Source organism: Leptidea sinapis, chromosome 34 (genome assembly GCF_905404315.1).
Source record: "Leptidea sinapis chromosome 34, ilLepSina1.1, whole genome shotgun sequence".
Lineage (NCBI taxonomy): Eukaryota > Metazoa > Arthropoda > Insecta > Lepidoptera > Pieridae > Leptidea > Leptidea sinapis.
In genome coordinates, this window is record NC_066298.1 from 10946410 (window position 1) to 11090588 (window position 144179).

Sequence of the window (144179 nt, forward strand, 5' to 3'; positions counted from 1 at the left end):
TATAAAAAGGTAAAGTTTATCTACTGAACTGATTTTGTAAATTCTGTTACCAATACAAAGCCACATTTTTGAGTGTCATAGGCCAAAGAGAATTTAATCACATATTGCCGGGACGGTGACGGGAGTGCCATAGAGAATGATGAAATAAATGTCGCTTGGGTGAAACGCGTAGCTTAACTTGATACGAACACAGTTATCTAATGACGTAATAGCAGAGCAAGTCATACCCCCTTATTCATAATAGTCTGCTAACTTAAAGCATTGCTAATTCTCACTATGTCTTTTTCTATTGACCTAAGTCAGAATGAGAAAAAACACTCCTAAGCGGCTGTTTTAAGTTAGCGGAGCATTATGAATTAGAGGGATAGACTATAATGTTAGATTAAGGATTGGTCTCCGCTGAGGTCCAACTAGATACCGCAGGCGTAGTCGCAAAGTGCGGCAACTAATACTACCCCCAAGTGGTGGGCGTACTTGAGCCAGTCTCAAACAATATGTGAGGTTGACGTGCCACATGGTCTGTTAAACAATTATAATTGAAAATAAATGATGGGTTGCGTAGTTAAACTTTGTAAAAATAATACAAAATCAGTATGTATTTTGTATTTTAGTAATTTCAATGTAAAATAACACAAAGCATAGATATAGAAGTTACAAAATTTGAAAGATGCCACGCAGACAAGCATCTTTACAAAATATAGCCAATACACACTACTATATAAAGTTGCCGTACTAAAAAAGCTATTGTTCTTAGGTATAGCTGTATTTAATTGGAGCGCAGCGGAGACCAATCCTTAATCCAAGGCTTTAATATTACATTAACCCGATTATTAAGAGTGTTTTTCGTGGTAATCGTATTTGCAAAATAAGTCGGAGAAAAAACGATCAAAATAAAATGTTTCTTACGAAAGCTACCTTCGATGAGAGACATTATATTATGATGTTTTCTATCTTAATATATATATTTATTTTGTGCATCTGTTGTAACTGAACTCCTCCTAAACGGCTGGACCGATTTTAATGAAACTTTCTGAGTGTCTGCAGGTGGATTCGAGAATGGTTTAGAATTCAGATTCACAATTGAACTACCTCCTAAACGGCTTTACCGATTTTGATGATTTTTTGTGTTGAGTGAATTTGAGATTGGTTTAGATTCTCAATTCCGGCCATATAATATAATTGTCCTGCTCATCTGTACGTTAGCGAACTCCTCCTAACAGCTGGACCGATTTTTCAAATTTAAGACGTGTGTACATGACAACGTCTGTCAGGTCCACTAGTATATTTATATATATATGTGGCGCTATAATGGCGATATTAAATGAACACACTGGTAGAGTTGTCTAATTTTAATCGTAAAAAAATAATTATAAAATTTAAAGTAAATAACTGAAATTTTGTAATTATTAAACAAACTTTATTACATATTTAGGAAACAAAATTTTAATCATCCTTACGTGTTCGCATTAGTCGGCACGAAGTATCAGTGCCTATGGTTATGTGCTACGCTAGCGCGCGGCTACTAGATTTTTTACAGGTTGTTCCGAAATGATAGGAAAATTGATTTATTTAGGTGAATTATGTATTGTATTCTAGAATATTTTTTTATGAATACGGTTTAGTAGTTCTACCCGTGTTTTTTTTAATGTCGCCCTTTTAGCGCCACGCTGCATATATGTAAGTTGCAGCAAACACTAAATTATAAGGTTACGTTGGTGAATGCGGTAGGGCAACACCTAGTTTTATATACTTTGCCCGTCAAAAGACATTTTTTGGTTTCTGATAATAAAGCTTCTGGTATTTGTGTATTATATAATTATTAAGTGATTTTATTACAGAGTTCTAGCTGTGGTTCTAGTGTGGAACGGAACAACGAACGATGTTCCTTGATGATCGATAACGATAATTGTTGAAGAAGCAATAAAAATACAGAATGAATGATATTTATACATGCATGGCCATACGTTATTGAACATTATAAAAAAGCACTTCTGTATAGCCTATTACTTCATTTCTGCATTTTGATTATATAACGCCTGACAGGATTCCGAAGCAATTTCGCACATCGCATACATTGCCCGTGTAGTAGAATCGTACTCTGAAAAAAATACATTTTTTATTAATTAATGATAGTCATATTTTTGTGTAGCAAATCATAATGCAAATTTTCTTTGATTAATACATAAAATACTTTCTTATAGGATTAAACAAGTGTTCTGAAGAAGCTGTTTCACCTGATTTCTGCCGCCGAATTCCACCTTCGCACGACACGCCACAACTTAGGATTTCATCCCCATCATCTGGATGTGTGGCGGTGCTCCACAGTGCGTTTTTCAATGAGCTTTCTTCCACGTACTACAGAGCTGTGGAATGAGCTTCCTTGTGCGGTGTTTCCGGGACGATACGACATGGCTACCTTCAAAAAAAGCGCGTATACTTTCCTTAAAAGCCGGCAACGCTTGTGTGATTCACAGACCGAAACACAGTAATGCTAATACATTACTGCTTCACGACAGAAATAGGCGTTAGTTCTGTTCGGTTAATTAGAACTGACAGATGGTCTAGTACCTACATACTTGTGCGAATTGTACTCACCCGTGTCATATGTCCTTTTTCCAAAAATAGATCCGTTAAACAACGGTTTCTTGTATGTCGCTACAGCAAGACTGAACAACATAGCGAAGATGCCGAATACAAGTGAGAGACGCATATTTCTGAAATAAAGCTTAATTTATAATCGAATTCAAATAATGAGAGGTAATAATAATTATTATTTTATGTCTTGAATTACCACCAGCTAAACGTCTGGCTCGTCTCGTCCCTCGTTGTCATAAAATCATTTTTCGCAATATAAACAATTCGGTCAATCACATTTCATTACATAATATGACAATGATTGTACCTAACTATGAGCGGGCGTGGCAATGACGTATGTATAGAACATACATAATAGTATTTTATTAATATTTAAGGTAAAGATTTGAGAGGTGTATTAAATTAAATTTTTAGTTATTTGATACTTTTCAGTTTTTGGAGTCGGTTTTTTAAACGTAGTTTTGTTTTTATTTTTTACGTTTTAGTGTCACTTAATAATAATATATAATCAACTTAAATGAAAACTCCAAAAAAAGGCGTACACAGAAAATAATTATGTCATCTAGGTAGACGAAAATTTTCATATTAAAGTTCATAAAATGAAAACTACTGGGCCAAACTATGTAAAATTTTTATGGGACCAAATGGAATCTTTCGCATCAAAAATTACGTAAATCGGATCATAAATCTTAGAGAAATCGGTGTACATACATAAAAAAAATACCGATCGAATTGATAACCTCCTCCTTTTGGAAGTCGTTTAAAAACAACTTTGCTGGGTCAGCACCTATGTAAATAGAAAATGCTGCATAACTACTGCTAACTAAAAAAATATGATAAAGCTTAAATAATTTATCACTGCGGAGCTTTTTTTGTACAGGTTGCTTGCTAGGTCGGTACCGTGGAGCCCCTTATCTAGCGTTAGGTAAGCATAAAATGTGCAAGAAATATATATTTCGGTTAGAAGGGCGCCATAGCTAGTTAAATTACTGGGATAATGAAACTCAACATCACATGCTAAGGTGACGAGCGCAATTGCGATGTCGCTCAAAACTTTAGGCTCAATCAAGAAGGGCGGGACCGCATTGTAATGGTCAGGAAAATTTCCACAACTTTTTCTCGTAAGAAAACTGTAGCCGGTCAAATGAAGATTGGATTGAATGAATTGAATTGCTATGGGCAAATACATCGAAATTAATAAAATCTGTAAATCACAATAATTAAAGTTAAATTTAATTTATTTTTGTTATTTTTTATTTAATTTAATTTATGATGATACTGGTCAGCAATATGGATGATGCCTCAAGTTACATCAATGGGTAAAAAACGGTTTATCTCTATTTCCGACGAAAGAAGTCCTATGGAAAAAAGTTTAATAGCAAAGTTGTAGGTAATAAAAAGATCTATAACGTTTGTTTTTATACTTTTTCACATAACCTCAAAATTTATGTGAAAAATTTCAAAAGCCAAGTAATTGATTTTCAATTTTATTTTTTTGTTCATTAATGTAACACGGAATCTTACGTTTTTAAAGTGATTAAGTATAAATTTTGATAAAATGCTCTAAATTGCACCTGTAAAATAATTCAGATTCGAGATATTTCGTTTCTTTGCATTTTCTAAGAGCATGTACCATGATAGTTGTATATTTTTTACACCATTACAAAGTAAAGTTTTCAACGAACAAAAAGCCCGCCAACTTTTATGAAAAATCTGATATGTTGACGTGAGAATGTTCGATTGAAAATTAGGGTTCTTTTTCGATAGTTAAGTAAAAAAAAGGTGAAAAAAAAAATATTTCAAATCAAAAAAGTTAAGGTATTTGGGATATGAAAAGGCAACTTCTTACCAAATTTCGTGGCAATTTTTTTCTGAGTCTCTGAGACTCTCAGTTTCGCCTCGTGTCGTAAACTTTTCCTTCAATGATATAGTATTGAGTTTAGTTTAGTGTTAATTCCGCCAATATTTGTCTTCAAACAATTCGACACGTGTCTCGCCTCTACACGAGGCATCATCAGGTCATCAGATATAGACTCGCCAAATTTGTGTCTCGTGCCAGAATTTGGCGTGTCAATATCGCGTAATTAACACTAAAGAATACTCAAAACATTTGGATAGTTATCTATTTTCGCAAAGTATATAAATGTTTAATAATTGTTTTTTTTTCAAAGATAACGCAAATATCCTTTCCTGGTATATTATTTTATCGAGGGAGTTACAATTATAAAAAAAAAATACTTTAGGGTACTTACATAATATTATACTGTCGTTGCAGCGCAACTTTGAAGTTGTTGTCTTAAGAGACGAAGATGAATGATGTTCTGATCTTAAAGGAGCGACTATTTATACAAGACTTTTAATGATATTATTTTATAATAGATTGCTTTCCAGTGCTGCTAATAACTCTATTACTCACTACAAGAAATATTAAATTGCGTAGAAATTGCAATTATAACAAGATTATTGCCTTTTACGAACAATATTCTTTTGTTCGTTAAAGGCCTATTTACACTGTGCTAGTTTCTTGCCTGTTACATTTATTATTATTATTTGGAGAGGGTGGGTATTCGTGTAGTCCTAATGAGTTCTAGTAACGCGTCCAAAGTCGAACAATAATGTTTTCGCCACTCATACTTCTAGCTCGTCGTAAACCCTGCCTCATTTAATCTTGACGCGGGTATTACAACAGCACCTGGAAGCAGGATGTAGTCGCCAAGGATGGTGTTACGCTTATGCATTAGTGGGCCGCAATCGCAGAGGAGATGAAGAGGCGTTTCATTGGCTTCAAGACATAATGTACAAGTTCTTCCGTATTTGATTCCGACCACGCTAAGCTGCCTGTTTAGGCGAGTGCGAAGTCCATGAAGCACCCTGGTGAGTTTGATCTTTGATTTTCATTGATCTTTTCTGCTCAGTGATAGGGGTTCAGTCGCGTTTCTATTGTTGAATGCCTTTATCTGTGCTTTGGAATGGTTAAAACCTGTTGAGTTGATCCAGGGTTTAAATGCTTTTTGTTGACATTGGTTCCTCAGGGTGTGAATGACGCTTTTAGGCAGTCGATAAATAGGTTCCGGACCATATTATAATTACCACACTCGCACAGATTACCGGCGTGAAGTAGCGGCCTAGCGCCGCTATGTTTCGTATAGGTTAGTGTCGAGGACCGGAGGCCATTGCTAAAATGCTACTTTTTCGTTGTATAGTGTCTTGTTTACTAATGTTTTTAAGTTTTCATAATATTCTTTTTTACTGTCACACTTTGTTCTATGATAATCTGCTAATGCTCTGTCACGCAGTATCATCATTAATTTAATGGAGTCTGTGATCGAAGGATGGGATTTTTTTTATTTGAGTTATTCTAATTGGTGCATATAGATTAAAAAGTGCAAGGATTTGTGAATTAAAATTATTTACCATATCATTGACATTATTTAGTGTTAACATGTAATCCCAGTTTATAGCCTGTAAGTCAGTGTTAAAGCTGACTATGTATTTAATAGGTCTATGTATAATAGTATAGGGTTCAATCTTATGTTTTTTAATATTAAACTCTTATCCAACCAAACAATGATCATACAAGGAAGCAACATGTCCAATAAATATATTTTTGGCTGTAAGATCGGAACTAATAATGTCGATCAATGTTTGTGTAGACTCTGTGAAGTGAGTTGGTGATGTAATCAATTGATTTAAGCCTAGGCACCATAGAAAAGTTTTTAGCTTCCATGACTTTGAATCGTCAGGACAAAGAAGATTTATATTAAAATCACCTGTCAAAATTAAATAGTCATGACTGGGTATTGCATTAATTACATCTGTAAGAGCATCAAAAAATGTGTCTATGTCCTGCCATGGGGGCCGGTAAGCTGTGCCAATTACTAGCTTCTTGCCATTTATAGATAGCTTGAGCCACATATGCTCAACAGATCTATGAAGTGGATCAGTGGACGGTGACAGGGTGTTTGCAACTATGCCATTACGAATATAAAATCCAACTCCTCCACCACGTGAACGTGTATATCTGGAAGACGTGGCTTGTGGCACAGTTTGTATCCCATGATATTTGGGGGTCGGGATTCTTCCCCTGATCTTAACCATGTCTCATTCACAGCTAGTATATCCAGGTCAAGCATATTAACTTTTGCAACAAGGTTATCATGATTTGTGCCAAGTACTATCTAGTATATTAGAAATGACATCAAAAAGAATTCTAAAGATATCAATTTTGAGAAAATAAATGCCTTCATATAGCTTAGATACGATTTTTATTGATAAATACTGAGAATTGAAAAATATCAATATTTTCTCGCTCGGCTACCTCTTCAACGGCACCCATATTCAGTGCGCTAAATGAAACAATTGTCGGGGATACAGTGCTCTGTGAACGGCTGGATCACTTGGCGTTACGTAAAGACGTCGCTTCATTGTGTGGTGGAAGTGTTCCGAAGAGCTGTTTCATCTTTTTTTTTATGGAATAGGAGGACAAACGAGCGTACGGGTACCTGTTGTTAAGTGAGCACCGCCGCCCACACTCTCTTGCAACACCAGAGGAATCACAGGAGCGTTGCCGGCCTTTAAGGTAGGTGTACGCGCTTTTTTTGAAGGTACCCATGTCGTATCGTCCCGGAAACACCGCACAAGGAAGTTCATTCCATAGCTTTGTAGTACGTGGAAGAAAGCTCCTTGTAAACCGCACTGTGGAGGACCGCCACACATCCAGATGGTGAGGATGATATCCTAACTTGTGGCGTGTCGTGCGAAGGTGGAATTCGGCGGCAGGAATTAGGTTAAACAGCTCTTCGGAACACTTCCCATAATAAATGCGGTAGAGCACACAATGAAGCGACGTCTTTACGTAACGCCAAGTGATCCAGCCGTTCACAGAGCACTGTGTCCCCGACAATTGTTTCATTTAGCGCACTGAATATGGGTGCCGTTGAAGACGTAGCCGAGCGAGAAAATATTGATATTTTTCAATTCTCAGTATTTATCAATAAAAATCGTATCTAAGCTATATGAAGGCATTTATTTTCTCAAAATTGATATCTTTAGAATTCTTTTTGATGTAATTTCTAATATACTACATTGTACTTGGCACAAATCATGATAACCTTGTTGCAAAAGTTAATATGCTTGACCTGGATATACTAGCTGTGAATGAGACATGGTTAAGATCAGGGGAAGAATCCCGAGCCCCAAAAATCATGGGATACAAACTGTGCCACAAGCCACGTCTTCCAGATATACACGTTCACGTGGTGGAGGAGTTGGATTTTATATTCGTAATGGCATAGCTGCAAACACCCTGTCACCGTCCACTGATCCACTTCATAGATCTGTTGAGCATATGTGGCTCAAGCTATCTATAAATGGCAAGAAGCTAGTAATTGGCACAGCTTACCGGCCCCCATGGCAGGACATAGACACATTTTTTGATGCTCTTACAGATGTAATTAATGCAATACCCAGTCATGACTATTTAATTTTGACAGGTGATTTTAATATAAATCTTCTTTGTCCTGACGATTCAAAGTCATGGAAGCTAAAAACTTTTCTATGGTGCCTAGGCTTAAATCAATTGATTACATCACCAACTCACTTCACAGAGTCTACACAAACATTGATCGACATTATTAGTTCCGATCTTACAGCCAAAAATATATTTATTGGACATGTTGCTTCCTTGTATGATCATTGTTTGGTTGGATAAGAGTTTAATATTAAAAAACATAAGATTGAACCCTATACTATTATACATAGACCTATTAAATACATAGTCAGCTTTAACACTGGCTTACAGGCTATAAACTGGGATTACATGTTAACACTAAATAATGTCAATGATATGGTAAATAATTTTAATTCACAAATCCTTGCACTTTTTAATCTACATGCACCAATTAGAATAACTCAAATAAAAAAAATCCCATCCTTCGATCACAGACTCCATTAAATTAATGATGATACTGCGTGACAGAGCATTAGCAGATTATCATAGAACAAAGTGTGACAGTAAAAAAGAATATTATGAAAACTTAAAAACATTAGCAAACAAGACACTATACAACGAAAAAGTAGCAATTTTTAAATATAATATTAATAGTAAAATCAAACAATCTAAACATTTATGGAAGAATATAAAAAAAGTAATTTTACCTAAAACTGGAAATGAACTCCCTTCGCACTTTAATGACCCTAATAAGATTAATAAACATTTCTTGAAAACACCTTCTGTTCCGAACACACAGCTTTCTTACATTACTTTTTTTGAATATCATAAATTTAATTATGCTATTTTTCACCTTCAGTCTATATCCATGAACAATTTAAAGAGAACTTTAAAATCATTGAAATCCAAAGCTGTAGGATGTGATGGCATCAGTTTAGATATGATTTTATTGTCTTTACCAAATTCTTTAGATGCAATTAAATGTATTGTAAATACTTCCATAACAACTGATGTTTATCCCGATAGCTGGAAGCAGGCTTTAGTGAGGCCTCTGCCTAAAGTTCCTAACCCTGCAGAGGTGAAGGATCTCAGACCTATAGGTGCTAGAGAAAGTGGTGTGTGAGCAGATTACAGACGACCTGGAGTAAATTATATGTTACCAGACACAATCAGGTTTTAGGAAATGTCGGAGCACAATGACTGCCTTGCTTGATGTCACTGACAATATACTTAGTTTGCAAGACAGTGGTCATTGTACTCTTCTTGTTCTATTTGATTTTTCTAGGGGTTTTGAAACAATAAATATAGATATTTAAATGCTATCAAAATTAAATAACAATGGATTTGACTTTGGTGCATTAAAATGGTTCAATAACTACCTTCGTGAGCGACACCAATTTGTACAGCTCTCCCACAACAATTGTTCTACCTTGACATCTGAGATTTTACCGTTTGCAAATGGAGTACCACAAGGTTCTATTTTGGGCCCCATATTATTTATTTTACACACAGCAGACATCAAAAACCACATTAGGCATTGCTAGTACAAATTTATATATCTTGTAAGCCAAATGAAATAGATAACGCGGGCCAGTTGCTTAACGATGACCTTAATAGTATTATGTTGTGGGCCCAGAAAAACAGCTTTTGTCTTAATCCGGTAAAATCAAAATACATAATTTGTGGCACCAAAAAACAACTTACTCGCTTAAAGTCTTCACCTAACATAATCTTGATGGGTGAACCCATTGAACGTACAGCGCATTAGGTATATTCCTGTAATGCTAGACGTAAGGGTTGTAAATAAATAAATAAATGAAAATACATACGTAGCACGTAGTCTTGGTCTTCTTCTCGACTGTAAACAGGGATTCCATGAACACATCACTAACCTAGTCAGTAACTCCTTTTACAGGTTGAAAGTATTATACAGGATGAGACCTAATCTGTCGAAGGAAATGCGTATCCGCCTCGTTGAAAGTCTAGTTCTCTCAAAGCTGAATTATGCAGATGTCGTCTTTGGCCTGCGTTTAGTTTCCGTAACAAAAAATCTGATACAGATTGTCCAGAATGCGTGCGCCCGTTATTGTTTCAATATACCACATAGAGACCACGTAACCCCATTCTTGAATGAGCATTCAATGTTAAAAATGAGAAACCGGCGAAAACTACAATTGGCTTGCCTTCTATTTGGTGTGTTAAAATTCGAGAAGCCAAAATACCTTTATGACAAACTATCAAGAACGGCTAATCTTAGGTCCTGTGGGTCACGGCAATGTTCTGTTCAGATGATCATTGAGAAAGATCGATCGGCGTCATTTGGGGGTAGCTTTCGTTATTCGGCATCCAAATGTTGGAATAACATCCCGCCGCCCATTAGAAATTTAAAAAGTCTGCCTTTATTTAAAACGAAATTACGACAATTTCTACTACAAGAGCATAGAGCGCAAGAAAGCTTGGCTCAAGAAATGAGTGTAGGTATTATAGGTTAGGTTCAGGTTTGGTCTTAATATATTTATTAATATGTGAACGATTAGCATACGAACTAGGTAGTTATTTGTAATCATAGTAGTTTTTTTATATTTAGTAAGTATTTTCTGTCTGGTGCTGGGTAGTCCTATTCCATTTTACCTTGTTTAAAAATGTAATAATATTCTTAAGCCACGTATGATGAAACATTGTTTATGATACGTGTTGCCGTGCTCCCCACTACGAGTGGAGAGCAAGACGAAACATCTAGTTTATAAACAAAAGTCAACAGGTGTGGACGTGTTTTGCGCGAGTTTATAAACATGGAGGTAGTGTGATCCAACAAACAAATTTCAAAGCTCATAGAGCTTTATCACCCACGTAGTATTTTTTGGAACGCCTCAAATAAACTATAAAGATAAATTAAAAAAAAATGATGCTTGAACCGACATTTCTGCAGAATTGCATATAACGCAAAAATGAATGCTCTTGTGAATTATTATGTAAGCAGCAGAGAGCATCACTACCTCCTCGGGCGACATCCTGTGAACAACTGACAAGTGTGGACGGCCAAGTTTCAGAAACATGTGTTTATTGTACACTTGTTTAAAGCCACGTATTCACTAGTAAACATTTGTTGATAAACTGTTTATGACAAGCGTAAAGCCCTGTATTCATGGTAAACATTTGTTTAGAAACAGTTGATCAACATTGTTGGTGTGCGGCGAGAATGTTGCTAGCAACTATGTTTAAATCAATGCAGGTTGTCCACATGCCAGTATGGGTTAAAATGTTGCCCGAGAATTAGGATATTTAGGGCTTGAGAAATTTCTTCGAATGCATCGTTCTTTTTGTTTCTATCTTTGTATTCTTTTATAGAAGAATCCCATAATAATGGTCTTGATTGAAATAATTCTATTAGTTGCATTATTTTATCATTGCTCCACACTACTGCCATGTTTATAAACTGTTGCAAACACGTTCACACACGTCAACAATTGTCGCTGAACTGATGTTTACGCTTATCGGGCGAGAGCTTGTCAACATGACGATATCAACTCTGCAACACGCAGTGTTGCCAGCAACATGCTGACAGCAATTCTGCAACGCGTTGATTCAACTTTGTTGCTAAACAAATGTTTACCATGAATACGGGGCTTTAAACAAGTTTGCAATAAACACATGTTTCTGAAACTTGGCCGTCCAAACTTGTCAGTTGTTCACAGGATGTCGCCCGAGGAGGTAGTGATGCTCTCTGCTGCTTACATAATAATTCACAAGAGCATTAATCGAAAAAAAAAAGAAGAAAAGGTGGTGGATTCGAAACTATTTGTTGAATAGAAGTTATGTATTTAATGACGTCCGCGGATTTGATGGATCATTTCAGAACTTCACCAGACTGTCACCAACTGACTTTTGTTTATAAACTAGATGTTTCGTCTTGCTCTCCACAAGTAGTGGGGAGCACGGCAACACGTAACATAAACTTATCTGAACTGTTTATAAACTGTTTACAGAGATGATGAAACATTAAGAAACATTGTTTATGAACAGTTTATAAACAGTGTTTATTAACAAATGTTTACTAATGAATACGTGGCTTTATAAACAGTTTATCAACAAATGTTTACTAGTGAATATGTGGCTTAATAATTGTAATATGTTGTAGTAATGTTTTAAATTCAAAGATTTTCCTGTTACTTGTGTTTAGTTTAATGTTCGTATTAAATTTGTATGTTTATAGCGTATAAGTGTTGGGACAGTTACGAAGTCACAATGGCTCAAGCGGAAGATCGGCGCTGAGCATGCATAATATGTGTGCCAGCATATGCCGAGCTTGAGGTTATTTGCGGCTAACGTTCCTAGTCCTTTAATAAGTATGGTGTGTTTTATTGTTTAATTTAAAATTTAATTTAATTTAAGAATTTTTTTATTTTTGTGTTTTTTTAGCTGCAAATAAAATATTTTATTATTATTATTATTACTACCGCTTAGGAAACAAATGGCGCTCTGAGAGAAAAGAAGCGGCGCAAGAAACTCTCCCAGCATTCTTTTATTTGCGCTCTTTTCAATAAAAATAAACAATATTGTACTGTAATTTCTATCGCTAAAAAACAATCATAATCTAGTCCCAGGCTGTCTGATCACTTAGATATTCAGCTGTGTAGTAGTAGGATTTACGACAGGTATGGTATAACTTGTGAAATATGCAGAATCAAATATTAATACGTTTTGTCTCATACTAATAATAAACATCTATCTTTTAAAATGTACAACATCAGAATAAAAAGTTAGCCAACGCAATTAATACGTACGTACCTACTACACTTGAAGCAACGCACGGAACAGAAAAAACTAGTGGGCGTTACCCTGTCGCCACTATTGTGTACAAGTGTACCTACTCGAGGCTCAAGTGAGACCAGTCATTTGATGTCAAGTGAAGCATAATTATCTATAATATATAATTATAAAATAAATTCAAATACGCCTTATTGTACCATTTTGGACTGTAGAAATCATAGCCACAATAAAAATATGTCCAACGAAGGGATTTCCTATCATCGGTAATCATAATTTTCCGATTTAAATACAATAAATATTTTGTATGTGTTGTACAAAACATACAATTAAAAATGAACCATAATGTTACGACGCATGGTTCATTTACCTTTACGTTTAATCGACTTAACTTATGTTAGAATAATTAATGTAAACAATAAAAACATCTTGCTACTCAACTAGTGCATGTATGTACATATCGATATAATTTTATCGAAAGAAATTTTATCTTTATAAATTGTATCCAAGAATTGCTCTTTTCCATGCTTCATTCGATAAAGGTGTAAGTAAGAAAAATGTTATAATATGGCTGTGGTAATTGTGTACAAGAGAGACTACGATTAATTCTAATTAATAGTTTTAATTGTCTCTTAGGTAAAGACGAAAGTGATGGTATTTGAGAAGGATGAAAGGTTGACTGAGTGTACTATCACGATTGAAGATGAAAGGGTAGAACAAGTTACAGAATTCGTATATTTGGGTAGCATGTTTACAAGAAGCGGAAGATATGAAGGTGATATTGAAAGGAGAGTGACTGCGGGAAACTGTGTGAATGGAGCACTGCATGCCTTTATAAACGCTCAGACTGTGCCAATAGAAGCGATAATGGCTGTACATAATGGAATGCTTGTCACCACGTTAATGTATGGAAGTGAGAGTTGGGTATGGCAGAAGAAGCATAAAAGCAGAATTAAAGCAGTTGAGATGCGATCACTGCGTAGTATGTGTGGGACTGCCTGATAGAATTCCGAATGCGGTAATATGAGCGCGCTGTGGTTTGAAAGAGGATGTTGTGACAAGGACTGAAAAAGGAATGCTTAAATGGTTTGGACACGTGGAGCGAATGAGTGAAGAAAGAATGACGCATCAAATATATAAGGCAAGTATGTGTGGGCAAGTCGGTCGCGGGAGACCTCGTAGAACATTCGTCTATCAAATGGGGGACGTTTTGAGAAAAGGAGAGGTCCGAAGCACCCGCAACAGGCGAGCATGTATGAAAAGAGTAATGAATGTAGAGGAAGCGCGTGAGGTTTGTAAGGATAGAAGCAAATGGCATTCTATTGTCTCTGCCTACCCCGACGGGAACAAGGCGTGAGTATGTGTGTGTGTGTAAAGACAATTATTATTTAGCAAATATGTGTATGATTCCAGTTAAACTAAATAAGCGTTAATTTTTTAATATAGACAAGCAATTTTTTTATTATTAAATTTTAATATTTGACATTATATATTGAGTTTCCACCGATAAGGTAGAGTAGAGGAAATACGTCATAGGATTGTAAAAAATCGATCGAAAACCATGAATTCTGGGAATGTTTGCCATCATTGTAGGGTATGTACATCATAATATAAAATATCATAAGAGTAACAAGATTATAAATACTGCATCAGTGCGTATGCTTCTCTTTTAACTAATCATTCGTTACTTCTTGATTTGGAAATTTTCTTTCCGCACGCGCATGGAAGCTGTACGGTTTACAAAATGTCATGTCTTACTGGCTCCTGGGTTTAAACAGAATAACGATGAATACTTATAAAAAAAAGTCTCTTTTATGCGTGTATTGCTTCCCAGGTAAATATAATATGAATGTTGTAACTTTCCAAGACGATTCGTGTGTTCGCTGTGTAGATTTTATTTTAACTTGAGCTAAATATTGTCTTTCCTTTCAAATAAAACTTATATACTTTATCAACCCTGATTTCATCATTTCTAGTTTTCACTATCGATATGTTTACTCATTATCGTACAACACAAGGTATTTTGACAGAAGTCAAATCTATGGTTACAGAGTTCCTATTACTTAAAGTTTTTATATGATATTTTTCGTAATTTAAGAAAAAGTTCTGAGGCTGTCATAATCACTTTAAGAATATGAGATTAGCGTAATTGTATAAGTTCGAAATTGATGTAAATAAATTTGTAGTTATGTCATTTCGTGATTGTGAATTCAGGCCTATCATAAAGCCGGAATTAAGTAATTATGTGTATTACATGTTTAATAGATAAATGTGTGAGTTTGGCGACATCGGTGTCCATAGTAAAATGACATGATGCCACTTCTACTAGTTTTTTCTGTTCTGTGCAACGCACCAATAAAATTTTAAACGCAGGTATTAAGACGAGCACAATTAGTTTCTTGCCACTTCTCCTTATAAAGCTCAACATTTTACGAGGAGGAAAAATCTACCGAATAATCAAAGAATGTTCACCTACATATTATGCAATACTTACTAAAAGCCTTTACTTACAATTGATCATTTTGTTTAAATTTTCACCGTCGTTGTTATGAACACAGACACTAAATTAAAGTCTGGAAAAGAACTTCATCTCTAACCCCTAAGAAATTTAAGAAGAGTAGTTCGGCCAGAAATATTTTTTCAGGCATATTAGCTACTTTAACTGGCACTTTAGTACAGAACATAAAATTCGTGAGAAACGGCGAGGCAAACTATCTAACTGCTTGGTTCCATGAAGATAATGCCCCGCCTCACATAATGGTCCTTCGATAATGATACTTAAGAATTTCTCCATAGTCTATCTATTTTCAAAACTAAAAGATAGAGATTCGAAGGTGATGAAGCTGTGGTAAGCACAGGAATGATAACAATTCACTTCAATTGTGTAGTATGCAAAATTTATAAAATAGATATTTCAAGTAAGTTATGCTAAGAGACTGTAAAAGTTAAATAAGTGCTAAAAACAAACAATCTCTACATTTACCAATTTTTATTATTTAGGTACGTCGGATATAATATTATTATCATGTATATAGTTAGCGTACTTACTAGTGATATCACACCACATTTATTGAAGTTCCATCATACATTAATAAGTTTTAATCCCAAGAGGTTCGGGTCTATCATACACTCAATATGTGGTCAGTATCCAATAATCCTATAATTGAGTGGACTGTCGCCATATTCGAATTTGTCAGTATAAAATGGCGGGAGATTTCCTATTCGACGTCAGTTCTAAAGACGCCTTCGGTGATACCACTTGCAATAGCTACCACATTTTTAAGGTAGACTAAGACCAAATTAATATTAGTTCGCTGCTGAGTAAAAAAATATTATATATATCTAGTTTTATCTACATTTTAAGTTATAGTAAGTATTTTGTTCCATTATTTTGTGTATATTTTTGTATAATGGAATGTTGCATTTGTTTTAGATGAATTCTTTTATGAGATATCTCATCCTCGCCGCCGTCGTGGTCATAATTTGTTTTGTGAACAACAGTGAAGCCAATTATAAGAATGCTCCAATGAATGGGATCATGTTCGGAAAGAGGGGACAGTCAGGTAAATGGTGCTATTCTGTATACCAACTTAAGAAATCAATCGATAAAAATTTTTGCACACATAGTACCTACTTGTATTATTAAAAAGTAATTATCGACGGATACTTAACGATAATACCATAAATATCTTTACGCCGTAAATGCAAAAGAAATTTAAAAGAAATAGATGTTTCTTGACAAACTGGACTGGACAATGACAAAGTAAGATTCAAATATTATATAATTTTATATTTCAGATTATGACAACCGAGGAAAAGCATTTGCTGCGCTCTGTGAAATTTCTACAGAAGCTTGTCAGGCATGGTTCCCTTCTTCAGAAAATAAATAAGTGACTTCTTGTGACGTTCCAAATGTTAGAAATTAGATGCTTTATTATATAAACTCTTAGTATTTGATATGCTATTAAATCTCTAGTCATATTTTAGTTTCTTAGTTATCTGTTTTATGCATTTTCCAATTATTACGTTATATTATGTAACCATACTAATCACAATAAATTATAATATATAAAAATGCTTTCATTTATTAATTCTTGGATCTTTGGCAGAAATAATTAAGTACCTACTTAAGTAAGTAATTATTTTATTACAAAAAACAATTTATTAGGAAATTATTATCAATCTGTACTGAGTTGGTTAGCCGTGATAGATTAACACTGATACAACCAAACGAATGAAAGAGATGATTTCACATTTACAACAAAAGTATCTTGTAAATTTTCAATATTTATGGATTTTTCCTATATTGTTAAACATGATACACTAGGTAAAGAACCTACCTATTTATTCTGTTAGAATTATAGTATTGTTTAATAGTATTGTGCTGATTTCACTTATCAATCAAGTTATAAAACTTCCCTTGTGGGAAAATCTCGGTAACTTCAATAGAAGTATAATTGCTACGAATACTCGTTTTTGTAAAACAATTGCAAATCAATGTAGGGTAATTACATCACAATATTTTCTCACACAATTCAATTTCTCCCCGTTTTGTGATTCGTTGGTTTCATTGACTCGTTGTCGTCGCACGTCGCACCCCTCGTATCTTGTTGATATTGATATTACAATCATTTGACATCTGTCAAGTAAGCGCTATCAAGTTATCAAGTGTTTTTTTTATTTTTATTACTAATTCGTACTAGTCAAATGACGTATCGAAATATACAAATAATTTGATCAGTAAAATTGATAGATTTTTAATTTACCCCGAAATAAAATGGACGGTGAGAGTGTAGAACGAGTTGTGAAATAAAATTTGAGATTGTTGCTCAAACACACAAGAAAACCGATAAAATGACCACTAAGGAGCTCTATACTAAGGTAAAAATGTGATTCCTATTTTAAATTACTTTTTATTTTTTTTTTATTTAAAATTTGTATGACAGTACGGTAAAGTTGTAAACCCTCCTATATAAGTTTTTATTGCGTATAATGGTGTTCATTATTTCATGATAATTAATTATCACTCTCACTATCTATGTCAGCAGTATGAAATCATCCTGTTCACACATCATAATTATGGTTGATGCATATGCATTAAATTTATATTACCCACATTTTAACACAAGTTCACAAGCAATTTATTTTATACATTTCAAGTCTGAGTAAAACAAGAAACTTTGTCAAATAAAATAATATGGATTATCTTGTTTTGAATTAAGAGCAATTTTTTTTAAATATTTTGATGAAAAACATTGCAATGTGAACATTGCAACCTCTATGTTCAAAAATTTAATTGTCTACAGATTTTTAAATATAAATATATTTTTTATACTTACATTTTCATTCTAACAAGAATCTTGTTTGGTTGTAACAGACATTTAATTTTGTCAATAATCCAGGTTCTAACGGAAAATAATAATTATTTCTTGACTGGTTTTATTCACGATTTTTTTATTATTTTTAATATATACTTCAAATATAAATTTTACACTAGAATTGACATTCTAAAGTCACAGTCATCATAAACTTGACAAGTTTGTGAAATACGGTGGTCATATGCTAAAGTCGTATCTTGTTTCATAATTAAATTGTTATTTCAATTAGTTCCCAAAATATAAAGGGTCATACTTACAAAGACCACAATAATAGTCAAATCAACACATTTCAATACATTAGATACAATCATTCTTCAGGTACCCTCAAAATAAAATAATAAGAGGTAAATATTTGCTGACATTACCTACAGTTAAACATTTAGTTATGATTTCTTATGGTTCAATCAATGTTGTGCTGGGCTGGATAATGTATTGGTTGCATATAATGGGTCTATTTTGAATAAAATCAGTATGAGTGCACTTAAACTCTGTCTGAGTTTTAAATAGAGAAACAATTACAAAATGTTAATATCTACCTTTCATTGACAGTCCTAAGTTGAATATAGTGTTGATGCAGTTGAGTTTAAGTACAATAAATTGTTGTTGGATGACTTATTGTTGGTCATTTTGAATGAAAGCATTAAAAAAGAAATGCTGTCTGCATCTAGTGTTGTTCCAAGTCATTGCTGTATTAGATGGAGAAGCAGCCATAATGGAGGTCAAGGTTTGCAAGAAGAAAATTACTGTAACTAGTTATTTGATCTTATCATTGAACAAAATTCCATGTAGATTGCTTTGCCCAAATGGCAAGAAAATATTCTCTTGAGCTGGTACTTGTTGCCTATGCATGTATTTTATTTATATTTGGACATGGCTATCATAAATTAATAGGTTATTTATGGAAAAAACACCCAGAAATATTTTTGGATTAATTTAAAATTATTAATTTATTAAATTATACTACAAAGTATCTGTGATTATAATAAAAATTATAAATGATTCTTATAAGATTTAATTAACTATTCCACTCTCTACAACTTTCTATTTGAACCTACATTAAATTGTTGAAATAGTTAACATTAGTGTCCAAGTATTGTATATATTATGTATTAATTGTATAATACCAATGTAATTCAAATGAGAATTGGACTCGTTCATTAGTCCTTTTAGATGTGACAAATTGGCTATCATTTAAACTGGTATAACAAGATATATTACTCTCATAGAGAGAGCACTCTTTTTTATTGGAAGTTCCCATGTCATAAATTTAAATTTTAATCTGCTGCTTTTTAATTTAGCTGTTAACAGAAGATAATTACAAAGACAAAGCATTTTGTTGATTTTATGTCAATAAAATATTTTTGACTATTTACATGTATTGGTTAATATTAATGGTATTAAGTTGTCTTTGTGGAGATAAATGTCTTAGTGAATTCAGTGACCTGTACGGGTGCCACGTCTATCAAGCCATAGGCATTTACAAATGCTTGTGAATTAATTTGTCCATTAAGGTGTTCTGTATAGAGTATTTTATAATATTTATAATATAGGTAATAAAGTTATTAAATTATTACTATTTGAAATAAGTAATTACACATTGTTTATTATTTATAAACCTGCCTCATATATAGCTATGACAGGTATTAAAGTTTTCTAAGTATGTAAAAGATTTCTAAGTAAGCTAAGTGTCACGAATTGAGCAAACTGTCCTATGTTTAGTTTATTAACAGATATGAATTTACTTATTTACAATAATTAATATATGTAGTTTTGATATTTGAAGATTTTGATGAAACTATAATAATATAGCTTACACATCAGAATAACTCATAGGCTATAATTTATAAAGATATTGTGTAAATTATCCAAAATATAATGATAATTGTCAAGTAGGAAAAAATCTGCCATCTGCGTGCTACCCTGGCGTGCGCCAAAATGCACTACATCATTTGGACAAATATTTGAATGTTATCACGATGATGATAAACAACCGAGTGCGCGATATTATCGTGCGGTCAGGCGGCGGGTGAACTACTGAATATATTAAATTCAAATATTGCAATTTTAACAAGAGGTCGGCACAACATACAAGTTACATATTGTCTTAAAGCGTCGACGTTATATAACGACCGCGACGGGGGCAGCAGCTAGTACAATATTTTTGAAGTTATACTTCTTTAGGCACGTTATACAGGCAAAGGGTTCAAGCCCATACTGCCGTATTCGTTATTTAATAATTAATTGTCAAAGCCATCTTTGCAAGCTTTTTTAACAATATTGCTCTTTCTACAAACGTAGAATAGCACGAGCAAAAAATAATTTTAAGGATTTTTGCTATGTATAACTTATAATAAATAAGTATAACTTCTTGCTTGCATACATACATAAAGTACACACACACTTTTTTATATTCAAAAACTATTTTTGTTGCTCTATAGCATTGATATATTTTTCGTTTAATAAAATACGATTACGCAATATTTATAGAAAGAAGGTCATACTAATGTCTGCATTCAATGTTATTGAATTTGAATAATTCCGTGAACTATGCTAGAGGACAGCGTTCATCTATTAACCTTGTGAGCTGTCAAATAGTAAATACTTTCCTGTCCTATTAATAAACGAGCTGACCCAACTGACACTTTTCTGTCAATAGTAAAAAAATACTTACAGTATTTGGGAATAATGTAGCCTAGAAACACCGGAAATGTGTAAGTATGTTGCCATCGCGGACATTATATAGACCTTTATGAGATACACAATTCCATCATACATTCAAATTCCAATATTTTTATTCAAAATAGGATGTGACATCACTTATTGAAAGTCCAAAACTACCACCCATTCCAAAACGATTGCCTCAGACCTGAGAAGAATGGGCTCAACAAACTCAGCAGGATTTTTTCCATAGAAAAAATATGTTTAGAAAGTAATAATTTACAATTATTAAACTTATTATTTAATAGCCTGAGGGTGGTCGCTCCATTCCCAATGATACTACATGATACCACAGATCATTAAGAAAGTCAATTATATTATATTAACTCATAATATTACATTATTATATAAATCACACAAAGGTTTTTTAACAATTCTTTTAAACTTCGTCATACATTTGTTTTGATAATTTTCTGGGATATTATTGTACAAGCATACAGCCAAGTAGTAGGTATAATAATGTTGTTAACATTATGGTTATAACAGTTTCTAAAAAACTCAGGTGCCTATATGTACATACATAATACTATCAAAAATATTTTGAGAAGCATCAGTTAAAATGTTTATTCCTTTACATTTTGCTCTCAATTAAGGTTTAGGGCTTAGGTTATTAATAGCGCGAATAGCCATCTTCTGCAGAAAATCTAGTAAGTAGTAGGTACATAAAACGGCGTAAGGAACACCTTATTATGTAACAATAATATACGTAACGTATTATTATTATAACAATAATATACGTAGTTTCTAAATTGAATAATTCATAATTCATTTAAATGTTGAAATTATTCAAACTCTTAAAAACACTTAAAAACTTTAACTTCCTAGCTATGCCGGAGAACTATGAACAGAAACTTGTCGATCTTGTTTAGCTGGTTTGAGTTTAATTAATAAATTCCAACCCTGAATGGTAACCCTATTATCGTCCGATCATTTGTTTTTAAACTTACTTTAGAGATATGGTAATTATTTTACTATTTATTTAACCGACTTAGAAAGAGGAGGAGGTTTGTCATTACGAATTTCAAATGCATTGTTGGGAAACATTAATGTGATAAGGGTTTAAAGATTACTAAAACCGTATCAGTGTGAATGCGAAGTAAATTTTTTCCGAAGTTAAAACTTTTTGTCAGTATCTTACCTTTGTCACTACAGGCATGTCATGGCAGGGTGAAGTAATTTGAAACTTAGAGTAACTTTACAGTGCGCTTATTAATAAGATGGTATATGTATTGTAAGTAATTTTATGTTATAAGTTCTGTGTTCGCTGTAATTGTTACATGTATGACAACAATACAAAAATCTGTAAAAATACCAATGTAAAAGTGTGTCTAGTGCTACCACACTACCTAATAAATAAATCTATCATCATTATTATCATCAGTTGGAAGACGTCCACTGTTAGACAAAGGCCTCCCCCAAAGATCTCCACCACGGTCGGTCACCAGATAGTCGGTCCAATTTTTGGAGGGCCTACCAACACTGCGTCCTCCGGTACGTGGTCGCCATTCGAGGACTTTACTGTCCCAACTCGATGGCCTCAATACAGCTTCCCAAGGAGTACGTCTACCTCGGACAAACAATCCAGTTAGGTAGGTCCAATTTCGAGAAAGAGGTCACTCGTCGAATCCAATTCGGATGGGGCAGCGTTCGGGAAGCTACGTAAAATGTTCTCGTCCCAAATAAATCTATACTAAGTATGAAATATAGAGCCGTTTCTTCCTTTGTTTGTACCGGGGAACCCACTGAACCGATCGGAATAATACTTATACCATTAGATACGGCGTATTTCTAAGTACTTATATATTCGCAATACAAATAATTCAGTCAATGACATTTCATTACATATAACAATTCATACTATGAAACATACCTTTCTTAAAGGCCAGGACCGCTCCTGTGGCTCCTCTGGTGTTGCAAGAGAATGTGGGTGGCGGTGATCACTTAACTTTTCTATATAAAAGAATGAGCGGGCGCGGGGTACTATATGCGTTCACCGGATTTTCACTCAGCACTTGTGAAACATAAACGACTTTCGAGGAAACAATTGTAGCCACTTTTGATCTGAATTACTTAAAATTATTTTCAAATAAGATCAATAAAATCATTATCTATCTCTCTCTGTTTTGATATTTTTCTTTTTACAAGTATTCAAATTCTTTAAAAAAGAAATTAATTATCTCAGCTATGAATCCGCCCTTAAAGACTCGAAATGGTCTTACCGAAAGCGCCTAGAGATCAAGGCAGAAAATTGAAAACTACGAAGTACAGGTCCGGCCACATATGAAGTATTGCCGTCATCTCTGGTCTGGCGCACCCCAGTATGTAGATCAGCTCGAACCAATTGACCGCGTGCAGCTGCTCGAATCGTCGGGGACCAATGCTCTGTGAACATTGGTATTGCGTAGAGACTTAGGGACTTCGTTTCATTATGGATTTTCCGCTTTTATCACGGTGATCCTAAGATCTGTTTGACCTGATTCCTCTAGTGTTCATTAGAATGTGGGCGGCGGTGATCACCTAACACCAGGTGACCAGTACGCTCGTGAGTCCTCCTCTTCCATAAAAAAAAAGGTACTCAAAGTATCAACAATATGTCTAATTAGGTTCATCATAGACATAGAATAATCTTGATTACATCAAAAGCGATTGCACCGTCACGAGAACTACAGCTTGTCTTATGTTCTTGAGAGCGATTTAAATACTTTGCTGGGTTAAAGTTTAGAATCGTGCTATCTTTGTACAGGGTTAGAGGGGTGCATTTTCATCCCCCTGGAGATTAAGGGGGATTGTTCCACCCCTCTAACTCCCTCTTGCTGGAGATGAGTAGTTTTCGAGATAATTGAGATCGAGTTTCCCGGGAAATGCGGTTAATTTTATAGAAATAAATGGGATTTGGTCTTGGCATGTGTGCGAGTTGTATCTTAACCTAACCTAAAATATTGTGGGTGGCTTGGGTGGCCTAGATTTTTAACGTTCTCAGATTTTTACGTCTAAATACACGAAATAATGATACACCTTGTTATTTTGTAAAGTAATCAATAAATACATAAATAAAAATGCAGAATCCAAAGTATCAATGTTTTGTGTGATTGCCATATATATAAATTGATACACTTATGATAGCGTGATATATAACTAAAACTAATATAGAATAGTACAACGATAAACCAGGTTTATGTTACTATCACGACTTAGGCAAAAGGCATGTTTAAAGATAAAAAATATACAAAAATTTAAATCATACATAAAAAGTAAAATTATCTACTAAATTATATAACATAAATTGATCAAAAAGTGACACACATTTTAAAATAAGTACATATATATATACGTAATGATAAATAAAATAATACTCTCGTCGAGAGCACTCGCACGGAACGCGAGAGGTCATGGATTCGAGTCCCGCATCGTTCATAAAATTTTGTTTTCAAATTTTATTTGTGTATTAATCCTAAAAATTACGTAATGATAAATCTCTGCAGCGAACTGGCGCAGAGTGATTAAAACTAGAGTCAAAAACTACAAAGACTATTAGCAAACACTTGTATACAGTCATTGATATTTGATAACCATTATATGATTTAAACAGTCCGATGTAAGGTATTTCCTTCCCATTCAGTTTCGCTATGCCCGGATCCTGCAGGATCGAATCAGAAATGAGGAGATCCGTAGGAAAGCTAAAGTAACCGACGTAGCCCAAATGATTGCGAAACTAGTGGCAGTTGTCAGGGCACATAGTTCGACGGACGGCCGTTCGAGCAGCAAAGTCCTCGAATGGCGACGTTTGATGTTGAAATATTCGATAATAATTAAAATCAGAGAACATAATTAAGTATAATGATATTATTAATATGATTTTAATGATACATAGATTGCATATTAACAAACAATGTTACGAGTATGGACAAATTTAATTAGATTGGTACCTAAATGTTTAATTCAATCAATTTCAATTCAATTTACATACACTATACAAAACTTTCCTACGTCACCCATCTACAATTCGAAATTATAATTTATAGCGATAAAAGGTACACTGAGATGTATTGCAGTATAATCTGAGCAGTGACGCTTGGCTACGTAACGCTCATTCGCATAAAAGTTGCTTCGAGTCGACTAAAAAAGACTCGCTAGGTGAACATAGAGTAATTCGTATTATTTTATTTTATTTATTTATCAGGAAGCCAACGTGCATACAACTATCTTTATCTACGGACACATTTAAAAAATCTTGTACAATGTCGTACACTCCACCTATAACTAACTCGATATGCTTAATAGGTTAATATACATTCTTTGTTTAACTAAAAATTTTTACTTATAACAAAAATATGGCCACAAGCAAAAGGCTGATAAAAAAACAATTAGGTTCTTAATAAAAAAGAAAAATATAAGAAAAAAAACTATAACTACGAATAATCTTGCAGTACTATCATAATTTTTTTACTTCTTTTTTGGAATGTGGGGCAGAGTACCGAAAAATATCTATGCCAGCTCTTTTAACCAAATTGTTGTAGGTGACAACTATTCTACACAAGGGTTTGCCTTGATTCGATCTAGCTAATCTAGGCCTGAACGTTAGTTTGTTCATAATATGTGACCTAGCATTACGATTTGGTACCGCCGAACCCAACTGGTATCCCAACTCAACAGATTTGGGCAATCGACCCCTCCATCTATAATATTAACCTCACCTTGATAAAGAAAACATCACCCGGACACACCTTTTATATTTAAATATTCAAAACAGCATCAAGCACACTCAGCAAACTCAGAAACTCGTGCGTTCTGGTCGTTCGCCAAGGCTGTCCAAGGAAACTTCTGCCAGCCAGCCATTCCGCCACTTCACAGGGATGATGACTCGCTGGCCCATGACGCGAAAGAGAAAGCCTATCTCCTGGGCTCCCTCTTCACGTCCAACTCGATCTGGATGACCAAGGTGCACCACCACCGCATATTCCGCGGTGCGAGTCATACATGCCGGAGGTAAAAATCCGGCATGGCGCCGTGCTTAAGGCGCTTCTCACCTTGGACATTCACAATTCGAACGGGACCGATGGCATTCCCCCGATAGTGCTGTGGAAATGTGCTTCGGAACAGGCGCCAGTCCTTACCCGTTTTTTCCGGCTCTCCTACTCATCAGGCGTAGTCCCGAAATAGATCCCTAAGAAAGGTGTACGCTCAGATCCGTCCAACTACCGCCCCATTGCCATTACCTCCATTTTCTCCAAAGTAATGGAGTCGATCATCAACCGCCAGCTCTTGGGATACCTAGAGGGGCACCAGCTGATCAGCGACTGCCAGTACGGTTTCCGTCAGGGTCGCTCAGCTGGTGATCTTCTTGCGTACCTCACCCATAAATCAGCAATATTCATTGCTATGCAGACGACAGCACAGGGTATGCTTCTTACACCGGCCGTGCCAACATGTCCCGGGATAGCGTCGACGAGAACCGAAACAAACTTGTGTCTGAAATCAAAACTATGCTTTTCAAAGTCTCGGAATGGGGACGACAAAATTTAGTCCAATTCAACCCCAAGAGGACAAAAGTTTGTGCGTTCACCACTTAAAAGTCTCCCTTTGTCGTATCCCCTCGATTCGAGAGCACTCCTCTAACTGCCACAGCCTGTATTGGCATACTTGGCGTCGATATATCGAGCGACGTTCAGTTCCGTGGTCACTTGGAAGAGAAGGCCAAACTGACCTCAAAAAAGCTTGGTGTACTCAGTAAGGCGAGACAGTACTTCACTAAAAGCCACCGCCTGCAACTTTATAAGGCGCAAATTCGGCCTCACATGGAGTACTGTTCTCACCTCTGGGCGGGTGCTCCCCAGTACCAGCTTCTTCCATTTGACCGCATACAACGAAGAGCGGCTCGAATCATCGACGATCAAGTCATCTCCGATCGGCTTGATTCTCTAGCATTGCGTAGAGATGTGGGTTCTCTTTGCGTCTTCTACCGCATTTATCACGGGGAGTGCTCAGAGGAGCTGTTCGGGTTGATTCCAGCGGCCGAACATTAAGTGCAAAGTACCATCCGCATCACGTAGACGTCTGGCATTCCACAACTGCGCGTTTTGTTTGAAATTTCCTCGCACAGCTACTTTGTGGAAGCAACTACCGGCAGCGGTCTTCCCGAACAGATACGACTTAGGGACCTTCAAGAAAAAAGCATACTCCCACCTTAAAGGCCGGCAACGCATTTCTTGACACACTTGTTGTTGCGGATGTCCATGGGCGGTTGCCTCACCTCTCCCCATCCCGTGAGCCTCAAAAAAAAAAAAAAAGCAGCAGCAGCATTTTATTTCCGTACTAAAAATAATTAAGTCTTGAAAAACTAAGAATATAAAGCTATAAACTATAAAATGTCTCTAAATTTTGGCGTGCCGGATGGCAAAAGCCACCTCAAACCGATTTCCACTCTTGTCTGTTTTGGGCAACTCTTCTCCAGTTAGGTTATATCGTCTTCCCACCTTGTGTGCTGTATACCTCTTCTTTTGCCACCTCCTGGGTGGTACCCAAGAGTTGGCAAACGCTATTTCTTAAAAAAGAGTTACAGAATGTTATATGTACAACAAGCAATGACGTCGTATAAAACCAATGCTGAAATATGGAACATGCTAAAAATTACAGCTTATTATTAAGCTTCGACTGCTTTATCTATACATTGATGATGATGATGATGATGATACTTCTCCAGTTATTTAAAATATTCTTTGTCTATAAGCAGCAATGTAAAACATTTATTCAGTTCAGGTTTGATTCGAATAGTGACAGTTGACACACATGAATGACTAAAGAGAAAAGTGTGCTTTTATGTCTTTAAGCACACTTTTGCCGTTACGCTATCAGACTGCGAATTATATTGTATTGTTTATGTGTTGAGAACGTCATTGATAACAAGCATCAATTAATGTTCGGTCAATGTTGTTGGCCGACCCGAACGACGGTCATCTCTGGTGGATGTTCTTCCATGTTTGAAATCAGCGCACCAATCTGCAACTGAAGGACAAATTTGCACCTAAGTATTCTGTAAATCCTGATTAACTTGTTTCGCACTGACATAAATAGATTTTAATTTTTCAATCACAGATACTTCAAACTCGCTGTATCCTCACCATAGGTATGTGACGTGTTCTTCCACAAACTTCACACACGACGCCGAGACAGAGAGACAGTGAAGTCTTTGTTATAGAATTCAGAACCCTTAAAATTCTATTAGTACATATTACTAGCTAGCTGCACCCAGAAACTTTGTCGATGAATCTCCCAGAATAACTCCTATACGACAAAATATAATAAAAAATAAGCTTATACTTCGACAATGGAACTCTTAACAAAGTATTTGCCAATATTCTTGAGTACGTATTTTACTCATATTTTGTAATTTGATTTGCGATTTGGCGGCACATTGAATATTGTGTTTCACGACTTTTTATGATTTTCGGTGTCATTTAAGTCAAAGCAAAGTTGTGTTTATTACCTAGGCCCATCGGCCACGCTCCATGCAATTGTCATTTATTCCCGAAAATGAAAACCTGAAATAAATACCTTTAAGGACGAGTGGGCAATGTGCTTTTATCAGTGGTTCGTTCGGATGCACCGATGTATTGTCGTGAATGGACCCTATTTGAAAATATAAATAAAACTAATAAATTGATAGATAAATCAGTTATTGAATTTCTAAGAACAATACAATTATTAGTAAGTCAGCCGTGTACTCAGTACTTACCTGAGCAATGACTTACATTAGTCAACCCTACTCACCATCCATGCGTCGAAACGCCATCGGCTTCTGCGCGTGCCATGTACTATATACTTTAATCGACTTCAAAAAGAAGGAGGTTCTGAATTATCTTCCGGTTTATTATATATTATTATTATCTGACACTAAAAAGTGTAAAATAAAAAAAAACTACGTTTAATAGTAAAAAAATACTATTATTTGTATGTTTTTCATATTGATAGGTTTGAAGTCGGTGCCAAGCCAAATGTAAGAGTAGGTACCTACATTCACCACGCGTGGCTAGACACTAGACAGCCTTAATAATTACAGTAAGTAAGCTGTTTATAATATTAAGTTTTATTTTGTTTAGGGCTTGGCACCGACTTAATACCTACCAATTGGTAGCACATATTAATATTAGTACAAATCAAATATCAAAAGGTATCACAGATAGTATTTTATTCATATTAAAGGTAAAGGTTTGCATAAGAGGTGTATTAAATTAATTTTTTAGTTATTTGATACTTTTCCGTTTTTGAAGTCGGTTATTACACGTACTTTTTTTGTTACATTACATAACATACTACAAATCAATATTTTAAGCAATTTACCCTTTTTTTTGTGTTTGAGATCTTGCTTCTTGTTCAAGGTTAACCAATTTACAATGTTCACTTTGGATGACCAGCAATAACGTTAAATTAAATGCTAATAAAACCAAATGTGATAATTTTACACTTCCAAATGTACCTAGAATCTTATTTATCAGTGTCGGTCGATTCGAACATGAAATACTAACATAGACATGTAGCGACTTCACTATTTTTCTTAGAATTACTCAATTGGCTGGCAACTGCAGTCAATAAGATAGCTCGATTTTTTATATAAATGTACATAAAAAGTTTCATAGATAAAATCGGGAAATAGATTTTCAAATCAATCTCAGATCGCTAATTCCGGATTGCGATTGAATATAGGTGCTAATACCTAAACCGTAACTTCAAAAGTTAAGTTTTGAAAAAATAGCATTAATAAATATCTTTTCTTCTATATATTTTTAGTAGTATTGTTGTAATTATTTTGACTACGTATGATATATTGTAAATACAAGTGCTGAACCGGCAAGCATTGTTTTGCCAAATATATAGATTAAAAACCCCGCGCCCGCTCACTGTATGAATGTCAATTGATGACAGAAATGTCATTGACTGAATTATCTGTATTGCGAGTAGGTATATAGGTATTTAGTTAGTCAAAAAAAAAGGTTCCAGATGAGTCAATATGATGAATCACCAACATGTCATGTACTGAAACATACGGTTGATCCATTCAATTTAAATGAACGATTTATAGTGACGATTCAAAAGCGCTTAGTTAAAGCCTAATTGAATAAAGTTTATTTGACTTTGAACATGCAAAATTTTCTATGAAAATATAAAATCCATTGCAAGCCGTAAACAAAATTAAACTTCTACACACCTACCTAACGTGCCACATACAAATAATAGTATTTTATTAATATTAAACGTATAAGGTTTGCATATAAGAGGTTTTTTTTTAATTAAATAACTTTATGATGTTATTTTATACTTTTTAGTGTCTGTTGTAGGAGTAACACTGCAGTAGGTTTTTTCTCTATAACTATAATTTTTCGTTGCTTTTTATTGTCATAATACAAATTATTTATATTAAATATTTATTTTTTTAAGTAGTGGTAAAGTATGGCTATAAAAAATAAAGATAATATACACGGAAAGGGAAAAGTGAATCGACTCCCACAAAATGCAGTTCGAAACTCTATTTCACGTTCTTGTGATATAGTGAAATATCGTGAAGAATTATTGTTAGCTATGAATGACAGGTAGAAGAACCACTTATCGGGACACGGGGTAATTAATAATCAACCTAAATGAAAACTCCTAAAAAAGCCTTAGACAAAATAAAATGATATCATCTACTAAAATAATAACATCATCCTCGTAAACATGGAATCTTCATAAGAAATATTTATAAAATGAAAGCTACTGGGCCAAACTATATGAAATTTTTATGGGAACAAATGGCTATGGACTATTCCGCATCAAATTGAAAAAGAATCACGTAAATCGGTTCATAAATCTCAGCGTAATCGGTGTACATACATAAATAAATACTCGTATAATAATATTTTTTGCATCCTTCCCTTGGGGCAAGGTTTGTTTCCCTTCGGATGATCCTAGTGCCTGCGCCGTTGCAGTAGCCGATGTGATACTGCAGGGCATGGATATTTTTATACCAAGCTCTGTAGTACCGATCGGTGGCAGATCACAGCTCTGGTTCGATGCGTCAGTTAAAGCAGCATATGACTGCAAAAAACAGGCGTATCGAAATTTCTCCAATCGTGCTTAGAACGTGTGCCCCTGAGGTGACGCCGGTGCTAACGCGTTTCTTCCGACACTCTTATTCCAAAAGCGTAGTCCCTGATTCATGGAAGTCACCCCTTGTCCATCCGATCCAAAAAAAAAGGAGACAGTTCGGATCCGGCAAACTACAGGTATATTGCTATTACCTCCCTGCTCTCCAAAATCATGGAGAGCATAATTAGCCGCCAGCTTTTCGTATACCTAGAGGGTCACCAGTTGATCAACGACCGACAATACGGCTTTCGCCGTGGTCGGTCGGCAGGTGATCTTCTGGTATACCTAACACATAGATGGGTGGCGCGGCTATTGAAAGCAAGGGGGAAGGCCTGGCAGTTAGCCTAGATATAGCGAAGGCCTTTGATCGTGTATGGCACAAGGCGCTCCTCTCAGAAATTCCATCATTTGGGCTTCCCGAGAGCTTATGCAAGTGGACCTCCAGCTTCCTCACTGGGCGCAGCATACAAGTCGTTGTTGACGTTTTTTGCTCGAATCCCAAGCCGGTGAACGCTGGAGTTCGCCAAGGCTGTGTGCTATCTCCCACGCTGTTTCTTCTGCATATCAATGAGATGTTGGACACCTCCAACATACATTGCTATGCAGATGACAGCACTGGTGATGCCGTATACACGGGCTATGCAGGTCTCTCTCGGGAAAACGTCGACCAGTGCCGGGAGAAACTTGTGTCTTCTATCGAATCCTGTCTCGAGAAGGTCGCGGAATGGGGTTAATTGAACCTTGTCCAATTCAATCCCCAGAAGACTCAAGTTTGCGCGTTTACCACAAAAAAAAACCCTATTTGCCGTATCACCGCTCTTCGACAACAGTTCCCTTAAAGCCTCACCTAGTATCGGAATACTGGGTCTCGAAATCTCGAGCGATTGCCAATTCCGTGGCCATCTGGAGGGCAAAGCCAAATTGGTTCCGAAGAAGCTGGGCGTTATCAATAGAGCACGGCAATACTTTAAGCCGGCCCACATTCTAGCGCTCTACAAAGCGCAGGTCCGGCCACACATGGAGTATTGCCGTCATCTCTGGTCTGACGTACCCCAGTATCAGCTCGATCCATTTGACCGCGTGCAACGCAGAGCAGCTCGAATTGTCGGGGACCCAGTGATCTGTGAACGGCTGGATCACTTGGCATTGCGTAGAGACGTCGCCTCATTGTGTGTATTCTACCGCATTTATCACGGGGAGTGTTCCGAAGAGCTATTTAACCTGATTCCTGCCGCCGAATTCCACCTTCGCATGACACGCCACAAGTTAGGATATCATCCCCACCATTTGGATGTGTGGCGGTCCTCCACAGTGCGGTTTTCAAGGAACTTTCTTCCACGTGCTACAAAGCTGTGGAAGTGAAACTTATTTAGAATCGTTGTGATTTGAAACTCGATGAAACGAAAAAGCGAGACGATAGAGACACAAACGGACGCGAGTATACCTTAATAATCATATTCTGACGTCATGCGCTCGACGTATAACTACATAGATACCAGGGGAACATAAATATGGTTGCGGTAATAGCAAGGATAGCATAGGTCTTTCATAGCGGTTGATATTATATGTCATCCCAGGCAAAATGTACCAGGACACCATATGCAGTTTAGAGATTTAACGTAAATTTTGCATTGGATATAGCGATTCCGTTGATTGAGTTTTTACCGAAAATTAAATTTGAAAATGTGCAGCAGTCGCGTTGTGTTAACAACGAGGTCATAAACAGTTATTGACGCAGTATGCCAAAGATATATGGACCATATTAAGACCAAAGTATTTAATTCATACTTTAGTTACCATAAGCCTCTTATACCATTTATCGAATATTATATTGCGGGCTATATATAATATATATGATTTCATCGATTATCAAGAAAACTGTAAAACACTATGGTTAAGGAGTCATAATGTTAAGGTCTACAATATAAAACATTAAAGCTTTTTTTACAAGCGAGAGTAAAACAATTTTGCTATAAGTGGCTAAACCTGTGATTCAATTTGTAATAACATTAAAAATGCTAAATAGGTACTTTATTAGATCAAAATTTAACAAAATTCCTATTACCTCCTCTAACGAATAATTTAATATATTGGCAACGATTGGCCATCGTGTACCTACTAAGTTTTTGAAAATGTAATCATTCGATATTAGCATCGGTATTCAAACTTGTTATGTAAACAGTTTTATACTATAAAGTCATTTTTAACAAGTGATATAAAACATCACTACCATTTGTGGATATTTTATTGTATTTACCAGTGGGAGGCTCCTTTGCACAGGATACCGGCTAGATTATGGGTACCACAACGGCGCCTATTTCTGCCGTGAAGCAGTAATGTGTAAGCATTACTGTGTTTCGGTCTGAAGGGCGCCGTAGCTAGTGAAATTACTGGGCAAATGAGACTTAACATCTTGTCTCAAGGTGACGAGCGCAGTTGTAGTGCCGCTCAGAATTTTTGGGGGTTTCAAGAATCCTGAGCGGCACTGCATTGTAATGGGCAGGGCGTATCAATTACCATCAGCTGAACGTCCTGCTCGTCTTGTCCCTTATTTTCATAAAAAAAAAAAATTAGAACCATGTTCTTATAATAAAAATATATATCTTTATTGCGTGAAAAAATATCAGTCGAAGACACAGTAAAACAAAGTAATCACGAAGTCGATGCTAAGATTTATTTTAATCCAATTATTAGTAAGAAGCTCATACAGTAATTTTTTCACCTTTAATTGGAGCGTACATTGTCCGGTGGAGAACCCAATTTGTGAATTTAGTCTGAACGGTAGCTTAAATGAACATACGTTCGTACTTTATGTTTATGTCTGAACATAATCTCCACTCAAATATGACACGTCTCTTGACCTTTTGTATTTCAAACTTTAAATATATAAAGAAGTAGGACTCGATGTCGAGATAAAGCGAAAGCCTTCCATCGTGAACGGCACAAGGCGCTCCTCTCAAGTCTTCTATTTGGCCGTCCTGAGAGTTCATAAAAGTGAACCACCAGTTATCTCACTGGACGCAGCATACAGGTCTTTTTTGACGGATATATGCATATATCTGCATATCAGTCATTTGCTATGCGTGTAGGAGATTCCGTAGCCAATGCAGATCTTTGTCGGGAAATCGTCGAACAGTGTCCGAAAAAATTTGGGTCCTGGTTCTTTGAAGCCCCTGTTGAGGTCGCGGAATGGGGTAAAACGAACCTTGCTCAATTAAACCCTCAGAAGACTCAAGTTTGCGCATTAACCACTAAAAAAAAAAACAATTTGTCGCATCTCTGCTTTCCACTCCCCTTATGCTTCGCCTAGTATCGGTATACTTTGCCTCGAAATCTCGAGCTGCCATTTCCATTTCCGCGGTCACCTGGAATATTGCTCTCATTTCTGGTCTGGTGCAACCCATTTTAAGATTGCACAATTTGATTGTGCCATAGATCTGCTCGAAATGTCGGAGATCAAGTTCTGTGTACGGCTAGATAGAAAACTTGGCGTTGCGTAAAGTTGCGCTTCAGTGTGTCTTCTACCGCATTTATCAGGGTGAGAATACTGAAGAGCTGTGTGTCCTGATTTCTGCTGCCGCATTCATCTTCGCACTACACGCCCTAAACTTGAATATCATCCTCACCATCTGAATGTCTGGCGTTCCTCTACTGTGCGGTTTTCTAGGTTCTTTCTTCACGTACAACGAAACTGTGCATAATCGTGCGCTGTTTTCAGGACGATGCGACATGGATACCTTCATGAAAAGTGCTTACACTTTTCGGAAAGACCGGCAATGCTTCTGTATATACTCAGGTGTTGCGAGAAAATGTAGGCGGCGGTGATTACTTAACATCAAATTACCCATTCTCTCGTTTGTCCTTCTCTTCCATAAAAAAGCAATTTGTGTGCAAACTGTGCGGAAGAAACAGTCGGAGGAGCTACTACCATGGAATGGAGAGGAATTAAGAGTACTGTTGCTATGAACTAATGCTAATCCGGTCCCACGAGACCGACATCATGTCACGACATCAGATCCGTTTAAGAAGAGGATGTTAGTGGATAAAATCCCACAATATCATCATAATTTGATGCCTTTGTTTAAACTTTTCCTCTTTGGTTTATAAAAAAAGAAAGACTGAATTGATAGGTTTCGTCAGTCAATCTTAGCTGTAAAATTTCAGTAGCTAAAGTCGGTCACACAATTTACTGTCACTTCGGTAAAGTAAATCATACACTCAGGAAACTCGGGCTTGACTGAATTATTTTTATTGCGAATATATAGGTTTTTCTAAGTCAAAAAAATTATATGGGTTCCGCATAAGTTATCACCAACATATCTTATACTAGAACCTTCTCTGAAACACGCTGCGACTTATGCTATATATACTATTTTCATAGTATTATGTCCTATGGTATATTATTATGGGGCAGTGCGGCCGATATTAATACTATATTTGTGCTGCAGAAGAGGGCTATTCGCGCGATTTATAACCTAGGTCCTAAAGAATCATTAAGAGAAAAATTTAAAGAAATAAACATTTTGACTGTTGCTTCTCAATACATATTTGATAATGTTTTGTATGTTCATAAGCACATTGAGGAATTTTCTAGAAACTGTGACATTCATAATGTTAACACGAGGAACAAACATAAACTTGTTATGCCTACTACTCGGTTGGGTCGAGTTAGTAAGTCTTTTGTTGGGCGATGTATATGCTTCTACAATATGATCCCAGAAAATGTACAAAACAAACGTGTTACGAAATTTAAAAGAATTGTTAAAAAACGTTTGTGTGGGAAAGGTTATTATAGCATAAACGATTTTCTTAATGACACCACGGACTGGGAATAAAGCGAACACCCTCAGGCTCTTTAATTATAAATGTTTATTGTACGATATTACATTGTAATCCATATTTTATATTAAAAAAAAAGCCCGCTGAGTTTCTTGCGCCCATTCTTCTCAGGTCTGAGGCAGTCTTTTTTGAATGGGTGGTAGATTTTGACGTTCAATAAGTGATTTTAAATCCTATTTTGAATAAAAATATTTGAATTTGAATTTGAATATAGGTATTATTTAAATCGGTTCAATAGTTTTCGCAGTATAACTGAACAGAAAAGCCGGCCCTCCATTTACGAGTATACATTATTCAAACGCACAGTAGTTCCAAATTCCTAACAAAGCAAATCTTCCATAATGCGCCTCAAAATGTAAGCCATGTTCCAAAGTATTATAATATAAATTTCTTTATAAGGCTATTGCGATTGGTTCCAGGGTGCCCAAGTATGGGTGGAGCATCCAGTGAAGGTTTGGGAGAGCGCGACAGTCACCAGCGACTTCAGATCCGGAGTGCTCATCGTGCAGCTCGACACATCGAAGGAGATACGTCAAATTAAGGTAATTTATTGGTTTCACTCAGTCCCGAGACACTAGATGGCGCTAGATAGAATAATAGTTCTAGTAAAACTAAGATAACTTTCTAATCCTTAATTGATGACTACTGTTACAATAATGTATATTATTACTAACATGCAAGCAACTAATTTTGGTAAAAGATAGCCTTGTTTGGGTTCAGGTAACCGTCTTTGGGTAAAAGCCTCCTTTCAGCTTGTACCAAGTTGCGCGATCGCTAGTGTATGAAGCCTTTGTGGCTTATTTAGTCAGTCCATTTAAAACCAATTGTTATTTTTGTCCCTCTCGCTTCTGGGATTAAATATATTATATGTAATTTTAATTTATACCAAAATTTATGAGCGATGCGGAACCCGAACCCACGCCTACGGGTTCCGTCCGAGCGCTCTTACCCACTGAGGCAACCGTTCGAGTGACGCATGGGTACTAAATTTTTGTATATTATCTTGTTCAACTCTCAGGTTGTGGCGCCATCTACAGGATCTACTTTACAGCTGACAGCCTGCTCAAGCCCAATAATTGCATATTAGGAATTTGACTTGAGATGTCAATTTGTTATTTTAAAGTGATTTAAATTTTTAAACAAAATTTATGAACTTATTATATTGTTTATAAATTTAATTTATGTAATTAATCCCAGAGGTGAGGGTTATCATTAAAAAAAAAACAAGTTGTTTATTATTATTTTATTGTATATCTAAAATATATCGTTGTCTGGCACCTAAATACATGCTATGCCTAATAGTGTTGATAATTTAGAATTTAGATGAAGTTACTTCAAATAATTTTTAAGTATAATAATAATCAACAGATACAAGATGCAAGCAGTTTGCCGCCATTACGAAATCCCTCGCTCCTAATTGGCCAGAACGATCTTACGTCACTCTCTTACCTCCATGAACCAGCGGTGCTACATAACCTCAAAGTTAGGTAATGTATTTAATACTTTATTTACAGCGACCTTGTCGACAGTTACAACTACAAGAGACTTATATTATTAAAACTTTCGTGAGACATGATTAACATATATAGTAATACGGCTTTATTCACGATTTTAATAGAGACAAGGAATGGGCTCTGCCACCTACTTGGAAACCCGTGTTGTTAAACGCATCACGCAAAAAGACCGCAAGTGCCGATGATCACGTAGTGGATATTGTGTTAGTACATTTTGTGGACCCGTGGACACCAATAGTGACGTAGTGTCAGTGATACGCCCCCGCCCTGTCCAGCCCCGCACTACGAGCCCAAGTCCGCAGTAAGAGACGGGACGTTATCGCCAACCCACTACACTCACCCTTATGAATACCCTCCGAATGGTCCGAAACTAGTCGGTACCGACATTGATAAATCGTGAGTGGAGCCGTATTACTAAATAAGTACAAGAGACTTAATTAAGTCCGCAGAGAAAAAAATTCTTAAACAATTGAATTGAATTATTTAAGAATATTATTATAGTATTTATATTATTTTTAATTCAATTCAATGAATATTTAAATCCTTTGCGACAGTTAATTCTAAATTTTATGCGTTATTAGATTTTTATGTAAGTTATTGACAGGCCTACTATTTATTTGCTTACTAAGCATATTTTGCGAACCTTAATTAACAATTCTTTGGGAGAGGCTGGTCTCTTGAGTCAGGTGTCATATCCGGTTGATAACCGATTTGCGGGATAGATTTCCAAAAGTCAATGGAACCTAGTTGCTAAAAGTTATATATTTCCGGATATACACGTTTAAACCAGGGACCTTTTAGCAGACATGGGCCATAAAGTATAAAAAATATATAATTTTATATTATAATATAAAAATATATAAATATATCTTTATATATTTATTCCCAAAACAGATTAACTTCTTTTTCTGTTGCTTGGCTTACACATAGAACTACTGAAAAAGAGACCACTTGCTGTATTCTATGATGGACCAATTCTCTCTCTTTTTTTTTAATTGTCATCACATGTACGCTTATGATGCCAAGGCTTGCTTTATAGTGCCACCGATACTGATCTTTTATAACTACATTCATTGTTTTTAAATTTGGCTGTTCTAATTCAGAAAGTGGTAGTAGTATTTTATATATTGAATTATGAAAGTTTATATATATCTTGGTGTTTGTTACCAAACTCCTCCGAAACGGATAAACCAATCTTTTTGAAAATTGATGTGTATCCGATTTACAGTAGGTCTGAGAATCGGCCAACTTTTATTTTATTATGATTCACCATTAAAAATACATACTTAACTTTAATTTTTCACCCGTCTACGATCAACACCTATTTTTGTATCGCGACTTTTATATTATTCTGTCCACAGATCCGCAATAAGATTGCAAGATGGCAGTCGAATATAATAATTATTGTAGTACGATAAATTTTATGTGCGATACATTTGGTAGGTCTGGGAATCGGTCGTCATCTATTTTTTATACCCCAAAAACTTTAATTATTAAGTTTTTTTAATACTTTATATGGTAATACTACGTTTGCTGGGTCAGCTAGTATATATCCGGGTCCACTAGTAATATATATGTATATATTACTAGTGGTCCGACAGACGTTGTCATGTACACACGTCTTAAATTTGAAAAATTGGTCCAGCCGTAAGGAGGAGTTCACTAACATACACATGAGCAGGAGAATTATATTATATGGACGGAATTGAGAATCTTAACTAATCACAAATTCACTGGAACACGCAAAAAATCATCAAAATCAGTCCAGCCGTTCAGAATGTAGTTCGATTGTGAATCTAAACCATTCTCAAATCCCCTTGAACTCACACAAAAAATTTCATCAAAATCGGTCCAGCCGTCTAGGAGGAGTTCAGTGACATAGACACGCACACAAGAAATATATGTATACAGATAGGTTTAATATTTTCAGTGTTACACGCGTAGTGTGATAGTGTGAGATCAGCCTAACACCTGCCACACCATAATTATAATGTTTTCAGATTCTGCGATCGCAATGCCATCTACACGTATTGCGGTATTGTGCTGGTCGCCATCAACCCTTACTCCGAGCTTCCTATTTATGGTAAACTTTATATACATTAATTATAACTTACTGTAACTACTGTACCAGTGGGAGGCTCCTTTGCACAGGATGCCGGCTAGATTATGGGTACCACAACGTCGCCTATTTCTGCCGTGAAACAGTAATGTGTAAGCATGACTGTGTTTCGGTTTGAGTAGCACATAGCTGTAGCTAGTGAAATTACTGGGCAAATGAGACTTAACATCTTATGTCTCAAGGTGTCGAGCGCAATTGTGGTCCCGCTCAGAATTTTTGGGTTATTCAAGAATCCTGAGCGGCACTGCATTGTAATGGGCAGGGCGTATCAGTTACCATCAGCTGAACGTCCTGCTCGTCTCGTTCCTTTTTTTCAAAAAAAAAAACTAATCAACAGTTTTGTTGAAATAAAACAATTTGTTTTAATAAAATACTTACTCAATAGCACTTAAATATATTGCTTAAAATAGCATGAGGAACAGATTTTTTTTAGGATTATTGTTTTATTACGCCAAGATGAATAACTTCTTGCGAGCGTACATAAATACAAACACACTTTTTTTTTACAGAAGTAGGTACTTTACTTTATTTATCCACTCGTTTTTTTCAGGCGATGACACAATTATGGCGTACCGTGGCCAGTCTATGGGAGACCTCGATCCCCATATATTCGCTGTGTCAGAGGAGGCCTACACTAAGCTGGAGAGGGAAAGACGGGATCAAAGTATCATAGGTGATTATTTTAAAGTTTGTCATGTTTGTATGTCAATATATTATGTTATAGTTATTCATTTAGGTCAGAAAATGACAGGTATTACTGAAAAAGATATACATTTTACCATTGAGATACTTATACCACTTGGATAAGCTGAGATTTAATGTGAAGGATTGGCAACAAACTCGATAGTTTTATATAATACAATATTGTCGAGGATCCAGTGCTCTGTGAACGGCTAGAACACTTGGCGTTGTGTAGAGACGTCGCTTCATTGTGTGTCTACTACCGAATTTTTCACAGGGAGTGTTCCGAAAATCTGTTTAACCTGATTCCAGCCGCCGAATTCTACCTTCGCACGACACGCCACAAATTAGAATATCATCCCCACCATCTGTATGAGTGGCGTTCCTTCACAGTGCGGTTTTCAAGGAAAGGTTGCTGAAGTTCTTTCATCACTTCGTTTGAGATATTATTAAAAGTATGTCTGTTCCTTTTCAGTGAGCGGAGAATCAGGCGCGGGCAAAACTGTGTCGGCTAAATATGCCATGAGGTATTTTGCCGCTGTGGGTGGCAATGCCAGTGAAACGCAGGTGGAGAGGAAAGTGCTTGCGTCTAGCCCTATAATGGAGGTATGTTGTAGGCATACTGCCCTCGCGAACTATCTCATCAATCTTGATTACTGTGAAAAAAGGAAGGTAAAGGTATACACAGGCTATTTTCTGCAATTTGACATCTACTGTTTTGTTGTTGCGTGAAACTTCTTGAGTTCAAGTGTTCATTGCGAGTTGGTCAAATTTACACGCAACTTTTAAATATCTGATGTATGGTTTCTTTACGATGCTTTCCGTCAGTGTAAAATTGTGAATTGGGAAAATTTTAAATATATTGCTGTCACGGGTGGAAATTCAGTGTCACTCCGGGATCCCGGCAAAGAACTAACCTTACTGCCTCCGACGCTGTAATGTGAAAAAAGGAATAAAAATTAATTATATTTATTCATAATTCCCTTTCTTTATAGTGTTGTTTCATCATAATGGCGTTCGCCTCCTTAAGCTGGCGTCGTCTATCTCTATCTTGAGCCACATGCATCCAATGATATATAATATCATTTTTCTAGCGCATTTGCGATTTTCATTCTGGGCTATTCCATCCCCAAATTTGCCGTTGAAGTTCCTTCTTGATTTTTCATCATTTCCCTATATTTATTTATTTAAAGACCATTGCACACCTGTGCTGCGAAATACGAGTAGCGAAACCGCTGAACGAATGCCGCTGCGACAAGTGTAGTTTGATAACGTTTGACAAATAGTCAAGATCGCCGGAATACGTTGGATGAGGACAGCGCAGGACCGATCGTCGTGGCGATCTTTGGGGACGCCTTTGTCCAGCTGTGAACGTCTTCCGCCTGAAACGGAAGTGTGGTTTGAGAAGCGGAACTGCGTCCAAACATCACGCGAATCAGTCGGGTGATTTGAATTACATTCTGGGTGATTTAATATTTTCTTTATGGAAGAGAAGGACAAACGAGCGTACGGACTACCTGATGTTAAGTGATCACCTTCACCCACATTATCTTGAAACACCAGAGGTAGTTGTACGTGCTTGTTTGGATGGTACCTACGTCGTATCGTCCCGGAAATACCGCTAAAAGAACTTTCCACAGCTTTGTTGTACGTGGTAGAAAGTTCTTGAAAACTGCACTGTGGAGGACCGCCACACATCCAGATGGTGGGGATGATTCCTAATTGGTGGTGTGTCGTGCGAAGGTGGAATTCGGCGGTAGTAACAGCTCTTCGGAATACTCCCCGTAATAAATAGACTATAGGTCTGTTTCTGACCACTTAAATTAATTTTTAATGAAATCGACGTTCAATTTATGAATTATTATTTCCATTATTTTTGTCAACTTTCACAAACTGGTGAGCAAAGAACGCGGCACCGCAACAAAATGGCGGCCAGAGCGCGAAAGTGTAGATGGCCACAGACGAGAAGGGAAAGAGATAGAATTAAAGTCAGTCAATTAAAGTAATCTATGCGTTAGAACAGACAGTTACGGTAGTGTTTCGCTTCTCATGTGTCATATTGACAAGGCATGGCGAAATAACAGCAGTTTCGCTGACATGCTTTCGCAGCGGAGGTGTGCTTTGGGCGTAAGATTTGAGCTATATTGCAATTCTAAATTCTAAAAAATATTTTACAGGCTATCGGAAACGCCAAAACAACACGTAACGACAACTCGTCTCGCTTCGGCAAGTTCATCGAGATCCACTTCGATAACGAGTACCGGATATCCGGTGCCAGTATGAGAACATACCTGCTGGAGAAGTCTCGAGTGGTCTACCAGAGCAGTGGAGAGAGGAACTACCATATATTCTATCAGCTTTGCGCAGCTGCTGAAGATATGCCGGATTTGAAACTTGGTGAGTGATATTGCAGATTAACATTTGCATCGTGGCCGAAAGTGAAATTGTCATATCGTTATATATCGTTACGTAACGCGTTACTTCCGTCAGAAACAAAATCAATTGACACAATTTAAACCGTTATAATTTAATGGTTTTAAATTGAACAACAATGTTTCCAATTGTTAAGTAATCTCCAACTGTATTTGTAATAAATAAAAGATGAGTTAATTACGACAGTCGAAGCTTATAACGGTGTAATTAGTGGCAAGCTCCATATATCCGCTTTGTATTACTATGCGTGATTTATCTATATATTGCATAGAACGTCATTAAGATTGCATTTGTGAAGTTGAATCATAAATTTCAACCTATGCTTTCCAGTCAGGTTGGCCGAGTGGTCTAAGGCGCCAGATTTAAGCTCTGGTTCCCGAGAGGGAGCGTGGGTTCGAACCCCACACCTGACAAAGGTTTTTTTACATTATGTTTTTATTTTACGAATAAGTACAGAAAAATATGTATATTTGATTTTTTTCTTTTAGATTATTATGCTGATAATCATATGTTTTTTTGTGAAAACAAGTTTCACTTGCATCGTGGTTTCATAAAACCACACAATTGCTTTTTTATTATTATTTGTTATAAGGGCTATAGTAATACACACTGAGTCCAAATTTAAAATGTCTTGACTAGTGCGGCTTATGACAGACAGACGGGCGGACAGTCGAGCCATAGTAATAGAGTTTCCGTTATTAACTCTTCGGGTAGGAACCGTAAAATTTATTTAACATGCATTTTCCCCGATTCTTCTCGACACCAGGAGAATCGATAAATGGACTCGGTTATTTTTAATTCTCTTGAATATCGTTGATGAGTTTTAGCGAATAAAATCCCCAAGAGTACCGTAAATTCACTTCCTGTATACTGTACTCTCTACAAGTTTCAACGCTTTTTATAACATTTTATATTTCACATCATCTATATTTAGTTTGAAGTCGTTACAGTATTATCTCGTCAATTGGAGGCATTATCATAGAATGGAGTATTTTATATAAACCAAAAGGAATGGACCAAGCATAGAACCCAGCAGTACACCTACTGTAACTTCAGCCCCTGGAAATAGTTTTTCATTTACACTCATTACTTGCAAAATGTCGCTTATATAAAAAGTAAGACGGACCAGAGAGATGACCTTGTTTCCATAGTGATACAATTGGTTGATTTATATTTCGTGATGGAGATAATCAAATGCCTTATAAAAATGCAAAGAAACTAGCTTAAATTCTCACAACATGTTTCAAAGTTATTTAACAGTACATACAATACTAATAATTATATAAATAAAAATTCTACATTTGGCAAATTTAACAATTAATTTAATTGCCTTATAATTTTAATTTATTTAACTGTTAAACGAAAAAAGTGACGTATCGTTCATACATTGAACATTAATCTTAGTAAGATATAAAGTTTAAAATTATAATTGTTGCTAAATATGTGTTACCTTAGTTTCTAAATATAAAACGTTATCCAATCTCCAACTTATAGTGTTATCCCACAAATATTTTAAATAAAACTTGCACTAAAACTGCTTAAGTCCGAACACCTTTTTTTATAACTTAGCGTAGTGTTGTATGGATTAACAAGTGCCACATTTAATAAAAGAAGTGACTATAATCAAACGAGTTTCACTATTATAACTTCGCGGGACTATCATTTGCGATGTTCAATAATTAACTAACTATCAAGTGTCGTGGATTTGTGCGCAAATACATATAAAGTGAATCTGTATAAGTGGAGGGTACTTTCAAACTGGATAAACTAATAATCGTGTTTATGACGTTTGAGCTCTAATCAAGACACCGATAAATTTACATTGTATATTTCATACATAATCCTAGATAACGCATAGCTCTGTGGTCTTTAAGCAGACTAATACTGCGGCACCCCAGGTTCAAATCTACAGTAATATAGTGTTATTACTGCTTTTTTGTCTCTTCTTTTATTGTTTTTAATATTTACATTATTTGCAAAAAATGTCTATGATCTGTGCAGGGTGTAATGATGAAATAAGACGTACTAAACCGTGCGAAAAATGCCCCAAGTGTAAAAACTGCTTCCATCAAACCTGCGTGAACTATAATAGTAACAAAACCTTGCCACAGTCGAGAATTGCAGAGGGATGGTTATGCCCAGATTGCTCTGCTAAAGCCAAGCGCGGTGGTGATAATTCAAGTACACCCATTAAGATAGCGCAAGATAGTGGCAGTCCGTCGTTTATTAGTGAAACTAATAATGAAGCCGTCGTATTATCACAATTTATTTCCGATGCTCAATTGACCACACTTAAAAATGAGATATTCCAAGCTATGAAGAAGGAACTACCACAGATGATTTTAGCTCAAATAACGACAGTAATATCGCCTTTGGAAGGGCGGCTGAAAGAACTTCAAAGCTCTGTTACATTTCTGAGTGAAAAGTATGATGATTTCAGCATCAAAGTGGAAAAGTTAGTGCTTGACAGTCAACGTCATGATGAGCTTATTAATAAAAATATTGCGGAAATCAGTAGACTAAATGAGACAGAAAGATTTTTAGAACAGCAGTTGAGGGAATATAATATTGAGATACACGGTGTTAATGAGTCCAAATCTGAGAATTTGGTAAGCATAATAAAGCAGATTGCAACCACTGTATCATTAAAGCTTGAAGATTACGATGTTATGAAAGTTACCAGAGTTGCCAAAATTAATAAAGACAACAAGAAACCGCGAACAATCGTCGCTAAATTGACGAGCCCTAGGCGCCGTGATGAATTTCTCTCTGCCGTGTCTCGGTATAATAAATCGAATCCCTCTAATAAACTCAACACGAACGTCGTGGGCATTGGTGGAGATAGATCGCCTATATATGTTGCTGAACATCTGTCACCTGCGAACAAGTCTCTCCACGCTGCTGCTCGGCTGAAGGCAAAGGAGAGTAAATATAAGTTTTTGTGGATTCGCGATGGTCACATCTATGTAAGAAAGGACGAAAATTCCCGCTATATCCTCATTAAATCTTCCCAATCTTTAGATAAAATAGTTTAAGAATATGAGTTTATTTTTTATGTCAAGGTTCTTTTAGTTCATCTTACGACCAACTATGGGTCTGAAAGTCTATTTGCAAAATATTAGAGGTATGAATACTAAATGTGTAGATATTTTTAACACTATATTATGTACTGACTTTGATGTAATATGTTTATGTGAGACATGGCTAACTGATGCTGTATTTTCTTCAGAAATTTTTGATGCCAGATATCGAGTAATAAGGCGTGATAGGGATTCCAATTTCTTGAAAAAGCATAACAAAGATCATGGAGGTGGAGTGCTAATTGCTTTATCAAAACATATAAACTACGAACTTTTAAACGTTAACCAAACTGATCTTGAAGATCTGTGGGTGCGTCTCCGTATAAATAGTTTTATTATTAATCTTTGCGTGGTTTACATACCTGCATATATTCCAATTGCTGTATTTAAACAATTCTTAAACAAATGTACTCAAATAGTTTCATCATCACCTACTATTAAAACTATCATCATGGGTGATTTCAATATACCCGATACTATATGGCAAAGCTATTATACGAACATTGCTCTCAAGAACAACGATAGGTTCCTCAATGATTTTATGAATAAAACTAACTTAATGCAATATAATAAAATTACAAATTGCTGTAATAATGTTCTTGAATTAATACTTACAGATCTGAATGTAATTAATGTGTCTCGCACTGTTCCTATAAGCAGACCAGAAGATAAATTTCATCCACCAATTGATTTTACTATAGATTTATCTATCTATCTATCTATTTATCACTAATTAAGAGATTAAAAGAGCAAAGTAAATATCATCATCGATTTAAAGCCTACAACAACCCTCGCGACTATGATCAGTATGCTCTGCTAAGGACTCGCTCAAAATTATTGATGAACCAATGTTTCCGGTCTTATATATGTGATATATAGTGCAGTCTTAAAAATAATGTGAAAGCATTTTGGCGATATACCAAATCTAAGCGTATTACCAATGATCTGCCTAAGTCAATTAGATATTTGAATAAAACTGCTAGCTCTGGAAATGATATATCGAAATTTTTTGCTGAATACTTCTCATCTGTTTACAAATCTCATAACTCAACTACAGCGTATAATCCAGATTTTCCAAGTTCCAGTTACTCAATATGTTCAATTAAATTTTCTGAATATGAAGTATATAAGCACATCAACAAAATCGACATTAACAAAGGTAGTGGACCAGATATGATACCACCAATATTTATTAAGATGTGTGCGTCGTCTCTGAAAGTACCTTTGACAATTATTATAAACAAATCACTAAGTGAAGGGGTTTTTCCTAAGCTATGGAAAATTGCTAAAATCACTCCCATACATAAAGCAGGTGACAAAACTGACGCAACAAACTACCGGCCTATTAGTATATTAAACTGTTTTGCCAAAATGTTTGAGAGTATAGTTTATAATTCACTCTATAATCATTTCAAGCATAGACTCAATCCGGTTCAACATGGCTTTGTCAGTGGTAAGTCTACTGCATCCAATCTGTTAACATATTCAAATTACTTATGTCAATCTTTTAATAGTAAATCCCAAGTGGATTCAGTGTATATTGATTTTTCTAAAGCTTTTGATCGGGTCAATCATTTTATCCTCTTAAACAAGCTAGAACACTTAGGTTTTAAAGGTAATCTTCATCGTTGGTTACATACATACATAGTTATCTCATGAATCGTTCCCAGATAGTTGCATTGTATGGTTTTGAATCTATTCCTTTTGAACCCACTTCCGGTGTCCCTCAGGGCTCAAATTTAGGACCCCTGCTATTTTTGATCTTCATCAATGACCTTCTTGATAAAATGACATGTAAATGTTTAGCTTATGTTGATGATATTAAATTATACACCCAGATATCAAGAATTGAAGATTGCTATTTACTTCAGGATAACGTTAATACTTTAAATGAATGGTGTAAAACTATAGACATGTCAGTAAATATAAAAAAATGTCAATTTATTAGCTTCAGAAAAAAAAGAAATACAATAAATTTTAACTATTCCATAGATGGTACCAATTTAGTCGGGGTTGGTGTTCTACGTGATTTAGGTGTGTGGTTCGATTCATCATTAAGTTTTAAACATCATTATGAAACCATAGTGAAAAAAGCAAGTAGGATGCTAGGATTTATGATGCGCACATCAAAACCATTCAAGTACATAGATTCGCTAAAGATACTTTACACCTCACTAATAAGACAGCAACTTGAGTACTGTTCCTCAGTATGGGCACCCATTTACAAAGCTGACAAAGATAGTATAGAAACAGTTCAAAAGCGATTCATTAGAAAATTATGTATAAGAATGGGATTGAGACGAGCCATACCTGAGTATGAGGACCGCTTGGTATATTTTAAATTTCAAACTCTTAAATGCAGGCGAGAAATTGCTGACATGGCTATCCTACACAGGATTGTGCATGGGACTTTTAGCAATGATTTATTAACAGATGTTCACTTTATTACTCGCAAGCAAGCCACTCGTATGCCTACAATTTTTGCAATACCGCACTGTTACAACAATGTCGCATATAATAATCCACTTCATCGTATGTGCCAATTATATAACTAGTTAAATAGTATTAAAGATTGTGAAATTGACATATTTAATCAAAGTTTATATAATTTTAAAATAACAATTAAGAAGCACTGTACCATAGAACTCAAATATTAGTTGTACTTACATATTTTCAATGTGATTGTAAATAATATAACGCTGTGTACAATAGTTAGATTAACAATTTTATAGTAATAAGATCTTTATTTTTATTTTATATTACACATGTTTTACTTTGTAATCGTTTTTGTACCTAAATTAAATAAATAAAATAAATCAACAAATACGTGCAACGCTGTGCATACCTTTAAGTTAAATATAGAATTATTAAATAAAAAGATACGTAAAATTATACTTAGTCATAGTTTTATTGTATGTCTACTTGTAAAACCTTTTCCACAAATAAATTAATAAAAAGTTTTGTTGTATTAAAGAATCTCATTAATTTTTTCCAGATCACCAAGACTCATTTCATTTCTTAAATCAAGGTGGAAGTCCAGAAATTGATGGAGTTGACGATTACAAAGCATTTATGGATACCAAGAATGCTTTGACAACTTTAGGTGAGTTTTACTACTACACTAGTGTTAACACTAACGACACACTAATAATGGCCTGTTTAAAGTAAGTAAGTTGTAAATGATCACCGCAGCCCTTACCCTCTTGTAACACCAAAGAAATCACAACGAATCCGAAAACCGAAAGCAAATTGTTACGGGGCGGCCGAGGATCGAACCTGCTTGGCGAGACTCAATGGTTCAACCTATTGCGAACCGACGCTTAAATATGAAAACTAATTAATAAATTTTATTTATTTTCAGTTACTTTACTTATTTTCATAGTATTTTGTCCTATGGTTTATTGTTATGGGATAGTGAAGCCGCTATTAATATCATCTTTGTGCTACAGAAGAGGGCTATTCGAGGGAATTATATGATTTTTTTATAGAACTAAACATTTTGACTGTTTGTAATATTTTGATTGTTCATAAGTACATTTACAATTTGCTAGAAACTGCAACAACCATAATGTAACACGAGGAACCAACATAAAGTTCTTATGCCTACTACCCAGTTAAGTCGAGTTAGTAAGTCTTTCATTGGGCGATGTGTATGCTTTTACAACATGATCCCAGAAAATATACAAAACTAATGTGCTACAAAATTTAAACGAATTGAAAAAAAAAACGTTTGTGTGGTAAAGGTTATTATAGCATAAATTATTTTCTTAATAATACCACAGACTGGGAATGGAGCGACCGCCGTTAGGCTAGTTAATTATAAATGTGTATTGTATGATATTATAGTGCAAGCATATGTTAATGAAAAAAAAATCCCGCTGAACTTCTTGGGTCCGTTGTTTTTAGGTCCGAGGTTCTTCTGCGTGGTAGTTTTTGACGTTGAATAAGTGATTTTAAGTTCTATTTTGAATGAAAATATTTAAATTTGGTTTATTTTAATATTTCAGGTGTGACAGAGTCGGAGCAACAGAATATGTTCACTGTACTTGCAGCTATTTTGCATTTGGGTAACGTTGTATTTACAAGTGACCCCGACATCGCTGATCCTAATAACCAAGATGGCGCCTATATACAAGTACGTATGTGTGTGTTTAACTTAGAATTTAAATTATTTGTTATTTTAAAAAAAAATGATAAACCTCACTTCTGGGAATACACGAATACATGTTGTAGATGTACACATACGGGTTCGAGTCCCGCATCGTTCATAAAATTTTGTTTTCAGTTTAATTTGTGTAAATAGGGTGATTTGTGTGTAGTCATCTCCAGGTTTTTATTTATTTATATAATTAGTTGTACATACATAAACTCACGCCTTGTTCCCGTCGGGGTAGGCAGAGACAATAGAATGCCATTTGCTTCTATCCTTACAAACATCACGCGCTTCCTCTACATTCATTACTCTTTTCATGCTCGCCGGGGGGGTGCTTCGGACCTCTCCTTTTCCCAAAACGTCCCCAATTTGGTCGACGAATGTTCTACGAGGTCTCCCGCGACCGACTTGCCCACACACACTTGCCTTATATATTTGATGCGTCATTCTTTCTTCACTCATTCGCTCCACGTGTCCAAACCATTTCAGCATTCCTTTTTCAGTCCTTGTCACAACATCCTCTTTCAAACCACAGTGCGCTCGTATTACCGCATTCGGAATTCTATCAGTCAGTCTTACCCCACACATACTACGCAGTGATCGCATCTCAACTGCGTTAATTCTGCTTTTATGCTTCTTCTGCCATACCCAACTATCACTTCCATACATTAACGTGGCGACAAGCACTCCATTATGTACAGCCATTCGCGCTTCTATTGGCACAGTCTGACCGTTTATAAAGGCATGCAGCGCTCCATTCACACAGTTTCCCGCAGTTACTCTCCTTTCAATATCACCTTCATATCTTCCGTCTCTTGTAAACATGCTAATTCTGTAACTTGTTCTACCCTCTCATCTTCAATAGTGATAGTACACTCAGTCAACCTTTCATCCTTCTCAAATACCATCACTTTCGTCTTTCTTGCATTTACTTTCAAACCTCTCTCTTTAAAGCTCCCGTTCAAGCAGTCCATTATTTGTTGCAACTCATTTACCGATGATGAAAAAATGACTTGATCATCGGCGTACAAGAGGCACTTAACACACAACCGTTCCATATTGATTCCACATTGCATTTCTCTCACATCATTCATGCATCTATCTATGAATAGGTTGAACAACCAAGGTGAGGATACACAACCTTGTCTGACACCTTTGGAGATATCAAACAAGCACGTATAGGCACCATTAATACGAACACAGGCTTGAGAATCCCTGTACAGAGATTTCAGAGCCCTCATCAGATAAGACCTTCCATAATTCCTTTCTATTCACCCTATCATATTGTTATACCTACAATTAGTTGTCTATCGGCTAACTATCTATCAATCCATTTAAGAGCAGGGCTTCTTATACCATATTTTTCACATTTATATAATATTAAGATGTTATGATGTTACTTTTTTGTTAATGCATATAGTTATTTTAACTATTAAAGCATTGGCAACGTGGTAATCAGCTCAAATTTCATTATCAAATAAGTTAATATTTAAGAACACATAATTTTATGCCATTTCAAGGAATGCCCCTTTATGTTTTTGAGAAAAACAAGGTGTGTTTTAGATAAGCCCTCTATTTTTTCACAATTTTTTTTCAGTCCAATGATATGCATCTAAGCACAGCGTGTTCTCTGCTGGGCGTGTCCAAGCCGGAGTTGTCACGGTGGCTGACCCACCGGCGGATCGTGTCGGCTCATGAAGTGATTCTGTCACGTATGGACGTGTCCCGCGCTCTGTTCGCGAGGGACGCGCTCGTCAAGCGAATGTATGGAGAGGTGTTCGCTTGGCTTGTATCGGTCGTCAACAGGGCGCTCAATACTGGCAATGCGAAAAAACATTTCATAGGTAAAATACATCTCGTTCTCGTACATCTATTTGTACGCGTTTTACACGGTTTTTTTATACAAATGATTTAAGTTTTCTTTAGTTTAAGTGTGTAGTAGTGTTCTAAGAAAACTTAAATCATTTGTATAATTATGGATTTCCGCAAAGTAACGCCAAATTCAATAAACGCTTTTATTACTTTACTATGTCTGTCATGTAACCCTTGAACATGATTTACCAATGGGAGGCTCCTTTGAGGATGCCGGCTAGGTTAAGGGTACCACAACGGCGCCTTTGTTTGCCCTGATGAAGTGATGTGTAAGCATTATTGTGTTTGTTTCGGTCTTGAAAACCTCAAGAATTCAGAGAGGCGCTACAATTGCGCTCATCACCTAAATACAAGATGTTAAGTCTTATTTGCCCAGTAATTTCAATATCTACGGCGCCCTTCAGACCGAAACACAATAATGTTTACTCATTACTGTTTCACGGCACAAAAAAAGCGCCGTTGGGGTACCCATAATATAGCTGGCATCTTGTGGAAAGGAGCCTCCCACTGGTTTGGTGAGGATGACATCCTAATTTTGGTGTGTCGTGCGAAGGTGGACTCGTCGGTAGGAAGCAGTTTAGCCAGGATCAGCAGAATAAAAAATAAAAAAACTGCGATATAAGAAAAAAAATATTTTAAGTCCTTTTTATGTGTTTCACACTAGAAAAAAGCTATAATAATAAAATATAATTATATAAATAATAAAATGAAAAATAAACAAAAGAATGCCGCATAATAAAGCAGAATCAAGATCTATGGGTAACATTTACTTATTGTTATTGAAGTTGTACTTCTGTTGGCGGGTTAGGGAAAAACTATCAGAATGAATTGTTACGATACCGTCACGCAAATTTGACACCCTGACGTTAGATGTACAACTAGACCGTTTGTGTCATACTTCAGATACCAAGTCTGTTGTAACTCATATATTATGTCTTCGGAACCAATGGACGAGAATTAATTAATAAATTTCAATTTGTTTACGAGTTTTAAAATAAAAATTAATTTCTCTCTAATTGTATAAAAATAATTTAATCATATTTAATTACACGTCATTTAACTAAATTATGCGGCATAATAATATTTTCATTGGTTGTATTTAAGACCTGTTTTTTACAAACTTAAAATAGCACGAGGAATAAATTTTTGTTTTATTACACCAAAGGAGAGTAACTAATACACACTCAACAAGCGTGCGTACATAAGTACACACACACTTTCATTTTGTTAATCTGTAACGTAACAATATGTATTATATTTATATTATTATTTTTTAACCAGGAGTCCTCGACATCTACGGTTTCGAGACCTTTGAGATAAATTCTTTCGAGCAGTTCTGTATCAACTACGCGAACGAGAAGCTTCAGCAACAGTTCAATTTGCACGTGTTCAAGTTGGAGCAGGACGAATATATAAAGGTATCGTTTTTTGCGTTGTTGAGTGATAAATAATGCTCTAACTCTGGTCACTGTGGCCATCTTGGGTTACTTCATGAATATAGAACAAATAATGTTCACCTTATAATGTTTTTTCTTCTGTCAAACATTCAAAAGTAACAGTAACAAATACGTATGACAAAATATTAGCTCTTACTTTAAATACTACCTGTGTTAATGTAATAGTGATTAAGGACTCTTGCGGCAATACAATAAGGTGGAATTCAGATCGCACAGCGCTATTATGTTTTTATTTTCCTACAATTGTTAGATTCCGACTGCTCGCCGCCATCTTAAACTCAAGTTGACTAACAAAAAAATCACATTCATAATAGCGTTTATTCAACGCTTTATAAGGCCGGCAAATTTTATTTGACAAAATTTTTAAATTTATTGGATTTCAAATCACTTATAATTCTTTCTTGTGATGAAATTTATCGTTTTAATCTTCTGCACTTTTGCAGCAAAGCTTCTAATTTTCGTGAAGGGGTTTATGATTGTGTTATAATAATTTTCATAAGTATTTTTTTTTCGGGGGGTGTTATCAATACGCAGCTCAGTAAATGATTCAGGAGTAACATGTCGAGCACACGAATCTCTTGACGGTGATTGTTGATCTACAGCAGGTTGGAGATTTTTAGAGATAGGTCTTTTGATACTTTCTTTGTTTTATTTTTGGAAAACTTTGAAGACACCTGAAATCAAAAAACATAATATTTTGGTGTGTAAAAATGTTATTTTGTGATATCGAAGATTTATATTTATGACAGTTAAACCAGTAATTTTAAAATTAATAAAATTGTTTCAAAATCATATAAGCAATCATTTGAGCTGTCTTTTTGAAGTCGGTTAAAAATAGCTCAAAACGTTAGTTTACAACATCAACATGTTAATGTGTAATGACTAAATCCCTGATATCTCACTGCTACGGATTCCACATTTAGATTCCACATTAGCAACGCAAGCCGTGTAATTTTAGATTTCATGCGTTTTGGGAAACGAGCAATATAAACAAAAAATAAACAATTTTTTCTCTGTAACAGTACTTTAAATCACAAAAGCAATAGTCAACAGACTGGTGATCCGAATGAAAAAAAAATTGCTTCAAATTATTGCAGACAAGGTGACATATGCCTGACACTTTCAGTGCATTTCGTTTCACGTAGGTTAGTTAAGTCGCTTGACTTGCTGTACAGGTCAACTTATTATTTCACTAGGCTTGATAATTGCTCTGAGCCTGGCCTGTTTTCATCAGTAGTCTGATGTATATTATAGGAGGAGATAAGTTGGAAGATGATAGATTTCTACGACAACCAGCCGTGCATAGACCTAATAGAAGACCGTCTTGGCATCCTAGCTTTGCTTGATGAAGAATGCCGCGTGCCACAAGGATCCGACATGGGCTTCGTCGGGAAGCTTCAAGATAAATGTTCAAAGTACCCGCATTTCTTGAAGCCGAGGTTTGGAAACGCTGGTAAGAAATAAATAATGAACCTACAGTACAAAACTTTTTTGCTCTTAATAGTGATTTTCATTATTATAACACTAGAAATAAGGGATTGCTTGTAACTAATTCTAGTAGGCTTCATAAGATACATAATAGCTTTAAGGGTAAATGTTCTTCTTCACTTCTACAATAAAGTCCCAGCCACTGTTCAGGCATTATCTATAAATAAATTTTAATGTCATATAAAAAAAATGGCTCTGTCGTAAATCCTTTTACTCCACTGCTGAGTATCTAAATGATCAGACAGCCTGGGACTAGATTGTGATTATTTTATAGCAATAGAAATGACTGTACAATATTGTATATTTTTATTGAAAAGAGCGCAAAAAAAGAATGCTGTGAGAGTTTCTTGCGCCGCTTCTTCTCTGTCAGAGCGCCATTTGTTTCCGAAGCGGTAGTAGTATCTAATAGTTATAGAAATGACATCAAAAAGAATTCTAAAGGAATCAATTTTGAGAAAATAAATGCCTTTTTATGCCTTTTTTTTAAAGTGAACAATTTGTTATTTTTAAAGTGATATCCCTCATTTCTGGGTGAAATTATACAATTTGTTGTAAACGCAATTCATAAACGATGCGGGACTCTAACGCGATCTCTCGCGTTCTGTCTGATCAAATCGTCTTTCCAACTGAGCAAATCGTTCGAGTACGCATGGATCGTAAATTTTGGTATATTTTGTTCAAGTATTCAACGTTATATGGCCTTAGATTCTGAAGTCCCTGCTTTAAGTTAAATTAACTCGAAAATATTGTCCAATGAAATGTTGTGAAATATCAAAATAGTGCAAGTCTTTATGAGCTTTAAAAATTATGGATTATCCAGTGTAGAATTCTTTCTTTCTTCGTCACGCTCAGATTCAATATGGCGGCCATGAAGTAAGCAACGTAAGACAGTTCTTCATTCCCTTTTAGACTTTTTCATCGTTGGCGTAATATGTGGAATCGTTGACCACGGATCGTCACCCGCCACATAACAATGTGTTTTCGTTTTTCGAATTCATATGTACGTTTATTAGACGTTTTATATGGTCAGAAACTCTTATGATTCCTAGGCTGTTACAAGAGAGTTTGGGCTGCGGTGTTAATACACCATCAGCTGCCCCGTATTTATTTATTCATAATCCACAGCTCTTAAAAAGTTTTAAATAATACATAAAAATATGATGTGACAGCCAAAAGGGGATTAACATTTTAAAGGCCTGAATATTTAAACATTCATCTCAGTAAAGCACCATGGTTGTATTCCCGGCATGTGGTAATAAACTTTTAGGAATAGTAACTATGATCTATTTCGTCGTCGAAAATGCCCCATATAGGCAATTCCAAATCCCTACCAGTCTGCAGCTCCTTTTTAACCGACTTCAAAAAAGGAGGAGGTTCTCAATTCGTCGGTATTTTTTTAAGTTTGTTACCTCAAAACTTTCGACTGGGTGAACCGATTTCGATAATAGAAAAATCTTAAAAGTCTTAAATTTGCTATACATACGTATAGCAAATATAAACATCCAATTTGCTATACGTATGTATAGCAAATTGGATGATAAATTTACGAATAACTCAATATCGCGCCAACCGATTTCGATGATTCTTTTTTATTGGAAAGAATATACTTCAAAGATTGGTGAGAGTTTGGTTAGGTTCTGATTACGGAATCCATGGCAAAGGAACGGAACTCTTCAATTAAGCGCTTACGTTCATTGCTGCATTGAAAAAATTAGTATATCTACACATATTTAGACAAATTGTTAGTTAGTGTACTTCAAATTCACTAAAAATCAAAAAATAACAAGAAAACAACCAACTTTAAAAACACTATTCCAAAACAATAGATATAATATGCACTAAAAAGTATAAAAACAATAGCGTATTTTTATATAATCTAATTCTAGTTACGATTATTGTAATTTTCGGAGTCGGTGTCATCCAAGATAGGCTTGTAACTACATACATAGTTATATTCTTATCTTATCAAAATTCACCTTAATTTTTAAAACAACGGCGATTTAAGTTCTACGGCCTGTAGGGGCTCAATGTTGGTCTTATTTTAAAGGCAAAGGTGTAGAGTAATGAATACTATAAAAAAGCTGGCAAATGTTTTTTTGTGATTGCCGAAAGAAGATACTTTATTTTTTACAGTTTGTGAGCACATCTGGGCGCTTTTTTTTAAAATCGTGTGAAAACTACATTAATAACCCATCTTTTTTTACACACTAAATTCAGTCGTCAAGTCCTGGGGAATTGATCCCCTATATGGGGTATTTTCGTCTATGAAATAGATTATAGTTACTACTCCTAAAGTTTAATTTCTGCATGCCGGGATACATTGTATTGTATGTATGTGTATTCATTTTTATGTGATAAAAACACAAGATATGTATGCTCCTTGCTCCTTTTCCATAAAAAAGACCTGCAGGCACTTTCCGAGAAGCTGTGGTATTAAATCACATTACGACAAAGTAAGTATACACAATAACTCAATGCATATATATTATGTCCTTCTTCCAGCGTTTATTATAAAACATTTCGCGGACAAAGTGGAGTACCAATGCGGCGGTTTCTTGGAGAAGAACCGCGATACCGTGCTAGAAGAACAGTTGGAGTGCATCAAAACTTCTACATCATGTCGGCTTATACACACCATGTTCGCTGAGGCGGCAGACTACTCTGCTACTCTGCCCGCTCCAAGAAGAAGAACCACCCCCTCCATACCCTTGGCTAGTCAAACGGTTAGTAGCAGGTTTTTTGTTTCACATTTTATAAAAGTATGTATTCTATTAAACTCTTAATCTTGGTATTTTCGACTGCGGTTGACAGCAGTGGAGATACTATTTGTCATAGTTGTCATTTTGAAGATTAGCGTCATTTGCAAAATTTACTGACACTTTCTTACTGTTAATCTTAGCAAGAAGGCCTGATGTTATTTGAAATATGTTATTTTTTTTAAAGTGATTACCCTCATTTCTGTGATTAATTACATAAATTAAATTTATAAAAAATCTTGTTCAGCACTCAGGTTGTGGCTTCACGACCTGATCAAGATTTATAAACGTTACGTCACTCGAACGGTTGGCTCAGTGGAAGAGCGCTCACAAGGAACGTGAGACGTCGCGGGTTCGAATGACTTTGTGATTGAGATTGTATGAAACGTGCAGTCATTGATAGATTGACAGATGACGATGACGGCAATAATCTTGTTAAAAACGGAGATAACCGAAAAACGTTTTAAGCAACTGTTCGCATTCAAACTTAGCCGCATAATACTTCGTCCCCAATCGCCATACTGTAACTACTTCACTGCACGTTTGATACTAACTAAATATCAATTTTTACAAAGCCAGTCCCGCCGCTTATTACGTAGTATTGACATCCTCTTTGGTCGACGCCAGGGAGAGCCTTTTATAGATATCTTCACGTCTCCACCTGTCACTTTCTACACAATAAATACGGATTATTATTACAGCAAGTACCTCGTCGAGCTTCGGGCCAAAAGCAGAGCGTCGGCGGTCAGTTCCGCGCATCTCTGTCGGCGCTGATGACAACATTGTCCGCGACCACGCCTCACTATGTCCGCTGTATCAAGCCAAACGACACCAAGACTGCGTTCCAGTTCGACGAGGCCAGGGCTGTTAATCAGTTGAGGTACATATTGATCGGTAGATTCATCGATATCCCTTCACGATTCGCTCCTCACATTAAATTCCGTTGATTTCCGAGCGATTTTGGCGCGTGAATTTTACGCGCGCGAAGGTGTATCTAGGCGTATTACTTTACGTGTAGTAAAATAATGCTTATAGTTAGGGCAATTTTAATAGGAAGTATACATAATATTATAATTGAAATAAAATGTAAAAATATAGCAACCTAATATCATATATACCAATCAAAATAATAAAGTTGCTGACGTATATGAGGAATGGATTCAATTATTTGTGCCTACATCTAGATTTGCTAGGTATATATATATGTATATTGCATATACAAGAGGTCACCCATAGGTCACATTCGACTAATATTCATAAAAAAAATATATATATAATGTGAATGAGGTTATTTCTACTAATCTAATACTAAATGTACCTACTGGAGTGTTCAATATAAAAATTTTTGATACTTCTCGTTGTTTTTTAAAAAGCTATTGATGTCATTTTACTGATTAGGTAACATACTTTTGATGTCCATTTAAAATTTTTTTGATGTCTGTAATAGTTATGTAATAATCGCCTGGTCACACTTAAAGATTACATCCTGTCTATGTATAATAAATAAGTATGTACCTATGTATTCTTTTAACAGAGCGTGTGGTGTTCTGGAGACAATAAGAATTTCATCTGCCGGCTTTCCCTCAAGATGGCTTTATCAAGATTTCTTTCAAAGGTATGTTTCGTATAATATTCAATTTTCTCTAAAATTATACATACAAAACGGGATGAAGCTGTAATTATTGAGTAAATAAGTTAGTTAACTTTCTACTTATTGTACAGTTAACAACTAGACTCACAATCACACTCAAAAATTGTCCGAAGCAAAACTGACTACGAGTCTATTAGGCAGAGTCTTCGTTCAGTTGTGTATTGACCACGCAACATTTCGCACCAAAATTATAGAGCTTCTTATGAGTGTACGAGGGGCACACTGAAATGATCGGGAATAGAATATTTCTGATTAAGTTACAATAAAACCTTTTTTAGAATTTGAATACTCGCCTCTTAGAACCTTAATGACATTCATACAATTAAAAAAAAGCTCAAAAACAACAACTATGTTTGTTTAAAGTTGACACGTCGTTGACTGAAATGGAGCTCACGCGTGAACATTTTTGTGCCATAATTTATCACAATTTTCGTCGCGGCTTATCTCAAGATAAATGTCTCAGTGAACTTGTTTCGACTTATGATGTTGAAGCACCGAGTCAAACGACAATATACCGCTGGTATGCCGAGTTCCGACGCGGTCGTGTATCGCTCAGCACTGTTTCTTCTGCAGGTCGACCAAGAACAGCGGTCACGCCTGAAAACATCGCAGCTGTGCGAACTATTGTATTAGTTGACCGTCATGTGACATACGAGCAGATTCAGGCTGTTATCAGTATCAGAATGAGTGCAATTCAGTCAATATTACATAATGAAGTTTGTGTAAGAAAGCTAGTTTCCCGATGGGTACCCCACAACTTGTCCGAAGAGCAAAAGGCGGCTCGTGTAGATTGGTGCCGGAATACTCTGCAACGCTTCAACGGAGGGTAGTCAAATGCCGTTTATAATATCGTCTCAAGTGACGAATCATGGATTTATTCATACGAACCTGAAAGAAAACATCAGTCAGAAGTTTGGGTCTTCGAAGACGAGGTCTAACCAACGAAAGTGGTTTGCTCCCGCAGCGTGTCAAAGAAAATGGTCGCTACGTTTATCTCGAAAAAGAGGCATGTTGCTAGAATTCCTTTACAGGATCGCAGAACGGTTACCGCTGAGTGGTTCATCACGGTTTGTTTGCCAGTAATGATAGCCGAACTCCGAAAAAATAAGCCAAAACGTCGTATCATCTTACATCACGAAAATGCGAGCTCGGAATACAAATGATTTTTTGAAGCAAGAAAACGTTGAGCTGATGGGCCATCCTCCGTACAGTCCTGACCTGAGCTTAAACGATTTCTTTACATTCGCTAGAATGAAAGATTTATTACGCGGTCAACGGTTTGAAGACCCCGAAGCAGCTGTGGAAGTGTACAAATCAGCCATTTTGTCAACATCAACTTCAAACTGGAATTACTGTTTTAATGATTGGTTTGCACGAATGGGAAAGTGCATTAAGTTGAACGGAGAATACTTAAAAAAATAATAAAATACAATTTACCTATACTGTGCATGTGGTTTTTCTTATTCCCGGTCATTTCAGTGTGCCCCTCGTACACTGAACATTACTTTTTTTTTTATGGAATAGGAGGACACACGAGCGTACGGGTCACCTGTTGTTAAGTGATCACCGCCGCCCATACTCTCTTGCAACACCAGAGGAATCACATGAGCGTTGCCGGCCTTTAAGGAAGGTGTACGCGCTTTTTTTGAAGGTACCCATGTCGTATCGTCCCGGAAACACCGCACAAGGAAGTTCATTCCACAGCTTTGTAGTACGTGGAAGAAAGCTCCTTGTAAACCGCACTGTGGAGGACCGCCACACATCCAGATGGTGAGGATGATATCCTAACTTGTGGCGTGTCGTGCGAAGGTGGAATTCGGCGGCAGGAATCAGGTAAAACAGCTCTTCGGAACACTCTCCGTGATAAATGCGGTAGAAGACACACAATGAAGCGACGTCTCTACGCAACGCCAAGTGATCCAGCCGTTCACAGAGTACTGGGTCCCCGACAATTCGCGCTGCTCTGCGTTGCACGCGGTCAAATGGATCGAGCTGATACTGGGGTGCGCCAGACCAGAGATGACAGCAATACTCCATGTGTGGCCGGATCTGCGCTTTGTACAGCGCTAGAATGTGGGCCGGCTTGAAGTATTGCCGTACTCTATTAATGACGCGCAGTTTCTTTGAAGCCAATTTGGCTTTGCCCTCCAGATGGCCACGGAATTGGCAATCGCTCGAGATTTCGAGACCCAGTATTCCGATACTAGGCGAGGCTTTTAGGGAAGTGTTGTCGAGGAGCGATGATGCGACAAATGGGGTTTTTTTAGTGGTAAACGCGCAAACTTGAGTCTTCTGGAGGTTAAATTGGACAAGGTTCAACTTACCCCATTCCGCGACCTTCTCAAGAGAGGACTCGATAGAAGACAGAAGTTTCTCCCGGCACTGGTCGACGATTTCCCGAGAGAGACGTGCATGGCCCGTGTATACGGTATCACCAGTGCTGTCATCTGCATAGCAATGAATGTTGGAGGTGTCCAACATATCATTGATATGCAGAAGAAACAGCGTAGGAGATAGCACACAGCCTTGGGGCACTCCAGCATTCCACGGGCTTTGGGTTCGAGCAATGTTCGTCGACAACGACCTGTATGCTGCGCCCAGTGAGGAAGCTGGAGGTCCACTTGCACAAGCTCTCGGGAAGCCCAAATGATGGAAGTTTAGGGAGGAGCGCCTTATGCCATACACGATCAAAGGCCTTCGCTATATCCAGGCCTTCCCCCTTGCTTTCAATAGCCGCAGCCCATCTACTGGTGACCCTCTAGGTATACCAAGAGCTGACGGCTAATTATGCTCTCCATGATTTTGGAGAGCAGGGAGGTAATAGCAATAGGCTTGTAGTTTGCCGGATCCGAACTCTCTCCTTTTTTTTGGATCGGATGGACAAGGGCTGACTTCCATGAGTCAGGGACTACGCCTTTGGAATAAGAGTGCCGGAATAAACGCGTTAGCACCGGCGTCAACTCAGGGGCACACGTTCTAAGCACGATTGGAGAAATGCCATCCGGCCCGCTCGACTTCCTGACGTCCAACGAAAACAGAGCTCGCCTAACAGTTTTCTGTCTGAACTGCCACGAAATAAGGTGTTAATTTGAATAAATGTTTTAATGTTATCTGTATAAGTTAATGAATATGTATATAAAACGCTGTTCAGACATTCTTGAGGACCTTTTAGTAGGCGATTGTAAGTATAGTTGTTTATAGTACGTCAATGTTTGTATTTTATTACTTTATTGTGGAACAAACAAGAAGCACATTCTTAACTCTCTACATTCTCACTTAGGAGTACTGTACCTTTTTTATGACAATAAGAGTGCTAACTTCTAAATGGGAGTGCTAACCCTTTCACCAGGCGCAATTATTCACAGTGCTTTTTTAACGAAACAATTTCTTTTATTCTTTGGCTAGCGAGGGGTGTAGTAAGCCTTTGGATGTGGATAATGGATAATATTTACAACCAGCCACAACAGCAAACTGTACACATAGTTATGTCATCATTACTGTCCTGGATTTCCTCAGCAAGAAGCAAATTTAAAGAAATATCCAAGTCAAAATTGTCACCCACAAAGTAGAGTGGTATTGTTTATAAAGTTTTTTTTTGTTGGTAACGTTTATCCTCATACGTTTCTAACAATTGTTTTGAATCTTGCAACACATACATTTTGCACACTTTCTGGGATTCTCGTTGTCTTGTGGAAGGCTTCCTCTACTGGACAAAGGCCTCCCCCATAGATCTCCACGACGATCGGTACTGCACTGCCCTCATCCAACGTATTCCAGCGATCTTGACCAGATCTTCGGTCCAGTTTAGGGGGCCTACCAATACTTCGTCTTCTGTTACGTGGATATACATATGGATTGTAAATTTTTTTCACAGGTATCGCCTACTGTGTAAACAGAAGGAAGTAGACAGAGCAAATATCAAGAAGACATGCCAACGAATACTGGAAAAATACATAAAGGAACCCGATAAGTATCAGTTTGGTACTACCAAGATATTCTTCAGGGCAGGTCAGGTAATTTTACCCTTAATTATTAGTACAAAAATAATATGGCTTGTATTAATCGTTTCAAAACAAAATAATCTTATTATGTGAAAGTCAAAGTAATTCATTTATCACCTATTTGGAAAAGTTAAGTTTTGTATGTTGTGATATTCTTCATGCACAGTATTAATATTTGCTGGTCACTTCCACTTCATCCTAGTTCTGAGTGATGTGAGTGTACTTTGAACTAATACTAGTACTAATAATGGAATGTCAAAATTGTTAAAAATTTTGAAAGTGTTTATGATTGACTCATGACACAATCATAATTTATAAGACAATTTATGCAAAACATGGTGATGATATCCAAAATGGACACCGTTTCATCATTTTTTAAATGTAATTGATTCTATTATAATGCAAATTATAATATTAATGATATTCCGTAATGGATTTATTTATTTATAGTACAACCAGTAGTTGTTACATTCTAATACGCTTAAAATATAACAAATAATGAGTTGAATGTACAACACATTAAGGTGTGACAACATGCACAGTCTTTGCTTCCGTGACACCAAGAAAAGAATTATATAAAATAAAGCAAAAATTATAAAAGAAGAATATTAATCATTTGGCGCCTAACAATCTCGTAATACTTTTTTTAAAAGCAGGTAAAGAATCTTTAAAAATATCTACTTCACCACAGATGGAGTTATAAGTTCTTGATAGAGAGATAGATAGTTGCTTAAGGTTACTTTTGGCAAATGGCTGATGGAACAGGCCAGCTCCGACCTGCGCACGCCTTGGTACTCGGCGGGGATCTCGTAAGCATCAGCATCCTCCTGATGGAGTGCACGAGTGATGGACTGTCGAGCTGATTTCTAATTATTTTGTTTAAAAATATTAGATCTAGCTTTTGTCGTCGAACAGAAAGACTTTTCTAGTTAAAGTGTCTCAACTTATCGCAGTACGATGGCAATTGCTTATGTACCCCACAAGAAAAAGCAAGGTGCCATAAGAACCGTTTTTGAATGCGTTCAACTCTTAATTAATGAATGTTGTATTGAGGAGACCAAACAATGCTACAGTATTCTAGATTACTGCGCACATAAGCATTGTACAGGGTTATTTTAGTTGTTGGATTGCGGAATTGTTTACAGTTACGAATGATGAAGCCTAGCATTTTTGAAGATTTATTAATAACATTATGAATATGAGGCAGAAACGTTAATTTGTTATAAAAAAAACCCCTAAGTCTCTAATATCAGTTCTATCCTCTAGGACTAAACCATTAATGCTATATTGAGTTCTGAGTATCTATCGAAGGCTTTTACAAAGTCCATGTAAATAGCTCTTACTTGTACACCAGCATCAACTGCATTTACTATTTCACTATGGTATACAACCAAGATTTGATTTAAATGAGATTAAAATATGTATTAATAAATTTTATTTTTGAAGTAAATTTTCATTGCGAGCGAAAAATTAATTTCCATGACGCTAAAAGATCTAGAAATTCAAATATTTTTAAAATCGACGCCTATTGGTAACAGTGTGGCAGCAAATGTAAATTTTAAACCTAACTTTTCCAATGTTTGTTTTTTGTTGCGCTATGTACTGGAACATAGTAGGTATAGAATGTAAGTAGGCCGTTTATAATTTCCGCGTCGGTTGGCTATTTAAACAATTTTTTAAAATTACTCAACTGAATATCAGGTTGCGTATTTGGAGAAGCTGCGGGCAGAGATACAACGTGCGTACTGCGTGCGTATACAGAGCTGCGTGCGCGGGTTTCTGGCGCGGCGCCGCTACCGCACTATAATGCGGGCCGTGCGAGGCGTACAGGCCCGTGCGAGGGGCTATCTCGCACGATTGTGAGTATTCTTTTGAAGATATCTTATGCCAGGTTGACTTATAATGAACACGGCGAATGAAACTACCGAACGAGAGAGAATTAGTGTGTATGGCGAGAAGCAACACTGAATGTACATAGATTTATTTTTATGAATCTCGATACCGTCGGTAAAGAAGATGTTCTCAATTTTTTTTAAATAAATTTTTGTTTTACATGTATATACATGTGTTTCCTGAAAGTACGCGTATTCTACGTATTTTACAAAATAAACCTTTTCATATCCTTTTTATTACACTATAATCATTTTTAATACGGCAAAGACTGAAATATTGAGGTGATTGCACTGATACTTTTAGTGCTGGTAGGGCATTTAAACCCTACACATAAATGTTGGTAGACTGTCGTGTAAATAGGCAGTCTACCGCGGGGAACGTAAGTCCTAAAATTTGCGGATAATTATGGCGACAACTAATGCAAGAACCAATCCACTAACCTGTATTGAATGTAGAGTTTCCTAAGGAGGAATACTCGCAGATCAGTCTTGATTCGTGGATTGTCGTTGCAGCAGAGCGGATTAAAACAGCAATCTGGAAGCATCCACGGTATATTCGGGAACAAGATTGATGTCACAAACAAGTCTTCAAAATATATGTACTGGACACGTGGCACAAAAAAAACGCTTAAAAGGTTACAGAATCAATCGCGACAGGCAGACAACTCAAAAACTGTCTTACGTTTTTTTGGCGTGCGAGTCGATTATTCGCACGTATTCAGCGCGCATGCGCGACAACTAGCGCAATCTAGACCTTTCATGCGTAACTAAATACAATTTCAAGTTATCAGAAGGCCCAATGCATCAGATGCCGTCATAATTTATCCACATAAATGAAACATTAACTGCTACTAGCTGCTTCACCAAGTGCCTATGAATTTATACATTGTACTATATATACTAAACATGGCATAATTAATATCTAACTCATCATCAATGTCCACAGGGAATCAATATGAATATATCACCCAGATATTTAATATTATTTGATAAGCCACTATTAGCACATTAGGAACTTGCTTGCGTTGTATATCTAGGTTCATACGTCATGTGTTTCTTAAAAAAAAAAACAAACCCATGCCTAAATGTCCAGCAATGGATGGTTGGGTATTGCAAAAGAGCAGAGGCGATTAATTATCATGCCTATGATAAATACAATAAAAAAACACTCTTAAGGGAATCAAAATTTATAGGGTATTTTCCTACCTACAGAAAATCTGAAAACTTGAAATAAATACTAAAAAAATTGAGGTAACCCTCGGTGGATTTTTTTTTAGTAATGATATTTTTTTAATATAATACGCCTCTTACATACCTTTATATGTCAATATTAGGCAAGCAAAAGAAATCCGCCGCGAGCGTGCCGCCATTACGATACAGAAGCACGTACGCGGCTGGCTCGTACGCAAGCGGTACCGCAACCTGCGCAACTTGGTCATCGGACTGCAAGCGCGGGCCAGAGGATATTTGGCCAGGAAGTATTGCATGGAGAAGCGCTATTTATTAGCGGTAAGAATATTTTATTTATACACTTTTCAGAAGAACAGAATCAGACCCCGCGACCTCTCGGGTTCTGTCCGAGCGCTCTTACACTGAGCCAACCGTTCTAGTGACGCACCATTGTGGCTCCATCACATCTAGGTGATAACCTGCTTGCATTGCATATTAGGAAATTGAGGGCTTTCAAATCAATGAACAGATTTCGTCACATTTACTTGTAATTTTTAAATTCGATTTATTTGTTAACTATAAATTAATCTACATATGTTCTAAGATCATATAAATTAAGTCATAAATTGTATTTAAATATTCAAATATATATTCTGACTTCACATAAACTACTATTTTGATTTAGTTGTTTGCTTTTTAAACGTTATGATTTTATTATATCACAGGCAATCACGATACAACGCTACTGGCGCGGATATCTTGCGAGGAAGCGTGTGAAGCGAATGAAGAGGCTCATAGTGGTCGCGCAGAGTGCAGTAAGTATTATCTCTGATAATCTGACGTTGTTAACGCAACTATCTCTCTCTCGTTTTCCTTCTCCTATCGCGCTCTTTCTATCTTCCCCACTTCACCGCGCCATTTGCAAGGACTGAACCAGTTCTTCGCCGATACCGTCACGGTTCGCGTACGCACCTCACTACAAACAATCAATACGAAAACGGACAGAGCTTCGGTGAGATGTTCACAGTCCGACGACGAACACTGTTCTGCTTCCGCTTATATAGCGGTCTGTCGGCTGCAAGTGGTTTGGTGCAAGTTTCGAAAACATAGCATTGAAATCAAAAGTGGGATGAAACTCATGGCTACTATTTTCATATAACAATTATTATAATGCTATTCGATGCTTATTGATGCCCATTACAACGCAGTGTCACTCAGAGTTCTTGGATAATCCAATAATTGACTTGACGTTTCTTGCATCTGTTCTTCTCAGGTCGGAAACATACGTGTCTTTTTCAAATGGGTGATTCTGACTTATAATAAGTGACACAAAACAACCAATTTCCAACCTTTAATAAAAATATTTCATCATCGTAACCGACGAAAGAAAGACGGTACGGTAAAATATCTCTTATTTTAAACTTATCAATAATTTATATTAGTTTTGCTAAGATCAGATTATCATTCAACCATTATTTTTGTTATAGTTGTTGGCAATTTTTGAAATATGATTATATATTATTAGATTCGTCGCTGGGTTGCGCGTCGTGAGTACAAAAAACTACGAATTGAGGCCCGCAGTATCGATCATATACGGACCCTGAACAAAGGCTTGGAAAACAAGATCATTTCACTTCAGCAGAAACTGGAGCACTCTCTGGACAAAAACAAGATTATAGAACCGTTACAGGCCCAGATATCGGAGCTCAGGTAAGACTTGGAACCTTTAGATCCTTAACATAGGCCTGGAGGACAAGAGTCATATCGCTGCGGCAGAAACTGGAGCACTCTTTATACAAGAACAAGATCATAGAACCGTTACAGGCACAGGTATCGGAGCTCAAGTAAGGTAAATAAAATAATATTTTTTGGCGCACAGTTCTACTGTGACATTATGTGGTTACAAGAACAGGGTAAAACAAAATAATTACTGTAATGATTATACTTCTACAAATATCGTAATTCACAAAACAGATTTTAAATTTCGATATGACATATTTTTGTATATTACATGAAGTTGTTTAGGTGACCCGCACCGATCACCATCTAGTTGTTTATATTTCGAAGTAGTAAGCACTGTTTTTCTTTACAGAGAAAAGCTAGATAAACTCAGACTCATCGAAAAGGAGGCGAAAACTCTACGAATAACTCTTGGAGACAAGGAAAACTTCTTAATGTTTATCAAAGAAGAGCTTGAAAAAGAGAGAGAATCAATTAAGTTGCTGACAGAGGAGAAAAAAGAGTTGGAGAGGAAGTATAAGAAGGACAGAGAAGAATTAGAATATGATAATGAGAAACTGGCGAAGGAGTTGAAGAGTACTAAGGAGCACTATGAAATGCTTTTTGAAGGTAAGTTTGAAAATAATATTGTATTCTAATATTAAAATTACTTTCGCAATACCTAAATCCAGGTTGATATGGCAGAATACTATAAAAGACTGTCAGTCGTAGGGCTGCTCGATACAAACTGGCAAATCCAGCCAGATACAAACTGTACAGCTAAAGAGATTTTACTATAGTCTATACCTTATAGGGTTTATAGATCTAGATAGACAGTGACAGCTGTGAACACGTTGATAAAAATAGCGGCGAATTAGACTCTATTCTCAGCAACGCACGCACAATAAAACAAAATGAAAACGTATCGCGAGTGTAAATAATAATAATAGAATAAATGTAAGGTATACATATTATATGCGAAAATACTTTTCCCTGACCTGATTTATACTTTTATCCATTCTCAAATTGTATTAGATAAAAATTAATTACAACTAATTCATGACTCACAAATTATCTTTTATCTTGTTCCTACATAACACAAGTGATAAGATAAAGATAAATTTGATAATTATTATGGATTTATTAAATGCGTTATTTTCTCAATGTATCGTTAGGTGTTTTTTTATTTACTTTTTTAACATATTTTCTGGGAAGAATCATGAGATTGATATAAAGATAACCTTCTTATTAATTACAAATCGTGATTTTGCTTCTAATTTTTTGTAAAACTTGGTGGTTAAATGTGTAAATGGTTCTCGAGGATTGGATTTTACTTATTAGATAATACCTAAGATTTGAATGTTGGTTTTACGAAGAGTATTGAATAACGAATCTGTATGAAAATAAGTCTGGTGTACTTTACATGAGCGCCGAACTGTTAACGAAATGGTGGTGACAGTGCAAGGTGAAGTGATAGTGGCTGATGAGAAGGCTGTGGATATACTCCATGTGTGGTCATGGCAGTTCGAGCAAAGAGCACAGTTTTGGAAAGGTTATTTTTGTATTCATTGTATTGTTATGGTTATTTGAAATTCCAATTAGTACCAACACTCTGTTATGATAATATTAATAGAATAATTTATAACCTGTTAATATTACTTATGTTGTTTCAATTATTATATTTAGTATATTTTTAGTAATTGTAATATTTAATCACATGCAAAATCTCAGTGATGTCACTTTATTATTAAGTTGGTAGTTTCTTATTATTAAGATTGGTAGCAGGGTAACTGTTACAAATTGCTCTCAGCCATTGGGCTCTTCTTGTTGGGGTTGTAGAAAGTATCGGATGTATTTGTATTTTAAAGTATTGTTATGAATCATTTAGTGTTACTTTTATATACATTTGGATTATAGTGAAATAATTGAAATAGATTATATTCAAGTGGTTCGAAAAGTATTTTATGAAGAGAGTAAATTATTGTAGTACTAAACTTATATTACTAACTACTAACTTATACCCGCGACTTCTTCCGCGTACACAAATAACTGAGCACGTAGTTCTTGTAAAAATCGTGGTTTCATAAAACTTTAATAACTTTATATTAAATGAAGATATCGCAATATTTCTTTTTCTCTCCTGGGACTCCTCTCGGTAGGGGGGTACCACAAGGGTCTGTTCTTGGACCCTTCCTCTTCCTAATTTATATAAATGATCTACCTAACCTTGTAGAAAAAAAACACAAGGTGGTATTGTTTGCTGATGACACTTCACTTATATTCAAAGTGAACGAAACCAAGTTTTATATGACGAAGTAAACAATGCTCTATCTGACATCGTGTACTGGTTTAGCGCCAATAACTTATTGTTAAATAGTCATAAAACCAAATATATTAAATTCACCGCGCCAAATGTCAAAAATGTAGATGCGAATATTTTATTAAACGGAGAGGTGGTAAAACCAGTGGAATCTGCTGTATTTTTTGGCATTACTCTTGATTCCAAATTGCAGTGGGGCCCCCATATTGAAGGATTGGCGAATAGGCTTAGTTCTGCAGCATATGCGGTTAAGAAAATTATACGGTAAACTGACATAGATACGGCGAGATTAGTATACTTTAGTTATTTTCCTAGTATTATGTCCTATGGTATATTGTTATGGGGCAGTGCAGCCGATATTAATACCATCTTTGTACTGCAGAAGAGGGCTATTCGCGCGATTTATAACCTAGGTAGGACCTAGGTTATAAATCGTTAAGAGAAAAATTTTAAGAAATAAACATTGTGACTGTTGCTTCTTAATACATTTTTGATAATGTTCTGTATGTTCATAAGCACATTGAGGAATTCTCTAGAAACTGTGACATTCATAATGTTAACACGAAGAACAATAATAAACTTGTTATGCCTACTACTCGGTTGGGTCGAGTTAGTAAGTCTTTTGTTGGGCGATGTGTTCTACAATATGTTCCCAGAAAATATACAAAACAAATGTGTTTCGAAATTTAAAAGAATTGTTAAAAAACGTTTGTGTGGGAAAGGTTATTATGGCATAAACGATTTTCTTAATGGCACCACGGACTGGGAATAAAGCGAACACCCTCAGGCTCTTTAATTATAAATGTTTATTGTACGATATCATATTGTAATCCATATTTTATTTAAAAAAATGCCCGCCGAGTTTCTTGCGCCCATTCTTCTCAGGTCTGAGGCAGTCTCTTTTGAATGGATGGTAGTTTTTGACGTTCAATAAGTGATTTTAAATCCTATTTTGAATAAAAATATTTGAATTTGAATTTAAATTAGGGTCAAATGTCTAGAGAATAAATAGAAATCTATCCAGTACTTTATCCGTGATGCGCGTGCACAAATAAAAACTTCTATAATTTTTTTATATAGATGGAGATACTGTATCGCCTATTTTTTAAGTGAAATGTCCATTAGTCGTGCTGAGCAGTCTATTTTGTAGCTCTGCTCTGTCAGGCTTTGTAAGGCTTGGCTCTAGTCGACAAAAATTAATAAATGTAAGTAAAACATAGAAAACCTCATTTAACAAACATTTGAAATAATATGCAAATTTATAATATTTTATTTAACTAAAGTTGGATCCTCGAGACGTCATACAGCCACCACAATCATTGCCCGTTCACAACAATGACGTATGGATCAGCTATCGCTATCCTGGACCATATTTAAGGTTAGGGCATGACCCGCCATTTCTAATTTTTAAAAGTATCGATGCACTCTATTGATAGAAGGCTGGCATCCTGCGGTCAATAGTGTTTTTTTTGAAGTGATAACTTCTTATGGGAGGAAAAACCGCTTCGTAACGTAACGCGTTACGGCCCCCGTCTGCCTGGCTTCCCTTTCTCTCACGCATTCGGCAGCGGTAGGCAGTCTCCTCCTCTCTCACTCTAACCAATTGTTACTTTTAAAGAATTAAATAATGATGCTAATAATGTACATACACAAAATTCTAATATACATATTCAAGAATTGTAACTAAGAATTAAATATATTTTATAATCAATAAAAGATTTTATTATAAATATATATTTTATAAACATTTCTTTACATTATCATATTAATATACATAAATTTAAGTAATTACAATAATTTTCTCAAACTAATTCAATATTAAATAGTTCCACTTAGATTAGTTAAGTTGTCACTTCTGTCGAGACGTAATTTTCTTTTGTTAATCAAATCATATTACAATTTACGCAACACTAGGTCAACTTACCATCTAACAGTGATAATATTAACAATCTGTTATGTTTTTAAAATAATAACCCTCACATTTGGGATTAATTACACAAATAAATTATAAATATTGTTAATCTTAAAAAAAATACTATTAACTAACCTAAAAACAGTGATAAATTGTTAGTCTTAAAAAAATAAGAGTAGGAGTTGTTTAGTTTTGTATCCCCTAAATAATTTTTTTTTAATAGCCGTTCAATGAAGGGTAGCTCATTTAACAAGCGAGGTATGAGGCTACTCGGCAGTTCGTTTGCCGTACACGTTGCATGCAGGAGAGAATCGACAACCGGTTCTGAGTCAAAGCCCGTGTTTTTGTAGGATGATATTTTGTTTTTGCAACTTTATTTTATCATCAAAAAATATTGGCTCAATTACATAAGCTTAACTATATCAGCCGGAAGACGTCCACTGCTTGACTAAGTTCACCCCCAAAGATCTCCACGACGATTAATCCTACGCTGCCCTTATCCAACCTATTCCGTTCACCATTCGAGGACTTTGCTGGCCCAACGGCCATCTGTCCGTCGAGTTATGTGCCTTGCCCACTGCTACTTCAGTTTCGCGATCATTTGGCCATTTCGGTGACTTTGGTTCTACTACGGATCTCCTCATTTCTGATTCGATCTCGCAGGGAAACTCTATGCCCTCTCCATTGCCCTCTGAGCGACCATGAGCTTTCTTAACAAGCCCCTTAGTTAGCTTAAATTTATGGTTGATATATTGTTTGATACGACGTTGTTTGAAATGCATCTCTTAAATTGTTATGGTATATTTCAGAACGCGACAAACAGTTCGAAGCGGAGAAAAAAGCCCTCGCGTCGGAACTGGAAGCTGAGAAGCAAAGCCGACAGAAACTCATCTCCACCCAACATGATTTGCAAGAGAAATTGGATTCGATGCAACGGTATGTGTGCAATTAATTCCGGTTTCAGGGCATACATCTAGTATAGATTAAAGTGGAACTTTTCTTTTTGTATCAGTATCGGATCACTTGGAATCGAAGCCAAGCTGGCCTCTAAAAAGCTTAGTGTACTCATTAAATATACACACTCACATGGAGTACTGTTCTCACCTTTGGGCGGGCGCTCCCCAGGACCAACTTCTCCCATTTGACTGAACACAACGAAGACCGGCTCGAATGAACCACGATCAGGTCATCTCGGATCGGCTTGATTCTTTAGCGTTCCGTAGAGATGTTGGTTCTCTCGTCATATAGAAGTTCATCTTCTACCGCATTTATCACTGGGAACGTTCAGAGGAGTTGTTCGGGTTAGTGCCAGCGGGCGAATTCCACCATCAGTCATTACGTCAAAATGCTAAATACCACCCGAATCACGTTGACCTTCCACAACCGCACGTTTTTCAAGAAATATTTTGCCTCGTATAGCCACTTTGTGGAATCACTTAGCGGCTCGTGTTTTCCCAAACCGATACGACTTAGAGACCTTCAAGAAAAGAGCATACCTTAAAGGCCGGTCGTGTCTTTTGATCCCTGGTTTTGCTGATCATCACGTGAGCCTCTTGCCCGTTTGCCCCCTCTTATATAAGAAAAATGTATACGTTTGACCTATTTATACCTTGCCTGGACAAGAGCTGTCCACTGCAATTACAGCAGCACTGGCCATCATCAGGTATTTCAGTGTACAGTGCATGATGGGCATTGAACAACGTGACATGGCCTGTAACGGGCTCTACTACTAATAAGTCATTCCCCACTATTACTGATCACCAATACATCACATACTAGTTGTGGGCGAGGAACATTGGGACGCTTCTATGTTCAAAATGACGTCTAGATATTGTGTTCAGTGATCCACAACGCTGCCATTTTTGTTTACCGTCCAGCCATAGTGTGCTATCACCATACCATGTGTCTCGGTCTGTACGGCGCGGAAATTACTCTGCTTATGATAGCGCAATTGCTATTACCGCTCAGATTTTTTTATGTATCATAAGTGGTACTGCGTTGTAACGGGTAAGGTAACATTCCATCACGTGTCTCGCTCATCTCGTCATTTTTTTTTTAGCGAAATGGGAGTACCGTTAAAGAGTCAACAGCTCCAACCTTTGCGTAAATAAAATGCGGAAATTCATAATTATCCAAATGTTTTGAGTATTCTTTAGTGTTAATTCCGCTAATATACGAGACTCTGTTCAGTCTCGTGCAAAAGTTTAGCGAGTCAATATCTCCTCAGGATGCCTCGTATAGAGTAACGAAGTCGAATCACAGGAGCGTTGCTGGTCTTTAAGGAATCCGCAATCACATTAATAATCCGCACAAGGAAGTTCATTCCACAGCTTTGTAGTACGTGGAAGAAAGCTCCTTGAAAACCGCACTGTGGAGGACCGCCACACATGGTCATGGTGTGGATGATATCCTAACTTGTGGCGTGTCGTGCGAAGGTGGATATCGACGGTAGGAATCAGGTTAAAGAGCTCTTCGGAACACTCCCCGTGATAAATTCGGTAGAAGACACACAATAAAGCTACGTCGCTACGCAATGCCAAGTGATCCAGCCGTTCACAGAGCACTGGGTCCCCGACAATTCGAACTGCTGTACGTTGCACGCGGTCAAATGGATCGAGCAGATACTGGGGTGCACCAGACCAGAGATGACAGCAATACTCCATGTGTGGCCGGACCTGCGCTTTGTAGAGCGCTAGAATGTGGGCCGGCTTGAAGTATTGCCGTGCTCTATTAATGTCGCCCAGTTTCTTCGAAGCCAATTTGGCTTTGCCCTCCAGATGGGCACGGAATTGGCAATCGCTCGAGACCCAGTATTGCGATACTAGGCGAGGCTTTAAGGGAAGTGTTGTCGAAGAGCAGTAATGCGTGAAATTTCGTATTATTAGTTGACGGCTAATAGTAATAATAATAAAAAAGATAAATAGTTGTCATTAATAACATGAGGTTTCATCCGCGTACACAAATGACCGAACACGTAGTGCTTATTAAAATTGCTTTGCGTTGCCTCTTATATTAACAACTTTATATTTAATATAATAAGTGCCGAGTTTCTGAGGAATAAAACTTAGAAGACTTAATAGAAAACTATCCAGTAGTTTTTCCGTGATGCGCGAACAAATGACAACCTCTAACATTTTATTTGTATAGATTATGTTAATTTATTGATTTCGGCGTTACTTTGCGAAAATCCATAACTATCCAAATGTTTTAACATTTCTTAGGTGTTAATTCCGCCAATATTTGTCTTTAAACAATTCGACACGTGTCCTCCTCTGCACGAAGCATCCTCAGGACATGATGACTCGCCAAAATCTGGCACGAGACTCAAGTCAGTGAGTCTTTTGTGAGTGATTTGGATAGATTATGTTGATGACTGTAATATTTATACTAATAACAGAATAATTTCCAGAGCTCAATCAAGCAAAGAACACAGAAGGTCGGTATCGGACGTGAGTAATATAACGCAAGCGGAAACGGAAAATACTATCGAAGATGTGAGTATCTTTACAAACTATAAAACAAATTATTACTTACGTATATAAAAGCTAACCCAAGCAATGCCATTCTCCGTTTTGCCAAAAGTTTTTGTTGTTTACCAGACATCACATAATATCTACACAAAGACAAGAATCATGTCGACCGCAGGTGACTTGATCGTCGATGATTCTTATTAATAAAATTCTATATATATACCAATACGACATCACATAAATGTACATATAAATTGGCTGTTAGTACAAATTTTAACGATCGATATCGATTTACAATAACGAACGTCAGAATGGAGCAAATCTGTAGGCACTTTTGCTAAGACCGAAATATTTGTGCTGTTTAGATAACAGTATTTTCACTTAAACCGGACATATTTGCCCTATTTATCAAATGTTAGTATAACACACATAGTGTTGCGGATGGCCGTGGGCGGATGCCTCACCACTCCACATTTGCGTTTCCGTTTGCCCCCTCATAAATATAAAAAGACCGACATATTTGTGCTGTTTATTCGTAGAAATTTTCACAAAGACCGACTTTCAAAGTCGTACCTTCAGCATCAACTAACATAGATGGAAAATCAGTATGATTAATTTAAATAAAACATCTTTAAAGGATTAAAACGCGTGTAATTGTAACTTTGTTTTTACATTAGATTTTTGTGAAAAAGTTACATTGTTATTATTATTTTAGTTAACCCGACGTTTCAAGGCCTTTCCAGATCTCGTTTTCAGGGGGATTAAAATCTAATGTAAAAACGCAGTTACAATTGCAAGCGTTTTAATCCTTTAAAAGTGTTTTATTTAAATGTGTAACAGTCGAGTTAATCAAAGAAAATTCTAGTATGATTAATGTTAATATCTTTTGACAGGATTTCGGGTATGGGTCAGTACGTTCTGTGGAGACAGTACGGCCGGCTCTGGAAGCTGTCAACTGGTCCGCTGGCAGTAACAACACACCCGCACCGGTAATGTATTCAGTTATTGTCGGTGCAAATAAAGCAGTGGGAGGCTCCTTTGCACAGGAAGCCGGCTCCATTATGGGTACCACAACGGCGCCTATTTCTGCCGTGAAGCAGTAATGTGTAAACATTACCTAGAAATGTTTATACAATAAATGCTTCACTTCACGAAATAAATGTATCGGTCTGAAGGGCGCTATCTAACGTCTCAAGGTGACGAGTGCAATTGTAGAGCCGCTCAGAATTTTTGGGGTTTTCAAGAATCCTGAGTATCAATTACCATCAGCTGAAAGTCCTGCTCGTCTCGTCCCTTATTTTCATAAAAAAACACACATGACAGAAATGAAAACTTCATCAAGTACAAAATCAAATCAAAATCACTTTATTCGTGTAGGTCAACAAAATTCAATTATGAATGTCAAAGGTTTTCTTTTCTTTTTATATCTACTGCAAAGTTTAAGTGTCAAGAAACTCATTGCCACTCTTTTATATCAACATTTACAGCATCATCTTTTTATAAATCATTTCAATTACAATATAATGTAAAGTGATGCAACAAAAATACTCAAACGTCAAATACTCAACGCCTTACACGAGTAAGTAAAAAAAAGTTAATTGTAAATTAATACGAAAAACATTAGTTTTTGAGTACAGTAGATGCGTTAATTCACACACACCTCAAATAAATACAACCAGAAACACTGCTTCATGGTAGCAGTGTTTCTGGTTACAGGATCATCCTGCCACCACAAGTAGCGCCTGCGTATGCGACCATCACCTCCCTCGACCATATTGTAGGGAAGGGAATGACCCGTCCCAGGTCACCGCCACAAGCAGTGACATTTAAGCAAGTCAATTAACAAGTCATCAAGTCAACGTAACTTCATCAGAATCGGAATTGAACCCTCAATTTGCGTTACAAGAATACGAAATTTAACTTTTTTTATAAAGTACCTTCTATTAAAGTCTCATTTTGTTACGAGAATAGGGATGTTACTTCATGACGTTTACCAAGTGTTGTTGTAATATGTTATGTTATTGTCACTTCCTATGGTAAATATATATATTTCTATCTATATAACATGGTTCGTGCCCCTTTTTTTATTTTTTTTTATAATGTGTAAGATTCTCGCTCGTGTATTTATAGCTTAATCTTAGTCTTTATATTATGTAACAGATCGCAGATGCCGGCCTCGTACTACGAATGCAGAATAGAATATCAACTCTACAGAGCGAACTTTCTAGAACAACAAAACGTGCAACGGACTTGGAGGAAAGGCTGATGAGTAAGTACTGTACTGCTAAGCCAAGAAAAGGCGATAATAAATGTAAACAATGTCATTTGTTTGGGGGTTAGAAACTTCAAAAAAATTGGATTTTTAGTAGATACAAAACAATAAAAAAAATGTTTTAATATGTAGTAAAAGATATATTATTAAATGAATGAAATGGGCTGGGCATACAAAAGACGAAAGATGGTCCAAAGTAGTAATAAATCAAAAAGGAACCCAATAAAAAGGAACCGCAAATCCAGGCAGGTCTAATAGGAGATGGAGCGACATTGTAGAAACAACAGGAAAACTGTAGATAAGAAGAGAGAGTAGAAAATAAGAGAAATGATTGGAACGCGTGGAAATTAATAGAGGAGGCTTTTACATGCACATTACCATACAACTTCTTTGACAAAGAAGATTTACTGTAGTATATTATCTAATAATATAATTATATAGAGGATAATGATGCATGGTTCTTGTCTGGTTCTGCGCAGACCACTTAAAATTGTATAATATTACATTATATAGGCTATGTTGTTATATGCTTTAAAAGATGGGCTGGGAGTTTCATATGAGTTCATCAAACCGCTTTACCAACTGATGTAGGTTAATGATGTTTACCAAGAGTTATTGCAATATGTTATTGTTACTCCCTATGATATATTTATTTACCATTCTCTTTCTAATATAGTACCGCTCAGGATTATAATAACCGAATAATTCTCGGAAAACCCTAAATTCCGAGCGGCATCACGATTAATCTCGTCACTTTGAGATATAAGATGTTAAACCTCATTAGTGCAGTAGTTTGACTAGCTGAGACGCCTTTCAAGCTAAAACAATAATGTTTACACATTGCTGCTTCACGGCAGAAAAAGTCGCCGCTGTGGTGTCTACCAAGTCGCTTGCTGTGTTAAGAAAATTAACACTGGTATAACCATTGCCAATAAAGAAACGAATCTAAAATGTCGGCCATTAATGATTCGCTCGCAACTGTAACTTCGTTTATCTGCCATCTTTATTTCGCTGTCACACCGACCTGAATCGTCGCCATTTTAGATTCGTTTCATAATTGGCACGGATTATATAAGTAAGTAGTGTATGTAATGTGCGTATTTTTTTTGTAAATATTCATGCTTCTGCGCAGATCGCCTCATGCTACCAGCATCCAATCCGAACTCGGATCGCTTTAAAGTAGAAGAGTTAGAGATTGAGAATAAGAAGCTTCGAGAACAGTTGGATAGACTGCGAGCGGCTGGAGACAGTATTATTTTATCTAAGGAAGTTGTTGGTAAGTATTGCTGTTTCTATTTTGACAAGCCCTTATTTGTCGTATAAACGCGTGCAAAGTATTTAATAACAACAATATGCTATTATCGGCACGACATCGGTATCTTATATATAAAATTCCCGTGTCGCAATATTAGTTACCTTACTCCTCCGTAACGGCTTTACTGATTTTTACCAAAATTTATATGCATATTCAGTAGGTCTGAGAATCGGCTACTATCTATTTTTCATACCCCTAACGGCCGTTTCCAATATACTATCTTCAGATACAGATAAATTACTACCTTCTACTGTCAGTAATAAGCTGTCAATAATCTGGAGCTGTCCCAATATACCCGAGTTGCAAGATGGCGATCGAATATAATGATTAGTGTATTACGATAAACTTAATTTACTGTCTGAGAATCGGTCGTCATCTGTTTTATGTACCCCAAAAATTTTTATTATTGAATTTTTTTTATCACTTTATATGGCAATACAACGTTTGCTGGGTCGGCTAGTGTTTATATAACAATGTCTGAATATCAGTTTTTAATAAGTATGAAAAGGATCTTGAAAATAGAAGACGCTATCTCATCACAAGCAATCTTCGTCTTTGAGCTGTAAGGGTTTAGGGTAGAGTTTCGCTTAGCATTGCTTACTTGTTTACGTTATACTTTGATTGACATTTTAATGAGCAAGTTTTTTTTTAACTTTTCATTGGAATCTAAAATTGTTTACAAAGAATATGCCCATGTTATACGGTTATGTATCTAGCTGTTTATGAGGTTGTCTATTGCTATACAAACATAAAAAATAATATTTTTGTTTCATATTATTGTAAAAGAGTCTGGTGACGATCTGCACCTTCCATAGGTGTGAAAGTTTTCCTTTTACCGAAACCCTTGCCGCACAAACATTCCCTGACAATTCTTATAAAGTTTGCAATAAAGTGTTTGTGTGTGTTTGTATACGCATAATGTAAAACAATAAAATATACTCCAAATGAAATGGCAACTTATTTTTCTAGACGTGTCGACACAACAAATTTTCGTCTTGCTTCAACAATGTGACCCTAATATTACCCCGATAGAAGTTAAGGTTTATTAATTCCAAAATTATGCATTACTTGAAGTCGGTAGCATAGTTACTTGTTGTAATGTACGAGTACTCTCAGTATCACTTGTAGAATAAGTATCACTTCACTATACTAGGGGGCACTGTATCGACTAACGACACGGTGTGGAATCTGAATCTGGAAAATCTTGAGTATATATCGTATCACTTCACACCATACTACATATATAGATAGAAACTTATCGACTTACTTACATCACGGTGACGTCAAATCATGTCGCTATGCCTTCGCAACGTAAAAAATATACTCTCACATACTTTTCACGTGCCATAAGTAGTTACATTTAAAAAATTGTATTTATGTTTATATTTAGGTCAAATGGAAGCGATGCAACAGGAGCTAGACAGAAGACGAGACGAATGTGTTCAGCTGAAGAGTGTTTTGTCGCATCAGGTAAACATCTTTTAAATAAGTATACACGGTAGAATTTATTTAATATACAGTCACATGTGTTGTGAGCACGGATTGAAATTCGAGGGGATAATTATACTTTAAATTATAAACGGCATGCTAATCAAATATAGGGCAAGCATGTACTCGCGCTTCAATCAGCTTTCAGATACTAAATTAGAAATACCTATAGATCTTAAATAAATTCACACACTCACACTAATGTTTAGCCAATAGCGACCAGATCTGTGGACCAACTGTGTGATCATTAACTGACCAATGAGTATTCAATAATACTCACCTGCTCACCTCAGTTGGTGGATAGAACTCTTTGCACTGCGATAAATAGGCTACTTAGTCTTATTAGGCTAGCGATTCTACTGGGTTATTAGGCCGACCAATAAAATACGTGCTCACGGCTCATGTCTCTATTCGTACGTATTTCTTTCTCTATTTACAAATAAAAAATTAGAAGTGGTCGACCAGAGGTTGCGTAGAGACCAAAACATAATAATATTCATAAAACTCATCATTCGTTAGAAAAGTCTTCATCAACGTTGCGTTTGACATCTATTATACAACTCTATTTATGGATTGTGTAGGAAACGACAACAACAGTATCTGGTAGATACTTCGATACTTAATTTCGTTTCAGACCAATATTACAGGAGCCTTTCTGTTACTATTAGTGTTGCGTATCAAGAATCAACTTAGACTCCATAAAAGACTGTTAACGTGGGTATATCGATATATCTGCCAATACTAGCTTATGATTTCAGTTACCCCATCTCAATTAGACGCAGTAAAAAACTGTTAACATGGGCAGAGCGATATATTTGGCAATACTACATCATGACTTCAGTTACCTCGTCAAAATTAGATACAATAAAGACTGTTAACATGGGTAGAGCGATATATCTGCCAATACTAGTTTATGACTTCAGTTACCCCGTCAGAATTAAACGCAGTAAAAAACTGTTAAGTTGGGTAGTTCTATATAATTATCAATACTCGCTAATGACTTCAGTTACCCCATCAGAATTAGACGCAGTAAAAAACTGTTGACATGGGTAGACCGATATTTTTCCCAATACCAGCTAATCAAATCAAATCAAATCAAAATCAGTTTATTCAAGTAGGTCACGAAAATGACACTTATGAATGTCAAAAAAATAAAATATTTTTCTTATTGAATCTACTGCTACTTCGTAAAGGGTTGAGCTAATGAGAAGAAGTAGCAAGAAACTCATTGCCACTCTTTTATATCAAGATTTACAGATCATTTCAATTACAATATAATTTGTAAAAGTAAAATGATGCAACAAACACACTCAAACGTGAAATAGTTAATGTCTTACACGAGTAAGTCAAAAAAAATAAATGTAAATTAATACAAAAGTTATTGAGTACAGTAGCTGCATCATCCACATACACCATAAATCAATAAAGGTATTCTGTGAGCATTTTATAAGCGATTATAAATAAATAAACATGTATATATCCATACATATATATGTATACACAATAACTTTAAAGAATCTGAAACCGAGTCCCCGGCAACAGGATCATCCCGCCACCACAAGCAGCGCCCGTTCACGAGCATGACGCATGAGCCAGCCATCGCCTCCCTCAACCATATTTTAGGGAAGGGGACGACCCGTCCCATGTCGCCGCCACAAGCAGTGACATTTAAGCGAGCATGATGAAACCTGTTACGAGAACTCAGCAAACAACAATAAAATAATCCTTATACATCCATATAATCCTACATATCATGCAATACTCACCAAATACCTCTACTTACAATTTGATAATTCTGCTTAAACTTGTAATTAATATTATATTTTTACTAACAGTAATCAAAAGCTCAATCCTTTAGGGTAATCTAATCAAAATCACCTTATTCAGGCAGGTCAAGGAAATGACTTTTCTATTTATATCCACCTCCTTTGAGGGTTGAGCTTTAATAAGAAGTGGCAAGAAACTCTTTGTGGCAATCACTCACAAATCATTTCAGTTACAATATATGTAAAGTGATGCAGCAACAATACTCAAACTACAAATACTCAAAAAAAAATGTAAATTAATACGTAAAAAACAAGAGCTATTGAGTACATTAACGGCCGACTACTAATGTATCAACAATAATACCAGGCCATGGTACAGTTGATGCATCAATTCACACACACCGCAAATAAATAAAGGTATTTAGCGACCATTTTATTAGCAATTATAAAAATATAAAAATTTTAATTTTAAAACCATGAGGCAGAGTTTCCGGCTACAGGATCATCCTGCCACTGCAAGCAGCGCCCGTTCACGAGCATGATGCATGGGCCAGCCATCGCCTCCCTCAACCATATTTTAGGGAAGGGAACGACCCGTCCCACGTCGCCGCCACAAGCAGTGACATTTAAGCGAGCATGATGATAACTGTCACAGGAACTCAACCAAATAACTAAAAACAAGAATGTTCATCTAAACTATATTCAACAACACTCACTAAACACCTCTACCCATAATTTGACCATATTGCTTTTAGTATAAATTATCACTTTTTCAAAAATTATTCATAATTATAAATACTATTATATTTAATTAAGGGTAACTTAAGCTCAAATCTTTTAGAGCAATTCATACCCATGCTTTCTTATCATCTAAATAATCCTTTAAATTGTAATATGATTTTTCCATAAGTTTATGTTTAATGACTTCAGTTACCCCGTCCGAGTTAGACGGAGTAAAAAATGTTGACATGTTTAGATCGATATTTCTGCCAATAGTAGCTAATGAATTCGGTTACCCCGTCAGAATTAGACGCAGTAAAAAACTGTTAACATGGGTAAATCGATATTTTTCCCAATACCAGCTCATTACTTCAGTTACCCCGTCCGAGATAGACGCAGTAAAAAACTGTTAACATGGGTAGATCCATATAATTATTGTCAATACTTGCTAATGAATCCAGTTTCATCGTAAGAATGACTCATGGATTATCATCGAAATATAGTAAAAATAAAAAGTGATCGAATTATTTAAAATTTTAAGAATGCTTAAAATAAAAATAATAATTATTAAGTATCACTTTCATCAACGTAGCTATATATATGACCTTGATCTGTCAACTGTCACTTCAAGCTGATAATAATAACGTTTCAATTTAACTTCCTACTATCAATTTGAATGTACTTTTTTCATCTGATTTATAAAACAATTAAACACTGGCTATTTCTCTATATTAAAATAACAATTATCGGTACAAATTTAAAAGTGCGAGAGAAAACACGATATTATTTTTATATTTCAATTTATTTATATCCCCTTAAAATATTTTAAAATGGAATGCTTATTATTGAAAACATTATAATAAGTGATAGAATATTTTTTTTATTAAATCTGCTAACCTGTTTTCACGGTGTTTATACAGGAGACATAAACATTTTTATCTTTGTGTTGTTAGTTAATAGATAAGAGATATTTTTCTGTTACGAAATATCTCGGCTCTCCTTTCTGAGTGACATGTTTGCGGTCGTGTAAATAAGACATTCTTTCATAAATATGTGTTACTAAATTCAGTTCTTTCCAAATATTTGGTTGTACGATGTTGTACCTTTCATTAATAGTTGACTTATTTTCATTTGTGTGGATGTATTGAACACTTCTAAAAGTGGGTAGGAATCAAATTATATATTCCTTAATGTTTTTTTTATGACAAAATGTCACAATTATCTGAAGGTGATAAAGTGACTATGTTGGTGAAGAAATATCTTGTGGATGTTCAGAGTTTTAAAGCATTCCAAAGGAAACAAAAAAAGGTTATATTTTTGTTTTTTTCGTGTCGTTATCTTAAGATGTCACGCTTACATGACCATTACAAAATTGTTTTAAAACTTCGAGCACTTGAATACATGATGCGAAAATTCTTTTTAAGAATATTGCCGAGCACGGGGTAGTATAAGTTTTAGTATTGTGTAAGAGAAGAAGTGCAGGAAGCTCAAACGAATACAAATTATTGTAACTTGAAGTCCGTATTGATAAATGAAATTAAATCATTCATTGGTTAATTAAGTTCTTTTTAAGAACGTCAAACAACACTCGTATTGTCAGATGTATCGGCGTACTTGGCGTCGATATCACGAGCAGCATTCATTTCTGCGCTTCATTCTGTCACTTGTAAGATAAGCCCAAACTAGCTTCTAAAAAGCTTAGTGTACCCAGTAAGGCGAGACAGTACTTCACTTTAAGCCACCGCCTGTATACATCTAGTATAGATTAAAGTGGAACTTTTCTTTTTGTATCAGTATCGGGTCACTTGGAAGCGAAGCCAAGCTGGCCTCTAAAAAGCTTAATGTACTCATTAAATATATAAGGCGCAAATTCGGCCTCACATGAAGTACCTACTGTTCTCACCTTTGGGCGGGCGCTCCCCAGGAGCAGCCTTTTTCATTTGACCGCAAACAACGAAGAGCGGCTGGAATCATCGACGTTCAGGTCATCTCCGATCGGCTTGATTCTTCTGCGTTGCGTAAAGATGTGGGATCTCACTGCATCTTCTACCGCATTTATCACGGGGAGTGCCCAGAGGAGTTGTTCGGGTTGATTTCAGCGGCCGAATTCCACAACCGGACATTACGTCAAAATGCAAAATACCACCTGCAGCATCATGTCGTCCGGCATTCCATAACCGCGCGTTTTGTAAGAAATTTCTTGCCTCGCACAGCCACTTTGTGGAATCAATTACATGCTGCTGTTTTCCCGAACCGATACGATTTAGGGACCTTCAAGAAAAATCTGCAAAATCGTACTACATTATTTTGTATTACTCACGCGGGCAAAGTAGTATCTTGGCGCTCGCTGTTGCGGTTGAAAAAGAGCCGTTTGCCCATTTTAAAATTACGCGTGAGTTTTTTTTGTAAACGTAACTATTGTTTGATTAGTTTACTTGCAAATTTAGATTAAATTGCTAAAATAAATAAAATATTAAAAAAAAACACAATTGAAATATCAAAACTGAATTGATGTTGACGCGTCACAGTTTAATTTAATTAAATTAAAGTTACAAACATTTAAAAACGAATGGAGTCGGAAATAATACATAATTTCTTTTTACACCTTGGGTTACATTATTGGAGTTTAAGTAAGGATCCCTAATTTTTTACATATAATGTAGCCTATGTCACCCCGGGATAGTGTAGCTTCCCAACAGTAAAAGAATTTTGCAAATCGGTTCAATAGTTTCGGAGCCTATTCAATGCAAACAAACAATCAAATCTTCCCTCTTTATAACATTAGTATAGATCATAATATAATACTAAATCAAAGCTTGAATTTTTAACTCTGGTCGACCACTAGATATAAGATATCAAATGAAGACTAGATACGAACAAGTGTTAGATATAGCTATTTTAGAAAGGGTATAATATAACCCCGCCGTGATATATATCATAATTTAATGCATACATTTGTACAGAAACCGTGGTTCCAAACATTGAAGAATACTGTTGTGAGTAATATGGACATTTATTTGCATGTGTTCTTTGTGTTTTTTTTACAAGAATTGTCATGATAGTCTTGGTGCTGAATGTATCTTTATCACGTTACCAACAAAAAACCGTGTGTGTTTTGAGAGCATGCGATAGAAGCTTAGAAAAATTATACGCCTAGATAGAGCCTCTTGCTCCTAGAAAACCTATGAAAACAGGCCAGGTTTTTGAATTTAGTGTGCGTGACAAGCTGCGTCTTACACTCGCGATTTGAATGTCACTTTGTGTTAGTGTGCGTGCATTGCTCAAAATAGAGGTTAACTGTTAACCATTTTGTTCGATATTTTCACAGCTGTCACAGTCTGTCTAGACGTATAAATAATCTAAGGGCAGAAGTGAAAACTTCATCAAAGTTGTATTATTAATTTCAATTAAACAACTAATTCTATTGTTCTATATTTGAATTAGCGTTGCATATCTTTACATCGATACAGATAACTCAAGGCTGATTTCACCAACGCCCCTATGAAAGGGGGTCCAATCTGTTAAGGATAAAAAAGGAGTAGAATCTATTAAGGGAATACCAAACCACGTTCGTGCTTTTCAGTACGTTAGGTTAGTTAGTTCCCTTAGGTTCTCGGTAGGTTTATTTAGGGGTCCTTTTATTTAAACAGGGACATAGTAATGTGATGACTTAGGGAACGTTGGTGAAATTAGTCTCATTCAGTGCTAACAAAAAAGAGTGCTCAACGCGACCAAAGAATTTTTCACTTCAACAACAACCTTCAACAAAACTTATTGAATCGATTATAGATATAGAAATTGTTTAGAAACAGTTGGACGCGCATGAGTTACGTCCAGTTTTGAGGGAAAAAGTGAATGTCATTTCTTTTCATAAATAATAAGGTAGATTATGAAATATCCGAATTTACTTGTTTGATAAATTATTTATCCCGAAAGTGCCTGGCTTGTGTTTGTCAAACAACCGATATATTTTATCGATTCATTTTTTTAATCTGTCAGTCTCGACCCTCCTAGAGGTCGCCACCTTATTATATTGTATTTGGTCAAAATGTACCAATTTTATATATTTGTTCCTTTACAAGCGGCTATATAAACGAGATATATAAATATTTTTCGTAGATTATTATTAACATAAATAGATACTTATTTATTTTGGCATATTTTACAAATTTTTATTTTGTTATTTGCTTTCCTCTGCTGTTGTTGCATGGTAATTACTATCTTATTTTATCTTGTTTTATTTTTAAACTTTAAACGACATTATTAAACTGCATTTTTTGCATTTTGATTTTATACTATATTAACAATCTTTTTAATATCTTAATTTAAGTATATTTTAGTTTGTAGTCTTAGGCTGAAATCTATAGAGCGTACTCAGGCTTTACTTACGTAAATAATTGCTGAGTGTAAACTTAGTATAATCTTTAATTTCGTTTTTATAGTAATTTGGTGACTGAAATTATACTTAGCTTAAGCTAAGTCAGCCCGATGCAAAAATGTTTTTGTTAAAATTTTCGTTTTACCACACTCAGCTAAGTTTTAAGTCTACGTAAGCTCTATAGATCTCCGTCTTAGTTAGTACCTATTTGTATCGTCAATATCGCGCCCTCGCTTCTACTTATTACATTTCGAATTGCCGTCTCAAGTTTGTTGAATACAGTAAATTATTGTCTTAGACGATTTAAGTAGTATTTTCTTTAATAAAAGCGAGTGTTACATATTTAAGCAAAACACTTTTTAAAGGATTAAGACGCGTGTAATTGTAACTGTGTTCTTACAGTTTTTGCATAAAAGTTACATTTTTATTATTAGTTTAGCTAACCCGACGTTTCATGACCTTTTCAGAGCGCGTTCTCAGGTCACTTTTCATAGTAATAAAAATGTAACTTTTAGGCATAAACTAATATAAAGACAGTTACAGTTATACGCGTTTTAATTCCTTTAAAAAGTGTTTTCTTTATACCACGTATTCAATTATTTGATTACAATTAATTTGCCATTTACTACAACAGACGGTGAATCTTAAGTCTCTCGCATCTGCTAACTACGGATCTGACGTGGACATCATCAATGAAGATGGTGAACTGGCATCGGCGTATGAAGCACAAAAAGGAATCAATAGGTTTGTTAATTTTATTGAAATTTCCTTAGATAATGTATACGTCTAGCTCGAGCCTGTTGCTGCAGACAACCGATGAAAACAGAATAAGAATCACTTTGTGTTAGTGTGCGTGTATTGCTCAAAATAGAGGTTAAATGATCTAAGGAAATGCATGTGTGTTGATTTAGTTATATGTATTAATATAATAATTATAATTAAGCTTAAGTTATTTTTATTTATTCGTTTAAAATGTATTTTAAGTAAATATAAGTATTATACCGATCGCCTCAGTCGTTTTCGCAGTATAACCGAAGTATAGAGTATCACTTTATTTCGAATAGTGCATATTGTAAAGAAAAAATCATTTTTTTTTATATTCTTTGCCATACTAACAAACTCGGATAAAGTTTGTAAAAATATAAATATACCGAAAGAATATTGTTAACTGTATTATTATTATAGTACGTTGGTTGTCTCATGTTTTAGACAACTCCAAGAAGAACTAACAGCGGAAAAGAAGTTCTACGCAGAGCATATCTCCAAATCGAAGGCAGAGATCGATCGGCTGAAGGAAGAAAATGAAAAATACCAGAAGTAAGTGATGTAGTTTTATGAATACAGATCTATTTCTGTTTATACTTAAGTTATACCAGAAAACCTGTTTCTGCCACATAACGGCAGAGTAATTGGAACAGTACAAGTGGTCCAAATTGTATATCTAAATGATACGAATTATTTTAAGTGCTAATTTCGCTTAGATTTGTTTAGTATTTTTTTAGGAGGAGGGAAATACACTTTCTGTTTTCATTTTCTACTTTTTTCTTGGACTTGCTATTAAGGGTGTTTTTTTTAGTTTTTTTTTTGTTCATGTCCTAGTTTTTTGTTCATAATAAAGGGGTTTGATTATTAATGTTTTTTCAGGTGCTATAAAGGCTATAATTCGCTTTTATATTTCGAGTGTGTATTTTTATTGATGTTTGTTCGTAATCTTAACCCTCTTAACGCTTTATAGAAACTATCGAAAAGCAAAATTACACCCGCATCATTTTGACGTTCGGCATTCTACGACCGCCATTTTTGCGAGAAACATCTTTCACCGCACAGCCCTTTTATGGAATAAATTACCGGCTGCAGGTTTTCCCAACCGATACGACTTAGGGACCTTAAATATTAGATGGTACTTCCAAATTCCAGCCAGCAACGCGACTCAACGCCTGGTGCTACGGATGTCCATGGTCGGTTGCCTCAACACTTTCCATCACGTGTGCCTTTTGATCGTTTTTCCTCTATTAAATAAAAAAAAAGAAATTTGATAGTACTAGGCCTTTGTGGAAGAATAACCTCGAACAAAAATCAGCGAAAGATCCCTCGTATTTCAATCGCCTCGCCACTCATACTCTTTGTCTTTCTTCGTCAGCTTTTTTCGCCTTTATTAGTTATACAGTATGGTTTGCAAATATATGATATAAATGAAAATACAAGTCATACTGGTCCACAGAAGTATAGTAAAATTAATAATTAAAATTAAAAAAAAAATAAAAATTTAATAAACTATTTATCAAAATTGAATTAGAAAAAAGAAAACAGTCTGCTAAAACTACGTACTTTGACCCCCAGGAGCGATAACGTAGCTCACGGCGGCGAAATGGCTGTTACTTCTCTTCTCGTAAATAAGCTCTTAACAATAACATAATTATCAGCGTAGAAATGAAAATAAATTAAACATTTCACTTGAACTTTAAAAAAGTTCTATTAATAAATACAGTCAATCACTTGAAACAATCGCGGGCTACGTAAAGCACTCGCTTGGACACTCCAGTCATCGGACACACATTACGAAAGCTCGCATTAAATTGAATCAAAAAATTACAAATACTTAAATAAAATGGTGAAAATAAATAAAGGCGTAAATAAGGCATACCCCAGAATTCTAGTTTATCGATACTTTATTTACATTTACTAACCAACAACCTAAACAAGACATTAAAAACTAATAGTTTTGTGATAGTCGAATGTTTTAATATTTTTAACAATTAATAAATTAATGAATGGATAAGCTTTGTAAAAAAATTGTTTATTTTTGTAAGTTCAATACTTACGGAACCACTGTTTTCTGAGTGATTTCCTGAGCAGCGAACAAGTTGGTACGATTTTTGATTGGTTGCTTTCAAATTACAAACAAGTATATTCACAATCATTATCTCTAAACTACTTCATAATTTATAAAAATAAAAATTCTGAAGCTGTTTAGTTTTAAGAACCTAGGTAGGTGTAGTATTTTTACAATAATCATATAGAACAATTTCAAAATAGACTTAAACAGCTTATTGTTTATCGATTACAACTCCCTTTAAAGAAAGCTTACTATCGATAGAAGATATCCTTCCCTACGCCGTTGACCTTGCCTTTGAATAGCGCCGCAGTCAAAGAGACACGTGTATTTTATAGCCTAAACACTTGTGGGATTTGTTAGGACATAGGACGGTCCGGTGTGGGGTGTGTGTCCGGGCGTGGGTGGACGCCTCGTTCCAATTGGTCGCCGCCGTACTCAGTACGGTCCGGATGGTAATAATAATATTTTTTTACGATCGACAATGCGACATGCTATCGAATATGGTCGTACCCGAAGCCCGTGAACGCTGGAGTACCCCTAGGTTGTTTGCTAACTCCCACGCTGTTTCTACTGCATATCAATGATATGTTGGACATCTCCAGCATACATTGCTATGCAGACGACAGCACTGGTGATGCTGTATACTCGGGCCATGCATATTTTTTGGAAATCGACGATAGGTCCTGGGAGAAACTTGTGTCTTCTATCGAGTCCTCCCTTGAAATGGTCGTGGAATGGGGTAAAGTGAACCTTGTCCAATTTAATCCCCAGAAGTCTCAAGTTTGCGCATTTACCACTAAAAACCCCATTTGTCTGTACCACCGCTCTTCGACAACACTTCCCTTAAAGCCTCGCCTAAATTCGGAATACTTGGTCTCGAAATCTCGAGCGATTGCCAGAACGGTGGCCATCTGGAGGGCAAAGCCAAATTGGCGTCGAAGAAGCTAGGCGTCATTAATAGAACAAGGCAATACTTCAAGCCGGCCCACATTCTGTGCTCTACAAAGCGCAGCTCCGGCCATCAAGTATTGCTGTCATCTCAGATCTGACGCACCACAGTATCAGCTCGATCCATTTGACCGCGTCCAACGCAGAGCAGTCTGAATTGTCGGGGACCCAGTGCTCTGGGAACGGCTGGATCACTTGGCGTTGCGTAGAGACGTCGCATCATTGTGTGTATTCCGATGTGTTGTTTTACCTGATTCCTGCCGCCGAATTCCACCTTCGCACGACACGCCAAAAGCTAGTATATCATCACCATCTGGATGTGGCGATCCTGGCGTGGGCTATTTTCCACGTACTACAAAGATGTGAAATGAACTTCCTTGTGCGGTGTTTCCGGGACGATACGCGCTTCAAAAAAGCGCGTACACCCTCCTTAAAGGCCGGCAACGATCCTGTGATTCCAGTGGTGTTGCAAGAGAATGTGGACGGCGGTGATCATATAACACCAGGTGACCCGTACACTCATTTCTCCTCCTTTTCCATAAATAAAAAAGAATGTTCCGGTACCAGATGTATTTAGGCTATAAAATACACGAGCCGGCGGTATCTCTTTGACGGCCGCGGGCGGCGAAATTCAAAGGCAGCTTTTTTAGCGCTGCTATTCAACTTTTGCACGGCATCATAAGGCGGCGTTGCCGCTCTTGGATATTGAAATATTCAAGTTCATTGAATCATTGACCCAGTTACCCAAATCTTACAGGACGTTTAAATTGGCTCGAAATGAAAAGCCTACTTTTTGAAAAAGCTATGCACGGATTTCGTTAGTTTTTGGTATATCGTCAGCTAATATGCTAACAAGTATGTACCTTCATTTATTTCATATAAGCTGTTTCCATACTGTATAATATGAAGATCTCGCATCTGAAGCTAAAGTGTGGTTTTCAAGGATCTTTCTTCCACGTACAACGAAGCAGTGGAATGAGCTACCTTGCACGGTGTTTCCAGGACGATACGACATGGGCACCTTCAAAAAACGTGTACACCTTCCTTAAAGGGCCGGCAATGCTCCTGATTTCTCTTATGTTTCAAAAGAATGTAGGCAGCGGTGATCACTTAACACCAGGTGCACCACCCATACGCTCGTTTGTCCTCCTTTTCCATAAAAAAAGTTTGATGCATTCCTCTTCTCAACAGCAAAGCGCCGTATACGATAGTTGGCTGCGATGATTGATTGTTTTTACATATGTATATAAATATACGTAGGGCCTCTTTCTTTTAAATATAAAAAACTTCGAAAACTGAAAAGTATCAAATTACTAGGGATTTTATTTAATACACCTTTACCCTTAATATTAATTTTCATAAAAAATGAAAACTGGTCCAAACTATGTAACATTATTATGGGACCAAATGGCATCTATTCTGCTTCGAACCAAAAATTACATAAATCGGATCATACATCTCTGAGTGATCGGTGTACATACATAATAAAAATACCGATCGAATTGATTACCCCCTCCTTTTTGAAGTCGGTTAAAAATAAAGCAGTTACTAAATACTCATATTACTGTTGAAATTATTAATAAAATCGACCAAACAGTGTCTAAGTTTATTCATTACAAACTACGGTGGTATTCTCGTAATTACAAATTCCTATCCCCGTTTTGGTCTAGAATAATTTCCCTGAACTATTACGGGATCAAAATCGCGTGTCAATGACTTTTGATTTATACTACATGCTCGCTCGAAATTACGAATATTGTTCTACCAAATCTAAAATATATAAGAGATATATAAATACATTATGCTCTATTACCCGTATAAATAAAATTAAGCCTGGTCGAAAATTATTGAAACCAAAAAAAAGTATTAAAAAATAATAAATACAATGAAACCCATTAACAAAAGGAAGAGAACATAAAAAAATGGAAGAAAAAATAATTTACGGGCGATCTGAGGTCGGGAAGTGGGGGAGGAGGGGTTTAAGTGTAAAAAATAGTTTATCTCGATTTCCGGCAATGGCCCTGGTCTATAATATGATTTTTATGTATTCAATTAAACCAAACGTCAAAATTTTTGCATCTCCCCACAATTAACGTTCGATCTTGTTACGAGAATAAGTATCATACAATTTTCCTAAATCATCTCATCTCGTAGTCCGGCAATGCATCTCTTGGCCTCAGGCATTACGGATGTACATATATCGAACAGTTAATCATTCATGTATCTTACGTGAGATAAAACCCGCTGTTTATATATTATTTATTTCACACATTTTCATTTACTTACTTACATACATAAATACTTATAAACATCCATGACTCGGAAACAAACACCAATACATCATAATAATTAGCTTGCACCTACCGGGATACGAACCCGGGACCTGTATCTAAGTAGGCAGGGTCATCAACCACTGAGCTATACGATTCGTATATTAGAATGACTTCCCCTGTGTAGGTATAATATATCATCAAGGAAAAAATTCTATAAAACCTTCGTCAATATCGAGCATGTACATAATATTTACTTTTTCATCTGTGGCTGAGGATACAGTAAGGGTAGGTAAATCAACTAGCTTCCCTTCCTTATACAGTTGCAGTGCCGGATTAGCAAGAGTAGCATATGCTACGGGCGACAGAGGGCCCCGCATATATAAACCCCCTCATGTCTGCCTAAGCGTAATTTTTTGAGTGAAACTTGTTAAGATGTATATTGAATTTAATTGGTGTCAAAGCAACTTTTCCTTCTAAACTATCCACGTCAGACACTCGGTAACCGGAAATTCCAATATAAATCAAGGGCTCTTTGAAAGAATTTGCTACGGGCCCCGCGCTAGCTTAGTCCGGCACTGTACAGTTGCAACTGAGAATGAATATTTTTTTGTACGCCACACGAAACTCAGTAATTCATGGATAAGAGAGCGTCTTTGCTCTCATCAAACCAAAAACATCAAAATTTTTTACTTACCATGATAATCCACATGTGCCAGTTGCCCGATCGCCCCCCTCTGATATAAAACAAAAAACAAATTGAATGCAATATTGACATGAGCATAATATATCAAGTGAACATTGACGTACAATAAACAGCTAGACTCACAATCACGCTTAAAAATTGTCTGAAGGAAAACTCTGCCTACGCTTCTATTGGGCAGAGTTTTCCAAATCCAAACTTAAAAAGGACGGAGTGTCGTATTTCAGGTAAGTGCCCCTTTAAAATAACAAAATTGATTAACTAACTTGAAGTTTTTAATCATTTTACTAAATAATTATATTGCAATTGCTAAAACAAAATGATCTTGCCGCGTCGTTGCCATGACTTTGAACTTTACTGTCACGAAATAAGGTGTTAATTTGAATTAATGTTTTTGACGACTTTTTAATAGGCGATTGGGAGGTCTAGTCTTGTTTATTGTAAGTCAATGCAAGTCACAATAATTTTTGTTGATGCACAACTGTTTGACTTCGAAATATTGTTTACAGTGACGACGACTCTTACAGATCGACATTTAGAAGATATTGGGGCGGTATTAACTCGTCGTGCAGACCTATTAAGACTTATTTCTACAACGAAAATATTTTCATCAATTTATCCCTCTCGTTACTAACGTTTTACTAACTGTTACATAACGGCTTTGTGAAGATTCGTCTTTTATTGATACAGTTTAAGATATAAGATTTTATTTATTTTAAGTTTTACCTGGACTCTGACTGTTCCAACTATTTATTGTTTTTTTCTTTATAATAAATTGACAGAAAATTCTGTTTATCTTTCATGGGCCCCTTGTAATAATTAACAATTTATCGATTACTGTTTTTGTTATATCTCTCTTTTGTTGCAATCATTCAGTGTAAAGGAAATGGGAATTGATAAATTGTTATTATTTATTTGACGACATATGCTTTATGCATGACTTAATTTGACTTGTCTCTTTCATTATTCCTATGATTATGCGTAATGAAAAACGAGACAGAAAACTTATAATCACGTGTCACTAAATTGTTATTATTTATTTGACGACGTATGCTTGATGCATGACTGAATTTAACGTGTCTCTTTCATTGCTCCTATGATAGGGAAAAAGAGACAGAAAACTAATGTCGAACTGTCGATAAATTGTTATTATTAATTTGACAAATATCTGGTGATCTCTACTCATCATGGCTGAATTTTTCTTCTCTTCTATTTAATGAAAAGCCATTTAAAAAATAGGCTAGCGTGATGGGAAGTAAAATCCAACCGCCCATGGACACCCGCAATACCAGAGGTCAAGATTCCATTGCCAGCCTTTAAGTTGGGAATCTACTCTATGCTTGAAGGTCCCTAAGTTGAATCGGCTCGAGAAAACTGCAGCCGGTAACTGATTCCACAAAATGGAAGTACGATGCAAAAATTTTATTGCGAAAAGCGCGATTGTGGAATGCCCGCCATCAACAGGATGCAGATACAACAATTTTACATAATGTCCGGTGATGAAATTCGACTACGGGTTATACATAATAATACGAGCACGCCCCGTGATAAATGCGATAGAAGATGCAGAGAGAACCAACATCTCTACGCAACGCCAAAGAATCAAACCGTTCAGAGATAACTTGATCGTCGATGATTCAAGCCGCTCTTCCTTGTATTCGGTCAATATTTGTTTTGATTGCATTTTACACCTTAAATTGGAAATTGGAATGGATTTTCTTAGTTTATTTTCTCCTTTTCCCTTTTTCATTTGCTCCTTTCATTTAATTCCCATATCATATTCATTTGACGACGTAGAGTTCATTCTAAATGTTAATGACGTTAACCGTTGCGAATTTCCTTTGTTAGGAGTCAATTAGTTGCAAGAATTTGAATAAGATGCTGGAGTTCGGTGACAGTCAGGTCAAATAGGTTTTCGTGACACTCACGTTATTGTCAACTTTCCATTATTACTCGTCGACTTCCAGTTCGCTCAGTATTATTGCGAATACTTGCTAGATAAACTAGATCCCTTGGCGTTACGTTGACGTACGTACGTATCTCATTGCTTATTTTCTCTGAACTTATCACGATATGTGTTCGACCTGAATCCCGCCGCCGAATTCCACCTTCGCACAGCACGCCACATATTAGGATATCAGCCCCTCCAACTGGATGTCTGGCTTTCTTTCAGCCACGTACAACCAAACGATGGATTGAGATTTTTTCTGCGGTGTTTCCAGGACGATACGACATGATTACCTTACCTTACCAAAGAAAGCACGAATACTTAAGGGCCGGCAACGTACCTGTGATTCCCCTGGTGTTGCAAGAGAATGTGGGCGTCAGTGTTTCTAACATCAGGTGACCCATACGCTCAGTATTTCTTTCATTAACGCGTGTTACACATTTTTATAAAGTACTCTTTAAAGGATTAAAACGCGTATAATTGTAACTGTATTTTACATTAGATTTTGTGTAAAAGTTATAATTTATTATTAGTTTAGCTGAACCAACGTTGCGTGACTTTTTCAGAGCACTCTTTCAGGTTGCACTGCAGTTGACAGCAGTCGTTATTGTATTTGTTATAGTTGTCAATATAACTTTTACGCAAAAACGTATGTCAAAACACAGTTCAAATTACACGCGTTTTATTCTTCAAATAGTGTTTTGTTTAGACCCATACGCGCGTTTGTCTTCATCCATAAAAAAAAGTTTTGTAATAAGAAAAACTTCAGAGCGAACTAAAAATATTACGAGGGCTGTAGGTACATGTCAAGAAACGAACTCCTATTCTATTGAGATCCCTACTCCTCACTATTCAGACCCTAACTGCCAAACAAGGGGTTGATTTATTGATTTCGAGTACTATTGGTACAAAGGTTGTTATTTATTTATTTTTATCTATTGTCCAATTACCACTGCAGTGCCACTTACACTAATTAGACGAAACACAAGAAAGTAAAATTACAAACAAAAAAGAAATATTAAAGGATAATTGAATGAATTATACGATTTCAATGTCCTCCGCGTACCTTAGTATTTCAGAAACCAGGGAAGTCCAGCCATCATTGAATGGGTCCGATTGAGCATTAATGTCCAAGAGCGCATTAAAAGATGCCAATGAACGCGGTACTCGTATAGGTGCCATGGCTCGGACAACGGTGCGATGAAGCGGGGCCACGAAATGTTTATACACTAGGACTAGGTTGTCGTATTACGAATGGACTTTGGAACTCTCGAGTTTCACAGTACGAATCCTAATCTTTGAAATGTGTCAGCTGCTACTGTGTTGATATGGTCTCTGAAGGTTTATTCGGTGTCAAAAATACGTCCAGATTTCTAACCTACTCTCCTCTGGAGATAGGAATTACATCAATATTGTACTCATATATCAAAGGACGCCGAGCTCTTCCAAAGCTCATGAATGTTATGATGAATATGAGTGTTTGTATCGGAGTCATTGAAAAAAGTGAAAATGAATTTTTTGCCACTTCTTCTAGTGGCAAAATGTACAACTTTGACATTCATAAGTGTCACCTTTGACCTTAATTAAGTACTTTTGAATTGAATTCATTATTATTTGTTTATTATTTTAAATATATCGATATAATATTAATACGGATGCATTTTTACATAGATTAACTTGCCACAAAAATAATAACCATCATAATTTTTACATAATTTATCTTGCATAGCCTGTACTATCGGTGCAAGACAACGATATATTTAATACGATATACATGCTTAAATATACATATATACTTAATACAAGCATCCATGTCTCGAAAACAAATATCCATATTTATCATAGAAATGTTTATACCTACCGAGATTCGTACCCGGGACTTCAAGCTAAGGACAGGGTCTCTAACCACTGGGCTATAGGGTCGTCAAGTCTCAAAAATCGATACCTGGAAATGAAATGAAATTTCTCTATCCATTTAGGTACATTTTGTACGCTTATGAAAGACAATTTTGATGCCATCGGTTCAAGCAAGTTTTATCCTTCCTTTACGGTTTTCACAGTGTCCATACATTTTTTTCGTCTATATTTTTTTTTTTCGCTTTCTTCATTACGCCCTGGTATCCATACGGTCTGTGTAGTGTTGGGTAAGATAATTTGTGTGCATTTTTATTAATTTTTATACCATAGTGAAAGACACACAGTGAGGCAGGGTTCAGTTGGTTGGTCAATAATTGATTATTGATGTGGTTTTTTTTAAGGTTGCTGAGTGCAGACTTGAGCCAGCAACCCATGAACAAAGGACAGGAATACGCGCAGAATGAAATTATCAAATTGGCGGCGGAAAGTTTGGCAATACAGGTAGGATATTGTTTCATTCTAAGGCTGGATTTAGTGCTCGGCCGTTGGTGAGCACTGGCGTCGGTCGAGCGTAGCGCGTACCCGTTTTGATGCTGAGCTGATAGTGATAAGACAAGCTTGATTGCGCGTGTACAATAGCGAAGAAAAATGAATCCAATATTGACGTAACAACATTGTATGTGTGTGTGTGTGTGTGTGTGTGTGTGCGGGTGACTGAGTCTATATATATGTGTGTGTGTGTGTGCGTGTATGTGTTTTTTTCCTCATGGGAACAGTACTATTACGTATCATGGGGTCAGGATTTCCGCCTTCTTGTGTACCCTCGTTGCTCCCTGCGAGATTGGCGTCAAGTATTTGTTCGCTTATTTCTTTGTATCGGATTTAGTGTTAGCGGTTTCTTCCACTTGCTGCTTGCCTCATTTGGGCTCTATCTCTCCAGAGTGCACACTCTAGCTCAGTTCCTAAGCACTTCAGTTGCATAGCTGTCTGTTGCATCCCTGGCTTCCAGTGATTCCAGCAATATACTTGTATATTATAAGAATAAGTACAATATATATTACTTGTTTCGTCCAGCTGCAGCGCTGCCAATGACTCAGGCTCCTTTTTCTCTCCTTACTCCTCATTTCAATTGTGGGTGGTGGGAGCTACCTTTGTGAGTGTGTGTGTGCGTGTGTACATGCGTAAGTGTGTTGTTAGTGTACGTGTGTGTGTGTGTGTGTGTGTGTGTGTATGAAGTGTAGGAACTTGAACGCGTTTGCCATACATATAGTTGAGACAAATTAAATATCAAGGATCAAAATATTTTGGAAGTCGATTGTATTAAATTATTGGTTATCAGGAAAGAGTCGATAAACTGTCAGAGAGCTGTCGAAGGTACAAGAACCAGATTCGACTGCTGGTGGAGAAGCTGAAGGAAGCTGGCGTGGAAGATGTCCTAGACATTTTAGAAGGAAATGGTAAGTATAGTAGAATTATCGGAGTAATATTTTTTTTATTTATTACGGCAACTAACAAATTACATTCTTTACCTGCACACTTATATATAGATAGGTATTATATAAATAGGAGTTAATTCAATTACATGTTATCACTGCATTCATAACTTTAAACTACGTTTTAAGACACTATTAAAAATTATACGATTTAAAAACAGAAATCTATAAATATTACTATAGAATAATGAAAATGTAATATGAAAATAAGGTATATCACTTGTGAAAATTTAGTAATTTCTTTCGAGTTTGACCTACAATACTATGATTAGATTAAAATATAACTATCATTACGGGGATGTGTTCAAAGAATACTGGCAGCATTCTGGCGATGGATAGCTAGGCTGGTCCTTTGAACGAAATAGCTGCCAGCGCTTGGGTTTCCAGTAGCTCTAAAAGAATAGTAAGAAGATAGTACTTTGTACGTACTTATTATTTTACTCTTGTGTAGTAATATGTTCACAACTTATTGTATTCAGTATCTTTATGGGTTGTCTGGAAGAGATCGCTTCAAGCGATATGACCTCCCATTGCGTACCTTCCTATGACTGTAATTAGCTTAACATCTTTTTATTAGTCGTATGCAATAAAGCGTCTATCTACGAGTATGTATCGACAAAACTCCACCCGATTGTCATTTCAATACGAAAGTTATTTTCCGAGAAGGTTCATAAAAATATTGTAGCAAACTCAAATTTTAATTTTCAGAGTCAGTGGTTTCTCAAAACGTGTCTCTCCCTCTACAAATAGCTCCAGTGCCGCGCAAGAAAGAGAGAGAATACCTGGGAATGTTCGAATACAAAATTCAAGATGAATCTACTATTATTAAGAAACTGATCACGGGTAAGTTATAACTTAGAACTTTTTCACATACAAAATACGTGTTGCGGCTTCAGATAAATCTCTTATAGGTACTTGTCCTGAAAGCCATCAATTCAATCCATTTCAAACTTTCCCTCCTTACATGCACATCCGTGATGTGTGCCATCTGGCGAACTGTCAAAAAAACCTCTTAATGGCCGCGTGCGTAACCGCATCGCCGCGGCCGCTCACGAAAAATATAGAAATCCAAGGTCTAATATCGATCAATCGCCTGGACAACTGTGTACGTTCAAGTTATAGTGCTATGTCTATAGCAAAACATTAAGTATTAGTTACGTGTGAATTGGCAAAAGAGGTGTACTACTGACCAGTGAATATTCCTTCCAAAACTTCCAGTTTTGTAGCCACTATATTTGTTCTTGTTTGAGGCCAACTAGGTTTTGATATTCATTGTTTCGGTGACTTGGTAATCTGAAATATATCTAACATATGCACGAATCCATACAAGTGTTCATGTGCCAACAATACGCTTGGCATTCGATCCTTAGTATTTTGAATATGATAACAGTAGCTAAAGCACACATTGAAAATTGGCCTGTCAGGTCGACTATACCAAAGTACAAGTAACAGAACAGAAGCATAACACAGCGCTCGCCTTCATATTTATGCCTACGTCGTGTCATGGTGGAGTTCTTTAGAAGGAACGTCTTCATCCGATTCATGGTTAGTATCAACAGTCTGTGGGAGGCTGCTTTGCACAGGATGACGGCTTATGCTAGATTATGGGTCACAACGGCACCTATTCCTGCCGTGAAGCAGTAATGTGTAGGCATTACTGTGTTTCGGTCTGGTCGGGCGCCGTAGCTAGTGAAAATACTGGGCAAATGAGACTTAACATCTTATGTCTCAAGGTGACGAGCGCAGTTGTAGTGCCGCTCAGAACTTTTCAAGAATCCTGAGCGGCACTGCATTGTAATGGGCAGGGCGCATAAATTACCATCAGCTGAACGTCCTGCTCGTCTCGTCCCTTATTTAAAAAAAAAGTCTCGTTCGTTCGTTGGATGTTTATTTCAATGTTGGATTTTAAAATGTGTACTTAATTATCAGTACTAGAACAGTACCGTAACTGAGCGGTTTCATTGAAATTTATACCTACGTCTGGGCGGAGCGCTAGGTTTGGTACATACAATTATATTGACGACGCGGACGGCGCGGCGCAGCTAATGTAACTCTACAGCTATGTGTGTATGTGTGCGTCCTTCCATTCGGGCACTCATGTATGAAGTTAAAGTACTGTTCTATTACTGTATTGTGTCTATGCTCTAGTAAAATTTAAGTCTCTGTGTGGAGCCAGTCTTAAACATTTTAACGAGCAATCTTTTATAGAGCTAAATTATCTATCATTATATGGATCAAATTTTGTATAAAGATAGGATTATGCCGTGTACGTTTCTTAGGTCTTTCCTTTACCCAAAATTGGAATTACCATATTATCTTTATAACGCCATGTCATCTTAAAGTATTTAAAATGATGATTTTTATTGTTTATTCCGATATGTTTTATAAAATTCCCTTCAACGACCTACAGTCTGTATTGAGACGAAACACACGAGAGGTGCCGGGTTCGAGTCCCGCATCGTTCATAAATTTTGGTTATTAATTAAATTAATTAATGATGATCCGGATGACTTTAAAAATAACAAATTGTTTCTTAATGATACCACCGATTGGGAATGGAGTCGCTCCAGGCTATTTAATAATAATTTTACTGTGTGCGAAATTTTTATTAAAAGAATAGAAGTCTGCTTAGTTTCTTGCGCCCGTTCATCTTGGGTCTTTAGGCATAAATTATCCAATCGGCGGCAATTTAAATCCTATTTAGAATTTGAATAAATATTTTAGAATTATATTTTTTTTTGCTATGCCAAATGAGTATAACATTTTAAGTTGGCACAGTATTTTTTAATTTAATCTTAATTTCTTGCCATTTCAGATTTAAAACCACACATAGCAGTGACACTACTTCCGGGTTTACCTGCATACATTCTGTTCATGATGCTACGTCACACGGACCACGTTGACGATGAGCCAAAGATGCACTCCTTGATTAAGAGCATCAGAGCAGGCGTGAAGAAGATATTGAAAAGGAAAGCTGATAGCGTGGAATACCAGGCGCTATGGCTCGCTAATATGTTAAGGTAAAAAATATAATTGCTAATAAAATAGACGTTGATCGATCCTTCGAGAAAATACCGCTAATACGGAAACTTTGGCTCCTAATAAATATATTGGCAATGAAAACATTTCAGTCAACCAATTGAGGTGAGCGTGCGCCAGCTATTAAATGCTTATTGGTCAGGTAATGATCGCAACATGACGTAAACTATTACTACTGGCTACTGTAGACTTATTTACTAAATTTATGTAAGATGCGGGATTCAAACATGCTTAAAAACTTTTGTGCTGAGTGATTGGTAGTGAGGTAAATTAACGTAAATACAAAAATTATAAATTTGAAGAGCCCCACCCAACTAAATCGAGCATAAAAAAAAAGTTGAAGTCATTCCCTGAAATGCGGAAAAACATTTAAAAATATAAATCTTTTGGCAACTTCGTAGTTTTTGTAAAAACGATTTCTGCAAATAATTTGGAATATTGTTATAATAAGCAGGGATTATCATTAGGCACCTTGTACTTCGAAACCGAACTTGCACCACATGCAAACCGCATCAGTCCGAGTTAAATATAAAAACAACGATGCGGGCCTCGAACGGTTGGCTTAGTTGGAAGAGCACTCCAACGGAATCCGAGAGGTCGCAGGTTCGAATCCCGCATCTATCATAAATTTTGGTTATAAATTTAATATGTTTAATAAATCCCAGAAATAAGGGTTATCTCTTTAAAAATAACAAATTGACTAAAACAACGATCAGTTCTGTAAAGAATTACCCGCGCGAGCGGAACTGAAACAATCGCCTGCTTATAACTTATATTGATACATATATTATGATGTTCACAACAAAAAAGTTTTACTCGTTAATAACTCATCATCGAAATATTCCATTTTAACTATTTTTCTAACGAAATTCACAAAACCAAAAACCCAGAGATAAAGATGTGTCGGGCGCTGGTGTGGAAATGCACTTAAAAACAAAAGCAATAAGTAGAGTTTACGCTTTGGTGTACAATACCGTATCTGAGGGCATTCTAGTCGCTTTCTTAGCGCTGTACTCAAAAAACGGTTTATTTCACAGAAAAAACTAGGCATTTTTTATAGATTTGCCCTGTACTTTCCCCGGGGCGTAAAAAGAATAGGGGAGTCCCAGGCCCATGGGTGTCGTAAGAGGCGACTAAGGGCTTTTTAGAAGTGGGAGAGTCACGCTGCCGTCTTATGACGTCAGCACAATCGGGCCAGACTCGTCCGGGTTAATTACCACACTCGCACAGAATACCGGCGTGAAGTAGCGGCCTAGTGCCGCTATGTTTCGCATAGGTTAGTGTCGAGGACCGGAGGCCATCCCTTCCCCCCCCCCCCCCCCACAAATTATGAGAGCGGTCCGTAAAAAGATATTACCCCAGGAGGGTACCGGCTCTACCAGAGCCGGAGAATCCCTCCCCGAGCACTCTCGCTCGGGCCGCCCTTCGTATTCTGGGGTGGGCACAGAACCGCGCATGACCGAGGACAAACGAGGCAGTAACACCACGGCACCCCGCTCCACGCTCAACGTGGACTTTTGCAATATCAGGGGAATTCACTCCAATTTAATCGACGTCCATCACCACCTTGAGACGGCGCACCCGGCCTTGTGTTTCCTTACGGAGACGCAGATATCTCGACCTAGCGATACGTCATATTTAACGTACCCCCGGTACAAAATTGAGCACAACATTTTGCCTCATGCCGGGGTATGTGTGTACGTTAGGGAGGATATCTGCTGTCGCCGTCTCGGCAATTTTGAGGGTAGGGACCTGTCTACTCTCTGGCTCCGCGTAGATTTAGACGACCGCGTCCGTATCTATGCGTGTATCTACAGGTCCCATAGTGGTAACGCAGAAACCGATCATCTCATGGGCTGCGTTCAAGCGGCAATTGACGTCGTGCTTGCACAGATCCCCTCCGCTGAAATCGTGGTCTTGGGTGATTATAACGGGCACAATGCCGAATGGCTTGGATCACGTACCACAGACTACGCAGGGCGATCTGTGCATAATTTTGCATTGGCGTATGGTCTGTCCCAATTGGTTGAGTCGCCAACGCGGCTCCCGGATGTGGATAGCCACATGCCGTCCTTATTAGATCTTCTGCTGACTACACATCCCGATGGTTACCAGGTCTTTGTCGACGCCCCTCTCGGAACGTCCGACCATTGCCTGGTCAGGAGTGTAGTGCCTATCCGACGCAAACGTCGCAGACCACCAGCGACCCGCCGCGTTTGGCACTACAAGTCAGCAGATTGGGATAGGATGCGTTCCTTTTTTGCATCGTACCCTTGGGGCAAGGTTTGTTTCCCTTCGGATGATCCTAGTGCCTGCGCCATTGCAGTAGGCTGCAGGGCATGGATATTTTTATACCAAACTCTGTAGTACCGATCGGTGGCAGATCACAGCCCTGGTTCGATGCGTCAGTTAAAGCAGCATCTGACTGCAAAAAACAGGCGTATCGAACTTGGGTTGCGGCGCTGGGCACAAAGGATCCGAACTGCAAAGTTCTTAAGAGGAAATATAACCGTGCCTCCAGATTTTTTAAGCGGCAAATCGCCCGTGCGAAGTCTAAGCACGTCGTCAAAATCGGCGAGCAGCTTTCCAGTTACCCGACCGGAACACGCAAGTTCTGGTCGTTGTCGAAAGCTGCTTAACTTAACCAGCGGTAACTTCAACCAGCCGTCCATGCCGCCGTTGCACATGAGAAATGACACCCTGGCCCATACGGCAAAAGAGAAAGCCGAGCTCCTGTGCGCTCTTTTCGCCTCCAACTGGACTCTTGACGACAACGGAAAATCACCGCCGACCATCCCGCGGTGTCAGAGCTCTATGCCTGAAGTACAGTTCAGACAGAAAACTGTTAGGCGAGCTCTGTTTTCGTTGGACGTCAGGAAGTCGAGCGGGCTGGATGGCATTTCTCCAATCGTGCTTAGAACGTGTGCCCCTGAGTTGACGCCGGTGCTAACGCGTTTATTCCGGCACTCTTATTCCAAAGGCGTAGTCCCTGACTCATGGAAGTCAGCCCTTGTCCATCCGATCCAAAAAAAAGGAGACAGTTCGGCCACTACAGGCCTATTGCTATCACCTCCCTGCTCTCCAAAATCATGGAGAGCATAATTAGCCACCAGCTTTTAGTATACCTAGTTGATCAACGACCGACAGTACGGCTTTCGCCATGGACGGTCGGCAGGTGATCTTCTGGTATACCTAACACATAGATGGGCGGCGGCTATTGAAAGCAAGGGGGAAGGCCTGGCAGTTAGCCTGGATATAGCGAAGGCCTTTGATCGTGTATGGCACAAGGCGCTCCTCTCAAAACTTCCATCATTTGGGCTTCCCGAGAGCTTGTGCAAGTGGACCTCCAGCTTCCTCACTGGGCGTAGCATACAGGTCGTTGTCGACGGATATTGCTCGAACCCGAAGCCCGTGAATGCTGGAGTGCCCCAAGGCTGTGTGCTATCTCCTACGCTGTTTCTTCTGCATATCAATGATATGTTGGACACCTCCAACATGCATTGCTATGCAGATGACAACACTGGTGATGCCGTATACACGGGCCATGCAGGTCTCTCTCGGGAAATCGTCGATCAGTGCCGGGAGAAACTTGTGTCTTCTATCGAGTCCTCTCTCGAGAAGGTCGCGGAATGGAGTAAATTGAACCTTGTCCAATTTAACCCCCAGAAGACTCAAGTTTGCGCGTTTACCACAAAAAAAACCCCATTTGTCGTATCACCGCTCTTCGAGAACACTTCTCTTAAAGCCGCGCCTAGTATCGGAATACTGGGTCTCGAAATCTCGAGCGATTGCCAATTCCGTGGCCATCTGGAGGGCAAAGCCAAATTGGCTTCGAAGAAGCTGGGCGTCATCAATAGAGCACGGCAATACTTCAAGCCGGCCCACATTCTAGCGCTCTACAAAGCGCAGGTCCCGCCACACATGGAGTATTGCTGTCATCTCTGGTCTGGTGCACCCCAGTATCTGCTCGATCCATTTGACCGCGTGCAACGTAGAGCAGCTCGAATTGTCGGGGACTCAGTGCTCTGTGAACGGCTGGATCACTTGGCGTTGCGTAGAGACGTCGCTTCATTGTGTGTCTTCTACCGCATTTATCACGGGGAGTGTTCCGAAGAGCTGTTTAACCTGATTCCTGCCGCCGAATTTCACCTTCGCACAACACGCCACAAGTTAGTATATCATCCTCACCATCTGGATGTGTGGCGGTCCATAGTGCGGTTTTCATGAAGCTTTCTCCCTCGTTCTACAAAGCTGTGGAATGAGCTTCCTTGTGCGGTGTTTCCGGGACGATACGACATGGGTACCTTCCAAAAAAGCGCGTACACCTTCCTTGAAGGCCGGCAACGCTCTTGTGATTCCTCTGGTGTTGCAAGAAAATGTGGGCGGCGGTGATCACTTAACACCAGGTGACCCGTACGCTCGTTTGTCCTCCTATTCCATAAAAAAAAAAAAAAGATAATTTCACGACGAACCATTTTTATAGTCACCTCTATTGACCCGCGAGTAATAGGTTGTATATTCGCTAATAATAACTGATTTTTGTGACCTTTTGACCTTTCGACCTTTTTTAGCCGGCACGCCACCAATGTCCATTTTTCACATATTCATTACAACGCTGTAGAATATTTCCGCAGATTGGGGTTTAAAGTGCCTAAAATCTTTGGACAGTATAATGATTTTTTGACAGGCTACTGAACAATCTTCGGCAATACAGCGGCGACTCAGTGTATCAGACCAGCAACACGCCGCGGCAGAACCAGCAGTGTCTTCGGATCTTCGACCTCTCTGAATATCGGCAGCTGCTAAGTGACATCGCTATATGGATATATCAAGGTATATTTTAGCTTACAACTACACGCATTGTGCAAACACCTTTAGTTGTAACATCCTTTAAATACTTTTACCACAATTAGGATATCATCCACACCATCTGGATGTGTGGCGGTCCTCCACAGTGCGGTCTTCAAGGAGACCACGTACTACAAAGCTGTGGAATGAACTTCCTTATTCGGTGTTTCCGGGACGATACGACATGGGACCTTCTATAAAAGCGTGTACACCTTCCTTAAAGGCCGGCAACACTCCTGTGATTCCTCTGGTGTTGCAAGAGAATGTGGGCGGCGGTGATCACTTAACACCAGGTGACCCGTACGCTCGTTTGTCCTCCTTACCATAAAAAAAAACTATCCAATTTACTACCATTTCGTATAATTTGTTAACGCTTACTAGTCTTTATATATTAGAAATTAGTATGTTCTTTAAAATACATGGTGAACTTTTTAAACCAGCAAAGCACCATTAAGATATCCATATTAGGATTAAGAGATTCTTCACACTTTTAGATGCCACACAGTAGAACAGCGCATTAAAATAACGCAAATGTAATATATAATGGTCTCTAACCACCTTTCAAAAAATACTAGAGTTGCTTAAAACAATAATACATTAAAAATTAAAATTATGGCTAATAGATATATTATGTTTCTATAGTTTATAAAATTCTTTAGCCAAAAATAATAACATTTAAAAGTAATTATTTGAGAACGGTGCCTACAAACTAATGTTTATTTTATATTATTGAATTATAGTTTTGAAATGTGTATTGGTATAAATATAATGATTGTAATATTGACAATCAAATATTTGTACGCGGATTTATTGGCGAATTATTGTGCTGTGAATCTGCCAATTGTTAAGAAATATGTTACCACGATTCATACAAATATTTAAATTTCTTTTGATTACTATTTCCAGGTGTTATAAACCTACTCGAGCGCCAAGTCGAGCGTCTAATAGTGGCAGCCATACTAGATTACGAGGAGATCAGCGGTCTGTTCGGACCCAACGAGGCCCCAGCGCCTTCCGTAGCATCAACAGGACCTGCCAAACTGAAACACGAACTGGCAACAACACATGAACACCTCAAAGTTCACGAAGTCGATGTGTCGCTACGAGTTATGATTTTCAAACAGGTAAAAAAAACCTATCCTTGTCATCGTGGCGTTTTTTTGTTTATTTATTTAAATCGAATTTACTCACGTTTCGGAACATTCTGAGGTCTTTCATCAGGATGAGTGTAGTGAGTCGCGTTCACGTCCCGTCTCTCACTACTGATTTGCGCTCGCAGTGCGCGGCCTGACAGGGCGGGGGCACGGTGTGCTAATAAAGTTTCACGAAAGTTTTAATTATTTCATAAAAAATCGACGAAGTATCCTTATAAACTTCCGAAACCAAATTCACCCGCTTGGGGGTAAATTTTTTAAAAATCACACAGAAATAATTATTATTTACCAGAATCAGGTATAGGTTTTTTTTCAATTCGTTGGTAATTATAATGTAGAGTAACGATATTAGTCAAGTTTATGAATAGTCCTAATAATACGGTAATACAAATCTCCTTGATACATATCGTTACATCGTTAAAATATTTAAATAAAACTAGTCATTGATGTCTGTTGTCTTGCGAAATGTTTTCTCACCTATTTATTTTGTTATGTGGTCCTATGGAGTTGAGCTATGGGCAACTGCATTAAATTTAAATTTGAGTTGTCGGTAAAAAGCTGGGCTAGTGAGACTTAAGAAAGTCTCAAATGTCTCAAAGTGACAATCGGAATCTCGGTGCCGCTTAGAACGTTCAAGGAACCCTAAGTTGCACAGCATTGTTGTGGGCAGGGCATCATTATGTGAACGTTTTGCTTATCTCGTAATATAAAAGTATGCAGAAGTGGAAAAGTTTTGAAAAAATTCGATACTTCCTAACCTTATCGAATAGTTTTTCAAGATCATTCATCACACCTTTTCTGCGTAAATCCACATTGTTCGTTACAGTAATGATTACAAAGCTAATGTTATCCAAAGGACTTTTCGACACATGTTTTGCCTCTTCATCAAGATAGATTGACTCGCCGAATTCTAGCACGAGACTCGATTGGTTAAAGACGGAAACTTAGGAATTAACACTCAAGAAAAACTTACAACCTTTGGATAATTATGAAGTTCCGCAAAATAACTCCTAATTCAATAAATTTTCTTTCAGCTATTCTACTTCATCTGCGCGTACAGTCTGAACCAACTGCTCCTGCGCAAGGATCTGTGCAGCTGGGCTAAAGGGCTCCAGATAAGGTTTAACATTTCCCACCTTGAGATTTGGATCAAAGAGAACCTCATTGAGTATGGACAGAACAGCGTAAGTGGCAGGCAACAGCTACAATTATTATAATACCAATCAAATATATACATGCCGTCATTTTCTGTTAGGTGGACGACGTATTGAGCGTGCTCAAGCCAATAACCCAAGCCGTGCAGTTGTTGCAAGCCCGTAAGTCGATGGATGACGTCACCAGCACTGTGGACATGTGCGCCAATCTGTCTGTCATACAAGTCTGTAAGGTAAGTTAGAATGGGGATATTGAATGTGTCTGAGCCGTCGCTTTTGGCTACGTAGCGCTTGTTCAGATAAACATAGACTCGAGTAATTTGTTATTTGAACTGATATCCATATATACGTAAACTTTATACCAGAAGTAAGGGACTTAAAAATAACAAAATGGAGCAACAGACATACCAACATTTACAAACCATGCGTCATTTGGACGTTTGGCTAATTTGTAACGGCTGTAAACTCGTGAGCCAAAGCTCTAAACCGCCAATGAAGCACTTAAAAGAATGCGGATTTAAATACTCTTTTTGTTCGTCGGCTCTGTGCGCATGCTGAAAATTTTCTGTACCGAATTTATCACGGAAGAATCTGTTTCTCCTGACGCTGAATTCCACCTTCGCACGACACGCCACGAATTAGGAAGTCATCCCCACATATCCGGATGTGTGGTATCCTCCACCGTGCGGTTTTCAACGAACTTTCTTCCACGTACAACAAAGCTGTGGAGTGAGCTTCCTTGTGCGCTGTTTTCGGGAATATACGCCACGGGTACCTTCAAAAAAAGCGTGTACACTTTCCATAAAGGCCGGCCACGCTCCTCAAATTTGTCCTCCTTTTCCATAAAAAAAAACGGTACAAAAAACTGAAAGTGGATCAGACAAGCAGTACGGTAGTCTTAAGGACAAAATAATTAGAAATAGAGAATAAAATATAATTATTTTTTTAAAATAGGACCTTAATTTACTGAATCAAAGTACCATAATATATACTCTGTATACTGGCTACTGTATTTTAATTAAGGTATTTGTTTCTAAATTAATTTTTTTGACATTCATCGGTGTCATTTCTGTGACGTACATAAAGTGATATTGATTTGATTTAATGTAGTAACCGATACCGCTCATCCTTAACTAGCCAGAAAATATATATTAATTTTTACACTCTTTTACCAGATACTGAATATGTATACGCCGGCGGAGGTATACGAAGTCAAGGTGACTAAGGACTTCATCCATGAGGTCCAGAAAGTGATGCAGGAGAGATCTGGGGGTCAAACTAACAAAGCACAAGTAAGATAATGTTACGTATTAGGGTATATATACCCCTGCTCGTTGTGCGGGTTCGGAAAACATCAGTATAATTTTGCACGTCATTTACTTCACGTTCAGTTAGTAAAATAATTCTTATAAGAAATAAATACAATAATTGACGTACAATAAATAACTAGATTCACAATCACGCTCAAAAATTGTCTGAATCAAAACTCTGCCTACGCGTCTATTAGGCAGAATTTTCATTCAGTTATGTTTTGACTGCGCATTGAATACAATGCCACGCCATGACAAAGTGTTTACTGAAAAACTTTCCAAAGAATAGCATATCCAAACATAAGAAGGATGGAGTTTTGTATTTCAGGTAAGTGCCCCTTTAAATTAACAAAATTATGTAAGTAACTTGACGTTTTTGATCATTTTGCTAAATAATTACATTTCAATTGCTAAAGCAAAATACATCGCCGACGAAACGTCTCTTTTGCACAATAATCAATGAGTTGCTCTTGAGCGTACACAATAGACTTTTAACATTACTGCCACGAAATATGGTGTTAATTTGAATGAAGTTAATGTATACGTATTACACAACACCGCTTGACATATTTGACGACCTTTTAATAGGTGATTAGGATTCTAGTTGTTTATAGTACGTCAATGAGTGTGTCGATAAATTTAAACAATGCTTCAAGTTTACCATTTTAACCATATAATTAAATCTCAGTTGTTGTTCTGCCTTTCTTGAACATACATATTTATAACATTTTTCGCCATTTCACGTCCTTTTTCTGGAACGGAATCTAATGGACTCTGATCAGTTATTATTAAAATAAAAAAATAACACGGAATTGCAATTTTAGTATTAACGCGATAACACGCGCATAGCGCGAGGCGAGGCGGGGGGAGGTGCTCCCGCTCTTTACTCCAGACATTTAACTCGCGCGCGTACTGTATATTATATAATTACATAACTCCTAGTTATGTCATACTCGTTCTTTGTATGTATATAATATATATACACGACTTCAGAAAAGTTGAGCTTTAATTGGAAGAGATTTATTTTAAACGTGGAGTCAGTTTTCACTGTGTTTATCAATAAGACAGTACACATGTAACCCTTTAAACTACTGCTATATATTTTCCCATTTGCCTAGACTACTATTAGAAATGCAACTTTCTTTTTTAAACTATTTCGCGAAGACAAGAATTGTTATAAAGATAAATTTAAATCGAGTAATTTTATTTCAGGAAAACCTCCTGATGGATACAAAGCTGATATTTGCTGTACAGTTCCATTTTAACCCATCTCCTATAAGGCTGGAAGATATCGAAGTACCCGAAGTATTTGAACTAGACGGCTTGCTCACAAAAATATAAATTAATTCAAACATCTGCGATATTTCAGCGCAGATACATTACACATTCGACCTCCGATACACTATTTATTGTTACTGCGCAACTATTCGCAGATACTGAAGTATTCGCTATGAATAGCGAACTAGAACTTTTACGAGGACATTGCCATTACGTGAACTATAACTAAAAGCACGTACACCTTCCTTAAAGGCCGGCAACGCTCCTGTGATTCCTCTGGTGTTGCAAGAGATTGTGGGCGGCGGTGATCACTTAACAACAGGTGACCCGTACGCTCGTTTGTCCTCGTATACCAAAAAAAAAAAAGAACTATAATTTAATCTCTTATTCCATGTGTATTCTTCCTGAGATTAAAATTAAATTAAAGACGTGATTAAAACGTACATAATTAAATAGAGAATGATTATCCTCAAACACATATTAATAAATAATATTTATATCTTTTCTTTATTGCCAACATGTAAACATGACTGTTTTTCATAAAAAAATATTTGTTTCGTGTATTTCATTTCAATAATTATTTAAAGGCTGAATTAAGTCTGAATTTGTTTTTTTTATATGTCATTTCATTTTATATTAATTGAAAGATCCACTGTGTTATTCCAATTTTTTTTGTCTTTATCTTTCCTTTCTCACTACATATGACAGGGAGAAGTAATATTAAAGTTGGAGCAATTTTTTATTGCGTTTATTATTAAGACAGCTAAAGTGTTATTCAAACATTCATTTCTACTTTAACGCCATATTTGTAATATTTTAATTATGCGCCGTAATAATATATCTGATAATCGGCACTAGTATTTATCCAAAAGTATTTACACAAATTAGACATAGGGCGCTATTAGACTTGAAAATAATATTCCAACGAGTAAACTTATTATAACTCAAATTTAATGCATTTATTCTAGTCAGTATACCTTATTTTGTAGTTGACTTAACTAAAGCTGGATTGTTCAACTTATATTCACATCGGAGAAGCCGACGCAGTGACGTAAGACCGTGTACGCGAACGCACCATGAAAAACCGGTCTGTCTCTCTCACGCAGCCATGCTTTTTCAACCCTTTTATGTCATATAGTTTGATTGATGTTTGAACTCGTTTAAAGCAAAAAATAACAAGAAACTTTTTTTCATCTTACCTGTCATAAAGAAAAATAAACATACTTTCTAATCTTATTAATTTAATTAAAAGATACGAAAATATATTGCATTTTATATAAAACTATTATCATAAACATGCTTTGTAACAAAATTTCCTTAATGTGAGTACTGTCTAGCCAGCTTTAGTTAACTGGCCCTATATAACTTGCCAAATCGGAAAAAGTAACTCAAATAAGAAGTAGACATGATCACGTTTTCATTTCTAGCAAATATAGCAATGCTCATACTATTACCATAGACAGAGACTAGACTAGTTTGGAGATATATCATATGTGTTGGATACTGAGGAAAAACAATTATTATATTTCATTACGTACATGGAATTCTGGTTGATGTTTGTAACTGAAAATTAAATTCCATTTGCATTATTTTTCCCTTTATTTTGTTACAAATACATTAATGATTTTTTTTTATCGATTCGATACATCACTAGCACAATAAAAGTAATAGAACATCGGTGGTACATACAAAAAGATGATGCGCAGCTAATTTTACTCGGACAGCGACCAGACGTGGCGGCGCACGGCGTGACACTCAATAGTTTTATCTTCGCAAGATTGCTTAGCAGTCGTGTAAATTGTGTGTATGTGTGCGTGGGTGATATATCCAATATCGTGTAGAGCACAGCACCTACTCCTTACTGTCTATACTCTATGCAATATTTCTACAGCAATCATTCAACTATTCTCTGTCTATGGATTCTATTGTTCCTTGCAATTTGTTCCTACATTCCATTTTAATGTTGTACTGAGAGTTTATATATATATTCTGTTGTGTGATCCAGGTGCTCCTAAACAGTGTTGAGTATTAGTAGGTGGCGTAAAATGGAGATGCTTTCGTATCGTTTATTATATGTTTATTAACAGACTTCAAAAAAGTAGGAGGTTCTCAATTCGACTTTATTTTTATATGTTTGTTACCTCAGAACTTTCGACTCGGTGAACCGATTTTGATGATTCTTTTTCCCATGTGCTCCCATTTCAATTTGGTCCAGTTCTGATGCTGGCATGCATGAGAAAACCATATAAGTCTTAAATTTGCAGTAAGTATGTGCGCTACAAATGGACGAATACACTCTTTCCTTGACACGCGCAGACGCGTTACAGACTACAGTGGTACGGTTAAACTATAGAAAGGTATTGCTTAGTTATTATCTTATTAAAATCACTTACATCCAAAAATTATATGCTTGTTATCGCAAAAACTAAGTTGTGCATTAATTAGGTTAAAATTGAATTTTGAGCACATTTTAAGGTTCTGTAATTAGATCACAAGGTTGGTACATTGAAGAGGAACTTTGCCACGTAATGCTAGGCACTATACCAATTTGTCCCAAATTTGCCTGCAATAATGCATCATAATATGTTATCATAAATATTGCAACGTTGCCGCTCTTTCAAGGGTCAATGTACGTTGCCTAAACAGTGCTTATTTTAGATAATTTTATTTTGTTTATAAATTTCACCCTTTTTTTACCTCATAAATAATTTTACTAAGCTGTGTGGACCCTTCTTACTTGTATATTGATTTATTGCATTAAGTGAATTCCATACGGTATATGATTTAATACAAGAATATGTCATATACTCACAGTAGGTATAATCGAAAAGTGACCGATTATATTTGTTACACAGTATATGCATGCTTTGGGCTTACGCAGTCTAAATAAGCATCATTTGAGTGTCTTATGCACGCACGAATAACATGATGGCCCCTTTTGAATATACATAAATTTACTTCATTTTTTCGCCACTACATACTCGAAGCATCGTTATTATTGTAAAGGTGCCATTTAATAGAAACGTTACATGTTTTTTTTGTATGACAGCTAAGTTAACGCCGTTTTAATTAATGTATTTTGAATAGACATTCCATTTAGATAATATATTTAATCATTTTTATCGTCGAACTCTTTTAGTCAATTTGATTGTTTGTAAGCTTTCCTTTATGTAATTTATCAACGAAATTAAGTTTTAAGTTATATTTTGTACTTAAATATTGCATTCCTATTTATTTATCAGTAAGCTTCAGTTTATATTTAGTTTAACTTTTCATGTTAAACATATTATTTAACTAGTCAGTTTCTGACAGAATTACTTAATTAGTGTAATATTGTTATAAACGACCAATCAGATTCAAGCGTGGGTGGCCATTTTGAATTTTATAGTTGACAGATTGTAATATTAGTAATTCTTGATATCTATCAATTTAGTTTAATTAATTAAAGGATCTTATATCCGCTAAAGTAAAAAAATGTGTATATTTAGAGACGCGCCGGTTTATATCTGTGGCAGGTAAACAATAATACAAACTAATTGATATTATTGCGCGCTGCATTTAGTACCTACTTATTAAAATGGGCCATTTTTTGCTATTGAACTTTAAAGTTAATATTTTTAGTCAAATAGAGTAAAAATGTTAAAATTGTAAGAGTTTATGAATCATTTATTTTCTGTGCATCTATTACGAGGCTTGCTATTAATACAATAATAATTTCTATGTAAAACTACTAACGGACCTGTAATTGCGTCTTTACGAAAGCAAACTCGTGTTAGAGTTACTACTATAGACAAACATATTTACACACTTAGTAACATAGACAATAGAATCGCAATGTTACCATATTCAAGTGATTTAATTGAACTTATTGAACTTATATATTTAAGCAAAATGTTACCATATATTATCTCTATTTACGAAAGTTTTCTTGTTATTAAGCGGTTGTCTCAATGAACGCGTTTCAAGGTCATTTTTCACGCAATCATAAACATACACGGGAGGAGTCCATTTATAATGTCTTCAACATAATTGTCAATTTAAAGAATAGTTTAAAATTTATATATTCTTACTTATTCGAGTTCAATAAAACAACGAGTTCGAATGCCAGCCTTGATCTCGATCGAAACACAAGGCGACTTCACCAATACCTACTGCGCGTGTTGACGTAAATTGAGTTTACATGTCATAAACAATACAATGTTTTAAATACCTGTCAAAACAATCAACGATAAGTATAAACAAAATCCAAATTGTTAGCTAACAATCATTGATATACAAAAAAATATCAATGCTAACAATATTTCTATTACGATAACGCTACAGCTCTTGAACGCGATGAAATATGTTTAACGTCCGAAATTCGGAGGTCAGCATTTAAACGCGTTTAGGCTATACCTGCGGTTAGATTGTGTTCATGAAAACAGAACTGAAACTGAAAACTCGTTAACATGCGTAAGATTAGTTCAAATTCAGTCGTGAAATCGGGGCCGAGTGTGTTATTGGTACTACCATAAAGTTTGGACGTCAAGGTCCAAATTGAAATGAACTCCTCGCGTACCTAACGGTAGCTCCCATTCCATGTGAGAATTTGCGTGAAAAATGGGATTATACGCGCAAATAACGCTATCAAGAATCGTCTTATAATAATTACATTAAAAATCAGATATAGCGGCGGGAGACATTTTGGTCATAATTTTTTTTATGACATAGGATGCAAATCCATAGGCCAATTTTGTATGTAATAATAATAATGCAAAAAATTATTATTATTACATAAAATTACAAAACGGACACGTTACAAATTCTTTCTTTTCTAAATTTATCCGGATCCAAAATATACTATATTTACCTTAAATAATTATATATTATCCGTTGCTACTTGTAATAAACATGCATAATATTTAGTTCTCTATAGTAAAAAATAATTATAACTCTATAGGGACAAATAGATAATTATATTATATAGTTAACTCAATTAGGTGCTCAAGTAGAACTTGAATTAAACAAGATGTTTCATAATAATTATAAAGTGATTTACTTTCATTATTATAAAAATGCGACACGGCAATAATTATACGTTATTATTATGAATCTAATATATTGTTTGTAATTTTAGAAATTGTTTTGCAATCACGAATTATTAATCTAATGTCAACAATTCGCTGCCCTTGGTGCACAATCATCAGCGTGTTAGGGATGGACGCGTTTTTTATGTGTTTAAATCGCTACATGTCATGACCAACCCAACTCCCTTGCTTAGCCCCGCCTACTGTAACAGTTATTGACAACCCATACGTAGTATTTTTATGTTGTTAGTGAGTTGTGTGTATATTTTTGGGCGGGAAAATTTTAAATATGTAGAAATTATATTACTGTTCAGTACAAGCTATTTGCTGACTTGTAACTAACTCATAACTATTCTTAATTGCCTGGTGTACTATTGTAGTTACATATGTCGTCTGCCGTGCCCTTTATTGTTCATTCTATGTATCCTCGGTGTCAGGCCCTCGTCCAGTTCTCTTCGCAATTTTTTTTAACTTCAATAAAAGATGAGCACGATGTTGAGCTAGTAATTGATACGCCACCCCATTATAATGTAGTGCCGCTCAGGATTCTTGAAAAACCCCAAACAATTCTTAGCGGCACTACTATTGCGCTTGCGAAATTACTCAGTAATTTCAAAAGCTAGGGCGCACTTCAGACCGAAACACAGTAATTCTCACACATTACTGCTTCACGGCAAGAAAAGGCGTCATTGTGGTACCCATAATCTAGCTGACATCCTGTGCAAAGAGGCCTCCCACTGCTAAATACCCTTAGTCGCCTCGGCCCTTGGGCCTAAGGCTTTCCTGTTCTTTTTACGCTCCAGGGAAGCACAGCGCTAATTTTGACGTCTTTTACTTTCCCTACTACTAGTCCTACTGCATATCATGAGTTTGCGATCGCACGGGGTGATTCCAAGTATTGCTCCTTTCATGACTGGGAACTTCTGAGTAGGATGGTTGCTATAGTTTAGCATGAGTATGGCACAGTGCAGGACACATTTTAAATTTGTGATAGAGGGGCTAATCATTACATATCAATCCGCCCTACGGGAACGAAATGTTTGACATAAGATTGTGTTTGCAATATGCCATACTTTAAACATTGTTACTTAATAAGATTTTGTTAGCGCTATTAATGTTATTAAATTTATTTTGTACGTATTGTTTATCTAAATTATTGTTTATATAAGTTGATGTTGAAATGTACTTAAATATATATGTATTTACAAAAACTTAATATTATATAAATTACATGTTTTATAGTATTTTAATTATTTCTCGAGTTATAGAGTCCTTGTGTTTGAAAGAGCACTAGCGATTTACCTGCGCAGTAGCTATTTGCTGAACGAATTGGCGGTAAGATGCGGTGCGGAGGAGAGAGCACGCACCGCTTATCAGCTGCATCACGCCATTGGTCGAGAAGTAGTCGGCGCTTCAAAAGTACAGTCGTGTAAAAAAATCTTAAATTAATTAATGCTTTTAATGCTCTTCATAAAACTTGAATTATTATGTTATATTAATAAAATGGACGTGATTTTTGAAAAAGTGGGACATTATCACCGTATCAGGATTTAAGACATAGCTGAAGATTTGGGATAAACTACAATACAGTAATTGTAACCTAATGAACTGTGTACTCATTTGCGATTATTGTTTGAAACGTTATGAAATCGAACCTTTACTTAAGAGATTGATTGGTGGTGAAAAATTATATTTCAGGTACGTCAAAAGTGGGGCAAAGGTCGGTTTAACTTGCGATGACGACCCATATAGCTTAGTGTCCCTGACTACTTAGCTAGTAAACCCGGGTTCGAATCCCGGCAAGTGCAAACATTTGTATGATGAATATGGATGTTTGTTTCCCAGTCATGGACGTTTATAGGTATTTATGAATGGTTAAGTAAGTATATTTTATTAAATATTATATTTTTGTCTTGTACCCATAGTACAGGCTACGCCTAGTTTGGGGCGAGATAATTTGTGTGTCAATATCATATTATATTATAAGGTGGTGTTGTGTGTATGGTGGAATTGGAAGGGCATTGTACATTATAAGCTTTTACCGCCGGGAAGAGACATCGATTCTCTTCTGCATATAACTTATGAGATAATACCCAGAAGTTGAGAGAAAGCGGCCGGAATTGATAAATACAAAAGGAGTGATCTTTCATCATGATAACTATATACCGCAGTCCACACTCAACCAACCAGCAAAAAATAGGAGTGTTTGGCTGGGAGATGTACCTAAATGCATCCGCCATATAGCCCAGACTGAGATTCCCTGTTTCGGTCTTCCTCAGAATTATTTGCCCTGTGCTTCCCCGGTGCGTACAAAGAATAGGGTAGTCCCACGCCCAAGGGTGTCTTAAGAGGCGACTACAGGCTTTTTGAAAGTGGGAGAGTAAGAGTACGCTGCCGTCTTATGACGTCAGCACAATCGGGCCAGACTCGCCTGGGTTACTTACCACACTCGCACAGAATACCGGCGTGAAGTAGCATCCTAGTGCCGCTATGTTTCGCATATGTTAGTGTCGAGGACCGGAGGCCATAAAATTTTGTTATAAATAAAATAATATGTTTTTAAAATATGCAAATAAAGTGATAATATATAAAACCTATAAAATTCAAAACTTAATATATTACGATATGAAAATAAAACAGAAAGATTGACTTATGCTACTTATGTTTAGACATGGCTTCTTTAATCATAATTTTGAATTTTGCAAACGGCAAGTGAAAAATATCTAAATTTCCAAATTTTTCATTAAAACGTTTACAAGCTCGTCTGGTATAACTATTGCTAGTGTGACATGTATGTGCTCTTTTGATGGTAAACATCATTTTGAAGAGTGTGTCTTTCAGGTCTGCAAGGAACTCTAAAATTAATCTTATGTAGTAATTGAGGAACGTCCACTTTATTATTAAGGAGTTTATAAATATATGTAATGTCAAAAATATCCCTACGATGTCTTAAAAGCATTATATTGTTGCGTTTAGAGGATTCTAAGTAATCGTTGTAAATATGTCCAGTACGGTATTCAAGTGATTTGACAAATATCTTTTGTAGTCTCTCTATTCTATCGATAAGAACTTTATAGAATGGATGCTAAACAGTACAAGCAAATTCTAAATTGCTGCGTACATAGCTGTGATAAAGCAAGTGAAGATATCCTTGAAAGGTTTACTTAAACGTAATATAAAACCTAACTGTTTGAAGGCTTAATTTAACATTTGATCGATATGGGGGATAAAATTTAACTTAGTATCCATAATAACCCCTAGATCTCTAATTTGATCAACTCTTTCTAATATTTGCTCATATAATTTATAATTGAATTTTATCATATCATTTCTTCGTGTATAACTCATGATATAGCATTTACTTGTATTTAAGAAAAGATTATTAGTATTGCAGAATTCCTCAAAATTGGATAGATCAGCTTGAAGAAGTTCGCAATCACTAGTATCCTTGATAATCCTAAAAATCTTTGTATCGTCAGTGTAAAATAAAATATTCGAATTAGTTGCTATATTGGTTATATTATTAATGTACAAAATAAAAAGTAATGGACCTAAATGAGAACCCTGTGGGTCCCCAGAACTTATATTACAGTATTGAGAAGTAAATCCCCTTAGAGCAACTGCTTGGCATCGGTTACTAATATATGATTTCAACCACCGGAGAAGGTCGCCATGTATTCCTAGTTGCCACAGCTTCTGTAATAATGTGTTATGAGAAATTTTGTCAAAACACTTGGCGAAATCTGTATAAATAACATCAACTTGACACTTGTCATCCATGGCATTGAGAATATATTCGGTAAACACAAGCAAATTGCTGTCTACACATCGTCCTCTAACAAAACCGTGTTGACATGGAGTTATAAAAGAGTTAAGAGCCGAGCACATTTGTTCGGTAACAATTTCTAGGATTTTTCCAAAAATATTTAGTTTGGAAATCGGGCGAGATTTTTCGATATCTTGCGTTGTAGACCTCTTTGGAATCGGACTAATAAGTGCCTGTTTCCATAGCTGCGGATAACATCCGTTTGTAATAGACTTTTTATAGAGGAATGTGATTGGGATAGCTAATGAAGTTGAACAGCAATGGGGTGAATTCCATCTAGACCAGCACCTTTATTAATATCAACAGATTTTAAATATTTCAGTACTTTATCAACACTAATTTCGATAGAGTTCAAATTAATAACAGCATCATGACAGGGCTCCAGTCGGTCAATGTCAATAGGATCTGAGCTCAATGGTGCAAACACAGATTGAAAGTGTTCATTGAATAAATTAAAAATATGTTCTCCATCTATTATTATTAGTTTTAATATGTCTAAACATATTTTATATATATTTATTCAGAGTTATTTACCTCTTTATATTTATTAAATTATTACTTTAAAGCTTAATAACCTTAATAATCTATCACGGCCATACTCGTACTGACAGTACTTCGTTCCAGAAGTACAACCACCAAATAAGCTTTGCGTCGTTAAAATATGATCCGACTAAATTAAATAGGTTGTTACTTTCATATAACCCGTCTATATTTCATGTCGATTGAATATGGCCAATTTATTATTATCTCGCAGTATAAAATGTTTACTTAGTAAAAGATGTTTGTTTACATAATTTATAGCTTCTCGTGACGTGTGCTTTAATCACTATTAAAGTAGGTAACCTTATAGTAACATAAAAAAAAAATCTTACACTAGTGTAACTACATTACATTTATACCTATCAATTTTACTAGTTTTTAAATCGCATTATCTATTTGTGCCACACACAAATATTATATTGTTCAGTATTTTGTGTTTTTAAAAAGCACCTTCCATAATAAGGATATCCCTTTTATTTCTCTCTATAGTTATAAAATTAATGTTGTTACTTGCATAGACATGTCAGCCCCCTTCAACCGCCGCATTGAGATATACTAAACCCAAGCAAGTTGACATCAGCGTAATTAGGCAAGTTACCTTATAATACTTGATGAGTCCATCCTACCGCTGTCAAATTTACCCTCATTAATTAGCCATGCTTTTTATATACACAAAATCATATTATTTTTTTAACAAATAATATATTTATATTAAATGCAAACAAATTGGATAATTTATTAAATAGCAAATTATCAAGAATATAGCATTTTAACTATTAATAGTTTTAGTCAAATATAGTAAAAATGTTGAAATTGTAAGAGTTTATGAATTATTTATTAAAAGTACTTGACCATAATTCGAAGCTTATATTTGAGATAGGCACTTCAGTTTCCCGTAGATTTTACCAATTTTTCATACTCTTTGTACCTGTGGATGACGTGAAGTGGATGACTCACCTAAACCTTAATAAAGGGGTTGCAGCGCCATTTTGGCTCATTGGCGTTTTAGTTTCCGTAGTGTTAAAATTGGTGTGCATACGCAAAACAAGAAAATATAAGACTAAGATAATTTCAGAGAAGGTTTGTAAAAAAGTTTTTTACTTAGTTAACTTGAAATTTATTATTAATATATAAAATATATTTATGTGTAGTGTTGGATATAGCAACTAGATACTCAATAAATATAAAGGAAATCAATTATATTTAACGGTTTTTTCCGTTCGATAAAAATATGTAGTAAATATTTATATCAGTTAAGTTTTTATCTGAAATATTTTTAGAATGAGTGAAATCAATAAATCTCCTGAAGAGGAGCCAGTGGCTGGGCCGTGTGGCGTGGGTCGCAAGCGATCCCGCAGCAGCAGTACGAGCTCTTCTAGCAGCTCCAGTTCTGATTCATCATCTCGGAATTCCAGCAAGCGATCGCGTCGTCATCGCCGAAAGAAAAGGAGGTGTGATCATAAGATGTTCCAACAACTAACGAAGGAGATTAGTGAGTTGCGAAATTTTATTACCTACCCTCGCAATTATGTTTGATGATGATGTATCTATTTGCTCAAAGGTCAGCGGGGACCTATATGATGAAGTTGAGGATCAAAATCCACAACCATCTCCTAAAAAGTTAACATCTGAATTTTCTTTCGACCTCGAAACAAAATTGAAAGAACCGACCGTTCCTAAAACCCCTGAGACTTTTCTTAAAATGTTAACAAATGTTCAACGTTTTAACAGCACAGATTGGGCCGAGGTCAGGTATTCTGACACTCAGAAAGGTTACAATCACTTTCCTGGCTTTGTGGATCTTGAAGTGAATGGTGAAATTAAACCTTATGACAGCTTGACACATCTAGCCAAGGCTGACAAGGCATACGCAGCTATAACGTTTGGCATTCTTAAACAAAAAGAGTCCTTACAAAAATGTATACGTAGTTTATTATCGTGGGCTAAATCAGAAACTGGGGTTGTGGATAATTTAAGTAATAAAATTGAGGAACTCTTTTTAAAAGGTGAATTTCATAAAATTTAACTGACCTGTTACAAATGGTTTGCGGTCATAGATCTGAAATTATAGAAGTGCGAAGAGATGCGATTCTCAAACAAGTAAAAGACCCCGCAACTAAAATGTGTTTAAATAAAATACCTCCCTCAAATACTCACGTTTTTGAGGCGAATGCTTTCTCTTCAGCTCTGGAGAAAGCAGGTGGTATTCCTCATAAATCCATTAAGCAACCATTGCGTGGTAATTGCAATGCAAGGTTCATGGCACTATCTAGTAGTGCCCAATTTCCCCACTTCGCCTCAGCACAATTTAGACTTATTTATAGCAACATGCCACCCTCGAAGGGAGGCTATAGTAATATGAACCAAGGTGCTAACCAATTTAATTCAATAGGTCAAAATACACGAGGCTCATTCCAAAATCGGGGCTCGAGGCTTCGTAGTTCAAAGAGAGGGGGAAGAGGAAAAGAGCCCATGTCTTATGCCCATAGAGGGGAATTTAAGCGATATCCACAATGACTCGAGGTCATTCAGGGCCGGGCGACTGATTCACTACTACGAGAGCTGGAGGGAAATGGGAGCACCGGAAACCCTTTTGAAATTAATAAAAGGTTACCGCATACCATTCATTCGAAAGCCGTCACTGTCTATTCCAAACGAAAACAGTCCGTTTCGCACGATAGTTTCTCCAGAAATGACTGCAATAATTCAGGAAATGAAAGCTCAGGGTATTCTAAAGCTAGCTCAATTCTCCCCCAGTTTCATTTCCCCCCTTTTTCTGGTACCAAAAAGCGATGGATCGGCCCGTCCCATCTTCAATCTGAAGTCCCTCAACAAATTTGTAAAAATCGAACAATTTCACCTAATAAACAAGCACAGGATCCCCGACTTTCTTCAGCCGCAAGACTGGATGTGCAAAATCGATCTGAGCCAGGCATATTTTCATTTGAAGGTTTCAAAAGTACACAGATGTTTTCTTCGATTGAGTTACGAGAACGAACTCTTAGAAATGACCTGCCTGCCTTTCGGTCTAAGTACAGCCCCCAACACCTTCTCTATACTGACCAATTGGATTGCTCAAAAGCTTCGTCAAAGCCACAATATAAGAGTTCTCGTATATCTAGACGACTTCTTGATCGTCCATCAGGATCCTGTCATACTTCAGAGTCACGTTCAAATGACGTTGGATTTAATTCGAGATCTCGGGTGGTGCGTGAACTTAGAAAAGTCTGTAACGATCCCGCAAAAGGCTCTCACATATCTAGGCGTTCATTGGAGACCCTGGGACAACCTGAAGTCTCTACCAGTACAGAAAAGCAGCCTAGTGTTGAAAAAGGTTTGTCAGGTCGCAAATTTGGGAAAAAGCGAATTTAAAAGAAGTTCAAAGTCTCGTAGGACTACTCAACTTCGCCAGCTTCATTGTGCCTCGAGGCAGATTAAAACATCGTCATCTTCTTAGATTCATGAATATAATTACTGAAACATCCGATAAAAAAGGTAGAACTTCCTCAAGAGAGTCTGTTAGTGTTGAACTGGTGGATTCAGAACTACCAACTCTCCAGTTCACTTTCTTGCAACGGACGCTTCAGACCTAGCCTGGGGCGCCCAGCTCGACAATGTCGCTCTGAGCGAACTTTAGTCGACAGAGGAGAAAAATCTGCATTGCAATCAGAAGGAGATACTGGCCATCTTGCACGTCATTCGAAGCTGTGCCCAGATGTTGAGTCGCAGCTCAATACTGATTCAATCCGACAACAAAACTGTAGTGGCTCATCTCCGAAAAGAAGGGGGAACAAGATCGGTGGCACTGATGAACTTGACTCATCAATTGCTAGATCTGTTAGACCATCATCGAATTTTCTTTACCATCCACTACATTCCGGGCAGATACAACAATCACGCGGATCATCTGTCGAGGCATCGGCTGCCACCGGAATGGCACCTGTTACCAGGATGCCTGGGGGTGATATTCAAGAAATGGGGGACACCAGTAATCGATCTTTTTGCATCCGAGAGAGCTCATGTTGTTTACAACTATGTATCTCTAGACCAGAAAGATTCAAAAGCGCTCTTTCACGATGCATTCAGCGTTCAGTGGAATTACCCCCTGGCGTGGATATTTCCTCCACCATTCCTTGTACCCAAAGTTCTGTCGCATCTAAACCAGTCGACCGGAGTATTTTTAATAGTAGTACCACGATGGCAGAAAGTGTTTTGGAGGGCAGATCTCAAAGCGAGAGCTATCGAAGCTCCATTTGTGTTAAGGAGCCTCAATGTGAATTTAATAGACACATCAACGGGTCTTCCCCCTCCAAACTTGCAAGATCTCATACTCGAAGTATGGAAATGTGGGGGTGGACTGAGGCGTTAAACGGTTGGAATACTGATCAAGTATCCTTGTTGAAGAGCTCCTGGCGACCATCAACGATGAAGACCTTCAAAGTAGCGTGGAGCGTTGGCTCGGGTGGTCCAAATCAAACAAAGTCAATTTCAAAAACCCTACTGGTGCCGAACTTGCTCAATTCTTAGCAGATTTACATTTAGTTCATGGTTTGTCATATAACACTATTCTTTTGCATAAGTCTGTTGTCTCCACGCTTTCTAATTCAGATACATCTAATCATCTTATTTCCCATATCTTAGTTAAGCATATTTCGAAATCCATATCTTTAAAAACATCCAAAAAATATAAAACCGCCTATTTGGAATATTAACGACCTAATAAATTTTTTATCCACCTATTCTATTGATTATGATAATATTAATCAAGCATCCCGACACACAGCAATCCTTTTGCTTTTGTGTTCCGGACGCCGTATCCACGATTTAACGCTTTTGAGAGTAGATTCAGAACGTTGCATTAGAAATGATAACTATGTTATTTTTTGGCCAGAATTTGGTTCTAAAACCGATAAAAGTGATTACAGACAATCTGGGTAGAAGTTATTAAATAATAATGACAATATTCAATTTAATCCAGTGTTTTGGATAGACCACTTAATAAAATTATTAAAAATTAGACGAGAAACCTCTAAGATAGGTAATTTATTTACAACTATCAGAGGTCCAGCCAAACCTGCCTCATGGGCAGTAATAGCAGGTTGGATAAGGCATTTATTTAAAGAAGCGAATATCCAATTTACATAGGCGACAAGTAAGATCCAGTGAGAAGTCGATTAATCTAACAGAACTGTTTGATCCTATTAATTAAAATTATGACAATTTATATATGATTAGTGGTTGATATGATTATTTGTTAAGGAAATTAAGTCTCTTCAGAAGTATAGAGTTGATTATCTTAAAATGGTTCATATGAATCATGATTAATACTCAACTTTAAACAGTTTTATTAACGCAAGCCAATTGATCAATATTCATATATTTAAATGTCCATGTACAGACTTAACTATACTAAGACAATAATATTGTTAAAATAATATATATATTAAGTTAAATCACATTGGCGTATTATTTAAAAAAAAGTATTTCCTATGTCTCACCAGGCGAAAACAGACACATCTCAAATATAAGCTTCGAATTACGGTCAAGTACTTTTAATAACAGCGTTTTCCCTGAAAGAAAACGCATATTAAAATACTTACGTAATTCGAAGCTTACGTTTCAAGTCTGCCTGGTGAATAAAAGCCAAGAGCCATAATAGCGCTGCAACCACTTTATAAAGGTTTAGGTGGCGCCACTGCCGGTGAGACACAGGAAATATGTCATCCACAGGTACAAAGAGTATGAAAAATTGGTAAAATCTACGGGAAACTGAAGTGCCTATCTCAAATATAAGCTTCGAATTAGGTAAGTATTTTAATATGCGTTTTCTTTCAGGGAAAACGCTGTTATTTTCTGTGCATCTATTACGAGGCTTGCTGTTAATACAATAATAATTTCTATGTAAAACTACTAACGGAGCTGTAATTGCGTCTTTACGAAAGCAAACTCGTGTTAAACTTAGTGTGTTGTTGGTACTACTATAAAGTTTGGACCTCAAGGTCCTAATTGAAATGAACTCCTCGCGTACCTAACGGTCGCTCCCATTCCATGTGAGAATTTGCGTGTAAAATGAGGTTAAATGCACAAATAACGCTATCAAAATCGTATTATATTAACTAGATTCAAAATCAGATATAACGGCGGGTGACATTTTATGCATCATTTTTTTATGAAATGAAATGAAATTTATTTGCAGGAAACATTGTACTTAAGGTGTTAACAATATAATGGATAATCCAATATGTTTCGTCAATTGACATGCAAAATATGTTACAAAATTGTCTAAACACTAATCGTACTGTTATATTGAAACATGTCGGATTTCACAATGATATCAATAATATTTATAAAATGAAATTTTAATACTTATATAATATTGTAATATGAGACGTAAATAACTTAATAATTCATTTAGTACCTGTGTATAATATTAACAAATTCAATGTCATAAAAGTATATTAAGGCCGGGTAGACCCAGCGAAATAGGCATTTAACGCTTACAAGAGTTGCCCGCGATTCCCGCGAAGCGAGTCGTGCGCTAATGTCGCTAGCGTCTCACAAATCACAATGTTTCGTGTAATCAGGCAGGTAGGTCAACTAAATTTAATATCATAATTTCTTTTAAAAATAAAATATGAGATTTAACTAATTGTAAGTTTGTTTTGTAATAAATAATTCGTAGTAATCGAAAAAACCTAAGACATTCAATTTGAATAGATATATTATACAATAAACCCTAAAAAATATTTATGAATCAATTAATTGAAATTGTAGTTTGTTGGCCGGGTGTTCCAAGTGCGAGGTCTCCACTAGTCTAAGAGCTCGCGATGAATTTTGGGAAGGTGCTATAGGCGTGTTGAAATTATGTGTTTTAGTGAAAAATACAATTTCGACAAACATCTAATCCTTACTAGAAGAACTCTCCAAAAATTGTCGCGAACTTCCCGGCTACGACTCAAATTCGAGTCGGACGTAAAGCCTGATTATTCGCGTCTCACAGTCTAAGCTAAACAGTATCAAGACAAAAAATAGGGATCGTTAAAAATAATACAATATTGTGAACAAAAATGATTTATATGCATAATTTTGTCAAAAACACTTTAGGTCTAAAAAATTTCTACAATTTTCTTACTTGTATGAAATAGTTTGAAGTTCCCAACATAATCAGTTTACTTTAAAAATCGTTCACATTCAATTGGCGTGTGCTTTGTCTCGGTTGTGATTCATCAGGATCAACATTTTCGTTTTCATCTTGATCATCAGGGGGAATGTTTTCGTTATTATCTTGCATGGATATCTAATGGGCATACCACGTACATTTCTGCTGTCTATGATTTCGGGTAGCAAGCATTTCATGTAAAATTTTATAAATTTCGGTTTCATTTTAGTTTCCCAAAATAAATCATCTTTTTCTATGAACTTTGTGTATACATTTTCATTCTCGCCTGCCCATATAGCCAAAAGACACTGTTGTCGTTCTGACACATGTAGCTGGCCTTGTATCTGATAGTACCAGTTTGAGTTTTTATTTACCGTTGCAGTTTTAGTATTTATATTATATTTTAAAATTTCTATTTTGTTTTCTTGTATACAATTAGAAAGTCCTTTTTTGTGTGCTGTAATTGGACATTTGACTTCGACTATAGTATCTTCTCCAATTAAACCATCAGGAGTTGCCCCAATAAAAGGGTATTCTTTATCTATAAATAAACCACAGGGCTCAATGATAATATTTTCCTGCAGCTGCAACTGCAGCAAAGCTTGCTGCTCATGCTCAACTCCATGCGCGATAGATGTGAGAGGGGCCAAATTTTTTTTGTACAATAAGTTTTTAACGAGGGGAGCTGTATCTAATGTGTCTTTTCTTTTACATATTGGTCCAAAGTTGGAAGCAGTTATTATATTTTTTCTTATTTCGAGCCACTCGCTACTGTCTCTTTGTAATATTGTAGACCTCTCTACTTTGTGTCGATCAGATGTTAGTGTTTCCAGATTTTTGAGAAAATGTTCTTTTGATTTGTCATATTCTTTTTGCGACATATCGGGCAATGAACAAGCTGGACCATAGTCGTGTTGCATTTTATTTAAATATTTTAGAACTCTACGTTTCTTTACTGGGTGTTCCATGTTTAATTTTCGTTTTTTCGCACGTCTCTTCTCAATTTCTTCAGCTAAACCTCCGGGAGCGTTACTTGTTATAGCTTTTTGTATTGTTGATACTGCAGATTTTGTGTTAAATGAAACAACGGCTGCCGCGCATCTTCCTTGATAGCCCCCTTTTAAAGCAAAATTTATACGTTTACCTCCAGTAAGTTTTGCTATAACGCTGTTGAAGCACTCTACGGTATTTGTGTTCACGTCTTCAATCAAACTACGTGACTTTGAAGCCACGTTGGACACAATAGCGTTTATTCTAAATATAAATGTGGAATTTTCAATCTTTAGCAGTTCGCCGCCACAGTTTTTATCTTTATCACAAAAGTAATTTTGACATAGTTGATGATTCCCATAAGCATGAGATAAAGAGTTAATAATATCGTTGTGCTAAATGGATATTGCTACATTTTTAGGACTCTGCGAGGCCTTGTGATGTGTAATAGATTTCACTATTGCCTTTCGCATTGTCATAATTTTTTGATTTGTGAGGGTTTTTCGGTGCGCCAATATGTATTTAGTTTCTGTGGTGACTGCTCTTAGCTTTTTGCAAAAATTGCGCAATATATGATTGCGGCACTCTAATTTTTCAACCGTCAAATTTTGACTTTCATAAGGATTTGAGATAAGTATTTTAGAGTAGGTCGAAGAATCACCATCTCCTACCATTCTGCCATATATTATACCATACATGGAAATTGAGCTTTTGAAACCTTCAACGATTATGTCGGCTTCCATTGAACTAGACGATCCCTGAAAATTTTTGAAACACAAGTGGTCTTGTGATGCAGTTTTTTTATTTTCGGCTCGGGCACATACGAGGCAATATTTATTTCTGACACCGAAGTACAAAACTTCACCCGTATTTCTGCCAATTATGGCTGCTGCACCTGATGAAGCTTTATAGTGTGAACCATATGACCTGGCACACCATGCTCCATCCACATAGACATCTATGACAGCATACCCGTTTTTGGTCCGGCCATCTGCTATAGCAATTTCTTTTTCTTTATTGGCAGCGGCTTCCATTGTTTCACATGCAGTTTCTCCCCATTTCTTATAAAGTTTATTTTGCATTTGGTTAAAGAATTTTGTAGAAAATATAGGAATGTTTATTGCTGAAAATAACTCTTCAATCTGAGAAAAACCTATACCACAGGCTACAACTCCAGTGGTTGCCGCTATATTAGCATCTACATGCTCGGTATCTTTGGTGTTTTCAGATGAAATAGAACAAATTTCTTTACACATATTACATTCAAATTTAAAGATTGAAATCAGTCCATGTCTTCTTTCACCAACTAAGCAGAAGTTGCTTGATTTACAATCAAATAGATCATTGTGGCGTGCTTTTTCTTGGAATTTTTGTAAAAAATAATTTATATCAATTATTCGCCATCCTGATAAGGGTTGGAAATGGCTTTCCTTGTTATACATTTCAGTTATGAATGCGCCTTCATTTCCATCATTTTCTCTGTAACAATATAAAATAAGTTTTTGAGATAGTATAACGTGGGACCTACAGAACTGATGTTGAAAAACAATTTTATAAAAAATGTCATGGACTTTTAGAACTCCGTCGTTATTATAATTAGGTATAAAACACAATTTTAAATAGACAAGTCATACAAGACAAAGTTTATATACGTTGATCATGAATAATAATAATATAAAAATAATAATCGTAAAAACGTGTGTATTTGTTATGTCAGTACTGATAACTTACTGAGTAGTTTCAGAATGTACTATTGGTCCTTGCGCAGATAACGAAGACATTGGTAGGAGTACATCTTGTATAGTATCATAATTCGGTGTTTTCGATGTCCTGGAATAATAATTATTTGTTTAATATTAATGTTTATTAGATACTGCGTAAAACTAATTTTATTTTTTTATGCCTATGACCGACAACAGAAAAAAACTTACTTATTCGCAGAGGGTTGCAAATCAACAGGCTCTAATGTTATATAAGATGCGTGAGTCTTACTAGACGTATCGTTACACGGTTTTCTGAAATAAAACACTTCATTATAATGCTGTATAAAAAAAATAAGTTGCTAAAAAATATTCAATTAATTTTTGCATGAGTCGCTAAAAGACTTGCGGGGCTAGTTTCAGCGAACGGCGAAAACAATTTCAACTTGCCTAAAGAACCATCCCTAAATTCGTCGAGAACTCTCTGACTACGTCTGTTGCCATATCAATATATATCATGAGTGTTGATGTGTTCAGTGTTTCCAAAGTAAATATTCGCTATCATTGATGAATGTAATTACAAATACTGGCAGGGATATATTCTTGAAGTTCAAACACGGGCGCAGAGTTAGGTATCTTGTGCGCTTTCTAGTAGGTGCTTTCTACTATATATTCTGAGGGAGCGAGAGTGAGTGAGAAAATAAAGAGAGCACTTACTGTTCCTCCTTGTTTTTTTTTCCAACAAATAAACCTTTTTTATTTCGAGTCATTTTTGAACTGAAACAATAAAATATAGTATTATAAAAGATTGGAACCCACATCGAATGCGTTTCACTACTGGAGGGAAATATTTTTTTTTAATACTGTTACTGTGGTCAATACCAATAAATGAATAAAAAGTATAACTCACCATATTTCTTTCGCAATTCTTTTCGCCTTCAAATGTGACTTACACCTAATTTTATTTCTTTTATTTGCCATTCTAAAAAACAATCACAAATATACTGTCTTAAAAGTTGTAAGTACCTATACAAAATATTTACACAATAACTAATAAGAAATATTCACATAAACTTTATCCTTACAAATACAATAACGCAAAATAGTAAATTCACAATCTATTTTATATCGTATACTATTTACGAAACAGAAAAGAAGCGCGCGCGCACTAAATTGACACAGGTCTCACCTCGGTAACGTCCCGCGAGACACTGGCGAACGACAAACGGATCAAAAATCACTTGAATAATCAATAAAAAAATGTATAAATGTAATGAAAAAAAACGATCAGGTAGAATCGATTCCAACATTAATAACCTATAAAGTGATATTAATTATAAGAGAAATGGAGTTTTATAACATGTTTAAAATGGAATTTGTTTTGAAAAAAAAACTGTAAGTCGAAGTGTGTTCGGGATTTTTTTCTATCGAGAAAATTGTATTGTATCGTGTATTAAACGGGTACATGGTAAGAAAAAAGAGTGGATCCTAAAATCTATATTTATTTCAGTTTCTGAATGTTATTATTTACCTATCAAAAATGAATTCTAAAAGTGGCATAAACGGGATAACCTGGCCTTAATTTACATATATTATTATCAAATAGACTAATTCATTTAAACTATAGAAGCACTTATTTGTTAACCACTGATGCAGTCTTCTTTTAAAAACTTTGAACGGTAAATCTTTCAATTCATTGGGCAATTTATTATATATTTTCACAGACATGCTGAAACAATTTCTACTAAAAGATGCAGTTCTACAGAAGGGCATTATGAGTTTATTTGGATACCTTGTATTTAAAACCTTCTGGCTTTTTTTGTATAGAAATCACACATATGTTTTTGAACAAATAGGCTTATTTCATAAATGTATAGGCATGGCAGCGATAGAATTTTCAATTTTTTAAATAGCGGTCGACAAGAATCTAGGGGGCCGGCTCCACAAACCGCCCTGATACACTTCTTCTGTCCAATAAATAAATGCCCTATGCTCACCGAGTTGCCCCATATGACCAATCCATATCTTAAAGCTGAAACCACGAATGCATGATATGCCATTAGCGCTGTTTTTTCACCTATTGTTTTTGATACGCGTTTGAGGACAAATACATGTTGGTTAATTTTTTTGCTAATTTTGTCAACATGTGACTTGAAGGACAAGTTGCTGTCTAAAGAAATACCAAGAAAATTGACAAGTTGTGCTTCTTTAATATTCTCATTATGATAATTAACATTAATATCTTTTCCTTTCCCATTCTTATTATAATACTGCATATACATTGTTTTTTTTATATTTACAGTCAGGTTATTTTCAGTAAGCCATTCAATTGTGTCCTTTATTGTTTTATTAATTTCTATATCATATGTCAATTCATTGTTACATTTAATTACAATAGAGATGTCATCAGCAAAAAGAGTACAGTTATTAGTAGTAATGCTAGGTAAGTCGTTTATGTAGATTATGAATAGAAGTGGACCCAATATACTTCCTTGTGGTACACCTTTTGTTTTAAGTCTAAGTTCTGATCGATAAGGTATTACTTCTTGTTTATTATTTAATTTAGCAATTTCAACGTATTGAGTACGGTTTGAAAGATAACTTTTAAGCCAGTCATTTGCTAGACCTCGAATACCATATTGAGCGCATTTATCTAATAGTTTTTCATGACAAACATTGTCAAAAGCTTTGCTCATATCAAAAAATACTGATGTTAATGGAATTTTTGTATCCATGCATTCCGATATTTCTTTTATTAGCGAAAAACACGCTAAAGTTGTTGATTTTCCTTTTTGGAAACCATTTTGTTCCTCCAAAATGATATTATGTTTAGTTAAAAAAGATGTTAATCGCTTGTGCAGTATCTTTTCAAAAATTTTTGAGATAACAGGAATGAGTGTGATTGGTCGATAGTTGTTAATATCCTTTTTATCACCCGCTTTGAGTAAAGGTGTTACTTTTGCCTTTTTTAAATTTGATGGGAAAGTAGCTTCTTCAAAAGATAGATTTATTAAGTAGGCTAGGACTGGAGCTAGTTCTTTTGCACATTCCTTTATTACCTTTGTTGCTATTTCATCGCAGCCCGTGGAATTTGAATTATTAAGTGACTTAATAACGGTTATTATCTCCATTTCATCAGTTGGCATTAAGAAAATATTTGAATTGTTATGTTTTAATTTATATGTAGGTTTTTTATTTTTTACATTTTGACTTTGACTTTGTGTGACTGTATTTATAAAATAATTATTAAAAATAGTAGCAATCTGAGTTGGATTATTTATAATTTTATTTTCATATTTAATTTCATCGATACTTCCTACATTAGAGTTAGTTTTATTTTTAATCACATTCCACGACGCTTTGCATTTATTTTTCGAATAAAGTATATATTTGTTGTTACTACTTCTCTGAGCTAGGTCTATACTCTTGTTGAGAATCTTTGAATAATTATTAAATTTGTTTTTGTTGGCAGGTATTTTATTCTTATAATATTGATACCTTAATTTTCTTTTTGTTGCACATGATTTTTTTATACCTCTGGACAACCATTTTATTTTTGAATTTGAAACATTAATTTTATACTTAAGAAGAGGAAAACATAATTTATAAAATATGATTAATGTATTGTAAAATTCATCAAAAGATTCTTCCAATTTCTGGGCATCATACACGTCTATCCAGTTAAGACTTTTTATACAGTCCTTAAATTTGTTTATGTTTTGATTACATAAACCTCTTTTGAAAATTAACTTATACGACGGTGTTGAATTATTTATTTTTGTCGGTACTACTAAGAATTCTGCTGTGTCATGATCCGATAGGCCTAACTGACGAATCTCCCCTGTGGCATTTTCTATATTACTAACAAAGAGGTCAATACAGGATTTTTGCCGAGTAGGTTCATTAATATGTTTAAAAAAATTATAATTTCGCAATAAATTTGTAAATTCCAGATTCGTTTTAGTATTTTTTAGAGTGTCGATATTAAAATCACCAACAATCACAATATTACTGGTCTCCCAATATCTTAATTTGTGTAAAAGTAAATCAAGCTTATTCAAAAATTCAGCAACGTTCGAATTCGGCGTCCTGTATAGACATATTACAATTAATTTGTGCTTTGGTATTCTCAAACCACAACATTCGAAAGAATATTCTACACATGGCTCATCCATGACATCAAATTTTACAGCCTCAATATAGTCTCTGACTAGAATGCAGACCCCACCACGCTTTTGCTTAAGGCCGGGTAGACCCAGCGAAATAGGCATTTAACGCTTACAAGAGTTGCCCGCGATTCCCGCGAAGCGAGTCGTGCGCTAATGTCGCTAGCGTCTCACAAATCACAATGTTTCGTGTAATCAGGCAGGTAGGTCAACTAAATTTAATATCATAATTTCTTTTAAAAATAAAATATGAGATTTAACTAATTGTAAGTTTGTTTTGTAATAAATAATTCGTAGTAATCGAAAAAACCTAAGACATTCAATTTGAATAGATATATTATACAATAAACCCTAAAAAATATTTATGAATCAATTAATTGAAATTGTAGTTTGTTGGCCGGGTGTTCCAAGTGCGAGGTCTCCACTAGTCTAAGAGCTCGCGATGAATTTTGGGAAGGTGCTATAGGCGTGTTGAAATTATGTGTTTTAGTGAAAAATACAATTTCGACAAACATCTAATCCTTACTAGAAGAACTCTCCAAAAATTGTCGCGAACTTCCCGGCTACGACTCAAATTCGAGTCGGACGTAAAGCCTGATTATTCGCGTCTCACAGTCTAAGCTAAACAGTATCAAGACAAAAAATAGGGATCGTTAAAAATAATACAATATTGTGAACAAAAATGATTTATATGCATAATTTTGTCAAAAACACTTTAGGTCTAAAAAATTTCTACAATTTTCTTACTTGTATGAAATAGTTTGAAGTTCCCAACATAATCAGTTTACTTTAAAAATCGTTCACATTCAATTGGCGTGTGCTTTGTCTCGGTTGTGATTCATCAGGATCAACATTTTCGTTTTCATCTTGATCATCAGGGGGAATGTTTTCGTTATTATCTTGCATGGATATCTAATGGGCATACCACGTACATTTCTGCTGTCTATGATTTCGGGTAGCAAGCATTTCATGTAAAATTTTATAAATTTCGGTTTCATTTTAGTTTCCCAAAATAAATCATCTTTTTCTATGAACTTTGTGTATACATTTTCATTCTCGCCTGCCCATATAGCCAAAAGACACTGTTGTCGTTCTGACACATGTAGCTGGCCTTGTATCTGATAGTACCAGTTTGAGTTTTTATTTACCGTTGCAGTTTTAGTATTTATATTATATTTTAAAATTTCTATTTTGTTTTCTTGTATACAATTAGAAAGTCCTTTTTTGTGTGCTGTAATTGGACATTTGACTTCGACTATAGTATCTTCTCCAATTAAACCATCAGGAGTTGCCCCAATAAAAGGGTATTCTTTATCTATAAATAAACCACAGGGCTCAATGATAATATTTTCCTGCAGCTGCAACTGCAGCAAAGCTTGCTGCACATGCTCAACTCCATGCGCGATAGATGTGAGAGGGGCCAAATTTTTTTTGTACAATAAGTTTTTAACGAGGGGAGCTGTATCTAATGTGTCTTTTCTTTTACATATTGGTCCAAAGTTGGAAGCAGTTATTATATTTTTTCTTATTTCGAGCCACTCGCTACTGTCTCTTTGTAATATTGTAGACCTCTCTACTTTGTGTCGATCAGATGTTAGTGTTTCCAGATTTTTGAGAAAATGTTCTTTTGATTTGTCATATTCTTTTTGCGACATATCGGGCAATGAACAAGCTGGACCATAGTCGTGTTGCATTTTATTTAAATATTTTAGAACTCTACGTTTCTTTACTGGGTGTTCCATGTTTAATTTTCGTTTTTTCGCACGTCTCTTCTCAATTTCTTCAGCTAAACCTCCGGGAGCGTTACTTGTTATAGCTTTTTGTATTGTTGATACTGCAGATTTTGTGTTAAATGAAACAACGGCTGCCGCGCATCTTCCTTGATAGCCCCCTTTTAAAGCAAAATTTATACGTTTACCTCCAGTAAGTTTTGCTATAACGCTGTTGAAGCACTCTACGGTATTTGTGTTCACGTCTTCAATCAAACTACGTGACTTTGAAGCCACGTTGGACACAATAGCGTTTATTCTAAATATAAATGTGGAATTTTCAATCTTTAGCAGTTCGCCGCCACAGTTTTTATCTTTATCACAAAAGTAATTTTGACATAGTTGATGATTCCCATAAGCATGAGATAAAGAGTTAATAATATCGTTGTGCTAAATGGATATTGCTACATTTTTAGGACTCTGCGAGGCCTTGTGATGTGTAATAGATTTCACTATTGCCTTTCGCATTGTCATAATTTTTTGATTTGTGAGGGTTTTTCGGTGCGCCAATATGTATTTAGTTTCTGTGGTGACTGCTCTTAGCTTTTTGCAAAAATTGCGCAATATATGATTGCGGCACTCTAATTTTTCAACCGTCAAATTTTGACTTTCATAAGGATTTGAGATAAGTATTTTAGAGTAGGTCGAAGAATCACCATCTCCTACCATTCTGCCATATATTATACCATACATGGAAATTGAGCTTTTGAAACCTTCAACGATTATGTCGGCTTCCATTGAACTAGACGATCCCTGAAAATTTTTGAAACACAAGTGGTCTTGTGATGCAGTTTTTTTATTTTCGGCTCGGGCACATACGAGGCAATATTTATTTCTGACACCGAAGTACAAAACTTCACCCGTATTTCTGCCAATTATGGCTGCTGCACCTGATGAAGCTTTATAGTGTGAACCATATGACCTGGCACACCATGCTCCATCCACATAGACATCTATGACAGCATACCCGTTTTTGGTCCGGCCATCTGCTATAGCAATTTCTTTTTCTTTATTGGCAGCGGCTTCCATTGTTTCACATGCAGTTTCTCCCCATTTCTTATAAAGTTTATTTTGCATTTGGTTAAAGAATTTTGTAGAAAATATAGGAATGTTTATTGCTGAAAATAACTCTTCAATCTGAGAAAAACCTATACCACAGGCTACAACTCCAGTGGTTGCCGCTATATTAGCATCTACATGCTCGGTATCTTTGGTGTTTTCAGATGAAATAGAACAAATTTCTTTACACATATTACATTCAAATTTAAAGATTGAAATCAGTCCATGTCTTCTTTCACCAACTAAGCAGAAGTTGCTTGATTTACAATCAAATAGATCATTGTGGCGTGCTTTTTCTTGGAATTTTTGTAAAAAATAATTTATATCAATTATTCGCCATCCTGATAAGGGTTGGAAATGGCTTTCCTTGTTATACATTTCAGTTATGAATGCGCCTTCATTTCCATCATTTTCTCTGTAACAATATAAAATAAGTTTTTGAGATAGTATAACGTGGGACCTACAGAACTGATGTTGAAAAACAATTTTATAAAAAATGTCATGGACTTTTAGAACTCCGTCGTTATTATAATTAGGTATAAAACACAATTTTAAATAGACAAGTCATACAAGACAAAGTTTATATACGTTGATCATGAATAATAATAATATAAAAATAATAATCGTAAAAACGTGTGTATTTGTTATGTCAGTACTGATAACTTACTGAGTAGTTTCAGAATGTACTATTGGTCCTTGCGCAGATAACGAAGACATTGGTAGGAGTACATCTTGTATAGTATCATAATTCGGTGTTTTCGATGTCCTGGAATAATAATTATTTGTTTAATATTAATGTTTATTAGATACTGCGTAAAACTAATTTTATTTTTTTATGCCTATGACCGACAACAGAAAAAAACTTACTTATTCGCAGAGGGTTGCAAATCAACAGGCTCTAATGTTATATAAGATGCGTGAGTCTTACTAGACGTATCGTTACACGGTTTTCTGAAATAAAACACTTCATTATAATGCTGTATAAAAAAAATAAGTTGCTAAAAAATATTCAATTAATTTTTGCATGAGTCGCTAAAAGACTTGCGGGGCTAGTTTCAGCGAACGGCGAAAACAATTTCAACTTGCCTAAAGAACCATCCCTAAATTCGTCGAGAACTCTCTGACTACGTCTGTTGCCATATCAATATATATCATGAGTGTTGATGTGTTCAGTGTTTCCAAAGTAAATATTCGCTATCATTGATGAATGTAATTACAAATACTGGCAGGGATATATTCTTGAAGTTCAAACACGGGCGCAGAGTTAGGTATCTTGTGCGCTTTCTAGTAGGTGCTTTCTACTATATATTCTGAGGGAGCGAGAGTGAGTGAGAAAATAAAGAGAGCACTTACTGTTCCTCCTTGTTTTTTTTTCCAACAAATAAACCTTTTTTATTTCGAGTCATTTTTGAACTGAAACAATAAAATATAGTATTATAAAAGATTGGAACCCACATCGAATGCGTTTCACTACTGGAGGGAAATATTTTTTTTTAATACTGTTACTGTGGTCAATACCAATAAATGAATAAAAAGTATAACTCACCATATTTCTTTCGCAATTCTTTTCGCCTTCAAATGTGACTTACACCTAATTTTATTTCTTTTATTTGCCATTCTAAAAAACAATCACAAATATACTGTCTTAAAAGTTGTAAGTACCTATACAAAATATTTACACAATAACTAATAAGAAATATTCACATAAACTTTATCCTTACAAATACAATAACGCAAAATAGTAAATTCACAATCTATTTTATATCGTATACTATTTACGAAACAGAAAAGAAGCGCGCGCGCACTAAATTGACACAGGTCTCACCTCGGTAACGTCCCGCGAGACACTGGCGAACGACAAACGGATCAAAAATCACTTGAATAATCAATAAAAAAATGTATAAATGTAATGAAAAAAAACGATCAGGTAGAATCGATTCCAACATTAATAACCTATAAAGTGATATTAATTATAAGAGAAATGGAGTTTTATAACATGTTTAAAATGGAATTTGTTTTGAAAAAAAAACTGTAAGTCGAAGTGTGTTCGGGATTTTTTTCTATCGAGAAAATTGTATTGTATCGTGTATTAAACGGGTACATGGTAAGAAAAAAGAGTGGATCCTAAAATCTATATTTATTTCAGTTTCTGAATGTTATTATTTACCTATCAAAAATGAATTCTAAAAGTGGCATAAACGGGATAACCTGGCCTTAATTTACATATATTATTATCAAATAGACTAATTCATTTAAACTATAGAAGCACTTATTTGTTAACCACTGATGCAGTCTTCTTTTAAAAACTTTGAACGGTAAATCTTTCAATTCATTGGGCAATTTATTATATATTTTCACAGACATGCTGAAACAATTTCTACTAAAAGATGCAGTTCTACAGAAGGGCATTATGAGTTTATTTGGATACCTTGTATTTAAAACCTTCTGGCTTTTTTTGTATAGAAATCACACATATGTTTTTGAACAAATAGGCTTATTTCATAAATGTATAGGCATGGCAGCGATAGAATTTTCAATTTTTTAAATAGCGGTCGACAAGAATCTAGGGGGCCGGCTCCACAAACCGCCCTGATACACTTCTTCTGTCCAATAAATAAATGCCCTATGCTCACCGAGTTGCCCCATATGACCAATCCATATCTTAAAGCTGAAACCACGAATGCATGATATGCCATTAGCGCTGTTTTTTCACCTATTGTTTTTGATACGCGTTTGAGGACAAATACATGTTGGTTAATTTTTTTGCTAATTTTGTCAACATGTGACTTGAAGGACAAGTTGCTGTCTAAAGAAATACCAAGAAAATTGACAAGTTGTGCTTCTTTAATATTCTCATTATGATAATTAACATTAATATCTTTTCCTTTCCCATTCTTATTATAATACTGCATATACATTGTTTTTTTTATATTTACAGTCAGGTTATTTTCAGTAAGCCATTCAATTGTGTCCTTTATTGTTTTATTAATTTCTATATCATATGTCAATTCATTGTTACATTTAATTACAATAGAGATGTCATCAGCAAAAAGAGTACAGTTATTAGTAGTAATGCTAGGTAAGTCGTTTATGTAGATTATGAATAGAAGTGGACCCAATATACTTCCTTGTGGTACACCTTTTGTTTTAAGTCTAAGTTCTGATCGATAAGGTATTACTTCTTGTTTATTATTTAATTTAGCAATTTCAACGTATTGAGTACGGTTTGAAAGATAACTTTTAAGCCAGTCATTTGCTAGACCTCGAATACCATATTGAGCGCATTTATCTAATAGTTTTTCATGACAAACATTGTCAAAAGCTTTGCTCATATCAAAAAATACTGATGTTAATGGAATTTTTGTATCCATGCATTCCGATATTTCTTTTATTAGCGAAAAACACGCTAAAGTTGTTGATTTTCCTTTTTGGAAACCATTTTGTTCCTCCAAAATGATATTATGTTTAGTTAAAAAAGATGTTAATCGCTTGTGCAGTATCTTTTCAAAAATTTTTGAGATAACAGGAATGAGTGTGATTGGTCGATAGTTGTTAATATCCTTTTTATCACCCGCTTTGAGTAAAGGTGTTACTTTTGCCTTTTTTAAATTTGATGGGAAAGTAGCTTCTTCAAAAGATAGATTTATTAAGTAGGCTAGGACTGGAGCTAGTTCTTTTGCACATTCCTTTATTACCTTTGTTGCTATTTCATCGCAGCCCGTGGAATTTGAATTATTAAGTGACTTAATAACGGTTATTATCTCCATTTCATCAGTTGGCATTAAGAAAATATTTGAATTGTTATGTTTTAATTTATATGTAGGTTTTTTATTTTTTACATTTTGACTTTGACTTTGTGTGACTGTATTTATAAAATAATTATTAAAAATAGTAGCAATCTGAGTTGGATTATTTATAATTTTATTTTCATATTTAATTTCATCGATACTTCCTACATTAGAGTTAGTTTTATTTTTAATCACATTCCACGACGCTTTGCATTTATTTTTCGAATAAAGTATATATTTGTTGTTACTACTTCTCTGAGCTAGGTCTATACTCTTGTTGAGAATCTTTGAATAATTATTAAATTTGTTTTTGTTGGCAGGTATTTTATTCTTATAATATTGATACCTTAATTTTCTTTTTGTTGCACATGATTTTTTTATACCTCTGGACAACCATTTTATTTTTGAATTTGAAACATTAATTTTATACTTAAGAAGAGGAAAACATAATTTATAAAATATGATTAATGTATTGTAAAATTCATCAAAAGATTCTTCCAATTTCTGGGCATCATACACGTCTATCCAGTTAAGACTTTTTATACAGTCCTTAAATTTGTTTATGTTTTGATTACATAAACCTCTTTTGAAAATTAACTTATACGACGGTGTTGAATTATTTATTTTTGTCGGTACTACTAAGAATTCTGCTGTGTCATGATCCGATAGGCCTAACTGACGAATCTCCCCTGTGGCATTTTCTATATTACTAACAAAGAGGTCAATACAGGATTTTTGCCGAGTAGGTTCATTAATATGTTTAAAAAAATTATAATTTCGCAATAAATTTGTAAATTCCAGATTCGTTTTAGTATTTTTTAGAGTGTCGATATTAAAATCACCAACAATCACAATATTACTGGTCTCCCAATATCTTAATTTGTGTAAAAGTAAATCAAGCTTATTCAAAAATTCAGCAACGTTCGAATTCGGCGTCCTGTATAGACATATTACAATTAATTTGTGCTTTGGTATTCTCAAACCACAACATTCGAAAGAATATTCTACACATGGCTCATCCATGACATCAAATTTTACAGCCTCAATATAGTCTCTGACTAGAATGCAGACCCCACCACGCTTTTGCTTAAGGCCGGGTAGACCCAGCGAAATAGGCATTTAACGCTTACAAGAGTTGCCCGCGATTCCCGCGAAGCGAGTCGTGCGCTAATGTCGCTAGCGTCTCACAAATCACAATGTTTCGTGTAATCAGGCAGGTAGGTCAACTAAATTTAATATCATAATTTCTTTTAAAAATAAAATATGAGATTTAACTAATTGTAAGTTTGTTTTGTAATAAATAATTCGTAGTAATCGAAAAAACCTAAGACATTCAATTTGAATAGATATATTATACAATAAACCCTAAAAAATATTTATGAATCAATTAATTGAAATTGTAGTTTGTTGGCCGGGTGTTCCAAGTGCGAGGTCTCCACTAGTCTAAGAGCTCGCGATGAATTTTGGGAAGGTGCTATAGGCGTGTTGAAATTATGTGTTTTAGTGAAAAATACAATTTCGACAAACATCTAATCCTTACTAGAAGAACTCTCCAAAAATTGTCGCGAACTTCCCGGCTACGACTCAAATTCGAGTCGGACGTAAAGCCTGATTATTCGCGTCTCACAGTCTAAGCTAAACAGTATCAAGACAAAAAATAGGGATCGTTAAAAATAATACAATATTGTGAACAAAAATGATTTATATGCATAATTTTGTCAAAAACACTTTAGGTCTAAAAAATTTCTACAATTTTCTTACTTGTATGAAATAGTTTGAAGTTCCC

At 36.0% G+C, this 144179-nt stretch overlaps 2 protein-coding genes, 1 long non-coding RNA gene and 1 other non-coding gene across 8 annotated transcripts; 2 read left to right on the forward strand and 2 right to left on the reverse strand.

Moving 5' to 3' along the window:
* Positions 1 to 2076: 2076 nt before the first annotated feature.
* LOC126975129 (uncharacterized) lies at positions 2077 to 10144 on the reverse strand. The gene is made up of 3 exons (XR_007731639.1): positions 9874 to 10144; positions 2596 to 2714; positions 2077 to 2098 (listed from the first exon to the last, which is right to left on the reverse strand). It is a non-coding gene; the product is annotated as an uncharacterized LOC126975129 (long non-coding RNA).
* Positions 10145 to 17446: 7302 nt separating this feature from the next.
* LOC126975032 (unconventional myosin-Va) lies at positions 17447 to 118633 on the forward strand. Of its 2 annotated transcripts, XM_050822806.1 has the most exons (40): positions 17447 to 17692; positions 36285 to 36407; positions 37234 to 37352; positions 39380 to 39462; positions 40049 to 40171; positions 40655 to 40785; positions 42357 to 42576; positions 48688 to 48795; positions 49700 to 49827; positions 51443 to 51689; positions 52999 to 53135; positions 54429 to 54627; positions 57165 to 57385; positions 58120 to 58298; positions 58953 to 59033; positions 62944 to 63082; positions 64772 to 64929; positions 66297 to 66471; positions 66858 to 66947; positions 67658 to 67842; positions 68225 to 68481; positions 72893 to 73019; positions 75493 to 75577; positions 76447 to 76542; positions 77714 to 77822; positions 78958 to 79101; positions 80531 to 80610; positions 86078 to 86110; positions 88127 to 88236; positions 88702 to 88809; positions 98456 to 98555; positions 99394 to 99511; positions 100256 to 100390; positions 102363 to 102567; positions 107274 to 107419; positions 108341 to 108558; positions 109623 to 109772; positions 109844 to 109975; positions 110918 to 111034; positions 112265 to 118633. In XM_050822806.1, the coding sequence occupies exons 1-40, from the start codon at positions 17666 to 17668 to the stop codon at positions 112391 to 112393; spliced, it is 5472 nt and encodes a 1823-aa protein (XP_050678763.1). In that variant the 5' UTR covers positions 17447 to 17665; the 3' UTR covers positions 112394 to 118633. The 2 variants fall into 2 exon arrangements, with proteins under 2 accessions (XP_050678763.1, XP_050678764.1); XM_050822807.1 differs by lacking the exon at positions 86078 to 86110.
* Positions 42942 to 43025, forward strand: Trnal-uaa (transfer RNA leucine (anticodon UAA)). The gene has a single exon. It is a non-coding gene; the product is annotated as a tRNA-Leu (tRNA).
* Positions 118634 to 129527: 10894 nt separating the features above from the next.
* Positions 129528 to 140182, reverse strand: LOC126975068 (uncharacterized). Of its 4 annotated transcripts, none has more exons than XM_050822874.1 (5): positions 140152 to 140182; positions 139959 to 140018; positions 131843 to 131926; positions 131643 to 131741; positions 129528 to 131390 (listed from the first exon to the last, which is right to left on the reverse strand). In XM_050822874.1, exons 2-5 carry the CDS (start codon positions 140009 to 140011, stop codon positions 130307 to 130309), a joined length of 1320 nt encoding a protein of 439 aa, XP_050678831.1. In that variant the 5' UTR covers positions 140012 to 140018; positions 140152 to 140182; the 3' UTR covers positions 129528 to 130306. The 4 variants fall into 4 exon arrangements, with proteins under 4 accessions (XP_050678831.1, XP_050678833.1, XP_050678834.1 ...); XM_050822876.1 differs by lacking the exon at positions 131843 to 131926 and adding an exon at positions 139473 to 139556; XM_050822877.1 differs by lacking the exons at positions 131643 to 131741; positions 131843 to 131926 and adding exons at positions 139273 to 139371; positions 139473 to 139556.
* Between the last annotated feature and the right edge of the window lie 3997 nt (positions 140183 to 144179).

Excerpts from the sequence above, each read along its gene's own strand:
- LOC126975068 (XM_050822874.1), bottom strand. The coding sequence starts at position 140,011 with ATGACTCGAAATAAAAAAGGTTTATTTGTTGGAAAAAAAAACAAGGAG. Across the intron at positions 131,927-139,958 it reads AAAAAAAACAAGGAGGAACA|AAAACCGTGTAACGATACGT; the intron begins GTAAGTGCTCTC and ends GTTTTATTTCAG. Across the intron at positions 131,742-131,842 it reads TTGCAACCCTCTGCGAATAA|GACATCGAAAACACCGAATT; the intron begins GTAAGTTTTTTT and ends TTATTATTCCAG.
- LOC126975032 (XM_050822806.1), top strand. The coding sequence starts at position 17,666 with ATGACCACTAAGGAGCTCTATACTAAG. Across the intron at positions 17,693-36,284 it reads CTAAGGAGCTCTATACTAAG|GGTGCCCAAGTATGGGTGGA; the intron begins GTAAAAATGTGA and ends GATTGGTTCCAG. Across the intron at positions 76,543-77,713 it reads GTAACAACACACCCGCACCG|ATCGCAGATGCCGGCCTCGT; the intron begins GTAATGTATTCA and ends ATTATGTAACAG.